This window comes from Hetaerina americana, unplaced genomic scaffold (genome assembly GCF_022747635.1).
Source record: "Hetaerina americana unplaced genomic scaffold, ioHetAmer1.1.p SCAF_11, whole genome shotgun sequence".
Classification (NCBI taxonomy): domain Eukaryota; kingdom Metazoa; phylum Arthropoda; class Insecta; order Odonata; family Calopterygidae; genus Hetaerina; species Hetaerina americana.
The window spans coordinates 27,074,487-27,218,665 of record NW_027286181.1 but is presented as its reverse complement, the minus strand read 5'-3'; the positions used below and the strand labels follow the sequence as shown (position 1 = coordinate 27,218,665).

The 144,179-nt window shown below is 37.0% G+C and overlaps 5 protein-coding genes across 8 annotated transcripts in view; 2 read left to right on the top strand and 3 right to left on the bottom strand.

Moving 5' to 3' along the window:
* Window positions 1-5,902, bottom strand: part of LOC139700982 (serine/arginine repetitive matrix protein 1-like) — a 38,207-nt gene extending 32,305 nt beyond the window's left edge. The window contains exons 1-4 of one of the 2 annotated variants that reach the window (XM_071599514.1): window positions 5,717-5,902; window positions 5,298-5,387; window positions 5,092-5,217; window positions 3,065-3,235 (exon numbers count right to left, since the gene is read on the bottom strand). In XM_071599514.1, the coding sequence (XP_071455615.1) occupies window positions 3,065-3,235; window positions 5,092-5,217; window positions 5,298-5,387; window positions 5,717-5,740 (411 nt within the window). In that variant the 5' untranslated portion in view covers window positions 5,741-5,902. Of the gene's footprint in view, window positions 1-3,064; window positions 3,236-4,364; window positions 4,539-5,091; window positions 5,218-5,297; window positions 5,388-5,716 lie in introns of those variants that run through there. The other variant, XM_071599515.1, reaches the window with a different exon arrangement.
* A 739-nt stretch (window positions 5,903-6,641) lies between these two features.
* Ist1 (IST1-like protein) lies at window positions 6,642-24,619 on the top strand. 2 transcript variants are annotated; one of them, XM_071599511.1, is made up of 7 exons: window positions 6,711-7,290; window positions 7,364-7,496; window positions 7,837-7,980; window positions 8,072-8,269; window positions 13,630-13,806; window positions 18,995-19,057; window positions 23,984-24,619. In XM_071599511.1, exons 1-7 carry the CDS (start codon window positions 7,022-7,024, stop codon window positions 24,170-24,172), a joined length of 1,173 nt encoding a protein of 390 aa, XP_071455612.1. In that variant the 5' UTR covers window positions 6,711-7,021; the 3' UTR covers window positions 24,173-24,619. The 2 variants fall into 2 exon arrangements, with proteins under 2 accessions (XP_071455614.1, XP_071455612.1); XM_071599513.1 differs by lacking the exon at window positions 18,995-19,057 and having other exon boundaries at window positions 6,642-7,290.
* Window positions 24,620-34,453: 9,834 nt separating this feature from the next.
* Window positions 34,454-61,807, bottom strand: LOC139700980 (caspase-1-like). 2 transcript variants are annotated; one of them, XM_071599509.1, is made up of 7 exons: window positions 61,644-61,807; window positions 53,949-54,094; window positions 47,314-47,729; window positions 44,632-44,897; window positions 42,307-42,485; window positions 41,404-41,527; window positions 34,454-36,674 (listed from the first exon to the last, which is right to left on the bottom strand). In XM_071599509.1, the coding sequence occupies exons 2-7, from the start codon at window positions 54,042-54,044 to the stop codon at window positions 36,397-36,399; spliced, it is 1,359 nt and encodes a 452-aa protein (XP_071455610.1). In that variant the 5' UTR covers window positions 54,045-54,094; window positions 61,644-61,807; the 3' UTR covers window positions 34,454-36,396. The 2 variants fall into 2 exon arrangements, with proteins under 2 accessions (XP_071455610.1, XP_071455611.1); XM_071599510.1 differs by lacking the exon at window positions 53,949-54,094.
* A 976-nt stretch (window positions 61,808-62,783) lies between these two features.
* Window positions 62,784-99,527, top strand: TM9SF3 (transmembrane 9 superfamily protein member 3). Its single transcript, XM_071599508.1, has 11 exons — window positions 62,784-62,972; window positions 63,339-63,534; window positions 63,631-63,753; window positions 72,601-72,845; window positions 75,811-75,942; window positions 87,319-87,485; window positions 88,389-88,614; window positions 92,249-92,457; window positions 94,441-94,587; window positions 95,885-95,968; window positions 98,170-99,527. The coding sequence occupies exons 1-11, from the start codon at window positions 62,901-62,903 to the stop codon at window positions 98,312-98,314; spliced, it is 1,746 nt and encodes a 581-aa protein (XP_071455609.1). The 5' UTR covers window positions 62,784-62,900; the 3' UTR covers window positions 98,315-99,527.
* A 2,661-nt stretch (window positions 99,528-102,188) lies between these two features.
* On the bottom strand, window positions 102,189-112,128 carry LOC139700976 (glutathione S-transferase-like). Its single transcript, XM_071599507.1, has 5 exons — window positions 112,047-112,128; window positions 110,647-110,804; window positions 105,226-105,393; window positions 103,338-103,480; window positions 102,189-102,897 (listed from the first exon to the last, which is right to left on the bottom strand). Exons 2-5 carry the CDS (start codon window positions 110,780-110,782, stop codon window positions 102,730-102,732), a joined length of 615 nt encoding a protein of 204 aa, XP_071455608.1. The 5' UTR covers window positions 110,783-110,804; window positions 112,047-112,128; the 3' UTR covers window positions 102,189-102,729.
* Between the last annotated feature and the right edge of the window lie 32,051 nt (window positions 112,129-144,179).

Below are 144,179 nucleotides of genomic sequence, written 5' to 3'. Positions count from 1 at the left end.
GGTTATTTTCCAAACCTTATCAGAGGTGGTCGCCATTTTACTACAGAAAAAACCTAAAGAATAATAAAACCAAATAATGCCAACCAAAGAACATTGATACTAAGCTAAACTTAAACATAGACAACCTTCAGCTATAAAAGTATGCCTAAATATAAATGAACTACATTCGACACAAATCATATCTTAAAACAATTAACGTAAAACAATTAACGAAAAACATAAACGAAAAACAAACGAAAAACTACCCTGAGATAAAATACCTCATAGTAAGATATAAGTCTGACATTACTGACATTAAATACTATTCGAACTTATAACTAAAGCAAAATCTAAATAAACAACCTGTAAGAGTAAATCCAGTCCTCTAAAAGAAAATCAACAGGAAATTTGGTCAAAAATTGATTAATTTACTAAGTGAAAAGGAAGACATGGAATTTTTTATGGAAAAAATCGCCGAAGAACTGTAAACTCAGAATTATGCAAAAACCATTACATAGATTTTGCAATTTACAGATAATTTTTGCAGAAGCCATTACAAATGTAAAAATATTTACATTCATACATCATCCGTTACTTTCTTATTCTTAGCAACATAGATGACAGTACTACTATGTAGGGTGTCCAAACCAAACTGCCCTAATTAGATTGAGGCACCTTAAGCATGGGGATCGGTATGGTGTGGTGGCTAACGTACTGGCTTCCCACTGAGAGGGCTCTGGTTCCAATCCTTGAGACAGTAGATATTTTCCATTGGTATCCTGATCCCTACTTAATAATGTCGTACTCACAGAGTGAGCACGACATCTGTTGGATGGGCCAATGAACAGCGGACCCCTTAGCACCTTTCATTAAGAGTAGGCTTATGCAGATGCCAGGTTTCTCTCCACCCTTCCTTTCCCATCCATCTCCAATGGCACAAATGATCTTAGCCGTCAGTTGCCTCCCCTAAAAACTACTACTACCTAAAGCATGCATGCCAATGCCTAATTAATTTCAATGCAGCTTCAGTATCAGTAATGCGTACTGTTTGGATTAAGAATTATAAAATGGTGGCATTATATTGAAAGGTAATAATTACTTAAATTATTTCTCATATGTAATAATGATTACCATACAGCATGAAATCCTTGTGCAACATAGTCAACATGAGTGAAAACGTAGGCAAAGACGAGGTCGAGTGTTAGAGTGGGGGACTTTGTGGTTGATCATTATTCAAACAATCCATGCTGGAGAACATCAAAGAGGAAATGTAGAGAAGAAATGTAGACATGCAGGGGAGGTACCAAGTGAGTAGGCAATAGTGGGGATTATGGGAGTAATAATTACAGGGGATGGAAGAGGAGCCAGCATTAGCTGAACAAAATGATCAGAAAAAGAGAAATTAATACAGAGTTGATGGTAATAATATCATTAGTAAAGATGTGGGGAAAACCCTTTCAGGTCAGAAAAACTAATTCAGCAACATTAACAGACTTGAACATCCATCACTTGGTGGAAAATTTGAGTATTGGATAAAAATAACTCCATCCATTACTACAAAATTATTTTTCTATCATTTATTAAGTTCAAATTTCAAAATAAACCTTTACTACGATCGGGGGCAACTAACATTTTTGTGTTCCGGCAGGGAAACTTTGACATTGATGGGGGGTTGGAATGTGACGGTTGGCGAAGGAAAAGATGGTGATGAGGTGAGGGACTACGGTTTAGGTATGAGAAATGACCATGGGTAGAAAGTAATTGAATTCTGCAGGGGGCAGTGATTAATCATCACCAACACTTAGTTTAGACACCACAGAAGGCATAGGTATACATGGAAAATGCCAGGTGACTCAGAAAGGTATCTGTTAGATTATATCATGGTTAGGCACAGATTCAAAAAGTATCCCAAGGTAGATGAGTGATAAGAGACACTTAGATAATAGGATGGGAGGGCAAATTAAGAAGGATAAAAATAGAGAATGGGGAGGGGAGAGAACAAGCTTAGTTTTTTCTCCAACGCGTACTGGTTATTACATAAAGGTTTGGACCAATGTGTGGGCACAGTTAAGGGGAGGGTGGTAGTTGCATGGTTATTCCCGATGATTCACAGGTAGATTGTTTAAGTGCGGGGTGGCATGAATACAAAATACCACTGATGATGTCCTTGTCGTTGGGGAAAATTTTACTTACACCAGATCATTACAATGTATGTGATGGTTTCTTCCCCCAAAAGAATGATATATACTCGTAATTGGACCGCAACTTGAGTGAATTTGTACCTGATGATAACACAAGCGTTGAATCAAGTAGTACCAAAATAAAGAACAGTGGAAAAATACATCGTTCTTAATTCCATGATCATTACAATTTTTATTTTAAACCAGGATGTGAAAAGAAAAAGATTTTAACGGTAAGGGATAGTGATTTTCACCCTATATTTTCTCATTTAGGCTAGTATGCATTCAAGTAATCAAATGGAATAGGTAGAAAAAATTTGGAAACATTTAGAGAAAAAGATTGTGGGTGCTCACGTAAGGAAAGACTTGATCACAATGAGGTAAGCCAATATATTTTGGGTGAATGGAGAGATGAGAGTGAGATGGGAGTATAAGTTAACGAGGTCATAGGCAGAAGAATGGATACAAGCCGAAGCAGGAGGAGTACGGATGCACATGGTTACCATTTCTTTACATGTCATTTTGGAGCAGAAATGACCAAATGCACACACCACCACTTACAAACCACAGGGAATTGGGGACAGATTGTTTTGCCTGTGAATGCTTAATGAGCTTCTCATTATTTTAGACAGTCTACTGATTAAGGTAGATTTTGGATGAGGAATATGACTTAGAAGTTGCAATCCTACTAAGCTTCACTAAACACAACAGAACGTGACATCCTGAACCATAGTAAAACCTTCCAATTCTGCATACTTTCAGCCTTCCTTCATTCAGTCCAACACACATTTTTTCCCCATCCCACTTACTTGCCCATCATTCTCCCCCCCCCCTCCCCCCAAACATTTTGCAGTCTGCTTCTTTCTGGAACCATAAAAATTGGTGGTAATATAAAGAATACAAACCATTCTTTTCTTGATTTCCTCCTTCTTTTGTTCAAGGAACCGAGCAGGAATCCCAGACACACTGTCCTGGGCTGAAAGCAGCAACTCCCACAAATCAGACATGAAATTGCGGGCGTTTCGTCCATTTAGAAACCCTGTGAGGTTGATTTGCATTTTCCTAGGATCAGGACACTATAAAGGGAAAAATTATGATGTTACTTCTCTTGAACTTCAGAAGTTCTCCACCTTTTTCATATGGACTGCTAAATGAAATTTCGAGGTCATACACTAATTCGTGAAGAGGAACATTTAAACATCACAAAAGACAGCTATTATGATCCAAAATAACAGCCAAAATATTTTAATTCCTAAAATGAACCCAACAAAACCACAAACATCTGACAATTACTCTTTAAAATCTTACCAACAGTGTATTCTGCTACAAAAACAACACATGAATTCCCATGTGCATTAAGTCTGATTTATGAAGCCAAATCAATTCAGTAAAAACAGAGCATTTTAATTTAACATCAAGTATTCAATCAAGGCATACCTTATTTCATTCAGTCTCCCAAACAAAAGTTCACCACATTAAACACATCAACATGACTCCATACAAACCTTATACATGGCACAAATAAGCACATGACTCAAGAAGATCAAATAATAAAAAGTACAACTTCCTAGCAGCAATATGGCCAAATATACATAACAAAAACTTAACCAGGCACTATTCATCTTCTAGAACTACCGAAAAAAAGACATTGCCTATGAACTTCAACATAAATGGGAAATTCACATAACATTTAGAAAAATCCATTGCAATACCATCAAACCTGGTGAAATTACAATGATTATATCTTAATATTCCACTGTGCTACTGTTCCAGATCCATGGCACCCCCACCTCTTCCTAGCGAACTCCAGCCTCTTCTCCTAGAAGACTGAATTGAACCACAGTATAAGTTGAAAACTTCTATCAAAATAGTTAGTCTGAGCGAGCAATCCTGGCACCAGCAGTAAGAACAAGGCGGAAGCTAAATCTGCCCTAATTGATTGGCAGAATTGCATAGCGAGAAAAACGAGGCTTCCCTCGGTTAGTGTCAGATTTTCTCCACACCAGAAGTAACCAATGAAACTTCTTTCATTATCTGGCAATCAAGTCCAAAAGGAAGCTGGGGAACCAGCTCAACTTTGGTCTAAATATGCTCTTCTCAACTTATTGGTAGGAGAGGAACTGATTTCATGCATATTAGTTGTCAATTTCTTTAAGTCAAAGTTCTTTATCATACACATTACGAAAAGTATTACATCATACCAACCTTAGGAAAGTTGCCGACATGGCAAATGGCATGGAAACTTCAACTCAGTCAATGAGGAGCAAGAGAGGACAGGGCCTCGGAGAGGATAAGTGAGTGCCTAAGTGTGGCTGGCGGCCCTTTCCGGGTGACTTTTATGTCCTTAGAGTAGCGTAGTGACAATTTTAACGAAACTGTCTAATTGGGTGAAAGAAACCGAGGTAATCAGTCAACTAATAGAAAACATGAACATGCTCTATTTTAGATATATAATGTTGGTTCTTTTTCATTGAGATTTGGCTTCACAAAACAAAACAGTGATTGTTTACACTTCAAGTACAACAAGCTTAATTTAGTCAGTTAAATGACTTAACGACACCATTTAATACAAAATTCAATATCATAGTGGGCATAGCCTTGCAAACATGACTCTAATACCGCTTGCGATCCAAGGAAACAAGTTACACTATCCATAACTGCTAACACAACAATCATTAGTTGGAATGGAGGCATGAAAAGGGCGAGTTGACAAGGTAAACTTAAGGGTTCATATCTACAACAATTACATGTGCCAGTCAGATGCTGCATAGGGACCAGTCCCAACAAATCTTGCATCAATAAAAAAAACTCCTTAATATCGTCACGGCCAAAAGTGACAAAAATATCTAAAATTCCAAGCATCATGAATCTCCGAAATCGTAAATTCTCAGCATTTCATTTATGGCTTCCTCACATACTAGCCTAACAGTACCTTCTCCGCCTCCAGTTGATTGAAGACGAACTCCACGACAACGTCATCCTCCATTCCCAATATGTCGGTGATTTTCTGAGCAATCCAAGGTTTTATGACATCAAGTTTAACTCTCGACATGTCCACCTGTCAGAAAGGAGTTAATGCAATACAGACAAGTGAAAACAATACTGAAGGAGAAAGAATGCACTTCCTGTACTACTTACCTTTCGGCTCAAATTATCACCAAACTTCATTTGTTTAAGCAATTTCTTTTCCTTATCACTGAAGCGATTGTCCTGTTCCGCAGAAGTTCCCTGAAACAAACAAATAGGGCTTAAAAAGAGTCCTTTTGGCAGTTTTCGGAAAATTGCATTGAAAGTGGAACACAGATGCTACACCAGTCTATAAAAAATAATGGCACAATTCCTCAGCCTAATGAGAAACAAAAACTCATTTACGCACAAGTTTATGGTCTTATAACTGTGTTTAATGTAAAAAGTTGTTACATTTTGGGAAACCATCACATGGGCATTGTCGACATTCCACATCATCGTTTCAAAGACCAATGCCCTACTTTGCTAAGGACCAAGAATGAAATATTTCAAGAAAAATGAAATAAATACAAGTAGTGTTAATAACTTACCCGAAAAAAACCAGCATCCGTCATTTTGACGCCTGATGTACGCTAACGTATTATAAAATGTTGACTATGCAGTAATGGCCGGTAATGGCGCTGTAACGCGACGAGGTTTGATATCGCAATAGGCAGTAGTCGAGAGAAGGAATCGATACATCAGAGTTCGGAGAGTGCGTTTCCATGCGGGGAATTCGAGCTTTTTCAGATAATTTCGTCTGAGTGAGAAAAACCATTCTCTCTTCAACTAACATTCTCCATTTCGACTATCCAGAAATTGATGAGTTGTTCTGAGATGTATATTCAAAACAGAAAATTTGAAATACTGAAGAACACAGCCTCTGTTGCCCTCTGCTGTTTTAAACGGATTTTAAGGAATAATCTGTTGTAAAAGCCAAGAAAGAGCTTGCTGTGCGACTGACGGAATAATGTCCAATAACTGTTTTACTTACAATCTCATTTAGCTGCGGTTTGTGTTCGTCTACTTTATTACTATTTCCCTTATCTGATCTTGCAATATATTAAGCGACTTTTCGCACACTACGCATGTAGCATTAATCTATAATAAGCCAAAATGTAGTATTAATAATCCAGCCGAATTCACTTGCCACTTATTAAAACCCTTCGCATGTTTTTATTGAAAAACCATTTGAATCTCAATAAAGTGGTTGTATTTAAATTGGATTCGCAGCCCATTAACATGAGTAGAATGCCAAGTAAACACGATAATCAAGGAGGTATTTACAGAATGGATTCGGTTATTACTACTCTGAGACTTCACTAAATAAATATGCTGATTAATTGATTCATGTGAGATGTACTCACCATGGCCTAGCCCTGCCACTCTTAACAGATTACGTCCCAATTGATTTATTTTGTGGAGCTGATTTTTAGTGTATGGAGTACTATAACCGTTCTCAAATTAACGTTGTTTGATCGATTGAAGCCCCAGGCAATTCCCATTGTTGATTACGAAGGCAACCATGTAAACAACATAAAAGCAGCATCAGTAGTCACACAGGGTTGACAGAAAATTAATACTTAGATATATGCTGCTCTGAGATTATTCACCAAAGAAGCCTCATGCACTTTTATGTGCTTTCTGAACCACATGACATTGTGATGACGTAACTAAAACGTTAAGAGTCCCATGTAAAATATCAGGAAAATCATCCAAATCCACTGCTCAGGAACCTTTCTTTGTTTTGAGTAAGTGACAAGTGACGACACCACATGCGGTCTATGAGTCAGATGAAGCAATTCACGTAAGGTTTAGTGAGATTAATTGTCAACAAGGCAGTCGTTTTGTCAGAAATGTTCGCTGGGGGACCGAATTACACGAAACTCAAAACGCATTTGCGTTTAGCTATAAATAGACTAAGGCTCATAGAGAAGAAGAAAACGGAATTGGCCCAAAAGGCGCGGAAAGAGATCGCTGACTATATTGCTGCGGGCAAGTATGAAAGGGCAAAAATTAGGGTGGAACATATTATTAGAGAAGATTACATGGTTGAAGCAATGGAAGTAGTCGAGATGTACTGCGATTTACTTCTGGCGAGATATGGGTTGATTCAGCAAATGAAGTAAGTTTGTTGATTTCGATATCTTATGAACTCACTCACTATGTTATATCACATTGTTTTTCGAAATTCTTAGGGTTCTAGATGAAGGCCTCGCTGAATCAATTTCAAGCCTGATATGGGTTGCTCCGAGGATGCAAACCGATATCACTGAGTTGCATGTCATTGCTGATCAGTTGTCAGCAAAATATGGAAAGCAGTATGCTCAGGTACGAAGACATAAATTTAGGAAACCATTGTCTTTCGTTCCCTTGTCTCCAACGTTAATTCACCATTTTATTTACGCATACCAACAATTCAGCATTCGAGACTGTCAAGAAATGATTTGTGGTTTTATATCTATTTTAAATAATATTTAAGGTGCCTCGAAGGGACCACTTACTTCATGGCATTCACTCTTCACTTTGCTTTAAAAATCTTATATTTTCTTACTACTTTCGTATTTGGCATTTAGGAACAATGACTGGCATGTTTTCTTTTATGATTTATTTCCTGCATTTTTTCGTTGGATCAAGGACAATTGAAATCAGGTTTTTATGCACTCTTTAGGCATGCCGAGAAGAAGCTGTTTCAACGATATCAGAAAAATTGAAACACAAAATGAGCGTCCAATCTCCGCCAAAACTCTTAGTAGAAAAGTATATGATCGAAATAGCTAAAAATTATAATGTTGAATATGAGCCAGACCCACAGGTCAGTTTTGTATAACCTTGGTCTTATAATTGTGCATCAAATTCATTTGATGCAAAATTATAAGGTTAAATGGAATTTTAAATGTTCATAGGTAATGAAAGATGATCAATCTCTGGGAGTTGACGCTCTCTTGATTGACATCGAGGGGAACAACAAGAACAATCTTGGTGGAGCTGGTGGGGGAATGCCTCATCCATTTGGATTTGTTGGCTATCCTCAGCCCCCAGCATTGCCGCAACCTCCTTCGGACTTCAAGCCTGATGCCAGTTTAAAACCATTCAGCTATCCGGTGAGGACATAATATTATATTGAAACAGTATACTTATGATAATCCCAAAATCAACAAGGAGCTCTCTTGTCACCTGACTCTGAGATCAAGAGATGTGATTTGGCCTTCGAAGAAGTTTCTCATGGGATCCTGCATAAACACAGATTAAATAACGATTTAGGGTTCTTATAATAACGAGTACAACTTTCAATAAAAGTAGTACATTTCTTGCTTACACATTCTGTATCACTAGGAAAGTTAATTGTTATTAATTCATTGGGTGATACTTTCTTCATGTGCAAAGGGTACATGATGGTCAAGGTCATCCAATGAAAAGCAGTGAGACCAGTTAATGTAAATTTCATCAGCAAATGAGTGAACAGCATAAGAGTTAGGGAAGCTGATGTGTTGGTCAAGTGATAACCTTTTGCTTTATCCTGAATAGCCATTAGTTTAGTATATTGTGATATCCTAAAATATATTATGATAATAACCTTAATGTCGAGTTTCAGTTTATGCTGAAAAAAGAAGGCTGTGCTTTGGTGACATAAGAATATGGAACTCATCCATTTTTTGACTGAAAATATTTATGAAGTCCATCATTGTTGTGTGCGCTTGTAATTAGTTCTATCAGCAGGAATCCACTGTTTGCAATTAGGTAGATCTAATAGATATATTTTGCAAATTTAGAAATTAAAATAACCTTTGGAATAAAAGTATCAGGGAATTTTACTACCCAATTTTGCATTATAGTTTATTTTTCCTCAAAAAATCAAGTAATTGAAATTTTCATATTTCTTCCAACTTAAGAAATTTAACATTAAGATGTGTTAAACTTATGTAATGAAATAGCACCAGAAGCATCATCTATTGCACACTACTTGGCTTCTGGGAACAAAACTTTGCAGAAGTCGAGTTTTTTCTTGTTATTGTTTCTTAAATAAATCAAGCTTTCATGGTATTACACAAATTATCTTCTCTGCATGCATCCATCAGTGGGTACAGATGCTGGCTTTGATCTTTGGGACCAGATCTTGGTCTGGAATTTTCATACTTTTCCTTGTATTTCTCATACTTCTCATCCTTTCGTCATAAAAATATTTCACCAGCCTAGTTGGGAAACCTTTCTCAGTACAAATTAGAAGTACTGCTAGTAATCCCTTTCACTGAGTAGCTTATTTGTCTTTCCAAGAGATGAGTTGAAGGCATTAAATAACTCGTAATGTTCTATCCTGTTGATGAAGTTGAGACATGAGTTAAAGTCTAAATTCTTGACTGCCTATTAACATTTGATAACTTTGCCTTCGTTCTTATTAAGAGATCATCTCACTCAAATGTGCATTGCGTAGCTGATGGATCCACTGAATCATCAGCCCTCTCATTGAAGCAGCTATTAGTAAATTTCTATTGCACATATGATACCTTGGAAACAACCAGCTGCTTTTCCCATTTTATTTTTCTTTTCCCATCATCATCATTATTTCAATCCGAGGATTGGTTTACCCTCCATTCCACTCGATTCAATTTCAATTCCCTTTATACCTGATACCTTCTCTGTTTTACGTCCTTCTTAATTTGTCCTAGGTACATGTCTCTTGGTCTTCCTTGTGGAATCTTCCCTTCTATTATATTCCTAAAATCCATTGTGCCTCAATGTGTGAACAATCCATCTATTACTTCTTTGTTGTAGAGTTTTCCATATGGTCCTATCGTCTTCTGCTCTTCTATATAAGCGTATTTCCTCGTTCCTTACTTTGTCTGTCCATTTAATCTTCAGCATCTCCTCCAGCACGATGTTTCAAAGGCTTCTATTCTTTGCTGGCCCACTTTTCCAATATTTCAAGTCTCGGAACCATAGAGTGCCACGCTCCACACGAATGTGTTGACGAACTGCTTACTTGCTTCCCGCCTTAGGTTCTTTGAACACAGGAATTGTCTCTTCTTCATGAATGCGTTATTAGCTTGGGCTATTCTTCGCTTGATGTCGGTCGAACTTCTTCCATCCCATGCTCTGCTGCTGCCCAGGTTGATGAAGGATCTACCCTGATAGTTTTCTCAAGGAAAGCTTTTCATCACTTTCTCTGGGTCATTGGAGAGGTCATCATTGCATAAGGCAAAAAACTTCTTGTAAAACAGACAGAAGTCCTTAGTTCCTGGTTCCACATTTATGCTGTCTGCTATTTGCCACTTAAATTTGTTAAGGGTTAACAAGTTGCAAGCATTTTTCTAATACCATGCTAATTTTTTGTCTTCATTAAGGACGACCATGTCCACAGTGACTTGCATTGAATTCCAAGTTAGGCAGTTTCATTTTGCATAAAATGTTGATTTGACATAGCCTGATCATACAAGCTATGTAACCCATAGACAATAGTAAAATTATCAGTGGAGCCTGAAAAGATTCAGGGATGCGGGAAAGAATATGTAGAAGAGCTTATAGTAAAGATAATAGGCGGGCTAGTTTAGAAATAGAGAGGGAATGTGATGTAGAGGAGGATAACCTGGGTTCAGGAATACTAGATAGTGGGATAGAAAAGTAATAGATATGAAGTCAAATGAGGCTGTAGGAATAGATAATTATTATTATTAGGTAATGTACATGTTAAGGTAGGTTTTGGATGGACACAACTACCAAATAAATATTTTGTGATTCCTAACAAAACACAATCCAGCAACCTACTCTACATAAAGTCCCTCTTCATCTCTGTGTACTCCTTTCCTCCCTTCATCCCATCCAACATCCCTATCCTGTTCCTGCCCTTTCCTCGTTTGGCTAACATACTCCCCTTTATTGCAGTCTTCAACATCCCACTGCCGATCAATATGCTTTTCATACATTTTTCCTGCCTCCTTATGACTTCACCCAACAATCCCCTCTCTTCGCCCACCATGTCTACCACTGCCTCATTTATTTTCCTTCTGGTCCATTTCACCTCCTCCATCCTTCTCCACATCCACATTTCAAAAGCCTTCAATCTACTTCTATCATACTACTTCATTGGCCATGTTTCTTTGCCATAAATAGTGATGTTCCATATCAAAGTTATGTCGAGTTATTTCTTGACATCCTTCATTAATTCCCTCCTACTTTTGGGAAAGTCTCTTTGCATACTGAAATTCATCTCCTTACGTACATACTACTTTGACCATTTTGATCCTACACTTCTGAGATACGTAAGCTGTTCCACCTGCTCTAGTTTTTGCCCTCCTAATTTAATGCTAACCTTGGCCTTTCTCTTTCTGGGAACTCGCAAATCCTTAGTTTTAATAGTAATGATTTTCATCCCATACCTATCCCACTGAATTTCCAAATCACTCAGCAATGCTTCCAACCCCTTGGTTGACAGACAAACTAAAGCTTGGTCATCAGCAAACGTAACTGATTTTACAAATTGCTGTCTGACTTTCATTCCTACCTCCATTTCTTCCCACAACTCTTTAATCATATCCTCCACATATACTTTGAACAGCACCGGTGATAATGGGCAAACTTTCCATACACCTCTCCCTAACACTACCCATCTTGACTTCCCGTTCCTCACTCGCACCTGAGTAGTCTGAGGCATGTACAGGTTGCAGATTAGCCTCCTGTCCCTCCAATCTTTTCCTATTTTCTGCAATGTATTCATTACTTTTTCCCAATTCACTCTATCAAATTCCTTTTCAAAATCTACGAAACAGGCAAATATGTCCTGGTTATATTCTATATTCCTCTTGATTAGTGATCTCATTACTGCAATGTCATCACGTGTTACTCTCCCTTTCCTTAACCCAAACTGATCATCCCCTAAGGATTCAATTTTCCTGCTCTCCATTCTTTTGTTGACAATCCTGAGAGCCGCTAGCTGCATGGGAAATCAAACTTATTGTTCTGTAGTCCTCACGTGATGTAGCCTTTACCTTATTTAGAATAGGAACTAACACTGATCCCACAGTCTTATGCCCAGATTCCTTCCTTATAGATGCTCTGAATCAGTCCATATAAACTCTTCCTCCTGCGTATTCTTAAACCTTTTAGTAGTTTCGCAGGAATTTAGTCTAACCCCATTGCTTTATTTGATTTCATCTACCTTGATGCCCTTTCTGTCTCATCTTCTAGTATGCCTGGACCTGAGCTATCTTCATCTATGTCATATTCTCTTTCTATGTCTAAGCTTGTTGGCCTGAGTTTTTTGCCCTACAGTTCTTCTATATTTTCCTTACATCTCTCTTGAATCTTATTTAATTCAACTATTATCTTACCTGATTTGGCTCAGACTGTCTACAAAGATTTTCCCTTCCTACTTCTTGAAGGGTGTAACCTTCTTTTATAGTTCACCAATTTCATCTTTCCTCTGCAAACTTTCCATATCCTCGCACGGCGTCTTCCACCATGCTTATTTTGCTTTATTTGTTACCCGCCTCTTTTAATTATTTAACTCTTTGTACAGGGTGCAGCAACATTACTTCCTTTTTTTTAGGCAAGACCACTTTAAAAAGGAAGTTAAGTTGCCGCACCCTGTACTGCCTTTTGCCTAATTCTGTATTTTCATTTTGCCATTTCCTTTTCTCATCCATCTTTCCAATCATCTCATCCATGATCCATGGTTTCCTTCTCCTTTTCCTATTAACAGTTCCTATTGTTTCTTTTGCTAGTATTGCTTTATTACTGTTGCTTTCCGTTGATAGTACTCAGCTCTTTTCCCTCCTTCATGATTTTCTCTACAGCCTGCTGATACTCGTTTATTGTCAATCCAGGTAATACTTGAAATTCCATTTCCTAATCCACTGCCCCAGCCTTATCTTTTATTAATCATATGCTACATTTCATGAGTAATTGTGATCAAGAGTCCGTATCTGCTCCTGGGAAATTGTGGAAATTGATCACAGTGTTCCTAAACCTGTGCATAACCATTATGTAATCTGACTGATACGTTTCTGAGTCTCCTGGTATTTTCCATGTATACCTACGCCTTTTGTGGTGTCTAAACCAAGTGTTGGTGATGACTAACCCCTGTCTCCGGCATAATTCAATGCTGTCTCGCCTAAGTCATGTCAATTCTTGTACCTTAGCCATATTAAGAAAATATAATAAACATATTGTTAGTTTTGAAAAAACATGTGAATGAATGTAGCCCTCTACACACTACACTTTCAAAATGCTAAACATTGCTGTGAAATGAAAGAATGCAGATTTTATTATGTATAAGCTATGCTCTTAGAAATACAGCACACTGGATGATGGCATTTTAACATTAATATCATGTCATGGTTATGGATAAAATGCAGTTTCACGTAACAGTCTTATCTTTCCACATTGTCCAGTGAGGCTTTAGCTATGTGGATGAATGGTTTTCCTATGTGGTGATGTCTATGGAAACATTCTGTGATTGTAATTTCAGACCCCCGGCCAGCCAGAACAGTCATTTCAGATGCCGCCGCCTCCTCTTCCCATGCAAGGACCAAGTGCTCCGGTTCCATCTGCTTCAATGGGATTTAATATTCCACCTTCAGTCGACAACATGGCTACTACATTTGATATCTCACCTGGGGCAAAAGCGCTCAACACTAACAATATGGTGAGTAATCATTTCTAGTTTTTAAGCTAGTAAAATTTGAGATAATAGTAATTTCGGGTGCTGATTTTCTTACTGGGTGGGAGGGAATGTTGGGATGTAAGTTGATCAGTAAGAATAAATAGAATGCCTTAAGATTAGAATTTTTCTCTTTGGGGGACAATGCTCACGTCACTCTCCTGCGATCTCAGTTCCCATTTCATCAAACTACCTGGCCCATGGCCACAATTTTCAAGTTAGAAAATGTTTTTCTGCCTCCATACTCCAATCTATCTCCATAAAAGCTTATAGTTCAAGAATTCAAAAAGATTTATGAAGTGTTTACTCTGCTGGATTTTAGTAGGTGATGTTGATTTTTACAATGCAACTTTCACTTCCCTTTCCTAGCCACCATCTGGTATCCCTGGTAATCCTGCCTCTCCTCATCCACTCCCCCATCCACTCCAAATTAAAAAGCCAAAGGCATCCAGAGTTGAACCAGAATTGTAGTAATGGTTTGTAAGCTGTCATGGTAAAATCATGCATTATGCTTTTCCCTGCTGGCTTACTTGAATGGATGTGAAGAAATTAAAGCTTTCCTATTCACACTTGGTTGGTCACTTTGCCACGCTGTGGCATCTTCAGGAAACTAGTTGCAATGAAGTCAATAATTCCTGTGTGAACAGCTGAGTTTTCATTTCCCAATCTTAAATGGAACTACACAAAATTTTGATCTCCACCATCCAATAGTTGCATGGAGCCTTGAGACTTACAATGCATGCTTGCTTGCTCAAAATTTTGCTCCCTGGTAGTTGCCCTGCTTGTCCGTAGGTACCATGATGAGGTCACTGCATGCTTTACTTTTTACTGGCATCTGTAAGTCACAAATGAGGATGATAACATGAGCATGATCAACATGAAAAGTCACTTTTCATAAGCATACAGCCCTCAATAAAAGCTGTTCCAGTAAGGAAGCTATATGAAAATCAATGGACCAGGGGACAATCAGAGGGCAGGAGTAATAGATGCATGCAAGGCATTTGGAGCCATAATTATCTAAACGAATATACTCATATATTGTTACTGGATCTTTTTGTCATAGGAATCATTTCATTGTGCCCGAGTATGAATGGTTGTGTCCCAAAATTTCAAAGTTTACAAAATTAATTTGATATGCAAGTTATATATAAAAGGTGTACTACAGTTCTGTCATAAAAACTTGCTTTGTCACCCATATGCTGGGCATAGTGGCTTTTCCTCAGGCAACAGTATGGCACCATTCAAAATACATAATTTAGGACATGATTTGGTTAACAGCTTTGTATGAAATTGCTACAGTGGCAAATTACCGTTTTTCCATAAGATGCACTTTTTTAACTCAAAAACGTGCTCTTAAATCAGCCTGTGTCTTTTGGGGATACATGGGTATAACTTTGACCTGTATTCGCAACCCAATTCACCAGAAAAATACTTGCTATTAACCATTTTCTCCTGCATCTGGCAGAGAAAATGGTTGCCTTGATCACAAATTTTGATAATATCACTGTTTTTAGGCAACAGTAAGGAAAGAGTTTTAATGTATAATTGAAAGTACTTAAATAAAATGTACCCAAATAATTTGTAAATTTGTACAATCTAGCGCCTTTAGTTTCATCTTGAAACTTAATAAGCATTGGGCAAATGGGGATATTGCCCCTCTACTAATACATGCGTACATGCATCATATCTTTCCCAGTAAACTCCCGAGTCTGCAGGCATTCAACCTTAGATAGTATAAGAGTATACAAAATACCAGGAAGGCATAAAAAATGGTTGCTTTTCATACAAATTTCGATGATATCAAAATAAAAAGTTATGACTTGAGTGTCAAGAAGTAACGAGTGAATTTTTCTTTAAATTTTTGAAACAGTAGTGTAGGCAAGAAAACTTTTACTACTTTCATTCTTATAGAAATGGCTTTTTGGCAATGGGAAGTGGAAACAGCTCTATAAATTGTTGAAGAAAAAGAGAATTGGATGGAAAGATAGAAGATAGATTAGTGCCAATATTCTAACCCTAATTCCCCTGTTGAATTTAAATAGTGTGACTCATTAAAAAAATCAATCACATCCATTTTCAAATCCATCCCCAAGAAAGACACATCGAAATTGAAAAGAATTCTCGTTTTGGGGAATATGTCTTGTAAAGTGACCAAAACGTTTCCAGAGAACAGAATAAAACCAGCCTTCTGTGATAAAAGCAACTTAGAGAACCTTTGATCTAACAGCAAGGACCAAATTCCCATCATTTAACAAGTGGAGTGTATAAATTGCAAAATGGGTGCTCTGCTATTAACATTGGACTAACCGAGAGGAAATTCGGTAAACATGTGAAAGAACAAATACTACGGTGGTTTCCAAAACAGAAATCCTTCTTCCCATTTTGCCAAGCACCTAATGGACAATAACCACACAAGTGACTTCGTTCCTGAGATTTTACATTTGAAGAAGAAAGATTTTAGATGAGATGCCTTGGAACATTTGGAAATTTTCAAGAACAGTCATTATAAAGGTCTATCGGTTAATGACCTGATGTATTTCTCCGGCTCCCCACTCCTGGAACTCCCACTGTTCCACAGCCCCTCTCCCTCCCTGATGCCATATCCAACCGCCCTTTCCCAATCCTACCCATACACACACCCAAGTTTCTCTTGCCTTTTCCCTCCTCCCACTTTACCAGCACCTCCCCCCTCCTCTTCTCTGTCTATTATATAAAGCTGTGTGTCCTCGGTACTTCACCTGGTGATGAATTTGTAGGTCAAAACCTAGGTTGTGCAAAATTAAATATATGTGGAAAAACAAAGTATTTTTTCTCCGATATGAATCGCTTCCACTAAGTGGCACCTTCTATTCGACTTTTCCCCTGGAAAATTCTTGCATTTGTTTGCTTATTTGTGTGCTTTGCTGGCATCAGGGGTGTATTACATCCTCATTTTACATCCCAGAAGTCATATGGTTAGATTCCCTCAAAGGTGTTCTTTCCTACACCAAGGGCATGGATGTTCGTGGTTTTCCATGTTGTTATTTCATGTTTAAAGTCTAATGTGAAAGCCCAAATCTTGGCTGTTTTCAAATTAGTACTGGATAAATAAATTATCAGTATGTGAAAACAATATAGTTACTGTTGTGGTATTTTGTGCAGCCTCTTTTAATAATTAATGCTACTGCTATTGTTTTATAAGCTTAGGGGTCATGTAGAACATTTATGAGGTCCTTTTTTTGCAATGATTGGAATACCAATGCATATTGCAATGCTTATTGATATTTGTAATGCTTATTAGTATTTTTAATGGTTTTTGTCCTTTTTATCACAAAAAAATCTGTTTTTTTGGATCAATGGATTCCACATGTAGCCTCATTTAAAAACTCATTGTTCAAATTATCATGAGTGCAAAATTAATCCATTTGATTAGAGGTCCATGAGGCTTCCCAACTCCTGACATGCACAATGTCTGTGAAGAATAATCTGAGGTTGACGTAATCTCTTAATCGTAAAATCTTTTGTCTTTTATAAGCATTCCTGCTATAGAAATACAGTTCATTAGTTGAAAAACAGTGACACAGTTACATTATTTGGTGATATTTGTTCCATTAGGAACCAAGAAATCCATTTACTGTTAGATTTAATCTTCTATTTTCTCTATTTTGATTGGTTTATCCCACCGAAATTTCATTTCACATGCTGGAAATATTCTCAAAATTTTGTGCTAGAGTTCGGCATTCTCAAGGCAGACTATTGCTATTCACCTGACCATGAGTTCAGTGGAAACACATTTGTGGCTGCTTGTCATTTGTGTACAGATGGAAATTGGGTGGAGGAAAAGTTCAGAAGTCAAAAGGATTGAATCAAAGTTTTGTGCCTCAGTAGGCAGAAGGGGGATTGGAAGGCACATAATGTACTGGTTGTTTATTATTGTTTGATGACTGGATGAAGGTGATTCATGGAAGTAGATGAGATCAGGTGAAGAGGGTTGTGAATAAGGGAGAAGAGGCTCTAAGGAAAATGGCAGGGCAAGTTGATGTGAAAGATGCGAGTATGGAGATTTGTAGCATATTAGATAAGGGGATTTCAGGGGTAGTTCTCAGGCCAGGTAGTTAATCATGGCTGATTTAAGGGGCAAGTGGAGGGGAGTAGCTACCATGCCGTACGAGAGATAATATTTATCATTCAAAAAGTGAGGATTTGATGTAACAAAGTTTCTCAATGCAAATAGAGGAGAAATAGTGGGAAAGAGAAAGGGCTAAAGGACATTTGTAGATCCAGGGTAGGAGGAGGAGGACTAAATTAACTTCACTAATTCTCTGGGGTAAACCACTAGAGCCGAGAAAGAAAAAACAAATACATAATATATTTTGCACAGAGTATTTAGTTTTGAAAGATAGTGAGCAGTAAGTCTCATAGGGGACAATAAATCGAACAAACCCATCCCAACCCAAAGAAAAAGATATATTTAACCTCATTTAATTAGTGAAACATTTATTACTACATTACCAGTAGCCAATTATGCATGGTAATAAGTGGATGAGAATGACTGTCAGGACCATTTGCACCGCTGCAGGATGTAGTATTATATTTCATTTTAAGTGTGTTCTATTCATGAAAGCAGAGAAGTTTACTAAAATATCAGCCATTTGATGAATTATAAGATATGAGTATACTTTTCGAAAGGGTCATGGTATTAGCAAGAGAAGCTCTCTACCAGTGGAAGATTCTTATTTGAATTGAGTGAAAAAAGAGCAAGTTTAAGTAGTGACTCTTGGTTTCAAGGAATAGACTGTTGACTGACCAAATTCTGGAAAATACTAGAAATTGGCCTATTAACCTCCTACCACCACACCATTCTGAGAAACTGGCCAGCCACACGAATGTTTCCCATTCCGGCCATTACCATTAATATTATGGAGGAGAAATGAACCCTTGTCTAAAACTTCCAGGGAATTGGTGTGAAATATCGGTGTGATGGACAAATCAATGCAAGGAATCCTGGGAACAAAAGAAACAATTGCGGCCCATTAAGTGTTACACAAGGTTACTCACGTATTCAGCGTAAGCCACTTAAATGATTGGATTTGAGATGTATAGAGTGTCAAATGGATACCTGTGATTTATCATGGCTAATGCTATGTTTGTTTTTATCACAGATGATCTGTTATTCTCTTATCCTTTTTTCAAGGATGACTCACCTCCACCACCGTATCAATTCTTTCCACCTGATGTAAAAAATGGGAATAAGCAGGTATGTTGATCTGTGTCTGGTCTTTTAATTCCTTGCCACAAAGTTTGCTCTGTTAGTGTTGCACTTCATACTTCTCCCAATAATACGCACACTTTCTTTTGAAAAGTCTTTTTTGTGTCTTTATCTAGCAGGTAATGCCTAATTGGCCATGTGGGACATTTAAAACTTTGCTTCTTAAGTGTCATTGCGATGTGTTTTGCTCGGATTATGTGCTACAGTTTGTATTGTAGGAATTATTTTTTGAATATTGAAAAATAAATTTTTTATTCCACCTATTAACTCCAATTAAATTCAATTTATGTGTGTTATATATATATGGTTACTAACCTACTGAACTGCAAGTTATTAGGTACGCATGACATATAACTTCAAGCATGGAATTGATTTAATGCAAAATGCTCTGATGCTATTCATAACCCTCATATTGGGATAATTTGGCTCCTGTTTTCATTTTATAATTTTGTGATTTATGAAAATTAACAAATTCTTGGAATAATGGTGTGTGAGTTAGCATATTAATGGTGATATTAATTTTTAAGTTTGCCTGAGTAGTTGGCAGTGTGTGCTTGTACAAAAATTCATCATGTGTTAATTTTAAATATTTTATCTTACTGGAGTCCATGTTGCATGTTCGTTGAAATTGTTGGGTTACAGCCATTCTTTATTTAGATTCTCACTGTACACCATCCTGGGTTCTATTAGGATTCCACGATATTGTTAAGAAACCAAACAATGGATTTGTTTTACTTTAAAAAATTCTTTCAGTAAAAGTTTTTTAAGCCTTCTACTTCCTTCTACATGTGTCCGATACTTTTATTATTGGTCAATAGTTCTTTGGCTAGTGAAATTGATAGTTCATGCTAATTAGGTAAAAATAGTCGATTAATGTTTGCAAGTGTTTAAGTACCTGTATAGTAAAATTTGGGGATGTTAGAACTGAGGGTAATTGAGAAATGAACACTGGAAATCAGGGAAATATCTAGGAGTTTTAATTGTCAGTTTCTATTACCACATTGGTCTGCCTCTGGAAGTTTCACTGTCCACCTGGATAGGGAGGGGATTGAGGAGACCCTTCCCATGGGATGAAGAGAAGGGGAGGACAGGCTTTTTGAAGCCTAGCCATAATGATGTCTAAATGATATCTCTCTGAGTTCCCAGTCCTTTTCCGCATATGCAACCACATGTATGTACTTAAATTGTTGCGTTTAAAAGTATTCATTAAAATTAAATCATCTTTCCAGCAGAACTCTTAATTGCTCTCTCCATGTGGTCATTTTTTGTTACTAAACTGTACTTTACCTCTTCCTTCACCCACAACCACGTTCCAGTCCCCCATCAATCTGATATGTCCCCTCAAGGAACCCCCAAGATTGTATCCTCAAATGATCGCATACCCTCTTGATTTCTTTCTCCATATAATTGCTTTTTGGCATGTAAACATAAATAATGACTAGGGGGATTGATTCAGCTAATACCTCTGCTAATCATATTCGATCACTCATATACTCTGTTTCCCTACCCTGTTTATTGTTTTTGCCTCTCCTCAATGGCTCTCTTCCCCTCCGCTGCATGTTACTCTATAACTATCACTTCAGTATTCCTTCCATCTCACCTTGCATAGACCTAAAATATCTATATTTCCTCTTTCTATCGCTTACTTCATATTCTCTAATGTTGCCATCCTCAACATTGTCCCTACGTTCCAAGTTTCTATTCTAACTAATTTGGTCTTCTTCTTCTTCATTTTCTGTCCTGCTGCCATCAGTTTTGCTTTGCAAGGCTTTTGTAAGATAGCAACTGCAGAAGCCTTGCCTCTTATACAGCCAAGGGCAACACACGGCCAATTGGGCCAAGGCCCATAGTTGCCAGGACTCATTTTCTATATACTGCCCATTATCAAACTCATGGGCTTAATAATTGGGGTGGTTTGCCATTGTCTTCCTCAATAGTGTTTTCAATGAGACACCATCACTCAATGGCTGCCCCACTGGGGTCAGATGCCTTTGCATCCGCCTGACTGTGGAACAGAAGCTGCATGGACTACCTTTCATCTGGCTCCTAACCTAAATTTTGCTCCTGTAATCTCTGCTATTCCATTACACATCGTTTATTCCTAAAAATTTATATTTCCTCTCTCCATCATCAGATTTCACTTTGCAAGTAACCTTGCCTTTCCCACTGCCAGAGATGACACAGAGCCAATTCGGCCAAGTTCCGTAGTTACCAGGACTGATTTCTATACTTTTGTCCATCATCTAATCTTGAAATAAATAATTCAGGTGATTTCCTTTGCTTTTCTCAGAAGTGTTTTTATGTGACATCATCACTGAAATGACTAAGTGCTCGGAGAGAGAGCTGTTAATGACATCTGACCCCACTGGGGTCAGTTAAAGTTATAATAAGTTATGATATGCTAAGTAAAGAAATCATTACCAAAGGTTTTAATATTTGGCATAGCAATGCGTGAATCCAAAACTTGTCTTTTGAGACAAGTGAATGAGCATAGTGTTTCAGATGTGGGCATGGAAATAAATTGGGAAAGTAAGTTAGGTTGAGGAAGAGTAATGATGAAGTTATAATTTTTTTGGGTAAAGAGAGGAAGTTGCCATGTGATAACCAAGGAATGCAGAAAAAGTGATGAAGGAAATATTGAAAGTTAGTTGGATGTATTTATGGGAGAATTTTAGGTAACTGGTGTGAAAGAAGGAAGATAGAGTTGGCTTTTTAGATAGTGCAAAGGTAAGAAGAAGCTACTTAGGGCTAAATGGAATAATGTTGGGAAAAGAAAAGGATTTTCATGGGATAGATTAGATGTTCTGCACCCTCTAACTACCTGCCTTAAAAATACATTTTACGTTTGATGATGATTTCAAAATCTATGGACAACCAAATTACAGCATGAATCACACAATCTCCTCAAGAGTAGGTGACTTGCCCCTTCAGTATTCAACATTTCTCTCTGCAAAAAACTTATTTATAATTGAGAAGTTTTGAAGATATCCCATGCATGCATGAATGGTAGCAACCCGGCTGGTCTTAGCTGAAGGGATCTTTTGTTTTCATATGCAACTCAAGCATATACGTTGTAATTTAATGATGTACTGCACCGCTAACCTTTCTGAACCCCTATCCTCATAGTTGCTTCTTTAACTTTACATAAATGCCGCATGCAAAATTATTCTAAGTGTTTGATGTCCTTCACGTTTCTCTGCATCCTTCTTCTTTGCCAGGGATAACATAAATGTCTTTAAAATGTCCTGTAGTCACTTATTGCTTTGGTATATTTAATTGTGCGAGGATATTATGCACTTCAGCAACGTTGCTGATATCTTGTCCATGAGTCGTGTCTTCTTAACTTTCATATTCTCTAGTGTTAACCACTGTTGCAGTTGTGAAATGCATGGTGTCTGTTTTAATTATTTGGCAAAGATGCATGTTATAAAATTGCTGTAGTCAAATGCTTATTGGAATGTTATCCCAGTGGATCGGGATGCTTGCAGTGGCTAATGTACTGGCTTCCCACCCAGAGGGCCTGGGTTCGAATCCCGGAGGCGGCAGATATTTTTCAGTTGCATCACGATCCCTACTTGAGGTGCTTCGTGGAGGACACTTTGAGTGAGTTCACATGGCATTGGATGAGAAGTTAAGCTATGGACCCCTTTGGACTATGGACTCATTACCAACATTTTTACATACATTATACATATTATAAGTCCACGAAATTTGTATCCCAAATTTTTATATGGTCCAATGAAAGGGTGGGTAGTGCTGGCGATGAGATAGAAAAATGATATGCCAAAGAAGTGATTTTGGTTTTCTATTTTTCTATGAAAAATTTACACAGTGGTGTTTTTCCCTGTGTTCTATTCTTTGTTACATGTCTCTGACTTAGATGGAACTTCACCTTCTTGTAAATAAACAACTGCGGTGTGATTCCACCTTTGGAATTCAAATACCACAGTGATAATATTTCAGTTGCAAAAAAATATATGATTAACATAATTACTGCACTTGAAGTGGCAGCTTGAGTGAGTATATAAAAGGTAAAATCATGCATATGACCAGTTTAGCTGAGTGGCATTTGTAGTATATCGTTCCTTCTCGTTACAATGTTATTTATTGTATCACAACAAAAAATGGGTGTTCTTAATATTCAAGGGCAATGATGAGGGAAAGATTGATGGTCATCATCAGAAATGCACTTTGGCTTGGCCTATTTTGCGGGATTGGTCTGTTGATGACGGGCTATTCAATGAGTGTACTTGGCACTAGCACCAACTTTCATCAGATATCTGAGTCCTTTATCTGAGTTTTTATATTATTATATTATTATATCCTTTTATATTATTATATCCTTTATCTGAGTTCACCAGTTTCCCTTGAGAGTTATCCCATAAATGCACAATGGTTGATTAGAATACAATTATTAAGGGATTTAAGAAGTAGGATTCATGATTTTTACTTGTGAGGGGAATGATGAAGTATGAAGAAATTTGTTTTGTTGCATACAAGTACTTGTACTATTTCAAATACTCTAGAGTGACTTATGAAGATTTTATGACCAAGGGAATCCAGCCATAATCAGTGAATCCCAATCAAACTAGAAGACATAAAAGAGATAATCTCCCATATTTGTACAAGTATCCACTACCTTCTCAAGGTCTTTGCAACTTAACAAAATAACCTATAAATTATTAAGGATAATTCACTTTTGTAGTTGGGATACTTATTTCATGAGTCATAAGCTGCATGTTAATATAGGAATAATTAGTTCAGTTCACTTATTCATAGGGTAATTTTCCAAAACCATTTCAAACAATTATACCTGCTGAAATCTGCTCAAAAATAGTACCTAATTGTTAAGTATGGTAATTCTTCACCATTAGGAAAAACTGTTTTCATTTTACTTTTTTTTATGTGTTACAGAGTGAAAATAAACCAAAGCCTGCACCTAGAGGGAAACTCTCTCCGCAAAATGAATTAGTTTTACCAGAACTGCCATCTGTTCCCACTGACAGTTTCCCGCCACTGGATGACAATGATACTGCAGGAAATGATGAAATTGACTTCGATGACCTTACCAGACGTTTTGAAGATCTGAAAAAGAAAAAGTAACTTTTCATCAGAGTAATTTGGTCATTTTATTATTTGTAACTTAATACACAATGGTGAAAGGTGAAATTATTAATGGAAAATGCCTCATAATTTTTGCTACCCTATGCTTTTGTGTATGCATTGAATGCATTGTTAATTCTGTGCTTCGTCCATTGCCATGTAAGAATTAATTTCATTGTTTAATTTTGCTATTTTAATGCACCTAAATACTTATTGAGAATTTATTATCATTTCACCTAGGAGATAGGGCAAGAGTTTTTAAGTATTGCAATGATTTAATGAAGGTTTGTGGCAGGAGCTATGAGGAATTATGGAGACATGGAATACCTTGTGATATACATGTAAATATTGTCAAATATGAAAAAATAGTTACATTTTACTACAAAAACCATGCCACACATTTTTTCTGATATAAAATCTATTTATATAAAATTGTTTTTTGAACTATTGCAGTATGTTTTTAAGAGTATTAAATATTATGATGACTGATACAATAGGCACTACAGATCTTGTATATAATATGTAGATACTTATTAAGTGGCTTCATGCTTCAATAATAGCATGTAGATTTGTAAATTAATTTTATTTTTGCTGATAATTTTTGGAAAAGGTGAATATTTTTTTACAAATAGCATTGTGCAAACACAAATTTGAACAGATATTGTACCTTTTTTTGACTAGACCCATCAATTTGCATTCACTTAAGTAGGCTAAATTAGTTTTCATGTTTAGGTCACCTAAGCGTATGCTTACTTTACACTTTTTATTGTAAATGAAATTCTATAAAAGTGAGCAAGATAATGATTGAATTAGCATGATTTGCGTTTACTAAATGATGTCCTCTTTGGTTATTTCTACTCATTGAATCTTTTAGGAGTTAAGATATCTTGTGCATTAATAATGTTGAACTTACAGTACAGTAAACTCTCGGTTGTCCATGCTAATTGGGATGCCTGGTGAAACACAGATAATTGAAAATATGGATAACCAAAATGTGCAGAAAATATGGTGGTGATATAAATGAATATATATTGATGCTCTCCTTTTTCATTCCTTGTAATTAATGCATGTTTTTTCAGCAAAGAAGAATACATTTTTTTGCTTTTCAGCCATTTTTATAAGGTTGGAATTATAGTTTTACAAAAACTAGAAACTATCATTAAGGGATTAACAAAAAATTTTTTTCCTTGAAAATCTAAATGAAACGCAGTAGAAAAGAGAAAACAAATGATTGGCAAAGGACTATTATTGTTGTCAAAGTACTGCTGATATGGGTTCATATTCATCAAATTAAACTGATTAAAATAACGCAGTGTAAATGGCTAATGACTTATTTCTTGCATAGTAGAGCTACGTGTAGATAATAGTGTGCCCTAGAGAAGAACCTGGAATTCTCAGGGTTAATGAATGCGAGGGAATCAATAATGGGAAAGTATGGATATTACAAAATAATTTAACTTAAAACATTAAGTAGTGTTTGACAACTTTTGCTTTTGTGAAATAAATAACTTTCAATGAAGTCCATGTATTTGAAAAGTATATCGAAAATTTCAAAACATTTAATAATCTTTATGATTGTAATTTTATTAAAATTTTGAGGTGTTGGGAAGAGAGTAGCTCAGATAATCCACCCATGGATAATTGAGAGTTTACCGTATTTCATTATGTATGCTTACATTTCAACATGCAGTGATAGAATCAAGATTTTTAAAAACAGTATTGTTTTTTTAATCTTGATTCTATGAAGAGTGCCTGAGTTAATGTCCTGGAGTTGGGATATTTGTGCCATCCCTGGGCACTTTCATTGAGTCACATCCACCTCTGCTTTACTCTAGCTAGAGCAAACTGCTGAATTACAGTTGATATTTTTAAAAATTTTCATTTTGATTCATGTTAAATATTTTATCAGATTTAAAAATCTCCAAAATAACCTACTGGTTTGAAAGTTCAAGTGGAGTAGAGAGGTGAAAGCCCACTTACCAGGTGTAACTAATATGAAACCTTAGTGTTTCATAAGTTGAAGATAAATGGATGGGAATATAGTCTGCCTATGGAGTCCCGAAGAGGACTGGTTTCCATACTACCACATCTTTGGAGATGCAAGAGATTTTTTTATTAAGGCTCATATTATTATTGGTTAAATTTGCAGGAGCAATACTTGTGGTCGGTATCTATGAGTTAGGTTCAATCTTTTTTGATCAATGATCATTCAATCTGAGGTAGGTTGAATGTCACCTGAAATTCTTCTATGCTTATGCATCCACGATCCTTGGTGAGAATTGTTTGACTTAAAATAATGGAACTAGCATTCTGTCAGGGCTCCTGCATTACCGTATTTCCTGGTCCTAATGACACCCTGATTTTTTCAAATTAGAATTAATGAAGAGAAAAGAATCAAAATATTTTAATGTTAAAAACTTGCTTGGAACAAAATTGAATAGCTACATTTAAATATTGGCAGCCACATGAATATTATTCATTCATTGTAGAATGCCTGAAATTTGCCATCACTGCTGCTAAATCATTTCCGCAGTTATTTTCATTGGGGTTGTCACTTTTCCCTTGCACAATCTTGTATTCAAATCCATATATTGCATTGCCAATTTCTTATTTAAAAAAATACATTATCATAATCTCACTTTTAACTTTCCGCCAGAATTTTTTCAATCACAAGTACAAGAAATTAACTTCCATTTTATTCTTCCAATCGATATGATGCCATGAGTTAGTGCCTTATAGCCTTTCTTTCATATTCAAGTGGCAGGTTCAGTGGATGCTTTGACCATTTACGAGCACATGAACATAATTATTTTACTCATCTGCATTTGATAAATCCAACTTCTGCTCCCTCTATTCTAACGTGATCTTCTTTATCGGGGGTGGACCAAAACACTGATGCCTTCTTTACTTACTCTGAAGTGTAATTCACAACTTCAAGTTTAAATGCAATATTGCATGACAATCTTCTCTCTTAAGGTCCCATGAGTTTATCATCAATTTAACTTTTTGTGAGATTCTTAGTTTCTGTCATAATTTTGATATTATCACATTTTTTTTTTTAAATCGACCACTTTATTGGGAGAGATACAATGCTTATAACTATTAGCTGAAGGGCAACATCCCCATTAGCCCAATACATATTGTTTCGCGGTCATACCGCATGCAAGATTTAACCAAATGTGCTGCATTGTAGAAAAGTACAATTTATTTTGGAATTTTTATGAAGTACTATCAACAAAATATTAAAACTCTGTTGCTTGCTACTGACTCAAAACAGTGTTATTGTTGAAATTTTTAATAAAAGCAACTATTTTCTATGCTTGATGCAGGAAAAAATACTTCATAGGAAGTATTTTCCAGCAAACCAGTATGCACTTATAGAATTACATTATATGTACCTGTATGCACTGGGCTGATTTGGGAGCACATTTTGGGGTAGAAAAATTGTGTTATAAGCCAGGAAATATGGTACTTTCTATTTCCAAGTTGCCTATGAATGCCATAGGTGTTTCTCCACCATTTCAAAAGAGGCTAGAAGTAAGATTCAGAGCTGTGTTTAAGTTGTCCTCACGTGAAGGAAGGTATACCATTTTGTAAATGTGAATAGAATGGTATTTTCACAACTGATATATGGCGAAAAATAGACACTAGGAATTGGTATCCAAATGGTGGAATTGAAGAGAACTCTCATGGAAAATAAATTGCAATGAATTGGGAAATGATAACACTACAATCATTTTGCTTACCTAATGGCATTTTTAACTCATATTAGTTTCCTGTCACAGGCTGTTTTTTCCTGTGGGTTTTCATTTAGGCACATGAAACTTGGATTGCTTCATCTATACTAAAAAGAAAGACTTGTACTTTTCCACAGATTTTATTATATGGTACAACATGTTTCACCGACTTGCGGCATCATCACCTGATGATGCAGCAAGTCGGTGAAATGCATTGTACCATATAATAAAATCTGTGGAAAAGTACAAGTCTTTCTTTTTAGTATGGATAATAAATACTTCCACGAAGTGAAGCCTGAAACAATAGAATAAATTGCTTTTATCCTGCTCTGGTATTATGCTGCAGAATTTTGATAATGGGCACAGCTGATTCATTAGTCATGATAAGAGTTTAAGATCGAGAACCTGAGTGGATCATTATAGCAACCTAAAATAATACTTCAGAGGTGGCAAAAACATATTGGATTAGTTCATTTCCCTCCCAATAGTTCCAATTGGCAGTCTGATTGGGAGATCCTAGGAGCTGCATCAATTACTGTTAATTATGCTAGAAATAAGCATATGAATAAAAAAAATTTAAATAAAAACAAGTCCCACTATTTTTACCCCAGTATGCACTTATAATAGATCCTTAGCAATGCAGTTGAAAATCAGTTTTTAATATTGAAACTACATAGGTAATAATTTATTTCCTTTTTATCATTGCCAATTCATTGGCCTTTAAGATGATTGAGGTAATTTACTCCTACTTTAGGAAAAGCTTGATGTTAATGACAATCTCCCCTGCAATTTGTGTTAATAGCTAGGGATCTTAACCATTCTGATGTTGCAGCTGTTCAAATTGTAATGCATAGAAGATAGTTGGTCAGAACTAGATATACCAAGCAGGTTTTAATGCAAATGTAAATGGCATTGAAACAATGAGACAAACTTGCTCTTTCTGCGACCAAGTATGGCCCATTCAAAAAATCACCGTTAGTTATGAGAAAATCCGTTGCCTTTGATTCTCAAAAAAAGCAAGGAGAAGACATGTCCTTCAAGGAAAGCTTTATAAGAAGATATGAATTTCCCTGTGGGCAGGGGAACTAAATAATGCCACAGTATCCCTGCTTGTTGTAAGAGGTGACTGAAAGGGCGTGGAGAAAATCCATAAAACGACCTTTTAAGCTTAGGTTGCATCCAGATAGTAAATATAGTTGAACTTGCTGATTATCTACACGCCCATGTGGATGGAATGTTTGTGGAGAACCATAAGAATAAAAGGTTCCTATCAGCTATAATTTCTAATCAAACCGAGGCCTCTGCTTCACAGGCATCCGTTTGATGGGAAATTCCTATAGGGTAACATAGAGCAGAGATTCACATTTGGTGGCCAGGAGATAGCCACTCATAATGTCTGCTTCCTTTGTACTTGCATGCTCTGGTGGAAAGTCTTGACTGTGTCTACAGAGTGGTTGAAAGTATGATTGTTGGGCTCACACAACTAAAATGTATCTTAAGAAGCGAATAATGATGAAACTGCTATTACTCTGATGACTGCAGTGGTTGGTGGTGCCTACATTCTTTTTCTATATTCATAGGAAATAGTTATGAGGACATGAAACAGTAAACTATGGGCCTCGGTAGACTTTGTCCACTAAAAAGATCCTCATTGAATACCACTCCCATACTATTAAGCTCAATAGAATCACTTCCAATACATCTTTGATTCTCCCAGAAACTAGGAGCCTTATAAGGGAAAAATTGTTCCAAATCGGTGTATCTTCAACCTTTATTCTGAATTTGATAATTAAATGGTCATTCATGGACATATCCTCCAAGTACAAAATACATTAAGTAATTAACCAAATAATTACTGTGGGTTAAGTCAGCCAATACAACAAAATAAGATAAGCACAATTATGGGAGGTAATACACGGTGTCATAAGAATATCAATATTAGGCATTTTAAATTACATCTGAAATATGCTGTTACTCCATTTGTACAAAATGCCATTAAACAAGAATTGATAGTGTTGACAGAAAATATTGCATCGTAAGGCATTTTCAACTCCTCTGATTCAATATTCAATCTAAAAAGTAGACCGGTTACATGAAATGATATTTGAAAACATTGGCACTGCAACAAGGGTAGTAAGTGATTTTTACATAAGTGCTTTCAGGGTTAGTGGTAGTGTTTGACATAGGTTTAAGTTGTGTGTACCTGTAGATATATTCAAACCAGTAAAGACAAGCGTTTGGTCCAGCCCCCACCGGTCAATGTCTCCCCCTCCTCCACTAAAAGATATTTAACCTATGTGTGACCCCACATGGTAATAATGATGCCGACTTCATACAGATCATTAGTTCAGTCTAAACTCGGCAATGACAATTTTGGTAAATCCTCAAGGAAGGACTTGTTAGAGGCAACTGATATCTGTGCACAATCCAGGGTTACCATTAGTAAAAGGAGCAGTCAGGGCTTAGCCCTATTGGCTAAACGGTAATTTAAACCCAGTCCAAATCTTATACTTGGAATCCAGTATGCTGCCTTTGGACATTTAAAGGAATGCTCTGAACTATGCAGCAAAGCTTAGATAGATGTAAGAATTATGATGGTGAGAATATCAGTTGCTGAATATATCATGGCATTACATTGAGTAAACAACAAGCTTTGGGCTGTAAAATCTTTATTCTTGACAAGGACATGGTCCATGAGGAAATGGAAGGGGACATAAACATGTGCCTGAGGATAGAACACTGTCCTGTCCTCACTCATGTGTATCTATCCATGGGAGAGAAAGTTAAACCATAGTGCGAGGTCTGCGATTCTCTTTTGACCATTTGCCACCTGATTTAATATAAAAAATGAAAAGAAGAACATTTGGGGAGAGACATATTTTCCTGGGTGAAAATCCTGAAGCAATATCCAGGAGTAATTTTGCTTAGAAAGGAAGCCAATCTATTTCTACATTTGTAAATCTTTTCACGATGGATTTAGGTGTAAAACATTACCATTTATAGCTGGTCAGGATAAAAATTAGCTTAGCCCAGCAGGTAGTGGAATTGAGAGTACTCCAGCAGTATCCCTGCTTGCCATAAGAGGCAACTAAAAGGACGGGGAGCTGTTTGTATGCGGCCAAATCATCACGCCTGCAATCCACCTGGGTGTTTGCCATGGCTTTAATCCTGCAGGGTGAGCTGTCTGGTTCCCAGCTGGGTTTCAGATGCCTGGTATGGTCCAGGGAGTAATAATGCTCTTTGGTACTAGATTTCATGCGAACAGACGGCCGGGGTATTCTGATCAGTCGGTTTCAACTTCGTGTGTGGTTCATGGTAGGTGGGAAGGCCGGGAGATGAAACATAAAATGGGCATGAAGGAAAACACACTTCCACCACCCAAAAGATCCCGTCCAGATGCAGACAGGGAGATAAAATCTGTAATGCAAGCGACAAATATTTGATTATGCGGTGTGCAACGGAAGGGGTAACATTTACTAAAATGTCCCCCTTCCTAATATATGCATAAAAGCCCTATTTAGTTCCACACCTGGAGAACTGAAGTCCACCAAAAAGCTGCGTAATGGCACACAGTAAATTAAAACGGTAAATGGGAAGCAAAGTGACCATCAATTGGCAACAAGTAAAACACAAGTTGGGATGTCATATCACTGACTTGTTACACGTCAACATAGAAGATATTAAAAAAGAGATGGCCTCACAAGGAGTCATCGACGCACGTCGATTGACAACAAAAAAACAGTGAGAAAATAAACACCTCAATTGTCCACACATTCTCCTTAGACCAGCTCTAAGAAAGCGAATCGACTCTGAATTATGACTCCAGGTCCTTCTGTGTTAACTGCAAAGGCAACACACCCTCTGTACTCCTGTTACTGCTCTCAAATGCGAGGAAAAAGAAAATATTAGAAATAAAAACACAGAAAGAACTTCCTTATTCTGATATTAGGAAAACGTTTAGAGAAATGAATGACCCTATGTTCTCTCGCTCATTAAGCTTCATTCTCAGTTTATTAAGAAAGCTACAGCATCCACATAAACTGACCATAGATGTTCAGAAACTAAAAAATCAAACCAGACCTTGGAATTTCAAAAACAGAACAAAATACTAAGTACTCCAATGACACTACAAAATATTTTACTTGAACCAGGAACTTGGTACTGGAAAACAAAGCCGTGTCACCCGCTAAAAACGACACATCATCACACCTTCCCCTAGCCCTTCACACAGGAACTCATCCTGTGTGGAGGATATGGTGGAGTCCCCATCGGAGACAAAATCTGTCTCACTGGGCTCAAGAGAATAAAACAAGGTCCAAGAGATAATCACATCCGCAGCCTTGACCACATAGGAGTGCAAAGCTGTTCAGGTATTTCGCTAATTTTACTTCTATTTATATATACTTGTCAATATTTATTTTAAACCGTAAAAATGGCTTTTCGGTTGCAGTGGAACTCTAATGGTTTTTATCGGAAAAGAGAGTAGCTCGCCATTTTAATACAGGATTTTAACCCTTCTTGCATTCGTCTGCAAGAGAATCATTTTAACATATACAGACAAGGGCTTTTAGAGGGACTCTATGGTTTTTCAAAAGGATGAAACCAGTGGGCAAAGCCTTAAGTGGGGTGGTGGTTTCTGTTAGAGAGGCCCTTACACCTCCCGTTTGCAACTCACAACACCTTTCCAAGCTGTGGTTTCTACCATATATACCCCAGAATAATAATCGTTTATCAAGTTTTTTACTGGATAATGCACTGATTCAACCTGCAGGCCTTTATCCACCGGCTACCTTGGTCCTTTCTATTATTGGGTGATTGTACGGTGCATGACCTACCATGGAGAAGTTCTAGGGCCCAAAGCAACAGAAGATGATGGATCTTAACAGTTTTATTGAAGATTTTAACTTATTTTTATTTAATATTAGCAAAAAAATTAATGATGGTTCATCATCTCACGTCAAACAGAAGAGAATAATGCACCAAGATGTGATATTGCACATGCATGGGATTTACATCGAGTTCTTTGGTTTGAATATCGTTTCATGGGACAACACCAAATTTGAAGGCACAAGGTTAATAATTATTTAATAAGATTAGCAAAACCATTCACAGATGATAATAGAGATAAGTTGGGTAAGAAAATATTTGAAACAGAATAGACCCAAGAGAGATGGAGGGAATGTATAAAAGAACTGTATGGTAAAGAATTTGAATCAACAAGCAGAGACATAGAAAAAGAGAATATGACGAGATGAAGATCGCTTAAGTCCAGACATACACGTATTAATGGTAGCATTTGTAATATTTGAATTGTAATGGTAATAATCTTCCTGGTTCTCAGTTAAAAAGATATAGCCTAAAGCATACAGCAGGGTTCAAGTTTAAATATTTCCTGCAAATCGAAAGAGAGAAATATTATTAGGTTTATAGAAACATTCATATAGTACCTAGAAAGTCACCTGTTTTTTTGCCTTGCATTGTTGTATTCATCCTTGGACAACCAAGATAAAGGAAAGGAAGACTAAGAAGGGAACTGCAATGGTCAGGATAGGTCTTGGAATGATATGATGATGATAAGGAAGGGGTAGCTATAAAACAACAAGAGAGACAGGGGGTGCAGACGTTAGGTTTGTATAAGGTGAGATGGAGAGACAGTGGGGATCACTGGAGCGATAGTTATAGAGTAATATATAAGCCATAGACAAAGTAATCAACCTGAAGGTTGGTTTGGTAGGTCATCATAAGAGTTCACCCACTACTATGACCGACAGCATGTGAAGTTCACACATCAGGCTAAGGGGGCCCTGTGCTGGTTATGGTTTCTCAGGAAGATCTGGTGCCAGAAAAATCACATAGCTTCAGTCTCGCTGAGAGAACCCAGAGGGGCTTGCCCGGGAATCGGACACGATCCCTCAGGTCAACAGTCCAATGCTCTACCCCTGGACTACCGCGACCCACCATATACACTATACAAACAGGGAGGGAGGAGAGGAATCAATGTGTTGTGGCTACAAATGTGTATTTATCATAGATCAGGTAAAAGATAGACTTCTATTGGTAGAGATTGAAATATTCCAACCAATCTAGCTGCAATTCAGGCGTATGAGGTCAGATCAAGAAGTTCCAAGACTGCTTAAATTGCATGCTAACATAAAACTCTTTAATTAATTTGCAAGTAATATACTATAATTTTAAATAAAAGAATACTATTAATATTAAGATTCCTGATATAGTGAAATTGCATGTTTTTGGGTCTTTATGATTTCATTTACTGTATGCATACATGTATAATCAATGAAATTTACAATCATTTTCATTATTCCGCAAATTCAAATAAAAATCATTTAGCAATTATTGGATAAGTGGTAGTAATACATTCTGTTCAGGTGAATGTGGTTCTGTTCAAAAATCATAATTAATATTTGACCACATAATTTTCAAACTTCATAGGTGGGAGAGTTTCATGTTTCTAGCTGGTGTCTGCATAAAAAATATATTACACCCCCTCTATAGAAATCTGACCAGCAGAAATAAAACCAAAAAATGATTTTTTAATGAGTATAATGTAAAGTATATGAAAATACAGATCACGGGTAACAATAAACAGCATTATGCTTCCAAACCCACATTTTCAAACCCTTTGCATATTCATCGGCAGATACCACTACCTGCATTTCATAAGTAGCACTTCAGACTACAATTGAAGTATTGCTTCTAATTGAGGAGACACAGCCAATGGACGCAAATATGCGTCAATTACCCCTTACGTCCAAAATTTTGCCTTCAACTTTCTCCATAAATATAGCACTTTTTTTTTGACAGCAAAAATATTTCACTCAAAATGTGGCAGTATTGAGGCAAGCACAAAGGTGCTTGGAGATCAGAAAAAAATTGCACTTTTGATCACACTACCGACTACACAGTGGAAAATGTGAAAAAATTTCCATTATTTTTACCATTCGTGGCTTCATTACACAGTGATTAATGTAAAACTCTTATTACAAAATGGCAATACCATTTGATCATATGCTCCTTTGAGGCACATAAAAATCTACCAATAATGAGCAATGGTAAAGTGCGCTCACACTGGAAACAGCAAAACAGACACTACCTTGATACTGCACATATATCATGGTGCAGGGATAACATTCTAGGTTACACCAAGAAAAAATACAGTTACAACATCATTACTATTATTTTGTTCTGACATATTGCAGAAAACAATGGGCTCACAGATGACCATAACCACAGTGGTCACTCCTGTAAATAAACGTGGGATTTCCGATAAAATTTGTACCATTTCTCAAGAAAATACATATCAAATAAAAACATAAATACAATGAAATGGCTTAGACTTCAGTAACAAAAGTAGAGGCAGTGGTGTTAGTGACACAGATACCAACCACATCCCAAAAAAAATGGGTTGTCAGCTCATATAGAATTTAAGCAGTAAACTTTTAGGAGGGCACCATCAAATAGATAATTAATATTGCATTACTGATTTTTAATTGATAGGGAATACAAATTAGCTGATGATGAGAAATAAGATGAAGGCATTTACTCAAGTTCCTTTAAATAAAGGGGACCTTCGAAGACAACACTTGAAGAACTTGCAAACAATTAAACATGTTTCAATCAATATTTCTGCAATCAACTTTTGGGTCCTTTTGTGAGATAGCTACAGAGACAGTTTCTGATGAGGGCACTTAAGTTAAGAAATGAGATGCTATGCAATTTTGGATGAAGGCACACTTTCCTGATTGGCCGTCAATGAAAGGGGATTCAGATGGTGGTAAGGAACCACAGAGGAGGAATCATGTCTCAAATATTTAGTAAGTCTACTTTCTGATGTAATTAATGGCACAGCCTTTGATATGACTTTAAACACTATCCCCTGTGACTCCTGCAACTTTCAACCCTGAACATAAAAAGCTGCAAACTTCATCCTCTTCCTCTCTCACCTGTTTCCATCACTGAACCACAAAATGAGACCATTACGCAAGGCCACAGACCAAAGAGCTCAAATTTCAGCCTCCAGGAGGTTGATTCTACGCTAACTGAAATATACAACAGTGAATCTTATAAATTAGAGTCCCTAGAGATCTCTCAAAAACCTGCTTATGCTCATTGTATTTTAAACACTAAAAACAGTAAGAATTTCTTGCTTGCTTGCATTTCCTTCATGGCAAAAAAATCAAAGGAAACCAAAACTATCACTCCATTTACATAGTGCACAAAAATCTAATGCAAAACTAAAATGGATACATTAACGACTTAATATGGCATACAAGCAACATAAAAATAAAATTTTTTTTCCGGAATGCAGATATGTTCTCAGATGATTCTTTCATAATAAGCGCAAAACAGGTATAGGAATACGACAACATTACAAACTAAATGAGCTTTTTCACTAGGTTGGCAAAGATATGTACACAGGCAAATTTACAACATAATAACAAAAGAATGGCACATCATTCACATAATCCATCAACAATTATCCTTGTTGCTGATTTTTCTTTGTTCAGTCTTTTTGGGTTTAAAATACAAACATCTCGTGAGCATGCACACAAATGAAGGTATTTGCTTCCTCTCATCGAAGGCAGGGTCCTTCTCATTGAAGGACTGATATTGAAAAGCAACTCGGGCATGCACCTTCACCAGGATTTGAAGGAATTCCTTTCCTTTCGGTGCCAGGTTGCACAGTTCTTCACACAGGCTGCGAATGAACCACGTTCCGTTTTCTGGATTTCTCCAAGAGTAGTATCCTTTAGAATATGGAAAAAAAATTTTTTTCAAGGATAATTAAACAAACCATGCTGCTTAATTAAGAAATTATTTAACAACCTACAGTCTCACAATCAATATTTACAGTGAAATGAACAATTTCAAAGAATAAGCAGTATTGCTTTTGTTCCATGCTTTTCTTCAAATACATACTTCACACAAGTTAGGTGGAGATGCATCTCTTCAATTCTGAGCAAAAAATCAGGTTAGGTTTCTTTGAGATTTTTAAGTTTCACATATGCAAACAGGCCAATGAGTCAGATATTCATTGCAGCTCTTTTAGTGTTTTCCATGAAAGAAACATGTAAATGCATTGATGACCCCAAATGCCAAATAGAAGTGGAAATAGGCCTTAACAGAATAAGACACATCATATCTAGGGAATTCCGAAGAAACTGTGGGAGATGCCGCAACAGTAACTTTTAATGGAGTCATCCACTAATGTGCATTTCAATGCAACAATTTCAGTGCGTAAACGTACAAGGCGAATGATATTTACACACTGAAATTGTTGCATTGAAATGCACATTAGCAGATGACTCTTTTAAAAGTTACCGTAACGACATGTCCCGCAGTTTCTTTGGAAATTTGTCAAGGTATAAACACCTTGAGTGTTTAAAAGTTAGCTTTAACCTCATGGACTGTGGTGCGTTGCGCACGACTACGAATGCCTGTGACATTGTATGTACGGTATTTTATCACAACATCTTGTTCCTTTAAAAGCCCACAAAATTTCTGAGTTTAAGGTGACGCCTTGATAGCTTAACTGGCTAAAGCAATCGACCAGACATTGAGGGATCCGGTTTCAAATCCTGGTCAAGGCAAATGATTTTTACAGACTGAAATTGTTGCATTGATATCTGGGGAACTTGCAATTAAATAAAAATGTTTGTAATACAGTTAAATCCCATTTTTGCATTCTTGGAATTTAAGCTATCTTGCAATTTACAACATTTTTTTCATGACCCGTACTATTTCCTATTTTCCAAATGCATGTGGAATTCCATATTTACAAAATTTCATTTTCAGTATTCCCGCATCACTGTGCTGGATTAAAAATTTCACAGTTCTACTCATGTACATAAGCCTTTATAAAAAACATTTTTCTATTTATTTCAATAGAACATATTTTTTAATTACAACAGTACTGAAAAAACAGTGACAAAAATTGGTGCAAGTTCCTTTTGCAGGCCTTCGGCCTCGCTCTTCCAGTCCTGCAGTTTGCCTTTTACTTCCACATAACATTGACAATAAAATCTGGAGTATGAGATAAGATTCAGGAAAAGACTTATTGCAAATTTTAACTCAATGCGAAATGAAGAACACTCTATGGTTATCATACATCACAGCTACACAAAAATACTTTTGAACATTTTAAAACAGCTAAGCTAGTTTTGCTAAAAACAGCTATGTATGCTAAAATGTGAATTTTTTAAAAAACTATTTCAATAAATAAGGTTCCTGATAGCTGTGAAGTGTGTGGCATGTATTTTCTGTACTCAAGCTAAACATTTTTGCACTCACGTACATGCATAAATACAAACACCTTTATGCAGAGTTTACGGTAAACCTCATTGTTTTGATCCTGGTTAATTCACAATGTGGGATAATTAGAGGACAAGTCACTAGCCTAAATCGTTGAATTATCTTCAGTATGTATAAATTGAACTACTACCCCATCCAATAAATACATGAACTGAAGCCTTAAAAACTTTATTTTGCAAAATTTAGTCTACATCGATTGTGTCCCCTTTCAAAGTACTCTCCATTCCTTGCTATGCACTCATTCCATCTTCTTTTCCACTTTTTAAAGCACCATTGGAAGTGCTCGGCAATTAGGTTTTTTAGTTTTCTCGCCGCTTCTTGCTTTATTGTGTCCACATCTTCCCCGTGATTTCCCCTCATCACATTTTTGCATTTTGGGAATAGGAAAAAGTTGCAGGGGGCGAGATTTGCCTAATAAGGAGGATGATCAAGGATGGTGATTGAATTTTTTGCCAGAAACTGGCAAACAATCAATGCTGAATGTGCACAATTTTTGCAAACATTTTTTTAAACCCAAATGTTTGGTTAAAATAGGGTGCACTGTTGATTTTCCAAAAATTCAGTTCATCAGCTATCATTTGCACAGTTTTTCAGCGATCAGTAAGGACAAGGGACCACACACAATCAATGTTGTCGTCAACACAGATGGTTGAAGGTCGTCCCGGCCTCGCATCATCCGTGGCATCTTGTTGGTCATATTTAAAATGCTTAATCCAACTTGAAAAAACAGATTTTTTCTTGATTCTTTCCTCCAATAAACCAATCTTTGGGTTGATTAGTGTGTTTTTTTAAGTTTAAATTATGAGGAAATAAAATGACTTTGACCCAAACGCAACAAAGTGTGAAAAATGCAAGAGCTGACAATGGACAACTGGGATCATTTGCACTGTCTTGATGCAACATATGAGATCAAGGCAATTAAATAACTGGACTGGTGTTACAAAACATTTTATTGATCCCCAATTACACTAAAAAGATTATCACTTTCAAAGTACATATTCTCCTCGCTGATCGCTAAAATGCCCCACACCAATTTTTTCTCATAAAAAAAACCACTCATCATGCCTTTGAATTTTGATTTGCTCATTTTTGCCGTGGCGTGTTTGGGCTCTTCCAATGCATTGATTGCCGCTTTGTTTAAGGATCACAGTTGAAAAACCTCAAGTCATCACAAGTAATCTTTCTTTCTAACCATTCTGGATCATTATCAATATTGTTTAAAAGGTCAGCACAAATGTTTATTCTTGATTCCTTTCGCTTTAGAATGCAAAGTTATGGCACCATTTTTGCGCAAAATTTGTGCATTTTGAATGATTCATGCTAATTCTGATGCATAGTTTGTTAATTCATGAGATTTCAGCAAGAGCTCAGTTCGCAATCAATTTACTAATACTTTGGATGTCATTGTCCATTTTTGATGTTGAGGGTCAGAGAGGGTGTGGATTGTTTTTGGTCATTATTTCTCTCACATATCATTAAATCGTTGCAGTATTTTCAAACTACCATTTCAGAACCAAATTTTGAATGCACTTAGGTTTTTAAAATCAAATTTTACTGCCTATTCAGGCCATCTTACCATGATTTGTGCTAGTTGAACTTCAACTACATAAAATATCTGTCTTACTTGAAGAAGAACCATTGACAAATTCCCTGCTTTTCTTCGATGGTAAAATGATGGAATATAATATTACTATGAATGGTTAAATTCAGTACATAAATATTTATAGAGGATTAAAATTTGGAAGGAGCTATTCCTTCATTTTACAATACAACAGCTGATGGGATGAACTTCTATGACTTCGATGTAACAGTTTTTGATCTATAAGTTTTCCTTTTCTTTACATTGCTTTTTATGATTACCATCATTAATTTTTAAACATATAAGGTTCAGGTTTAACTTTGTGGAATTCCTTCAATATGAGGGTAAAAGAGAAACTTTACACTTCCACAATAAAGATTTAACATTTCACGACCATGGTTTCGGTGCTGCGCACCATCATCAGGTAATATACATCAACATTTTTTCAACTTATATAGACTGGCTCCAAGAGGGGGGTAAGGGAGAGAAGAGGGGGTAAGTTGAGTTTAGGTGCAGCAACCTATTAGTTAACTTGTGTATTTATTCAAATTTTGTGTAAAGATTAATTTGATTGTGTAAATATGGAATTACCTATTATCCACTTACAAAAATAACTCTGTCAACATTAATCTCCCAGTGGAATTTTTTTAAGAATTCATCTTCCTCTTAATGCAAACTTCCTGGCAGATTGATGCAGTAGCATCCTAAACAAATTTATTTAATGAAATATTTAACGAAAATGAAATATACAAACTCTTTTTTGCTCCGCATATACTTGTCTGCACAATATGGATTCCGGTGACGTGATATGTAAACAAGTAGTAATGAAAGATTTCATTGGCTCGTGAAGCACTTCCCACGAGAACTTTTCATCTTCCATAAACTTCTTTGAGTCTAGACTTTTTTACCTTCTGGTCGGCAGAAGTTATCTAGCCCAGTTACAGACTTGCATCTGGAGATATCTAGAGAAGAAAACTTTTCAATGTTTCTCCATGAGAGAAAAGTTACAAACTTGATCCCCTGATGCATTACATGTTTCCTTACAATGGATTACTTATTATTACATGGAAAACTCATTATGCTAGCACTGACATCTGGTGATGACTCCGAGAACCTTTCACACTACTTACGTACAATAAATTATCAATAGACTACCATCAATGGCTACTGGTCGGCATTGGCTTTTTAATACATATGATGGTTTTGGAAACACAGTACGGTAAAATGGTCATCAGTTATGTACTGTAACATTTTACAATACTAATATTTTATTCCATTAATAATGTCTTATCCCTGAATCAGAAGTTGACACACTTGGACAATAATTTATTAGCTATTTAAATAAGTTATTTAACGGAAAAACCGGCCGATTCAATTTCTGAATGTAATATTTTTAAAAAAACATTTAATAGTCGAGTCATGATTTGATTCATTTGAAAAAATATCACTTCACAACTCCTTTTCATCACAATAATGCATCCTTTCAAAATCTAAAATAATTAATAGTTTCATGCACGTTTTTTTGAGAAAAACTTGTTCATAGCAGGTCTTCATACATCATACTTCTGACTAGAAAATTGACTTACCGTCAACTGTGCTGTAAGATATTAAAAAATCTGCAATGTTTGGAATTTTATAGCTGTTAACCCCAGAATCTGTTTCTGTTCTCCTTAATGTAATGCCTGCATCAAGTTTCTGACCACGGCATGCCTACAATGTAAGAATATGAAATTAACATGCTTAAAATATCATAATATATTTAGTATTACAACATATTTAGTATGTGAAAATAATAGAGAGGAATTTCCATGTGATTGCTCACTAAATAAACATCAACCACAAAGAATCTGTTACTGTTTGAATACTTATTGATTCCATTTGCAGCACTGCAACTGCTATTGTTTATGTTGCTGCTGCAATGCCATCTTATGGCCATCTCAGCTAATTGTGCCCAAATACTTAGTTTGTCTACTGTATATAAGCAGCTCAAGCTACCATAATTTTAAATTGAATCATCAATCAAATGCAACAATTTATGATTAAAAGAAGATCATATGTAGATCATAAAAAATTCTCTGCAGTGGAATGAGAACTGACAAAGAAGAATAGTCTTTTATTAATACTGTATTTCTCAAACAATAAGACTGGTTTTATATTAATTATCTGAAGGCAATGTCTTATCATCCAGAGGCCCCTGATTAGGTATTTATTAATACCTAATTATCATGCATTATTAATTTGAGGTACCCTCAACAAAAATAATAGTTATTGATTGTTAATAATACTTTATTGCTATTTTATACTTCAATACATCAGTCCGTGTAGCTACAGACAAAATAAATGCACCAACTTCCTTAAACTCATAACTAGAGCATATTTTTTGGGTGAAGTTTACATCAAGAGCATCCTGAACAATCATGCTCAGGCTTGCTTTTGAGGAAACAAATTACCAATAAACTCAATGATTAAACAAAAATTTGAAAAATTACCTGAATGAAAAATAATTTGGGTTTCCCAGCCAAAGTAGGACAGAGATCAGCAGCAAATGGGGTCCAAAGTTTTTCAACTGAATACATGCAGTCCTTGGAGTGAAGATAACCATGATGCTCTCCATGGGTTAAGACAGCAACAACAAAACAATCTGAATGTGAATGGTCCATTCCTGCAACTGGGATAAAACAAACATCAAATTAAATTTGTTTTTCAGATTTCTACCAGCCTCATACTTGACCAAGTGTTTTTATGAGCATTCCAAAAGAAGTACTCCAGTTTCAAAAAGCTGAAACACAATTGGGATAAGTGTATATGTTGGTGAGGAGACTACTTTGAAGGGGACCCTGACCAATAATTTGTTCATGAAGCATTTTTTTGTAACAAATAAATTTTGAGAACTTTTTGATAAGATATTGTAAATCTCAAGAGAAACCAAAAACATTTTGATAATAAACCCAGAATGTACAAAAAATTACATAAAAATCCATGGAAAACTCACAGATCTGGCACATAGTTCCTCTTATTTTTGATAAAATAGAGACAAGAAAAGAAAGGGGAAGGGAACAAATTTGTACTAAAATAATAAAATTAAAAAATCTTAACACCAGCATTAAGTGCAGACAGTACGACTTAATACTTTTTATTTGCCCAGTTGTGCTTAAATCTTTCAGTTCATTTCAACATTAACAGAGAGCAATTCTTATTATTGTTATTCTACCAGTTAATGTAACTTTTGCATGGACACAATTCATACAATAGTAGAACAATACAATTGTATGTCTCCCATTCCATGAATCTACTCCAACTTTCTCAAATACATTCATTAATTCCACCCAATTCACTCTGTATTGCTACATTCATTTTCTATCGCTTATCCATGAAATAAGCTAATACATCTTCTCAGTATTCTTTATTCCTCTCTATTTAGAACTTCATGACTACAATGGCATCCTACTTGCCTTTCTGATCCAAGCTGATCATTCTCATGGGATGTATCCACAGTCATCATTTTCTCTACTCTCCATCCTCTTATAGACAATTCTCAGAAGCAGTTAAACTGAGTGAAAAATCATACTTATTCTTGAATAGCCTCACACATTGTTGGAATAGGCACTAACACTGATCCGACAAAATCTTCCAGCCAAATGCCTCCCTCATAAATGCTAAGAATTTGCCCAAAAAACTCTTCCTCTCACATTTTCCTAAATAATAAATAGGTCCGTGGGAATGCTGCCTACCCCCATGGCCTTATTTAATTTCAAATCCCTTAATGCCCTTCCTAATTTGCCATGGAATAAACCTAGACCTAAGACATCCAAATCTACATCATATCTCTTTCTATTATAACCTTGCTGGCTTAATTTTTTTTTATCATACAGTTCTTTTATGTATTCCATCCATCTATCTAGGACCTTTTCTGATTCAAATAACATTTTTCCTAAAATCTTGATTGAATCTTGGAAAAAAACGTCAGGAATTGAGGAAAAATGATTCATGGATTTTGCACCATGATAATGCACCTGCTCACTAATTGTTGTTTGGGAGAGATTTCTGTCCAAAAACAACTCCACAATCATGCCTCAGCCATCATATTCATCGGATTTGACCCCCTGAGACTTTTTCCTGTTCCCAAAACTGAAGAGACCTATGAAAGGATGGAGATTTGTAATGATCGAGGAGATAAAAGACTGCATCACTGGAAGAGCTCAAGTCTACACCAAAAAGTGCTTATCAGAATTGCTTTGAGGATTGGAAAAAGCTTTGGCACAAGTGTATTATAAAACTGAAGAGACCTATGAAAGGATGGAGATTTGTAATGATCGAGGAGATAAAAGACTGCATCACTGGAAGAGCTTAAGTCTACACCAAAAAGTGCTTATCAGAATTGCTTCGAGGATTGGAAAAAGCATTGGCACAAGTGTATTATGCCTAGGGGGGATTACTTTGAAGAGGAAAGCTTGAATATTGAAGACTAAATAATTATTTTTTCATAAAAATATAAAGTCACCTTACTTTTTGAACACACCTCCTATATTTCAGTTCACTCATTTCTGCCATGAGTGAGTCGTCCATTGCATGTTAGGGTTGGTAAGTAAAACTATGTAAAATTTAGTTACCATTTTGAATGACTCATTTTGCTTCCATTTCCTAAGGCTTTTCCTTCAATAAATTTTTTTTCTATCGTCCCCCTCAAAAGTGCAAAAGAGGGGCTTCACTATACATGCAATGTCTTACAATTGAAAACATGATATGGTCAGTAATTTTGCAATCCAGCATCTGGCTTAAGATTAAAACAATTACTTTCCCAACAAAAAACTTACATTTTTCAATTAAGTTCAATATTTCTTGATAACATAAGTTGTTACAAATCAAGGGTTCAAATCCTAATGCTTCTGCTGTTGCTTTTAACTCGTCCACATCCACATTGGACCCTGGACGGTCCATATTTGGAAAATCAAACTTATCGTGATTCAGAATTAGGAAGAAACCTCTTCTGTCATGGTTCATGTTGTATTCCTCCGCATCAAGGTCGGCAACCATGACAGCAGTGTCGACAACTTTGGCTGGGGTACTATCTTTCTCAATACTGTAGATGAAAAAGAGTAAAATTACTCAAGGAAAGAGAGGGATAAATGATTTAATATCATCTATATTTACGTCTGACAAGATATTGAACAGTTTTTCAATACGAAGGTTGCTATTTATATTTCGAGCCTAATAATGAAAAGACAGTAATTTATGGTTGAAAATGGCTTTATCGTTTTTCCAAATATTCTCCATGATATTCAAAATACACTTTTGATATGCGTTTGAACCAATTTGGGTAACACTTTTTCCATTCCGATTGAGGTACCTCCAAAACATGCATCAACGGCTTCTTCAGGCACCGTAAAACGTTGGCCACCATATATTTTTTCTTGATAAATGGGAATAAAAATAAGTCATTTGGCAAAATTTGTTGTCTCAGGCGTAACTTTGTGGAATTTGCATAACATATTGAAATGTAATGAAATAATTGACTTTGCAATTCCACACACTTTATTTAAAAACACGACCCAGGTTTCGACGCTGAACGTCATCATCAGGTGGTCCTCATAGAAGCACGCTGGCTATATATACCTTCTGATCATAGGAGGGTGGGGGGGTTGGTCAGAGAGGGAGGTTGGAGGGGTAAAAAGGTTACAATGTAGCTGGGAAGAAAAGAGAATTACTAAATCAAATTTCTAAAATCATATTCTTAATCAAAAATGTAATTCTCTTTTCTTTCAATTATTTCATTACATTTCAACAAGTCATTTGGTACTAAATCTGAGCTGTACGGAGGATGACTCATCCATTCGATATTTTGGCCAGTCAAATAGTAGTTGTTTCAGCCGATCTGTGAGAGCTTGCATTGTCATGATGAAGAATGATCCTTAGTCGCTGCTTCTTTTTCCTTATTTCACCAAGCACCTCTGGCATACAAATGCTCGTGTACCATTCAGAATTCACGGTGCTACTTTACTCTAACGGTACGGCTGCCACATGTCCAGTTTTTCTGAAGAAACAGGCGATCATTTGCTTCGATGTACTTCATGCACGAATCACTTTTGTTGGATTTGGCTCATCTTGGAAGACCCATACAGTGGATTGCTGTTTTGTTTCAGGCTCATACGCATGGATCCAAGATTCGTCACCTGTATAATTGTTATACACAGCTTTTGATGCACTGCGATTGTGTTTCTTGAGCATTTCTTGGCACCAATTGACAAGAGCATCTTTTTGAGCTTTTGCAAAATTATGCAGGATCCAACGCGAACAAATTTCTTTCACAGCTAAATGTTCATACAATATATTATTGATACTTGTCATACTAATCCCAAAGGATACCTCAAGCTCACGATTTGTCACAAGACCATCTTCCTTTATTAGTTATTGCACAGCAATGTTTTCTGGCACAACAACTGATTTTGGACGACATTCACGACTTTCGTCGCTGAGTGAACGCCAGCCATAATGGAATTCATTATACCAGCGTTTCACAGCGGCAAAGGATGGGGCTTCATCGCCAAAAGCGGAAGTAAGTTGATTGATGCACTGCTGTCTTGATAATCCACGTCGAAAGTCGTAAAAAATCATCGCACCAAAGTGCTCACGCTTTAACTCCCATTTTTTCGCAGAGACAAAACTTTCGAGTGACCGTAAACAACACAATTTATGACCAAAGACGAAATATTCTTGAGAAAGTCAGCGTTTAAAGGGTCAAACTTTCAGATGGCACCTAAAGCACTTAGTGTTGTCAAGGCTCAAGATATAAATAGCAACCCTCTTACCTACCAACTTCTTTCCATTTCTCAAAAGCCTTAGCACATATTAAATTCAAAGCACAGCTAGAAAAGGAGCCCATTCCTCAAAACTATACATCAAAAAACAACCCTTATAGAATTATTCTTAAATGTAGCACAATTATGTCAAATATTGAAGTGAGTTGGAATAAAGAGAAGCTTTAAAGTCGCAGAAATTTTAACGTAGGGAAAATGCACCCGTACAGGTTCTACACAATTAATAGAATAGGAGAGAGGTATCATGAGTATATATTAGCATACAATATCAGTCATCAGCTAACCAAAAAAATTTTGGGAATTAAATGTAAAGAACACCCTTTGAATCTAAATTTATTTCGACACAACAAAATTTGACCTTATCAGAAGTTCATGTCATAATAGTTTTTTATTACCTTTGAAGACACATGCTTAAGGGTGTAGGCAAGCATTTATTTTAATATGCATCATACTACTTATTGCCATTAATAACTTTCCGTCAACAAACGAAAAACACTTCTAAACATTAATGATAAATTTGAGAACTTGGATACACTCTTATTGCAAGAGAACAAGAAGGAATATCAATAGCAACTAAATGAATGGGATACATGTTAAAGAATCCATAGGATGTTCAGTCTATAGACAGAACTGCTTCAATTTGTGATTTTTAATAGTTAATAGGTTTCTGGTAATTGGTACCTGAGATCCATTTTTTCCTCAGCTTGTTGTGGCTCAGTAGGCCTCGCATCAGGAACAGTATTGACCACCGTCTTTTCCATAGTTGAAGGGAGAACACCTTCGTATGCAAAGAATGACTGGGATTTTTTTATGCCATCACCATTTTCTAAAAATGGTGAGCCAATATATTTTGGAGACTCAGGCAATGATTCACTGCATGATGAGCTACGGCGTCTACCAAAGCTATCGATGACATCTGCTACTCTTCCTTTAGTAGGAGTCCTCAATGGAACTATATTTCCTGTGGAATTGCGATTTAAGCTTCTTCTCTCGGCTAACAGTGATGGATATGTGGGCGTTGGTGGAGGAGTGGCTGGTATGTCCACCGCAGCTGAATTCAATTTACTCTTCTCTTCATCCATTATACTTGAAGTCAACTACAAAGAAAAAATATTATGACTTTAGAGTAAAATGATTATATGCATGACATACAAAGATGAGGCTAGTTATTTTTTATGTCAATCACAAGGGTTCTATACAATTAGTTAAGTTCAACAGTGTAAATAAACTAACCTCTCCTTATTTTCTCATTAGGAAATTGATGTGGATTTATTTGAAATGCCACGTAACGTTATGCATGGCCAATTTATAAACACACAATATCATTACTATACTATTAGTATTCCAGTGGTTAAGGTAGGCTTTGGAATGGACACAGCATAAATGACGGTGCAATGACACATTTCCCAGTGACTGTTAACAAAATACAACTGACATCCAATGCTAAAATAAACCCTTCTTCAGCTCCTCATACTTCCTTCCTCACTTCATTCTGTCTAACATGCCCATTCTTTGCCAATCCCTTCCTTGTTGGCTTATTGTTCTCCCATTCATCAGTCTTCAACATACGAGGGTCATCCGGAAAGTAGTACCCGTTCGTGAAATAAAGACACAAAAGTAAATATTAACAAACATAAAAAATTTTATTTGAAAGAGGATACTTTAAACTACTTCTCAACATAATCTCCAAGCAAATTAAGGCATTTGTCATAACGTGTGACAAGTTTCTGTATTCCTGCTGCATAGTCCTTCGCCGCCAGCTCATTGAGATACGCGAGGGACCCATCTTGCACAAATTTTTGCATAATGCAGATGGTGTTTAACAATTTCATGAACAATTGTTCGAGAAACATTGGGAAAATGCTCACAGATGTCATCAATTGTGACGCGCCGATCGTTCCTCACGAATTCGTCAACTGAGCTCACCAGTTGGTCTGTAATGACAGACGGTCTCCCCGAACGCTCATCGTCGTGTGTGTTCCCCCTCCCCATGTTGAAGTTGCGACACCACCGCCGAACAGACGACTCGTCCATTACATTGTCTCCATACACCTCCTTTAATTGGCGATGAATATCACATGGGCGAACGTTTCTTGCATTGAGGAATTTAATCACTGCCCTCACTTCACAACTGGCGGCGTTCTCAATTTTTTTAAACATTGTAAACAATCACAGAAACAACACAGGCAATGCTAGCGTCACGCAACTTGGCTCAGAGAAGGCAGACAAGCCACTGAAGCTATCTGACCTCGTCCAGCGGCTACTCGCGTCGTCAGCACTTCATGCGGCACGAACGGGTACTACTTTCCGGATGACCCTCGTATATCACCAATCAATACGTTCTGTATCCATCTTTCCTGCCTCTTTTGAATTTCTCCCAACAATCTCCCCTCCTGTTCTGCCATGCCTAGCACTTCCTCCTTTTGTTTTCCTTTCTCTCTATTTCACCTTTTCACTAATATATTTATCAACTTAACATGCACTGAGTCCTAAACACAACATACTAAACAAGGAAAAAAACCAAAGCATTAAGTTATTCATATATTTTGTGGTTTGCCTTCACATTATTTCTTAAAAAATGATTTATTTACTTCAGGAAAACCAATCTAAATAAATCTCAAAATTCAAAGACCTGCAACAGATCCTTAAACAAAGTCATCCAATGATGATGACCATTGAAATGGAGAAATTTCACAGTTTATTCTCAATATTCCAATGCCAATAAAAATATATTCAAGAGATTCAGGCAAGATGTAATGGAAGTTCATCATTATGAGAAAAACAAAATTTGCACTTTTCCACAGATTTATTTGTAACGTACAACATGTTTCAGTTCATCAAACCATCGTCTTGTACCTGAAGATGGTTCCATGAACTGCAACACATTGTACGTTACAAAGTGCAAATTTTGTTTTTCTCATAATGCCAATAAAAATACTGCACTCATTATTCTTGTCTACTTAGGATTTCACCCATCAATCATATATCCTCCCCCACCATGCCTAATACTTCTTTGTATTTCCCTTTCCAACCATTTTCCCTGAGACTCATGAGATGGCGACAGTCTTGTCAACTTTACCTTCTTCCTAACACTTCTCATGCACCGGAGCAATCAGAGACATGTACAAGTAGTCGATAAGTGTTCTATTCCTCCCATCTCCTGCAAAGCATTTATTATTTCTCCCCAATTTACTCTATTGAATCCCATCTCAAAATTCATGAAACAAACACGCACATCCTAGTTGTACTCTCTATCCCTTTTTATGAATACAGTTACAACATCAAATGCATCTTACCCCTTCCTAAACAAATCACTTGTTCTCCTCTCTATCTTTTTCTTGATGATAATAAGTCCCACCTTAGCTGGGGCAAAATCAAACATTGCTCCATGGTCCTAACGTATATGAGGGCACTGATTTGCTCTCCTTCATTCCTGATTATGCACTCATTTTCTTGTACAGAACATTCATTTTAACCTTCGCCGGACAATTCTCCAAATCCTTGAAGAGTCTTCCACCATACTTCTTTTAACTTAATAGTTTCCCACATCAGTAAATTATTTATTTCTTCGTATGTCCTTTTATCTACTTCGGTGCTTACATTCTTTAATTTCTTTCTTTAATCTATCTACCAAATCAACTCATCTGCGATCAGTGGTTTCCTTGTCCTTTCCCTATTTACTATTTCTTAGCAATGTCTGGTATTCCTTTATTGAAGTGTCCCCATCTATCTTCTGCTTTATATCCCTCCCTGCCCTCACTCATTTTCCCACTGCCTCCTGATATTCTTATTTTCAACCCTTTTTTCAGTGCTTTTATATTCCATTCCCTCATGCATATTCCTGTTTATACCTCTTGAAACTTATGCCACTTCATTGTCCCTCAATACTGACTTGAATCCACTTCTTCTCCTAGTAGAATATGCAAATTAATTACTCTATCCCAACCATAACATAGACTGAGACATAGACTCTATCCCCATGCATTTTCCTCATATACCTACATCTTTGTGGTGCTTGAAATGAAGTGTTTGTTATGATTAACCTATTTCTTCTGCAGAGATCTAATGCTTTTTCTTCATGGTCATTCCTTGTTCCTAAACCAAAGCCTCTAACCTGATTCCCATGTTTCCCTTCACCCACTCTTGCATTCCAATCTTCTGTCACCATTAAATCTTTCCTCCTATGGATACATGCAAATATTCCCCAATTAATCATATATTATTTCTCACTGTGGTTACTTCTTCCACCTTTTACCTAAACTAATAATAAGCTATCACTCACCTGTTCTATGTTTATTGTGCTTTCTCCTCCCTTTTGGTTCAATACTCCTGCCAATCCTTACTGACTTTCTCCCCCTCCACTGTATAGTTATCTATTTTTATTGCTCTAATAATCCCCGCTATCATTCCATCTAACCTTGCACTAAAATATTTATGTTTCCTCTCTCCATCTCCCACTTCACATAATTTAATTTTCCTGTTCTAAACATCTTCCAAACATCCCATGACCCAATTCCTACTGGTTCAGTCTTCCTCATCTCTGTCGCCATTGCTGCTGTCAATTCCACAGTGCAAGAATTTTGTGTGATAATGAACATGAAAATCTTGCATCTCCTACTTTACGGCACAACACAAGGCATAATTGGCTGAGTCAGCACTCAATCTTATACAAGTAGATAACCACCCTACACAGACTATCTTTCGTCTGGCTCCTATCCATCAACTTATCTGGCATGAGTGACCTAACCAGGAGCAATCATCATTATTTCCATTAGAACAATTCTCGGGATAATAAAAATACAGCCCTTCTACCACACCAAAGTTGTAGCCCATGGGGAGAGCCAAGTATTATCACTAAATAAGTATTGATGTACATTTCTGATCTCTTGTATACTACACCAAAATTTCACATATATTACTTCCCTGAAACTAGGTCAAAACTAACCCCTCAAAACTTCCAATAATTTTTCAAATTTGAATTAACACAGTCAACAGCACAGCTGAATACCATAGTAGTAGTTTTGAGGAGAGGCGACCGACAGCTGAGGTAATTTGCGCCATAGGGGATGGGCAGAATAGGATGAAGGGTGGAGAGAAACCTGGTGTCGGCATTAGCCTACTCTTTATGAAAGGCACCAAGGGGTCCACAGCTTGACGTCCCATCTGACGGACGGCGTACTCACTCAAAGTGCCCTCCACCAAGCACCTCAAGTAGGGATCGAGATACCACTGAATAATATTCAACACCACCGGGATTTGAACCCGGGCCCTCTGGGTGGGAAGCCAGTACGATGGCCACCTCACCATCTTGATCCCCTTGAAAAACTATTGCTTATCCAAGTCAACAAAAAAGTTAAAGATGCAAGAAAAAACAGAACTCAACAAATAACTTATTTTGTTTGGTACCTGTAATGCTGCTTGCACAAAATATCAGTGTTTCCCATGCAATGATATAATTCCTACATCCTTTCATTCCTCCAAGTATAATTTACCACATATTATTAACCCTCTCCTAAGATAAACAATACATGCCACATTATGGAATTATCACTTACAACAAGCTGGATAGTGATCATTACTCACCAGATTCAATATAAGTGCACTCAACCATCTTTTGGGGTTGAATAGATCATCCAGGTTATATTCATGATTACTTCATGAATGTACATTATCCATAACATATACTTTCTACCTAATATAATAAAAATATGGGTAGATTGGAGGATTAGGAAACTTGTCCGAAACTTTCACATGTCTCAGACCACTAAGGTACAAATGGCAGATGGAGAGTTGGGATGGGCAATGTTAGAAAGAGGAGTTAGGCAGGGTTGTCCATTATCACCTGTGCTTTTAAACATAAATGTGGAGGAAATAATAGGAGGTATGGAAAAAACTGGAGATAGGAATGAAAGTCGGATGGCAATTAATAAAATTGGTTAGGTTTACAGATGATGAAGCTTTAATTAGCCAGTCTGTCAAAGGAATGCAAGCATTGCCGAGCAGAAGGCAAAGTCAGTGAGATAGGTAAGGGATGGGAGTAAATGTAAACAAAACAAAGGTAATGTGGTTGAGATACATATTAAAATAGGACATCATAAAATAGAGCAGGTTGGCAAAATAGAACAGTTTACCTCTCTCAGAAGTGATTTGGACCAATATAGTCAGAGTAGTAGGGACATTGCAGTAGCCAAAGAATTGCATTAGGCAAAGAAGCTTTCACAAGGAGGGAATTAATGATAGGGGCTTTGAGTAAGGGTGCTATGAAAGGATTTGTCAAAGCTATGATATGGATAACCTATGACATGGATAAGCTATGATATAACCTTATATGACAGAGAAACATGCGTCATTGAAGCAGGATGAAAAAGGTGACATGGACTGAAAGGAAAGCAAAAGAGGAAATGTGAGTCATGGTGGCAGAGGAGAGACGATTTTTGGAAGAAATGCAAAGGAAAGTTGGATGCAGGGCATCTTGATGGGCAATGGGATGTTGAAGATTTGCGATAGAGGTTAGAAGGCAAATGAGGAAGGGATAGGAATAGGATAGGCATATCAGAAAAAATGAAGGCAGCCGAGAAGTATGCAGAATTGAAGAGAGGTTTATTGCAGTGTTGTCTGTCAGGTTGTTTTTTGTTAGGAGAGGCAAGTAAATATATCATGGTCCTATTGTATATAATGTGTCCATCCAAAACCTACTTCAACCAGTAAAATACCAACTTAACATATTTATGTAATGGAATGCTGAAGACTGTAATTGGGGGAAAGTGAGGTTGGAGAGGGGAAAATAACAGGCATTTTGAGTAGAATTAAGGGATATTGAAGGTTAAAGGTGCTATAGAATGAATAATTACCATATGTAGTATGGGGTTCAAGATCATTTTTGTCACTTTAGCTACGGCTACATTAGGGGGTAGTAACAAGGCTCATCAAACCCTACCATGAGTCGGTAGACTACTGCTACTAATAATAATCTCTAGCACTGGGACATTTTTGGTCAGAGTTCTCTCTTGGGAGGAAGTTTGGAGTTATAATACCGCATGATCTCTTCATCTAAAGATTTTTGGTTTATTGGAATTGGACCTGAAGCCTTCAATATTCAAATCCTTAATTTACCATTTTCAGACAAGGCCTACACTATTAGCCAGCTTTCTTGACCATACAATCTAAGAAAAGTGACAAAGAATTAGACCAAACAAAGTATTTCTGGTTGGAATAATTGATATTTCTATGCTGAACAAAAGGTCCTAAGAAATTTTGAGAATCTATACCAATACTCACTACTTAGGTCAATCAAGCAATAATTAATACGAACTCACTGCCTTAACTAGTTCCAAATGCTCTTCCTGGATGGCTGGGAGTGATGATAGGACTTCTTCGAAGGCATCCTCACCATCATTCATTAGTGAAGACATTTAGGACACCTGCCCTGAAGCAATGCACAGTGGGTGAATCACTGTCCACCCTATAGTCACAAAATTAGGAACTGATATTACGATGCGGCCAAATTATTTTTACTCTCTATCATACACAAATTTTTTTGCCACATTTGTTCAACTCCAAATCAGCAGTCTAATCTTATTTTCCCTTCCTAGCACACACATCATGACACATGCTGGGCACAGCCTGTACAATTTGAAGTAAGATTACCAGTGCTACTTTAAGATTACCAGCGCTACTACGTAAGATTACTAATGCTTCTGTTATACAATGGGCAGACTACCCTAATACGTACTTAGATAATATATGGAGTGAGAGTATGTCATTATTTCCCAGCTTTTATCTTATCTGCTATTGATTATAAATGGTACCCCACCATTTTAGGTAGGTTTTGGATGGAGACACAGACTAACCACAAAAAAATTCAAAGTTTCACCCAATGTGTGAATTTATGATACCTTACACAACAATAAACCCTTCAATTCCGAATACATTCTGCCTCCCTCCATCTTACCCAATGTGCCTACAACATTCCTCTCCTTACCTCTCTTGCCAAATGCTCTCTTCTCTATCACAGTCTTCAACATTCCATCGTCAATCAAAATGGTCTGCACTCACTTTTCTTGCCTCCTCGCATCTAGTAGAAGTAATTATTATGAGAGGAAATAGTCAAATGTGGCCATTTGTGCCATCAGGGCTAGATGGGTAATTTAGTATACCTAGGATTTTTTCCAAAAGGAGGAAAGATGGATGGACACTGGCATTAGCCTACTATTAACTAAAGAACTCACCCCATATACTTCAGCTCTGAGAGTGACCACCATTAAAAGATTTTTGGATAAGAGGAAGTTTGAATAAGGCATGATGAAGAGCAATTGGTCAGTTGGTGACATTTATTATTTACGTCACTGAGGATATAAATAAGAAGATATAAGCATACTTTTTTTTCGACTAAGTACATGCTTTAAGCCATCAGATGTTCAATAGCCAAGATGACTGATGATATTTACAACTGATATTATTGATAATAGTGACTTACTTCATTAGATGATATTCAATCAAAACTGTTAAAACCCAGAGTTAAATTGCTGCACTCAAAAGCAATCCTGTAATTTTTATGCAGACCCAATATCTGAGACAACGGTATGCATGACCAACAAAAGAAGACAATATTTTGTGAGAACACCACATCTACGCCAGAAGATGGATTCGGTTTGGGTTCAAGATTACCGTAGTGTATAGTGCCAGGGCACAATTTGCCCTAACTTGGCAGGTTACTGCTTCAATATTAAAAATAGATGTGAAGATTAACTACGCCAAATGCTAAGGAAAAGTCAAAGAGTAAACCGCAGCCATTTGAATATGGCACTCCAATACATGACACATAGGGTTGTGAACTTTAATTAGGTAATTAAACGTAGACCAGCCATTCGAGAAACCAAGTTTTCATTGATTAACAGACAGCCAAATGCAGTTTATCAAGAGCAATACTCTCTAAAACTTTACCAAGAAATGGCAGAATCACAATGGGTCTACAATTACATAAAATCATGCCTATCACAATTTTTTTATACATGAATGACGAAGGTAGTTTCAAAAAGACAGGGAAGACAGTACACTCATGAGATCCATCAAAAAGTATAAATAATATACAAAAAATCTGCATAATGAAAAGAGAAACTTTGTAATTCCACATAGATTTATTCGACGGACGACCTAGGTTTCGACGTGGCACGTCATCATCAGGTACATTTTGTAAAGAAGACAGAGAATATATAGTCACACAAATTGGGGGGGTGGGTTGGGGGGGGGGAAGGCGAGAAGAGAGACAACTCCCCGGTCTGAGGTGAGGGTTAGGGGGTGGAAGAGGGGAAAAAACCCAGGGGGGGGGGTGTTGGCCCGGAGGTGGTTAAGGGGGTTGAGAGCAAGGGGCTAGAAGAAAGGAAAGGATTAGGAACTCCGTAAACTCAGGAAGGGGGGAGGTGCCCCTTCACCACCTCCCCCCTTCCTGAGTTTACGGAGTTCCTAATCCTTTCCTTTCTTCTAGCCCCTTGCTCTCAACCCCCTTAACCACCTCCGGGCCAACACCCCCCCCCCTGGGTTTTTTCCCCTCTTCCACCCCCTAACCCTCACCTCAGACCGGGGAGTTGTCTCTCTTCTCGCCTTCCCCCCCCCCAACCCACCCCCCCAATTTGTGTGACTATATATTCTCTGTCTTCTTTACAAAATGTACCTGATGATGACGTGCCACGTCGAAACCTAGGTCGTCCGTCGAATAAATCTATGTGGAATTACAAAGTTTCTCTTTTCATTATGTTAAGTCGATTCCATGAAGTCACGCCTGAGACAACGAAAAATCTGCATGACATTTCAAAGTATGCAAAGCAGATACATTAACAGACCTCGAACTTTACATCAAGAGATTTCAATTTTGACATACTATCGTTTATAGATATAAATTGAGTAGCTTCACGTGTGATGTGGTGGAAGTCGAACATAATGAATAACTGATCATAGCACTTTTCCACTTGATATATCAGGTGAAAAAGTGCTACGATAAGTTATTCATTGACAAATGTTCATGATGTCAATATATAAGGAAACTAAAATCATACTGTCAGATTTACAATTTCTTTACTATAAAAATGTGACTGGCAAAAAGATTATAAATATCATGGAATTATTGCAATTTATTACATTTCAACATGTTTTTTAGTGCTATGTAAATTATTAACATGACACCAGATGTGAATTGAGTTAGTAAAAATGTTCTTCTAGCCCATGTTTATGTGATCTGAATGACAAGTTATTGTAAATTTTTATTGTTCCAACGTATTTAAAAGAACTTTATTTAGTCATCCATATTACCTGTAATATCATAGAATACATAATACAGATTCTTTAACTTTAGACAGCACTTAAATTCAGGACTACACAATTTAGGACAATACTATTCTTAACATATATTACTGGGGCATAAAGGTGTATTGTTTCACATAAAACATAAAAGAATGTTTTAAACACAAAATTAAAGTCAAAACCCCACAATAACAGTGTCCAATTAATTGCAACAAAAAATCAATAATTACAGTTTTATAAAGCCATTTATTATGATATAATATACATAACCTACTTCAATATCTTTGCTGAGTTTCAACTTCCGACCAATAGATGATTACGGGAGGAGATTACGAGAGATTACAAGATTAGGGGAGATTATGTATACTTACCCCAAGCAAGAATGACAGAAAAATCAACGAAAGAGATTCAAGGTACAAGAGGGCACCTCGTATGATTTCAGTTATGAATGAGGTGAAAAGTACACTGAACCAAGTACGATTCGAGGGGCAAGGATAATCAGATAGACAAAAATATGTTCGGTTGTTAATGGAGACATTTAAATCACTACAGTTCAGGACATCTCCAATTGCAATTAAGTCACCACCACCTCTTAAGCCAGCCATACACAGATTGAGACAGAGCCAGTTTCAACTTATCTTAGTATTTAGACCTTGTATGCTTTGATAATACATTCAAAGAAGATTAATCACTGATAATTTTTTGAGTTATCATGGTCAACAATCTTAGGTACTTAATTAATATCTTAATACATCAGGGATAAGAATAACTAGCTCCTAGGGGATCAAGATGGTGCAGTGGCTTATGTACAGGCTTCCCACCATGAGGGCCCTGGTTCGAACCCTGGAGGTGGCAGATTTTTTCCAGTGGTATCCCGATCCCTACTTGAGGTGCTTTGTGGAGACCACTTTGAGTGAATACGACGTCTGTGGGATAGGACATTAAACTGCAGACCCCTTGGAGCCTTTCGACATGAGTAGGCTAATGCCGCCACTGGGTTTCTCTCTGCCCTTCCCTTCCTTTCCTATCTGTCCCTAATGGTGCAAATAACCTTGGCTGTCGGTCGCCTCCCCTAAAACTGCTGTGAAGAGCTCTGAGGAGAGGGAGGGGCAATTTGTGAGGAAGCATGGGGGAAGGAAGATCTCATATGATATAGACATATTGAGACGCATGTTAAAGAATTTTGTAAGGTGATACCTTAAGGTGAAACCAGACATTTAGTATGATCGTTCCCGAAGATTCAGAGGAATATCAGTCCACGACCACTTTATGATTGGGCCCAATTTATGAACAGCATAATAATTCAGTTTCCCACGAACTGATTCACATTCAGATCTGAAGATATTTAGTGAGATGAGGGGTAATATCTGATTCAAGAGGATGAAAGAGGGAAGACACAAAGAACATGGAATAAAGTAGCAATAACTGAGATGAAAAACTAATTCAAGGAGGCAGTGGAAAAATGTATGATTGAGAAGAGGGAGATGGGTAGAGAAGAAATATGTGAACACCTTCAGGAAATGGATATCAAAAGCCACAATCAAAACAAAAGGAGCAATTAACAAGAAAAGGACATGGAATCCTTGGGTTATAGTTTGAATGAGTATTATGAGAGGTGAGCTAAGGCACTGGAAGAATATAAACACAAGAATTAGATAGAAGGAAGTATAAAGAAATAATAAACTGAGGTGACAAATTAATTAGGCGAAAGAACTGTGGGGGAAGATGAAGTACAAGGATATGGACAGTTTCCAGAGGCATGGGTGAAATGGGTGGACTGCACAGGAAAGTGAAAGTACTATCGCAAAGTAAGAGGGAAAATCTAATCACACCAACCAAGACAAGGTATGACAGTTATTAATCCACCAAGGAAATGTTTAAAAAGGATGAAAATAATGCATAGAGCATTTATATATTAAAGATTTTAGGCTATAAAATTTAGACATAGGAAAAGTAGATGACAGCTATGATGATGGCTTAGGTTCAGGCATACTGAGAGACTGATTGAGGGAAGAGATATTAAAGGAAATGAAATAAGGCCATGGAGACATAAATAAACATGACAAAAAATACTCGTAGACCCTGTGACAAAGGTTAAATGGATGAAAAGGAAGATAAAGAAAGAAGTCCTACGCATTTTGGGGAAAAGGAGAGGGTTTACTGGGAGAAATCAAAGGAGGTAGGAAAAGTGGATGCATAACAATTTGATAGGAGATGGAATATTGAAAACTGTGATAGATGGGAGGATATTGTACAAGCAAGGTAGGATGAGGAAAAGGATTAGGCTCAATTTGAGAGAGGTGGAATGTATGTGGAATTGAAGAAAGGGTTACCGTAGTTTGGGATGTCCGTTTATGCCTTCTTAGACATGGCTTAGAACTGAAGAAATGATCAGGCAATGTCAATCCAAATTCCAACTTACATGGTAGACTACCACACATGCAATTACTAAATGGCCTCTCATGGAGATGCAACTCTAGTGGAATTAAACCAATTTTTCTGCAAGAAAAGAGTCTATATGATATGTACTGCACCATTATGGAGATCACTCCAGACATCTGCTAGTCATAAATGGCATCATGGCTGCGATAGCCAAAAGTTGGTGACAACTTGTGTGATGCTAAGATTAATTTGAATATTTGGGCACTGGATCAGAAATTCATTACCACAATATGAGTACCTACTAGAAACTTCTACTAGTCGGCTGTCAAGACCATGGACTCTAACAATGAGCAAAATTAACTGGCAAGTTTTGCAACATGCTATTTTGCTAAATTTACCAAGCAATAATGAATTTCAAGATCCAAAAAAATTATGACGAGCTGATTATGTTATGGAGCAATATTTCACTGAATATTTGTATCTAATTTTCCTCCATTTTTCAAATAATAACAGTACGCAGCGATAAAGTTGCAGATTGTCATTTGATATGGAATATCTTTAAAAACTTGACGCATTTATGGTTTAAATTTGAGGTGCGGTGAAATGTACGGTATGCCTAAAATTGCTGTCATACGTGTGTGAACATGTAGTGATACACTTATGCTCGCAGGGAACTGAAAAACAGCGGACAAAATCTCTGTCGCACACAATGAAATGGTTCGATTGATCCCGTAGCATTCCATTAGGAGTATTTACCACTCATTTTTTAGAGCCTGTAACAAGTTGATAAACATCAGCCGCATAAACTCCCTGAATGTATTTATTTTCCAAACTTTTTTAACTGACGATAAAGACAAATGACGACCACAGAGCAATGCATTAGTCTAAGCTATTTCAGCAATGCCGTAATATCATGGGTAGAGAAGCCCGACACACATTCAGCATCAGAAGGTGCCATCGAAGAATTTTACGGAATAGCTACTGATACTATTTCACGTATCCGATGTCCTAATGGCATTCTTAACCAAATCGCACCAGGCGCCACTGACAGGGGAAAACCCCTTGGAATGATAACTGTTACCATTCAGCACCTCATTGTTGACAGATCCAAGAGTTCACCATTCCGTGTAAATGCCTGATGTGAAACTCGTCTCTTTAGAGATCCAAATTCATTCTTAAGATAAAGGATGACTAATTTAAGCTTAGCAATGATTGCATAGTCAGTGGAATCGTTTATGGTCACCTTTCGGAATTTTACGGTCAGAACAATAACACTCCAGGGCTTCGCGCGTTTTAAATATTTTATGCAAGGTTTTACTTATACTGGCACTCTTTTTTTGGATGCCAAGCTCACAATTATGGCGTATAACGTCTGAATTTAGCATTGACAGGCACGATCCGCCATCTTGGGGGAAAAGAGTCATAACGTTTTACATACTATTTACATGCAACACGTCAAACGGAGGTAAAAATCCTCAGCAGAAGTATGAAAGCGGGATTAATTGATATTAGAACGTATACACATCGAGTATACTAAGTTAATGTAAAGGTGAAATATAGGAGATAGTAATAATTATGGGGTTAAAAGGATACTTTGTGTCGTGTTATTCGGGGCTTGGGAATATAGTAGTGTAATAACAGGGTACATCACAAACCAACCCTAACCCGGTGGACTAATCCTAATAATACTGCTGATTGAATCAATGACCAGGGCGAAGAGATTACATAGCCGCTAGTCGGGGAGTTTCATTATCATGACGAAATCCAGTAGTCTCATGAAACGACTTGGATTCAACAGAACGTAGCAGGCAACGATTGAAATTAATGAGTTGTTCTTAACAAGTAGCTACATCAGACGATAGGCAATTCATTCACGGACAGAAATTGTACAATTGGCCAGGCACAAACTATCTTGACATAGGATGACATTTCGTTCGAAACGTCTCATTATTCTAAATCTGGATATTAATATTTATGTCAACTAAATTTTTTTAAACGCGATAAAAATTACGCGTATTTTAAATATAAAAGCAGCTGTAACCTCAGAGGTATCTTTGCGTACGAAATTTCAGGGGAATAACAAGTACTTTGAACCTAAGCTAAAAAAAGACATATTTTGAAATAGTAAACAACAGCCCGAACATCGCAATCGAAAGGATTCACCAAAACCCTAAAACGCAAAAACGTCCGTATTATAATTTTAAGGCTCTCCATAGTCATAATTCACAGAGTTAAACATGATTTTATGTACATAATGAACATAACGTGATATCATAAATTGTTGTTTAGAAAGGGGAAACTAAAAAATCAACAAAGCTCAACCCGCCACTCACCTGATTCACACCTTCTGCCATCCTGATGTGTTGAGTCATACTGGCAATCACCTTCCACTCACTTTCAATCCTTATCTTTATCTACCTAAGATGCGCAGAAAATGTACATTCACATCTGAAGAAGGATGTTTGATAACCGGACCAAACTTGTAAGCAACACATGAGTTGAGACAGCCGAGAAATAGTCGTACAACGATATTCCGCAAGCTTCATGCTCTCACATCCTATGACACTCGGCGCTTTCCAATCAAAATGGAGTTATTTTTACGCGGTAAATTCGTTTATAGTTGTGTTTCAAACGCATGGCGAATCGATTCAGAGACACTTGAATAAGCAGCTGATTTATGACTGTCATAAATACCGTCAGAATTCTCACTAATTCCTGCAAATACATTTTTCTACGCTTTCATTATTTCCCTTCGTGAATTCACTATTTTATAGCTCCGTATTGACTGGTAGTTGACTTGGCGGTTACAATACTATTCATGCAGGCAGCCATGTAGGGATTTCTATACGATTTTCACCTTTGAATAAATTTTTTATTATTTCATTCAATATACACAATCAATTTTTAGTAATATGAATACCTGGGAAAATATTATGGATTAACTTACCCTGGCAGGATCGTTAAAGTTTCAAATTTTTCTTTTAGTTAAACACGTGAGATAAATAACCTAAGAGGTGTCATCTTAAATACCTGCCCGTAATCTTTCTGGCATGGCCTTTTACGAGTGTAGTGCATTGGGCTTTTCTTATCTAAGCGATAACTGCAGCGTTAACTTTAACCTTTATCTAATCAACTTAAAAACGATCAAATCTATGCAATGGTAAAATGTCAGATCCAATTTAAAATCTGAGTTTAAAAAAATTAACCATTTCTAACTATATTCAATAAATTATTTTTGTCTATGAAGGCTCTTGGTGTTTATACTGAAGATAAGGGGAACATGATAATAAAATTAAATGATCTATATTGAGTAATATTATATGATCGCGCAATTTTAATTTTTTAGTTGCATCTTTTCATCAATTTTTAATTTTAAACCCGTGGTATTTAAACATTTTAAATTTGTATCAGTACGTCGCTCCTCTTCGGGAACTCGAGAGACATCTATTGAATCGACGTGGCAGTAACACGTACGATGCTGATGTTGTCAAACGGGCTGCCATCAATGGAAATCCGTGAAGTTAATCGCAAGTTGTTATTCTAAAATAATCAAATTTAGTTTCCACCAATTTTTTACTACACTTATTAGTATGAAGAACTTAAAATTCTTTATTATATTTTGTATATTAATGAGAGTCAGCGCTGATGAGCACACGCACATAGTAAGTGGAAAGGTTGCTTTTTCTTTTGCCGATAGGGCGTTTGCCCATTTTCTTTTTCGGATAAAACTGTGTTTATGCTTTTGCATGCGATTTCTTTTAGAATTATCATATTAAAGTATAAAATAAATTACGAAATGAAATAATTTTACACTATTGGCCTTCGTAGGGGGGTATGTAATGAAGAAAATTCATCATCACATTGGTAGCCTGAAGTGTAGTCGGGAACTTAATGTTTAAATGATCAATGTGGATATGAAATGTAGATTTTTCTGGCACAAGGAAATGTCAAGTTTGATTGTGATGAATATTTAAGGAGACTTTGTTATTAACTTAGTTTTTAATTCGAAATATTCTCTTACGCTACAGTATGAAGATAATGAGGAAGTGGTGTTGTGGATGAATACCGTCGGACCGTATCATAATCGTCAAGAGACTTATGCATATTTCTCTTTGCCATTTTGCGTTGGCACCAAAGAAACTATAAGCCACTATCATGAAACCCTTGGCGAAGCACTTCAAGGGGTGGAGTTGGAGTTCAGTGGATTGGACATTGAATTTAAAGGTATGATTTCTTCTAGCGGTAGTTATCATTACTGATTACGTGTACACCACATGTAATTGCTTGAGTAACTTATATGTGCATGTCAATTCTATTTAGCTGCCATCACCAATACACCTTATTGTGAAATACTTCTAACTGAAGAGAAGCAGAAGGCTTTCATTTATGCCGTAAAGAATCATTACTGGTACCAGATGTACATCGATGATCTCCCTGTTTGGGGTGAGTTGAAAATTTTTGTCATGCTCTTAACAAATTTGAAATGGGTTTGTTCTATGCCTGAGACATTTTATTATTTGGTGAATGCGCCGCTGTTATTCGCCTTATACCTTGTATATACATCTTCCATTTATAATTAAATTCCCCTTTTGTTGCTCCTGAAATTTGACAGGTAATTTTGCTATCCATTATTTCATGGCACACACTGTTTCTATTTTAATGTAAATTGTTACATGAGGTTATTGCTAATGAATTGAAAACTACTTTGGACATGTAGGAGTAAGTCTATGAAAAGTGGATTAGTAGTAGTGAATATATTTGAATTATTTTTATGAGCTTTTCCATTTAAATTACGCAGTAAAGCCTGTTCGACGATATAATAACATGTTCTGGGTGAAGTGAGTAAAAATTATAGTTGTGGTTATTTAATGATCATTTTCAAGGTTTTTCAAAGTCATATCTATGTTATGTTTGTTTTGCGGAGGTAAAACTGGGGGTGGTGGCAAATTCTGGATGGCATATGCTGGGAAGTGGTAGTAGGAGTTTGAAAAGCATAATAGAGATTAGTGCCAAGCACTGTTCACTTATGCATGACGTCTCAAGTGGGCCAAAGAAAGGTTTATGATTGAATGAAAACAATTTGCCTGAATGAGAATGGTCAGACCCTAGATATGTGCTCATGATCTAATTCCTTTTTTTACCTTAAGGTTGCAGTTGATTGACCTTCATTTGCATTTTGTAAGAAATTTTGTTGACAATTGATATTAAATACCCGCTGGTGTACCCAATTAATTACTGTCATCTGTTGTTAATGACCTCCAATGACAAGGGAACTTGAACTGTGCCAATAATGTGTGGTGTGCTGTGAAACACACCCATCTCTCCTATTTTGTTACCATTTACCTGTGTATAGAAATGGGCTCTTGGATTTGGTAATTTATTTTACTCTTGAAATGCCACTGATATATAAAAATTGTGCTACTGTGATTAGCTGCTGTCAGGGTTATTATGTTACTAATGTTACTGAAAGTCTTCAGGAAAGCCTGTACCTGCACTAAATGGTAGTATTTACATTGACTTTGAAATTAAAATATTCTGAGTAAATAATTGCTGAAAACTTAATGGTTGGTGATTGAATATTGATGGGCACTTGGTCTATGCGCCCATGGATGAGTGTATGGTGGTTTGATCCAAGGATACCCCATTGACGATGCTCAATAAATGCATATAAATCTCATGAAGTGGATCAATAGTGGTGAAAGCATATTGTGGGGAAGCAATAAGGATACCTGGTTACCATGCATGCAGAACCTCATGATCAAATTCAAAGGTTGTATGAAGAGATGTAGTTGTTTTATGCGTACTTTATTCTAAGCTATCAAATGGAACTCCTTACTTGGAGGTCCATGCAGTTGTAAAGATTACTGCAATATTCTTTTGACCTCTACTATTTCATTTTTTCTGTGTATCATATATGTATAATAATCTTCAATGTAGGAATACAAACATTTTTCCTGGAAATAATGCATTGGACTGCTTATGAGTATAGTAGAATTGAGTCTTATTTGCAAATACAGTATAGTATGATAGTAGCTAGGCAACGAGTGCTTTATCATTTCCAGATGGCCTATGGTTCTATCATCTTGTGTTAAAATGAGCCTGACGGTCATAAATTTGTTTTTTTGTGAACTTTGTTTGTTGACTCTTAGGAAAACTCTTTATCAACTTTTGTGGAGTAGTCTTAGTGAATGGGAATGAAGATGGTGCGGTAGCTAACGTACAGGCTTCCCCCCCGAGAGGGTCCAGGTTCAAGTCCCGGTGGCGGCAGATATTTTTCAGTGGTATCCCGATCCTTACTTGAGGTGCTTTGTGGAGAGCACTTTGAGTGAGTATGCCGGCCGTCGGATGGGGATCCCTTGGCACCTTTCAACAAGAGTAGGCTAATGCCGGTACCAGGTTTCTCTCCACCCTTCCTTTCCCATCCATCCTTCATGGTGCAAATGACCTTAGCCCTCGGTCACCTCCCCAAGAACTACTACTACTTCTTAGTGAAGGAATGACTTTAAAGCAGAATTCAAGGATGGAAAAACAAATGTTCATAGCAAGGTCCAGTGTTAATTAATTAAAAATTGTCAATTTAAATAAAATTAGTAAATTATTAAATTTTATTTTGTGGAAAATTGCCAATTTTTAATTAATCATGATATTCCACCATATCACGCCTGAAACGTCTCTTTTTTAATAAGGTCCAGTATGATAGTGGAAATCTATCATTTTTGACGAACTAATAAATACAATGAAGTAAGAAATCCAGCAAAACCTTAGATTCCTAAATTTTGTGATGAATCCTCAGTTCTTAGATATGACACCAGAAAATTTGCACTAAGTGGATGCAAAGCTGCTGACAGACACCCAAAGATAACAATGTATGGTCACAGTACTGAACTGCCTGGAACACGTATGCAGCAGAACATGATGACTTTGATAGCAATGTAATTGCTGGTGAAGAAAATTAGTTTCTCTGTATTAACAGCAGAAGAAAAATACAGTCAGTGCGGATAACCCTGGAGGACCCAAAAAATTCAGGTGGATCTTATGCCTTATGAGACCAACCTCAGTTCTGCAGCATATTGTTAAATTCTGAAATAGCTAAAACACTGAGCCATCAAAAAAGAAAAAGTGTGTAATATTTAGAATTATCCTGGTGGAGCTCAAAATATATCTGATGACTGCTCCTCAAACAATCCAGCAATTAGAAAAATGGTGAAACAAGAGAAAATCAACCCATCTCTCTAGGTTTGGTTCTTATTGAGCCTGTGGCATAGCAATTCAGGGACATAAATAAAAAATACATAGAAGCATGGGCCACGGATGTGGTGATCAATCAGAGACCCCATCCTTGATGAGGGTCTGAACAAATTGGGATGGGATTATAGTACATAATACAATTTCAGCAGAACAGCAAAACTGTCAAGGAAGAAACCTGAGGTTTACAAGAAACTTTAACATTACAATAAATTTTTAATAACACAGGTATCATAATTTTTCACAGTTGATACCCTCATTTTTACTACCTAATATTAAATATTATTTCAGTTGATTGTTCTTCAAATATGCCTGTACCCATTGTATAATCATTCCATTGTATTTTTTTCTGCTCTTGATGGCAAAGAGTTGGGGCTAAAATACCAGATATATATTGAGTAGCATATCTTCCATAATGATTTGGCTGAGAAACAACTCAGATACATTTGTATTACCTTTTATTTTTTTGAGCAAGTTTTGCAAGTTTCTTCTCATGCCATTATACTGTCCATAAGCTTTTGTAATAATAAGAAATCTGAAAGTTACCGATGGAACTACGATGGATAGATATAATTATTATTATTATTGAAGTGTATAGTGTTTTGAACCTATGAAGATATTTTCCCATTATTTCTTTTGTATTATATTTTTCAAATGTCAATATGCTCTCGTAATAGTTTTAAAACTGCCATGTATGTAGTAAGAATGTACAAAATGGCTGTATGCTGTAGCTGACGGTATTAAGTAGTTTATCTGTGGCATGAATTTGTTCAAAATAATCTGATAACAATGATAAATAGTTTCAAAAGTATTACCATATTATTATTAGGTAATCTACCGGTTAAGGTAGGTTTTTGAATGGGCATAATTACTAATTAAAATAATTTGTGGCCCCTAGCAAAACACAACATCCTACTCTACATCAGGTCCCTCTTCAGCTCTGAGTACTTTCTTCCTCCCTCCATCCCGTCCAACATCCCTATCCTGTTCCTTCCCTTTCCTCGGTATTACTATAATACAATAGATAAAAAATAAATAAAGATCTCTTTTCTTAACCCTCATTTTGCGTTGAAACAATATAATCATGCCATGTGCTGCTAGTGGTGCAAAACATATAAAAAATGGCATTCTTGATTTGTGTAGTGGATGAATGCCAATTGTTTTTCTCCAGTGATGTTTTTGCAGAAAAAAATAGGCACCACCGATATTGGCCTTAAAATGGGAAAAATCAGGAAAGAGTATGGAATTTTCCATGTTTTCAGAAATTTCACGACTGACCGATATGCAAAAATGTTATCAACAGCACCAGTCTGTTGATGTGCTTACTCAAGGGGCCTGTGTATTCTGTGCTTGATATCATTTGAACTTCCTGTTCAACTGACTTGAAATGATGTTATACTGCTACTAAGGATAGGTGAAAGATTTAATTTGTTCTTTCCTCACCTTAGGGTTTAGCTTTGTAGCAGATGCTCATACTGACAAAAAACTGGATTTTTCATTTCGTTCTAATTCTCTATCCATATTTCACCATCTGTTCTCTGGTTCTTTCTCTTATGTGCTGCATTTTAGCATTTTTCTAATTTACTTCATGTTATATTTTTGAAGTTCTTAATCCATTGTACTTGAGAATGCCTGTAGAATTCTGTAATTCTCTGCTATTACTACATTACTACACATGAAATTGAACTGGTACATATCTTTCCATATTCTTGGAATCCTTTTTATATTCATACCTTGTTCCTTTTGTCATTGCTACCAAGTATATCTAGTTGTGAAGTCATTTGTCTACTTCTTAATTTTCAGTGGCGCTCTTGGATGTTTTTTCACCCCGTTACTGTTCTTGGGTTACTTTGAATAGGTGTAGGTGACAAGCCTTCTTCAATATTTTATTCCCTTTGGCTGATTATACCATGACACTAAGAGTACCTGTGCAGATGGCTCTAATCAACTGGTGTTTATGGTTCTGAGAAATGCCACTCCTGCTATTTATTGTTGTTCCCTTTTCCATTCTTTTTAACCATTGCTTTATGGTGGGGTATTTCCCCAAAATGTGAAAAATAGGTAAGGTTTTCCCTTTTTTCAAATCTGGTAAAAAATCTTCCTTTTGGGTTTTACTGATCAATCTCCCTTCCAACCATTTTACCATGTCAACTGACTGTGAGCACATTTTCCATTAAAGACTTTTATTTTTCACTTTTCCCTCCGTTTCTGAAGAGCAACATAGTTTTTTTCGTGGATTGTTGGCATGAAGCAACCTTCCCAGGCCTTATCTTTTTCCGAGATCTAAACTCAGTCGGGTATCTGTTATGCTGATTTTGCAGAAGCTTTTGATAAAATAAATCACCAAGTCCTACAAACTTGAAAATAACTATAATATTAATGGTAATTTCTGGAATAATTGAACTTAATTCCTATAAAACAGGCAGCGGCAAGTTGTAATTGATTTTATTTACTCTTCTGTTGTCCCTGTTTCTTCTGGTTTTCCTCAAGGGAGTTTCCTTAATTATTTGCTTTTTACATAGACAACTTGGTAAAAACGGTTACTACTGCTCATGCGAAATTCTCCTCTATGCAGATGACTGCAAAATTTTCGAACCAGTCAATTCCATCGACAACATCGCTAGCTTACAGAATATGCTCAACACTCTTGCTGGGCGTTCTTTTACTTTGTGCCTAAAAATGAATCCAGCCAAAACAAAGATCCTCTCTGTAAACCACTCCAAGCAAATGATTATCAAATTTATAATCAGGTAATTTCAGCAGTCGCTAATCAAAAAGGCTTGTGTGTCATCTTTTTCACATAACTTCTCTTTTGTGAATGTATCAAAAGTATTTCCTCTAAAGCTATGCCACTGGTGGGCTTCATTGATCAATACAGTTAAGTATCAAACTTGCCAGCTCTCCAAACTTTTTTATTTGCCTGCTGTTCTCATTTCCTTGAATACTCTTTCCAAATTTAAGCCACTGCTCCACCCAATTCTCTTTAACTACTTGATAGCCTGATGAATTTCTTTCTGTCATTCGCCTTCGTCACTTATTCTTATGTAACTTCTCTCTAGATTAGATCAGGTCTCCTCTTGGCATTTCCTTGCTTATGGAATGCTGCAGCAAATTAAATTTTTCATAAAAATCATCAATAGTAATTATAGGTTATCTTAACTTCTTTCCCTTTTCTCCCTTTGAGTGTCTTTGCATACACTGGGCTTGAATTCCCTCTTTAAATGTCACCTATATTTGCCTCTCAATCACAGAATGCTCATTGATCTTTAGACTTCTATCAATCTGTAATGTAATGATTAAATGCCTCCCTGACATTGACCCATTCCCAACTCTTCATGCCATCCATTCCTGCTGTACTCTTTCTCCCTTCTAATTTTCTTTGGACCTCCTCTCCTACACTAATTTTGTCTCCCTCAGTCATGTAAACTGCATTTTTTATTTGGTGCTACTATTTGCTATCTGTTAAATTGTTAATGGATATCATTTGTTTATCTGTTATTTTCCCAATTTAATTGCCACGATTGGATATTTTTGGACTAACTAAATAAATAAGTGGGTCGCGGTAGTCCAGTGGGTAGACCGTTGGACTGCTGACCAGAGGGTCCCGGGTTCGATTCCCGGGCAAGGCACTCTGGGCACCTGAAGCTCCACCCAAGCTAAAGTGATTTTTTGGGTACCAGGTCTTCCTGGGAAATGATAACCGGCACAGGGAAAGGAACTGGCCCCCCTACCTTGATGTGTGAACATTCACACGCCGTATAGGGCTTAGTACTGGGCGATCTCTACCATCACCTACTAAACCGACCTTCGGGTTGATTACTGTGGTTTTTTTTAAATAAATAAATATTCATGCTAGCAATATTGCTACTTCTAACACTAGACTCAATATTTATTGCATGCGTCTCTTGGTCCCGCCTCTACCTGAGTGTAGTATATACAGATGGATGTCTAAGAGTTGTCACCTGAAGATGACGTTGAATGTCGAAACCCGGGTCGTGTCGTAATAAATTTTCAATGTAATCACAAAATTACTGTTTTTTCATTTCCAATATGAATCGATTCCATGAAGGTACACTGGAAACCATCAATTATATAAGTATTGAGTGCTTACCTACCGCCCGACCGAGCCGACCTTTGGGTTGATTACTGTGTTTGTTTTTTTTTTAAATTATCACTGTAACTTTGTTATATTCCTCGTAAAATTCAATTCAAGTAGTGCCTCCTAGGTTTTACTGCTTAGTGATCTCAAGGGGTCTTTTTAACATCAGGATGTCTAGAGAAGGGAGTGGGAAAGTAGGAGGAAGGAAAGAAAGGTATAGGAGAGGTATTCTCATGCCTATATCCACTGTTCTGTGGTTAGATGTTTTGCGAATCGAAATGTAGGTGTAAAATTTTTGTGTGGAAGTAACCAAGTTACTGTTGTTATTTAAATTATAAAATAATAAAGCAAAGTTTTAGCTGACACAATTAGATTGAAATAAGTGTAAATTAAAAAAATTTCAATGTTTTAAGAAGAGGAAGACTTAGGTTGAATGTTATAATTGGAGGGCAGAGACTAGATTAGATGCTCCAAAGTTCTTATCTTAGAAGTGTTTTGAATCAAGATGGTTAAAGTAGTAGAGGCATAAGAAGAAGAATTGCATCAGCCAGGGAAATGTTCTGTAGGAGGGAGTTAATGGCAGGGATGTTGAGTTTGGGTTTAAGAAAAAACCTCTCTGGAACTTAGATATGATTTATGGTTTTGTTCTATGTGGAGACAATCATTGAAGCAAGATGATAGGATTAGATGAGAGGATTTTGAGGTGTGGGTGTGGAAGGATGAAAAAGGTAAAATAGATGGGAAAGAAAACAGATGAAGCAGCATTAGGCATGGTGGTGGAGGGGATAGAGTTATTCGGAGAAATTCAAAGGAAGCAGGGAAGGGAATGCCAGGCAAGCAATGTAGGTAGAGGAGAAGAATAGTCATAAATGAAATAAAAGTATGTGGAATTAGGGATTTATTTTAGTTTTGGGTGTCTAGTTGTGCCATGTTTGGTAAGGCTCAGAATGTTAGAGGTGGCATCTGCGTCTGTCCAAAACCTGCCTTAAACAGACGACTACCAAATATATAGCAAAATAATGCTAGTAAGATTCACATTCATTTACATGGCAGTCTTGGTCTCTGAGAGCAGTATGTCTTTAGCCTTACTTCTCAGGATCTTGATATAGAACATTTTTTTGTTAAGTTGACATTCTGTGGACTTCTTGTTATCATTCAGGATTTACACAGCACTATCCGGTTTACTTCTTGATAGATCTTGGTCCCAATCATCTTTGTCGAGTTGTCTCTCACTTTTGCCAAAACTTCTTCCAAAAGGTTGAACCCTATTACTTCCTTTTGTAGTACTTATATACATATTTTTTAGATCAATTATGTACTTGTAGGGAGACGTGGTAGTCCAGGGGTAAAGCATATGACTACTGGCCGGAGGGCCTGGGTTCGATTCCTGGCACACATCTATGGGCACCCTAAGCGTCACCCAAGCTGTGTGAATTTTTTGGTACCATCACTTCCTGGGAAACCATAGGTGGCCCAGGGAAAGAATCTGTCCCCTGAAATGTGAATTTCACAAATCGTTCCGCTTATTATTGGGTGAACTCTACCATCGCCTATCAAGCCAACCTTCAGGTTGTTAACTGTGTTTATGGTTATTTTTATGCAATAGTAACATTCCCAATCAAATCTCACTAACTGTTGTATTTTGTTTATCAGTTTTTCCTTTGAATATCCAATTTCTCACTAATGTTTTGTCATTGGTCACTGAATATGTCTCACATGGTACTTAAAATTTTCTGTCTTCTTTGGGGTAAGAATAGTTGATAAAATGGTAACCAAGAAAATAATTTCCAATGTTATTTATTTAGTGTTATTATTCTTCTGAAATATATCACATGGAGGTTCAATTTGCAATTAAATCTTCTTGTGGATTAATTTTTATTTTTGAAAATGTTATCATATTTTTTTTTGTTGAAAACATTTGATTAAACAGTTATTATTGTTTTCAGGAATTGTTGGAGAAGTGGAAGAAAATGGTGGTGTTTACAGCCATTACATTTGGACACACAAAAAATTTGACATAGGTTTCAATGGAAAACAAATAGTAGATGTAAACTTAACTTCTGAAAATAAAGTAAAACTTACCCTGGATGCCAAAATTCCGTTTACATATGAAGTGAACTGGAAGAAGTCAAATGTCAAATTTGAAGATAGATTTGACAAATACTTGGATCCAAATTTTTTCCAGCATCGGGTGAGTCATTTTCTCTTATTGCTTTATTCTATTATAGTGAAAATCATTCCAGATTGATGCGCTGTTCTAAATTCAAACACCACAGTTGTCCTTTTAAATTTCTGATTTATTTCATGAGCTAATTTATGTACTTCTTCAAAAATATCTCCTTTTATTTTGCCCACTGTTTTAATTCTTTGGGAGAAATTTTCTCAGTGCCTGTCTCTTTTGTTGGATCAGCATTAAACATTGGTAAAATTATATATCACTACATTAAAATCAGTTGTTAAATATTTACACTAAATACAAAGCTGTCAAATGAGGATTACTATGTTTTATAGTTATAGTTATTTGAATGCAGTGTGCATCCTGGCAGGTGAGCATATCATGTATGCTAAACTGGATATTAAAATAATTTTTAACTACTCTCCTTACTGACCTGGTGCTGATATCCCATCAATTGTGATTCATATCCTATACTCTTTTGCTATCAATGTCATAGTTTCATCTGTGTCTATGATGACACCATCATTGATGATAATTTTCGGTAATTGCAATTGTTATTCTTATTATGTTGGAAAACTGCAAAATCCAGAAGCATACAGTGATGTACTTCTGCCCCAAAGATGCAGTCAGGGGTGTTCAAAAACCATTGAGTCTTCATTTTTTTCTTTCCCTCAATCAGTCAAGGTATTCTACCTATTATAAAGGTTGGTTTTGGATGTTCCTAAATGATTACTTATTTCTAAGTACCATGGGAACTTCCTATTTCTCTCTCCATGTCCTCAAGATTTGCCTGCCTTCATGCCGTCTTAAAATCCCACTGTCTTCCGTACTCTTACCACACTTTCTCAATGTTCTCCATTCTGTGGCACCCTTCAATTTTCTATAATACCTCTTAATATTTCCTCCATCCTCTTTCTCTACCTTTTTCGAATCTCCTCCAGTGACTTCTTCTCTTTATCACCCCTTATAAAACCTCAGCATTTGTCTTCGTCTACATCCAACTTATTTTCTCCATTCTCCTCCTCACTCACATCTCAAAAAGCCTTCAAATCTATGCTTGTACTCTTGCTGTTCTTTCTTTTAGTTTCTTGAATTTGGGATGGCACTTGATATGCTCCCGGATAGCTCTTGCATTTCTTAAATGCTTCCTAAATTTCTGCTCCACGGGGATGTTTTCAATTTGATATCATCTAACATCTCCTGGCATCTTTCATGTGTATTGTCTTAGTGATAAGTGGTTCTCAAAGTGTGTGTCACCATTAATTTTCACTGTTTGCAGAATTCCAAATGCCTTTCTCCTCTTTCATATTGCTTCTCTAGACCATATCTTTCTGTTTTTCCTTTTTGGCCTTTTCCAACAATTCCACTCCAGTTTTCGAATAACAATTAGAATGTTTTTCCCTTTCCATTTTTTAATCACTTCAGCATTATTGCCGTACGACACCTCCACTTAATCATCATCATGGTATGCTATCGACAAGTAAAAGTATATGACTATGTTATCCTTGGGTTTCATTGCTATCTGCAACATTATCATTCTTTCATTGCATTGTGGAAAGTTGTTTACTCTCATTGAAGCACTGTGCTTTATTGTCCCATATTTCCATTCATGAATACTGTGACTGATCCTGTACATATCATTCCAAAAGTCACCTTCCTCTTAGCATTTAATTTTTCTAACACTTAAAATGCATAACCCCATTTTATGCATCTTTCCCATTACATTCTCGACTTCTCACTTCTGGGGTGACCAAATATCGTAAGTTTGTAACCCACATAGGGTGACATTTGTTTGATGTGAGTAAACCCTTTCTAAAGATCCTTAAGGGGGGACTAGCTTAGCTTCAGAATCTTTAACACAAGAAATTTTTACTAAGTCAATACAAAGAAAAGTTAGCTGCTGCATCCCATTGGTGATTTTTGCGAAGCCTGCCGTGAAATGTGTGTTGCTGTACTTGAGTACACTGCAAACTCCACCTTTACACATGTCAAGAAGAGCAGTTACTCCCTCCTACGGGTAATTGGTGCCCTATTGCTTGGCCGCAGCTGGTTACCATGTCATGGCATCTTCATAGCATTTCATAGAATATTTTGGGCCATTTTACCCTAAGAATTGTGTTCTGAATTGTCCATGACTGCTTAGTAATTGAGTATGCTCGTTTTGCAGCTAGCCTCTCATATCTAGAAGTAAATCTATCATCCAAAACCCAGTGGATACACTCAATGACTTAAAACTTAGCCACTAGGTTAAGCCCTAAATCATATATTTCTCATACATTCAGGGTCGGTAAAGGTAGATTCTTACCCTGTTTTGTGTGTAGTTTCTCAGAAATTTTTGTCATCATACTCACATAACTTCGAGGTGTCACCCAGAATTGAACCTGGAGTACTCCAGTCTTGAGCTGAATTCTCTACCTACTTCGAAACAACTCTGCCCTCTCTTATGTTGAACATTTCAATTAATTAAAGAGAGAAAAAAATCAAAATGGTTCAAGAAAATCCAGTTTTGGTGTATGCTTTTCCCATTCAATTTCCAATGTTATTTATTGGAATGCATCATCTATACAAAGCAAGAGTGCCATGGAAGGGTAAAGGTCTCATACCAATACATGTATTCGAAAACTATTGACTAATTACCTACTATTTGTAGTTGCCTTTGAATCAGATCTTGCTATAGTGGTTATTAATGTTCATGTTAGCTTTGGAGTACTAAGGCTGTTGTATTCATTATGAATAAGGAAGCAATTTATGTCTCTCTCAGAGTTCTTTGAATTTTGAACCATGCTCCTTATGCATTTTCACATTACAGTTTAGTTCTTATCATGGCGTCCTTTACTTATCTTTTCGTAATGAATGATTACCAAAAAGACTAAGAAAAATACTTTAAACCTACTTTTAAATTTGAGCTCCCATTGATGAAGATTTTATATGGTCTGTTTTTTCATTTCAAGGAAGTATTTCTTAATTTTTCTATTTTCAGATTCATTGGTTCAGTATTTTCAACAGTTTCATGATGGTAATCTTTTTAGTGGGACTTGTGTCAATGATATTAATGAGAACACTAAGGAAGGATTATGCAAGGTACAGCAAAGATGAGGAACTTGATGATATGGTGAGTACTTAAGGCATATTCCACTAGTTATTGGATTGATGAGTGTTAGGACTGGAACTTGTCAGTGCTGATAATAAAGTAATCACCCCAATGTCCATGTCTTTCATAAAAAAATGGCAAGTCCTGTTTGAAGCAAATTTTGTTGGTAACTTCTAAATGATATGTATTTCCTTTAATCTTTATTTTTGAAAAGGTAGATCTCAGAGAGTAAATGTTTTTTTGCCACTGAATAAATTTTAAAGTTCATCCATAGCATTTAGTCATTGTGACTTTTTCCACTTCCATATCTTTCCTGACATCTACAGGTATTCACTTAAAATCATGTGTCCTGCCCTATTGTCAGCTGTGTGTTTGCATTTCTTGTATTTTCAACTAAGATATTTAGCAATGCATTTTGGCTTCTGTTGAAATTTTGAAAATTATTCTGGCTCTAGTTGTGAATGTCTTTTTGTAGCTTTTGCATACATTTCAGAGTGAAACTTCATGTTTTTATTTGATTCATTATATAATTGTAGAGCTCTTTATTCTTTGAGCTTTTGATTTGCTATTTCATGTTTAATTATTATGAATGTGCTTTACACAGTCTTTCTGTCAGTTTTTCTATCAGTGTCTTTCTGTCAGTCTTGTATTGATAAAAGCGTTATTTTTCTAGCCATTTTTCAAGAGCAGGATTGTGAACAAATATCCTGTCAAAATCTTCAAAAACACAAAAACAGTTCATTTTGACATCTTTACATGTATCTTGTTGTATATTAATTGAAATTTAAAAGTTATTCATGTCCAAATTGACCAATATAAATGTTACTAGTTATGAATACACAGAAATTGCACCTTTTCATCAGTAGCTGTGTATATGCTGGATCTATGGCAGTAACCTGCCGATAAAGATAAAATATTTGTTAAAAAGAACATTCCAAGTATTGTGTAAGATGAAAAAGAAAAAAAAAGGGTTGATTTTCTCAAACAGTTTTTACTTATTGGAAGATCCTTCCGTTTATTGCAGTTTAATTTTTTTATATTTTGCTGAATGTGTGTTGGCATGTGTGGGAAAAGTAACTTTTTTGTTAAATGCTTGTTTGTCACCTGTCTGATAGATTAGTTTGCTGAACAATCTGATGCTGTATCTCGTGTATATACAATTTTTCAGGAACAATGAGTTAATATGTAAATAATTTGAAATTAGCTTGAAATCATTGGAATGTAAAATCCAGAAAGGGAGATCCCGTGCATGCATCCTGTTAGAGGAATGCAATTTGTGGTATTCTTCACCACATTCCATCGTAGTATTCAGAAAATATCAAGGGTGAGATAGTAATTTTTATGGGGCATATCTGGGTACACATTCTCAGTACAGAATTAGTATACTGGCTATGGGACATTGTGATGTTGATGAACATTGTCCTTGCCAAGTATGTAGCCGGAAGGGAGAAGAGCCGGTCATTCCATTTAGCCTGTACCTTGGACAAATTCATAATTTTTTGTGATCACTTGTTCACAGGAATACTTTAACCTAACTTTTTTTGGTGACCACACTGCTAAGGAAAATAGGGTAAAAAGTTAGGCTTTATCAAACACTGTTAATAATAATGAAACAGGATTAATGTTTTGTAAGGTTGAGAATAAGACACTTGTATCACGAGTCCCCAATGAGAAGGCTGTTCATTTTATATTTGAGGGTATTAGGAGCATACCTTAGATAATGATATGTACATGTAATCGCAAAAACCATAACCATACTAGCATATGTTTGACTGTTGTGATACTGATGGCCGGCAGAAATGGAAATGGAATGATTTAATCTAATACAGGTGTGACCTTAAGAATCTTACAAAACTTTGTTTTGACCATTAAAATTGAAAAAATTTAAGCACCATACTTCTATTCTAACAAAAATATTAAGTGCTTCATGATATTTGCAGCAAAACACATTCGATGGTGAAATATATCATTGTGATTGGCATTACAGGCAAGACAGATTCTGTATGAGAACATTTAGGAAAGTAATCCACAAGGAAGAAGTTAGGAATTAGAATCCAGGACAAGCCTTTCCACTCTGTTATTTCATGTTCTTTCAAAAGTTATCAATTAAAATTATTGACTCATATGATGGCATGATAATTTGTAGGCTAGCAGGATGAAGGATTGTTCACTAAGCCGATTTACCTTAAAACTTTACATAGGGTTGACCACTAGCAGTAGAGTTTTCCCAGGAAGATCTGGTACCTTAACAATAACAGATTTGATGAAACTTAAGATTTCAAAAGTCACTGGGAATCAAATATAGGCTCTCAGCCAAGGTCATCAGCCAAGTGCTATACCCACTAGGCTACTCTACTGCTGAAAATCTCAAAGTCAATAGTTATTATGATCTTAGATTGGTTCAGTTGTATAGGGTCCTTTTGAATCCTATCAACTCCATAGATTCAAGATTAAAATTAAACCCTTTCACAAAATCATTAAAATATCTTATCCAGGTCTAGAAAGTGCTTGTGTAATCTGCTGAGGCAGAGGTCATAGGGAGGACTGTAGCTTCTCCATGGTAAGTGTTATCAATTTTGAACAAATTGATTAAAATTCAAGAGGTTAGGCATACATGGAAACCATAAGAGCAAAAAAATTGTACTTTTGTTGAAAGCATACGGTAATGTGTGTTTTACTGTTACAAGTAAACATTTGAAGTGGGATCAGTGATGATTAATACCCAAATAAAATACATATTGCTATTCTATTATGTTAGTGTAAAATATCATGCATCTAAGTAATGCATAAACATTGCAGGTAGTGAGGTAAATATATCCAAATAGGTAAATCAATCATTTATCCTTTCACTATTATAAGATAAAGATTTTCTAGCTGCTGGAAGCCAATCCATGGTGTGTTGCTTGTTAACGAGGTCATTAATGAATCTAGAAAATAATTGTTTAATTTTTGATTTTTGAAGGTATTCCAGCAACACGATGATGATTTACACAAGGCTGCTTAATGGCTGGTTTTACAGAATTAACATAGGCTTTCAATGAGCTAACACAAGGTTTGTCCCAAGAGTAGTAGGACTTCATTTTTCCTGGATAGACAAACAGAGGGACAGTGGTTTCTCTGGCTGGGTTCGGGGGAGGGGAGGCTCAGGAAAGGCTGGAGGCCGATGGCAGTCCGCTCCCAGTCTTCGTGGAGTACGGATCATTCGATTGCGGAACCTATATAACGTGAACTTGTTGTACTTTATCATGATCCAGTTATGTCATGAACAGCGCTACATCATCAAATTTTGCTTGAAACTTGGCAAAACGGGGAAAGAAACTCATGACCTGCTCAAAGCAGCTTATGGTGATAACGCCATGGGTAGATCAGGTGTTTTTGAGTGGCACTAGGTGTTTTGGGAGGGTAAAGAAGTTGTTGATGACGTTGAACGTTCAGCATGTCCTTTGACCTCAAAAATTGACTAAATCTTGTAAGAGTGAAGGTTGTGGAATGGGAACATAGATTGTGTTTGCATGGTTTCTAATGAACTGGGCATCGCCTTAAGTGATGTGTATAGACTTGTGACTAAAAATATGGGCATGAGAAAGGTGTGTGCAAAATTGGTGCTGTGAGTGCTCCTGGACAAACAAAAGGAAACTCACATGGGGATCTGCCAATAGCTTCTAGACCATGTGAGTGAGGATACAAATTTTTTAAGCAATCACCCACCAGACTTCTTCCTCTTCTCCCCCGCCTCAAATCGGTGCTGAAAGGATATCACCTTGACTCAGTGGAAGCAATACAACAGGCCTTGATGAGGGAGTTAAGCAACATGCTGGGCACTGTTTTCCAGAAGGCGTACAATGCGTGGAAAACCCACTGGCAGCAGTGTGTGGATGCAGAAGGGTGCTACTTCGAAGACGTATGAGTGGCCATAAATTTTTTTTAAATACTCAGTCCTACTACTTTTGGGACAGACCTTGAATGTACATATTATTATTCATCAATTGTAATGAAAGGGGTGGCCATAATGTTAAACAAATGGTAGGAAAAGTGTAGCAAGGATGTTAAGAAGTACCTTGTCAAAATTTATATATGGGGCATGTTTTTGTACAAGTGGAAAAATGGTCAATGAAGGAAACTTGGGAGCTTTTGAAATGTGTTCTATGAAGTTCTTTTGGGTCTTCCACTAGGTTAGTGGTTCCATGTTGGCCAATGTTTTGGCTTGTACATGGAATCCCTGACCTAGTGGAAGACCCGAGAAAACTTAATAAAGCTGATATGCCGGGAAAGCATCAGATCGTATTTTGAAATGTGGGTTTAAAAAGAAGGATGGAGAAGGTGGAATGGACAGAAAGGAAAGCAATCAAGAAGTGCTAAGCGTTGTTGGGGAGGATATGGAATTGTTGGGAGAAATTCCAAGGAGGCAGCAAAGATGGATTTGAAGCATTTTGTTTGGATGTTGAAGACAGTAGTATAGGGGGGAGAATGATAGGCGGACGATGAAGGGGTTGGAAGAGGGTTATTGCATGGAATGAATGAATGGAGGGAGGAATTAGGTAGAATTGAAGAGTGGCTCATTGTAGTGTCAATGTCAGATTGTGGCTTTTTTAGGAGAGGCAAAGAAATGCATCGGATACCCTTATATAGGCTTTGTCCATCCAAAAGCTACATAACTTGTAAAATACCACATATTAATAATTATGAAAGTTGAATGGATGCTGTCTGCAATCTGGTATTTACAATGTATAAACTGTAAAAACAGATTCAAAGTTTCTCATCATGAAGGTACTTTTGAATACATGATGGCAGAAAGGGGTGATTCAAATAATTCTTTCCAAGCCAATGTATGTCTGGAAAAGTATGTTTTCCATTCTAGGGGGTTTAATATTTGATTTCATTTAATCAAGACTGGTTTTAGAAAAGTTTACAAATGTAGGTGAATATGATGAAGCACATATATGTTCAGTTTCTGTGTCTGACATTGAGCCTACACACATGCAGTAAACTCTCGATTATCCGTGGTAATGGATACATGTTGAAAGCAAGGATAATTTTAAAACACTGACAATCAAAATATTTAGAAAATGTGGTTGTGATTTAATTGGATATAAACAGAGACTCATGTTTCAATTCGTGTGAGTAATTCATGTTATTTAGCCGTGGAAGTACAATTTTTTCCTCCATTTTTATAACGGTGGATATATACATAGTTTACCAGAGTGGGGTACTATTGTCAAGTAAATAGCTGAATATATTTTCTTCAGGAACAAAAATCAATCGCGTAGCCATGAAAATCAGATCACTTGTGAAGGATCCCTGATACAAATTCATGTTATGTGATATTGGTTAAAATAATGTAGTGTAGATAATGACGTATTTGTTGCATATTAAAGCCATATATTTGCTTGACTTGTAGGGAATATATGGAATTCTCAGGGCTAATGAATTCAAGGCAATGTAACTAGCAAAGTACCGATGGGATAAAAATTTTTTAATTAAATTTATTAAGTTCTATTGACAACTTTTGATTTTGTGAAATTAAAGCGTTGTAAGAAAGTCTTGAAATGAAAGAATGAACTTGTATTTAAATAAAGGTATATCTGAATTCAAAAGCATTTAATTATATTTAGGTTTGTAGTTTAATTAAAATGTTGAGGTGCTAGGAAGAGAATAGCATGGATAATCCACGCCCGAGTAATTGAGAGTGTTTACTGTGCTAAAAATACTTACAAGAGTATTTTCAAATTATATTTCTACCTTGAAATCAAGTCATGCGCATACTAAACCATGGAGAGGTCGACTACTTCACAATAACCAATCATCAAAATTGCACGAAAGGAAATAAATGTAATACGAGTCACTTTTATGTCAAAATGCATCTTTTTATGGAGGTTTAATTGGTACCTTAAGATGGTGTTACTTTTATATTTCCATGTAATAATTATGCATATTTGTTTAATAATGGTTTACAAAAATGTAGGTTTCTGGTAGTTAAAAAAAGGTAGATTTCTGAAAATAATTTAGCACAAATTATCACAATTGAAATTTGAATATGAGGTACATAATGAATATGAATTGAATATGTTGAATATGAGGTACATAATGAGAAAGTAATTTTAAAAATAATTTATGCTGAAGCATTCTGTGCATGCATGAACAACCTAAAATATACAAATTGAGTAGCTTCAGGGCATGATGTGGTGGAAGTCGAACATAATGAATAACTGATCTTAGCACTTTTCAACTTGATAAAATTTACTAACGACCAGGTTTCGATGTATTACATCATTATTAGGTCTATCAGGACCTGTTGATGATGTAATACATCTAAACTTGGCCGTAAATAAGCCTGAAATGTATTATGAATTGTATTTTTACTGGGGTAACATGAGAAAGAATGGAAATGAATAAGTATAGAGTATGGATTTTTAAGCATAAATTTTTAGTTTCCTTGTTAGTATTGTCTCCCAATTGTAATTAAATAATATTGCAATGACCTAATGAGCACAACTCTAAAAGCACTCTTTGGGACCCTTGAAAATGTGTAGTTTTAATGTTTCCCAGAGGTAATTTGAAAGCAGACCAGAGGAACTTTTCTACAAACAATGTAAGATGCTCTGAGGTTTCCCATTGCCATCTTGATTGTAATCTGGCGGCACCAATTCATTTTTGATGAGTTATCTTCTTTCTATATCAGTGCGATATCTGCATTTGTTTACCTTACACTAGGGATTGGTTCTGTAAATCACGTGTAACTCAAATAGTTTTTTCCTGAGTGCTCTGTTATTTCAAAAGCAGTTTTATTATTTACTTGTCAGTCACGTGTTATTATAATCAACTATAGGCAATGCAGTAATGTCTTTCTGTTCCTTTTTATATGAGTTACATGCTACATTGATGTTCAAATTGTTGGAGAATAGGTCTACTTATATGTATTTGAAAATCAAACAGTTGAGCATCAAAATCCTTTGTCAAATTAGTTAATATCTGTTAGTAAATTAGTACACAACTGTTTATTCAACAAACCCTCTTTCAAATAGCTTGAAAATTTTTATAGAAAGTTAGATGTTAGATGACAAATTAACATCAATAGAAGCTTCTTTTTAAATTTAATGAAAAACATAGGCCTGTGAAATTGAAAGAATTTTCTGAGGCTCGAATGTAGGCAAATAGGTGATTTTTTTTCATCACAAATTATGACAAAAAGCTTCAGCTTATATTTGGGCAAATTCGGTCGTTGAATTTAAAACTATGACTAGAAATACATTGAAAACAAATGAATGTGCTGAAAATTTACAAAGCATGAATACATACACGTAAAATGAACCAATCATACCTTGAAGTTGTAAGGTTAAGTGCACATAGTTAAAAATACACATTAATGGTCACCTTTACATTCATTACTCATGCTCATGTTCTAGGAAATACTCTATGGAGAGACCTGTTGCATCCATGGATACTGGGCGCATGTATGTCTCTTTTTTTTATTCCTTTACTAAGGCAGACCCTGCACCTCTTCTGTAACCCTGTTTCTTCCACTCTCAGAGAAGGGTGTTGGCTTTGGGAATCTCTCTACCTCCTTTGCTTTCTCTGGCGGCTGTTGGTCTGTTATTGATAACAGTGATCATATGAGTTCATTCAGGTTTGTTTTATTCCCACTGTGTTTATGGTGCAAAATTATTATTCAGTAGCAATACTTGGAGTATATGTACCGCTTCATGATACTCATCCTACTGCAGGGACTTTCCCTATCTTTGGACTTGAATCCTTAGATTCTTTGGCACATATTTGCCGCCATCGTTTTAATTAGTTTATTATGGATGGCACAATGTATGCCACTTCTGTGCCGTCAGTGTTTTCCACTCTCGGGGAAGGGCGTTGTTGGCTTTGGCAATTCTCTCTCTACCTTCTTTGCTATCTGTTTTCTGCTGGTCTGTTATTCATGTTGCCAATTATGCAATTTGTTGCTGCACTTCAGTTTTATTCACATTATATTTTTGCTCCAAAATATTATTCAGTAGCATTACGTGAAGGTCATCCATTCTTAGTTCTTGCAATCGTTTGAGGATAGAAGTCCATTGAATGGTGATCCTTTGGCTCGTACTTTAGGATAAAAGTGATGGTCAAAGATTTTATGTTTAACACCTTTTTCAGGGACAGACATAGGTTTAGGGTGAAGGACATTGTTTCAGACCACATCTTGTGATCAATTTCATTTGCAATGGTAAAAAGCCTTCCCCTGAATGCACACTTGATGTATACCTAGTTCTAAATTGCTTATACCTTAAAATAGAAAATAGTTAAGTTTCAAAGGAGTGTTTATTATTAATTTTTTAGTTTTATGGGCTAAAACTAATAAATCAGGTTTTTACAAATCCGGTAAAACATTTGTTTGAAATTTAAAGAGGTGATAAACATTCTTTAGCAGGTTTAAAATATGAAGTATTGTCATGTTACAATAAAATGCAGCGGCACTTAATTTATAATGTGGTTATAAGTCTGTTCCTTCAAGAATTCCTTAATGTGATTTTACTGTTAAATATTTTTTATAAAAGTTTTCCATTTTCCAAAAAAACTAATTGGTAGAACTGATCACAAAATATAAGGTCAAAAGAAGTCGGGGGGTTGTCTGGGAATGTTGTGCTATTTTCAGACTGTGATAGCCAGCTGAAGGAATATAAACTGCTAAGGGAATGTGTTATATTATATTGTGTTGAGTTGCACGTGTCTCAGGGAATCACTTGCAGGAACAAGGGGGTCAGGTAGTGGGGGGATCGGCAAAGTCTGGGGTTGAAGGGAAGTGACCCACTTAGGAAGAGCAAGTGTAGGTGTGTGTGCTGATAAGGGTACTTCTGGCTAAGGGTTGTGTCCATCTTGAAGCCTGAAAGGAACTAGAGGTGGCGTAGCCTACCCCTCTCTCTTTCTTGTCATGTGACCAAAGTCCATCTCGAGTTGTAGTAGTAGTTAAAAGAGAGACAATTGACGAGTGAAATCAGTTGCATCATGGGGGATAGGTGGGTATAATTGGTAGAGGTAGAATGGATGGCTTTCTCCACTTGAAGTGCTCTGCACGTGGGACCCCAATTAGGTATTGGGATATTTCTGAAAAATCCTTCCTCTGCTGGGTTTTGAACCCAGGCTGTAGGGGTAGGAAGCCAGTGCCCTAGCCACAGTTTCAACTTGTTTCCCCTCTGTATCTCATCCATTAAAGTCTCTCTATCATTAGACCTCACTCAATTTACCCATCTTGTCATCATCTAACAACCAGGAGTATATCTTTAATATTCCTTTAGCACGTGAAGGTGTGGATGTACTTCACCACAGTATAGCATTAAACCTTTTTTCCTTGATTTGTGTCATTGCTATTTTTCTTCATTGACATAACTTCTTCATTAGGAAAACACTTTAATTTTTTTGTCTCTTTCATGCTCTTGTCTTTCACCTGGCTGATGTACTCTCAACTTTCTTACGATTTTCTTGATGATTGCTTGAATAAGATTTATTAACTATAGACAATAAGTAGTAGTGATATGTATTTAAAACTATTTTCAATTATTTCTCCCTCCAGTGTTAGAATAAATCTTCCTCCTTATAGTTAAAAATGTAACTATTTTTGTGATACCCAAAGTATGAATTTTATGTAAAGAGGGCCTGCCTTAATACCTCTTCACCTGTGGGGATTCTTTTTTTTACCAACACTAATGGTATTCACAATTTAATTAGGAAATACTAAATACTTGTACATATTTGGCCATATTCCTAGCAATAAAGCATTTAGTTTTACAGTAAAGCTTTATTTGTGATGACCTCTTGCTTCTGCTACTTAGCATGTGGTATCCTGCAGCGTAATGAATTGGAACAATGTGGTGTACGTTTATGACACAACATAGTCAAGATTGAGAAAGAAAATATGTACATTCTTAATTATCCTCACTTAATGGTATAATATCATTGTATTATTATTACTGCAATACTGCAATGCAGAACAAGATAAAAATGACTGGCAAAGATTTAGTGCAGCGTTATTGTTGTGACTTAAAGAAATAAGCATGATTGCAAAGGAATATGTAAACTTATAAACTAATGTTGCTTCATCTTGTGTAAAATTGCAAAAATTGAAAGGCGTGTTAAATAATATAGCTGACATCTGGAAGAAATATTTAAAGTCTCAGTATCGATGTATGTTGCCTGGTTTGTTTTCAATTTTAGATGTCTCAAATTTATTTTTATAATAATGATTCAGAGCACCAAATACAAATTTTCTAAAAGCTCTAAGCACAGTCAAACAATGACAAAGGGGATTGGCATGCGACTAATAAAAATTAGGATATTCAATTATCTGCCTATCATTATAAAAGTTTAAGATGCAGAAATTTTATAAAAGTGTTGCATAATAAAGAAAAAAGTGCATTATAATCAACAGAAGCCACGATTTTCTAATAAAACATGATGGATTCCAGGAAAGAGGAAATGCTGATCAAAGAACAAATCATTCTCCTTTTGTGTGGTCATCTGCCTTACTTAGACTTAGGGGCAGAGTAGGGAACCTTTCTTCAGGTGTCCAGCTTGACAATTGGCCAAGAAATATAATGATATCCCTAGTATTCATGTCAAGGTATCCACCTCTCAGATTTACCTTGAATTCAAGGAATCTGCATTAGGTTTGTATAAAAAGTATTGGGAAAATTTTTGGAAAAATAGATTTATATCAGATATTGCTACAATACCTCAGAATTCTTCAAAGTACATTCCTTGAGCATCAACATACTTTTGCCAGCAGCTGTTCCACGGCTCGAAGGTTCCCTGGTGGACAGGTTCCAGATGATCCTGGAGGGTATGTGTGCAAGCTTCTTTGATGGCACTTAGTGGTGTTCTTCGAGGGAGGATTTTACTTTTGGGAATAGCCTGCGGGTGCCAAGTCAGAACTGTAAGGGAGTTGGGGAATCATCATGATGTCATTGCAGAAGGTCTTCACAAGCAGACACGTGACTGCTCTTGGTTGTCCATCAAGACCCTCAGGACGAGTTTAGCACAGATCTTTAGCATCACCAAATTTTCAGTAATAATGGTGTGCACTGTCATCTTATCGATACCAATACGATCTGCGATCATGCGTACACTTAACCAATGGTTGAATTCAACACTTCACGCGCACACCAGGAAAAAATTCTTGACAACACCTTTTATATAACTTTGTATGTTAATGGCTCATAAATTTATCATACATTGTGTTAGGTTTATATCAAAAGATTATGATAAATAATTATTAAATTGAGTGGTAGTATACTGATCAATGTTAGGTTTCTCGTGTGGAAACCAGAAAAACTATGACATAGTGTCCTATCAAGAATGTAGCATTTTTAAGCACTGTTTAACAAAAAGTCTAAATCATTTGTGTTTTTTTCACATTTCCAGGAGAGAGATTTAGGAGATGAATATGGCTGGAAGCAGGTTCATGGTGATGTTTTTCGTCCTGCATCCCATTCCATGCTTTTCTCTGCCCTCATTGGTGCTGGATACCAGGTCACTGTAGTCACCCTCAGTGTCATTGTTTTTGCAATTTTGGGAGAACTTTATACCGAGTAAGTATTTTTCTGTGGAATGTACATAAGGTTATGTGAGTAACTGTAGCATTAAATTCAGGACTGCAATGGCAGCTATTTTCATACTGTTCACTTTTTGGTTTAAAGCGGTGTCACTATTCATACTTCATTCTTGTAAGCATCATTCTTTTCACCCTTTGTGGTCTGAAGTTCATGTGTCAAACTGTGTTTTGCAAAGTGTATCCAGTGAATTTGTAGCACCCATTTCTCTCTTGGTTTGTTCTATAGTTTCCCTGTCCTATCACCTTCTCATTCCACAGATGGGTGGCTGAAACATCATTCTGTGCCAGCACTAGATACAAGTCTCATTTTAGAGTGCTTGTTTTAAATAGTGACAACTTATGGAGTCACATATCTTATCTATTTATGGCCATATTTCTCTCATCTCATTTTCAGAACTTACTTATTCAATGAAAAACAGAGATCTCCTAAATTTTAGCAAATGTGTAGCAGTGGTGATGACAATGTAAAACCAAAAGAAATCCTTGGCCTTTTGTTAGGGTGCTCAATGGTTTAGGAACTATCATAAAATAATGTGCTTTTCACTGATGAACCAATGGCATTTTGTTTATATTTAATATGTATCTTTTTATTTCTAAATGAGAAGTTGTGGTACACATTTTTCATGGTGAGGAAGTTATTCTTTATATTATTGCATGTTTTGGATAACTACAAGTTGATGTTTTTATTATTCATTTTATTTTAATCCAGTGATTCATTTAATTTTGAAAGCATCAAAAATTTTAAAAATGTCGCCCCTGATCCAAATATTATTTTTATGTGAGCTGTGATTTTTGCCCATTTTTTCACATATTTCAAAAACATAAATTTAAGGTTATACCTGCTGTTTCAAATATAACATTTTGCTTATCATCATTTCAGACGAGGGTCTCTTCTGAGCACAGCAATATTTGTGTATGCGGCCACCTCACCCATAAATGGCTACTTTGGAGGAAGTCTCTATGCCCGAATGGGTGGCAAGATATGGATTAGGCAAATGCTCCTCTCTGCTTTCATGTTGCCTGCCCTGGTGTGTGGGACAGCCTTTTTCATCAATTTCATTGCAATCTATTACCATGCATCTCGTGCCATTCCATTTGGTACAATGGTGAGTTTTGAAATTGTATCTGTTTCTGTAACTGTTTTCTTGAATTCCCTTACATCTTGATTCAAGTTTATGAAGTAGCTCAGATTTTGGAAACTCTTTCATGTTTTCTCTGTGATTGTCTCACCAGACATTCTGCATGCATAAATCTTCTGGTTAAATGTGGCAATCATTATGTTTGCCCATTGTATATGGGTGAATATGGCTCTGCTTGGTCCATATGGGTGGATTGGAGGCCTTTAATGGTTTCCGTTTTTTGTAGTCCCTCATTTTCTCCCTCTTACATGGTGCAGGACATATTGTTTTAGGCTTTGGGTTGGCAGCTGTATGTAATGTATTGGGTCACATAGTGAAAACCTCAGGAATTACGTGTGAGCATAATGTGAAGTCAAGGTTTAATTGTTATATACAAGTGGGCAGCTACCCATGCAAACTGAAAGGCACAATTCCACGTATGCTATCCAAGGCAAATTGTAATGCCATCTAGAAATACCTCTTAAGAGATCAGCTTAATTGAGATCTATCCAATGTGAGGACATGAGTATTTGATGAAGAGAGAGCAGTTTTCCATCATTGGAGGACTAATTAAATGAAGATCATGAGAAAATTTGAAATAAGATGGTCCACACATGACGTCAGTTATAAAATGCTCATAGGAGTCAAGTTTTCATCTCCAGCAGTTCATTTATTAATGATGCAATTCAATTCATCTGACTAACTAATGTATTAACAATCTTTTAATAGCAATATATCATTAAGGTATTTGTTGCTAGTCTTCATTCCTTGGCCTGGATTGTTAAGTTTTTTTCATTAAATTAATGACTTTTTTGATAATTTGATAGTTGATCTGTAGCTTTCAGAAATTTACCAGAGGAAACATAATCCCAATTAGCATTAGCTTCCTTAGAATATGATCGAGACTGGTGATTTGTGCTACTTTTGATATTTTAAGTATCTGAATTAATTCCTTGCACTAATTGCCCGCATAGATTGATTTTGGAACAAGTAAAGTCTTTTAATGTTGCATTGCATCCTGTATTTATCTTTACATTCAAATCATTTAATTTGTAATGAAGAATTTGAAATATTCGATCGAGTCTGAGTTGTTGGGCCTCTTTGATTGAGTTCATAATGTGTACTTTAACTGGCTTAGAAATTAAGTACAAATCTGGAGACAGCCATCTAGTTGGGAAGCCAGTTTTTGAGATGGGACTGTGACACTTCATACCTATGGGTACACAGATATTCCATCTCTATGTATTTTGGGTAAGCTGTATAATCTGGAGGGTGGAAGGGAATTTAATCTCTACTGAATATAACATATTCGGTAGAGACTGAATTTCTCTCTCTATTATTGAAAAGGCCTGAGTGTCAGGGCACAGCTGTCTCAATACTTCAATACTTTCACTACTTCCAACACGAAAACACTAATCCAGCATTCTCTAAAAGTTCTAATCATCTCTGTCATTTCAGCTTGTTTTTAAAAGTTCTTGCGTGATTAAAAATTGATTCTGTTCTAAAAAATTCAATTTTCTACCAATGCCCCAACTATGTAAAGTTTCTGGGATAAAATCAAGATGCGTCCCTTAAGTACCCGACTCAACAAAGAAAACACAGAAATTTTGGAAAAAATATTATTTATTTTTCAACATAATCTCCTTTTAGCTGTGTACACTTCTCCCAGCAATGGTCAATAAGTTTGACGCCCTTTTTATAATAAGAACTGTCTTGCTCCTCTAAATGGCATTAACGGCCGGCAGCACTTCTTCACGGTTGGAAAATTTTTGATCTCCGAACCATGTTTTCAAGTTTGCGCCAGAAAATAATCTGAGGGAGCTAAATCTGGCGAATAGGGTGCATGAGGTGGTAATTCAAACTTTAATTCATGAATTTTGGCCATTGCAATAACAGATTTGTGAGCTAGTGCATTGTCTTGATGAAACAACACTTTCTTCTTTGCCAAATGTGGCCGCTTTTGCTTGATTTCTTTGCTCAAACGTTGTAATGAGTTTGCATAATACTCGCCGTAGATAGTTTTTCCTTTTTCAAGATAGTCATTGAAAATTATCCCACACACATCCCAAAAAACTGATGTCATGACCTTGCCTGCAGATAAAACTGTCTTTGCCTTCTTTGGAGGCGGTTCTCCCTTTTGAATCCATTGTTTTGATTGCTCTTTTGTCTGGGGTGTGAAGTAATGGACTCGTGTTTCATCCACGGTTATGGAAAGGCACAAAAATTCTGCTTTTTTGCTGTGAAACTTTGCTAAACTCAGTTGAAACACCTTCACACCACTGGTTTCGCTCAAGTGTGAGCAAACGTGACACCTATTTTCCACACAGCTTTCTCATGTCCAAATTCTCAGTTAATATGCGATATACTGCACTTTTTGAAATGCGTACTATGTCTGCTACCTCGTGCACTTTTAGTCGAGGGTCATCCAGTATCACTTAGTGGATTTTCTTCACCGTCTCTGGAGTCATCACCTCATTTGGTCAAGCAATGCGATGGTCATCTGGATAACTCTTACGGCCTCGTTTAAAGCTACCCAATATTTTACTGTTGCAAACAAAGGAGCAGACTCAACCAGAGTAGAATCCAGTTCAGCTTTTATATTGGTTGGGCTGAGGCCTTTCAAATGAAAGTATTGTATCACATAACGATGTCCAATTTTCTCCATTTTCACAAATTCACTGAAAACGTTCACTATCGATGGCTGCCATACAAATACTAAACAAAGTGGCGTCTTCAAACTTGAAAAATATGCTTTTTAGATTGCGTACTTTCTAATACAGTGATATTTTTCAAACAACTACCGTCACCTCTAGGTCAGGCAGGGTACTTATGGGACCACCCTCGTATTTTAGATTAGTATATGTTTGGCAAACACAGACTTAGATAGAGTTTGAAAACTTTTTAAAATTCCTGAAGTCGGGATTCAAAACTTCCCACCAGTCTGGACAATGCAAAAACACAATTGGAAGTTTTGCATTTCAACGAATACACACCACTTGTTTTTGCAATTATTGTATAGGTCCTTGGAATGAAAAGGAAATTTGCCAATGGTCGATTGATGTTATTTACCGTAGAATTGCTCTTATGCAAGAATCTTTGGACAGATAAGTGGATGACCAGTTCATCCAAAGGTACCCTCAAGATATCATGCCAATGATTATAATTTGAATACAACATTTATTTTATGTATACTTTTTTTAATACTTGACCACAAGTGAAGCATTCCTTTTTTGTAAAATGTGCTGTGGTGTTTAAGGTCCTATCTCATTTTTATTTTGTAAATCTTGAGTACCATATCAGAACCACATTTTATGGCACACCTTCTGAATGGCATATGCCGGGAAGCAACCATCTTACATTTTGTTTTCCTTGTTCTTTGATACTTTAATCCTTGCTTCCTGAATCAATGACTCAGGAAGCATGTCATATGAGGAAAATAAATTTCATAAATACCCTTCTGAAAGAAATAAAGTTGGAAAGAAAGAAATATCAGTTGAGACAGGAATCCACTAAAAATGCTTAGACTAGTGCTAATTTGGATCCAGATGCATATTCCCAAAATTCCTGTCCTTAAGTTGATCCTCTTCCTCTGTTTCATACTATGTTTTTTCCTTTGTAATAGGTGGCTGTGACCTGCATCTGTCTCTTTGTCATCCTTCCGTTGACATTGGTTGGGACAGTGCTGGGGAGAAATTTGGCTGGGCAGCCAGACTTCCCCTGCAGGGTGAACGCTGTGCCTCGTCCAATTCCTGAGAAGAAGTGGTTCATGGAACCTGCTGTCATCGTTGTCCTTGGAGGTGTTCTGCCATTTGGGTCCATTTTCATTGAAATGTGAGTCCCTTTGAACATACAACCTTAACTTAAAAATATCTTCATTAGAATTGGTGTGTGTGTTTTCTGAATCAATCTAATTTTTTTTCCGTATCTATTCAGGTAGTTTAACAAATTATTAAAAATTATGTAATTATTATTACAAATCATTATTTTTTAAATAATAACTCGTGTTACCAGGGTTGGTAATGATATAATTTTCTAATCTGGTAACTGTTATCCATCTGACAGATAACCACAACCAATTGTGCTACAGTACATAAAAACTTGTTTGCTGATGAAAAAATTGTATAATTTTTTTTCTAATATTTCTTCTCATATTCATAAGTAATTTTTATATATTTGCCTAAAGAGCAATTTTTAGGGTGCTATATTGTCCAATGGTTAGGGTTGAAAATTCCTCAAAGTATGTTTTTGAATGCGTATAACACAACCCATTTCATAGTTAATCTGAGGTTTTGTCTCAAAAATGAACTGACAAAAAATTTTTGCACAGATATTTACTTTGAAGGAAATTTGGTTATCATATTGCTTATGGAACAAATGTGTTTATTAGAAAATTCTGAAACATTGAAGTAATCTTGGACATTAAAATATTATTTGCTCTTTAGTGCCTCTTTCTCATGCAATTCGTCTACACTCTGGTGATAAGGTTATAGTGCATAGTCAGTTTCATTGTCTGACTTATATCTACCTCTTTCATTTTGTACATGGAAGAAGACACTAATTGTTTTTCCTTAATTGTTTGAAATCTCTTAAAGACTCGCTGAAAAGAGCTTTAGCCCCACAGATAAAATACTGACACAGATAATGACAATACAGTACTAGTAAGATACAGTAGAACCTAGCACAATGATCATATTTCATTCTGCAATCTTTCTTGTAAAGCAAAACACTGGTCAAGTGAACCAATTTTTCCCATATAAATAAGCGTGAAATATGATAATGCAGTCAATGATGAAATAAATAAATTATGTACTGGGTATATTAAAAAAAATACTTATAAATTGTCCAGAATAATGAATCGTCTTCATCTGTTCCTCTATCACAAAATGAACGTACCCGGAATACAAATTCAATTTTTAGTAAACAAAGAAGAGTCAAAGTAAATAGTTAAGTATTTGTGATACATTCAATGCAGTGGAAATGCATTCCCCTCTGCTCTTATGTAGATTTGCCATGGTATAATTTTCCAGAAGAGACAATTTCAATTAAAAATCAGCTGTAGCAGGTCTGGGATCTACAAGCTTCTTTAAGTTACCAATAAAATTCTCTGCTGCCTTTAAGTTGGAGCTGGTTACTTCACCATGCCTCACAATGCTGTGGATGCCAGTTCCTTTTAAACTTCTCCAATCACTATTGGCTTCACTTAAGTACTTCTTTTACAAGTTTTGATGATCCTGTTGTCTTCTTACCTAGGTCGGCAAAAATCACTTTTGCATTCTCATAAATGATGTTCTCGTTAATAGTGTTGCATTGCAATTGCTGGTTTTTGTTCCTATGAGAAGCAGCCTGTTTACATAGTTGAGAATACATAATGTTTGTATCATCATTGATTCATGCCACTCCATTTGAAGCATTTATCCCCTTAATTTTGTCCTTGTTCTTGAGGATAGTGCGAATCTATTCTCTTATTGATCTGCCTTGCAATTTTTTCTTTGGGGATATTGTTAATACTATGCACAAAATATTATTAAACTTTTGTACATAAATATCACTAATCATTTGTCTGAAAGTGTTTGGAAAAAACATGCCATCAGAACAAGGGCTAAACACAAACTGAAGCAGCAGGTGCAATATCATTTCAGGAATCTCCCTTTCCTTGTCACTTGCGTCAGTTGTTAAGGGATTCATTTTTTTTCAATGCTTTTGCTTGTTATGTGAATTATTTGCTCTGCGAGGGGCTCGTTAACTGTAGGTCCACTTTATTAATTTTTGATGAGTGTACCTTTTCTAATTCTTGGCTTTTCAAATTTTTTTTAGGTACTTCATTTTCACATCCTTCTGGGCATACAAAATTTACTATGTGTATGGCTTCATGCTCCTGGTATTCATCATTTTAATGATAGTGACAGTGTGTGTGACAATTGTCTGCACATACTTCCTATTAAATGCAGAGGACTACAGATGGTAAGCAAGTTTTATGTAATCTCTTTGCTGAAATGTGATGTCTATATTATTTTGGTTATATTTCTGCTGGAGTGGGAGAAGAAAATTATGGTAAAAATGATTTTCCCGATGGGTGGATATCTAATATGAGTACTGCATCAAATTTATTAGTGGTTTGCATTTAGTAAATGAATCATGGGACAGCCAGATCAGACCTTAAGGGTTGGTAAAAATTAAGTTTTCTACCAACAAAAATTGGTGGTAATCCTCATAAAATTTCAAAATTGAAAATAAAAACATCAAACAATATTATTTAAATGCAGGATAATGTAATGTATACTGACAGTTCTAATTGATGCAATGTGTATAATGATCACCTTTCCTTTGTGGGAAGGCATCAAAGTAACATAGGTTATAATGGGCCTCAGTGTCAGTGACTTAAATTGATTCATTCAAATTAAGTTATTTAAATTGCACATAATAAAATTAAATGTACATACTATGGCAGGTTCTAATTTGTTGACATTCATGATGAATAAATAACTAGGGTGTATATGTTTCTACTAAACTTTTGTTGCAATGCACAATAAATTTTAAAGATACTACATCTTCAGATGTACACCCTTGAAATATGGTGTGTATGTAAAGATGGCCTAGAAATGTCAAAATGCAAGGTACATTTTAATAAAAGTATAGTGGAAAAGTACAAACCCAAGTTATTTATCAATCAGATTAAAATATTTTGTCCAAAAAGACAATATATATAGTCATTCAAAAGGTCATTAAAAAAATAACAACCAAATGAAACTAATTAAATGAACTTGCTTCATTTAAGCGAAAATTTCCTAATGGAATTTGCTGAGTTGCTGTATCAAATGCTTTCAGTATTGAAACTTTTGTTTAGGTCCTACTCGATGTCATCATGCTCCACACACGAATACAGAATATGAACAAAACCATAATGTTGCATCTGCTTGTTGTTATTAGTTGTCAAATGTTCTGTTAGTGTTAGGTAATCAGACCAATAATTTTACTTCAGCAGAATGACATAAAGAGAAAAGTAATCACCAAATAGTGAAACTCTTAAAGCTAATCTAATAAAGGGTCTGTATATATGACAGTTTGGAAAATCTTCATCTTTCTTTACAGGTTAAGTGTTGAGTGCTTCTATGAGTTATAAAATACATTTGTGAATCACGTTTTGTTATATGTTCAAATCTGAGTTATTTACTATATACTATCAGTAGATGTATACTATATAAACAGATGAAAGTATATTTATGCTATGCCTACTAACATTATCTCTCTCTTTACTTAGGCAATGGACGAGCTTTTTGGCTGCGGCATCAACTTCAGGATATGTGTACTTGTACTCGTTTTACTACTTCTTTTTTAAAACCAAGTAAGTATTCTCTTATGTTGAATGTTTTTTACTATAATACTATCCCAATTTCTGACTTATTAATCAGTTTTTTCAAAGTAGATACCCAAAAAATTAATCCATCATTGCCCCTGGCTGTTGGTATAATTTTCTTTTTGTTTTCCTGATAATAAAGGAGGCTCAACATTACCTGAATGTAGCCATTTCAAGTCGCCATTGTTTTAAAATATTACTTTTGTAAAGAACCCCCCCCCCCCCCCAACTTACATAATTTAATTCTGTCCACATTTGCACAAAGGGATCAGAAGTTATACGCCACTGTGAATGTATGAAATAAAATTTGAGTGCACGACAGTTATGCCATAAATAGGAAGGTACCATGAAAGAGAGATCAATGGAAAAAAACAAGCTTATGAATCAAATAAGAACGAAACAATGTTTTTAAGTAGCATACAGCAGACACTATGCCATAATATGCAATCATCTTTAAAAATTTTGGAAAAATTATATTTTCTCAAATTTTTTGCAATTTGATATAAAAACTGGGAATATGATATTGGAATTAGGAATTCTCTGTGAGTATGAAGTTCATTTTGGTTGTGAGATTGTTTTGTGTTAGGCATAGGCCAACGAGTGCGCAAGCCCAAGCAAATTCTGTAGTTCTAGTTTTAGAACTGAACTTGGTGTAACCAGAGACACTCCCAATTAATGGGGTGATGAGCTGCAGATAAATGCTTAATCAGATTCCAAACACTGGTAAGAAAATGAGAGATTTAAGGCAGCAATGTTCTTAGGAACTTAAGGAAAAATGTAGGAATGATAATCCACAAAATGAGTGGCCACACTGCAATTTTTCTAACTGATTTTTATCTTTCAATGAAATTGTTAATTCTTTACTTGCTCTTGCAACTTTGAATACATTTACTTGCTGAAAACTTATTACTGAGAAATTAAACTGGAACTTTGGCCGTAAGTACCGTGAACATAAGATAGTACATTTATTTTTCATCTTAACTCTCATTGAGCCATCACAAGAAGGTAAAGGTTTCTAAAACCTTGACTAAGAGGAGTTATTTTGTGATTGGAAGAAGAGGGAAGTGGTACATGATAGGAAGAAATTAGGAGAGAATAGATGCCAAAATGCCTTCATTTTCTTAATTAAGGGCCTAAATTTAATATCAGTTCCATTGTATTATGGAGATAAGAGAATTGTAGCCAAGATTTGAACTCCTTTGAATCTATTGAGTCTATATGCTTGAATTGATCTACCTAGAAGTGTGATTTGTCATGTATGTGGAAGGAAGAATTTAAAAATGGATATAGTGGAGAACCAATATCAGTGACAGATGTATGAAAATCATTCAAGTAAGTGATGCAGAAGAATAAAACTCTAACATAGAACAATAAAGAAATAGCATTTAAAAATGTATTTATGTGATAATGCATTTTAAAGTATGTGATAAATTATTATTAGTCTTAGACCCATTTCTTGAGGTTTGAGTTTACCAGTCTGAGCTAAGATATAATTGTAATGAACTTTATCACTTTCTATTTCTGTTATTACGCGTATGCACATCTGAATGAGTAGTAAAATCAGCAAAAAAGATTATATGCGCGACTCTTTACTTAAAGTATAATAAATCTCCATATGGGTGAAAATGTATAAAAAAAATGATACTGGTAGTCACTCCTGACAAGTTGAAGTAATTATGCCCTGTTATGCAGTGTCATGTGGATAAGTATGGCAATGATTTAATTTATAAGGCAATCTGCCGGTTAAGGTAGGTTTTTGGAAGGACACAGCTCCTCAATAAATATTTTGTGACTCCTAGCAAAACAAAACATCCAGCATCTTACTCTACATCAGGTCCCTCTTCATCTCTGAGTACCTTCTTCCTCCCTTCATCCTGTTCAACATCCCTATCCTGTTCCTTCCCTTTCCTCGTCTCCCCAATTCTCCCCTCCATCACAGTCTTCAACATCCCACTGCCGGTCAATACCACCTTCATCCACTTTTCCTGCCACCATAGGATTTCTCTCAACAAACCCCTGTCCTCACCCACCATACCAAGTAATTAATGGTTTATTTAAGTATTAAGTAAGTAATGGTTTAAAATATGACTCAAAAAACTTTTAGGAAGTTGATGCATGTTATAAGTTTTCGTGATGTTTTCCTTTTAAAATAAATTTATGTGAAACCCTCACCATTGTCTCTTTTTCAGAATGTATGGACTTTTCCAAACAGCCTTTTACTTTGGCTACATGGCACTGTTCAGCATTGCTTTGGGCATCCTTTGTGGCACAGTTGGGTACATTGGCACCTGTGTGTTTGTGAGGAAAATCTACTCTACTGTGAAGATTGATTAACTTTTCCTGAATCATCTCCTTGGATTATTGTGAACATGGCCTCAATTTAGGCTTGCCAAATATGCCAGGAGCCATGGTTCTGGGGATCATGGTGCCCCTGTCTAATTTGGTGTAGTTCCAGGTGCTGCTCACGTGTGGTTTTGACCCCATGGGTTGGCACCCTCTTACTGTGTTGATGAGGCACGTGTCAGAGATACATGTCATCAGCTTTGTTACCTACCCATCCTCCATGCATTTGTGGATCAATACACTGCTTACATCAGTATAGAAGTGTGTGTGCTAGAGAATGAAGCATTGATCTTGTAACATTGGCACAAGTGACTGCCCTGTTCTGAAAGGATTTTTTTTTGTTGTTCCTTTTTGAGGAACGAATATAATGGATATATGTGTGTGTCAAGAGTGATAAAAAGATGTGTTGGAAGTATGGGAAGAGGACAAACTGATTGAATTGATAGTGTGCTGCTTTATTTGCCCAAATGGTGTATTTAAGAAAAAGTCTTGTGATCATTTGTAAATAAGATGGACTCTTATCATTAATGTTTGTTTTTTTTGTGACTCTGTTGGTGGGCAATTGAGCTGTCTGCCTTCTCTGTATGCTGTGTACATTAATCAGACTTCTTGAGTCACCTGCCAAAAGGTAACATTTTTTTGTAGTACAGTACACAACATATAAAATATCAAAGTGTTAGGGTGAAGCAGTATATCATTTTATCATGTTATTGTTCACTTGCTGTTAATGAAACTTCTCATACTCCTACGTCCACTGTAACTAATAAATCATGGCTTGGAAATTTATAATAATAATAATATAAGATGCACCTCTTGTTGTTGTGACATTTTGCTGAAAAGTGTTGATCCAAAGTATGCCTAAAGCTATTACTTAGGCGTATGATAATAAGTTAATCCATGGTGTGATTATGGCATTGTTTTTCATTTTTTTTTAATTTTATGGGTGAGTGAGTGAAAATGTTTGTCTTGTATGTGCAACTGAATTGTTTATTGAATGACACTAATTACTGTAAAATCCAGTGAGAGGATTTGCATCAAGCAAAAGAAGTTTAAAGTAGGTTCAAAAATATAGCTTACCCATCAACCTATGATTTGTTAGTGGCGTTTTAAGAGTTGTGACTTCATGGTTTTTAATAGAAGCCATTTCATTCCTATTTGTAAATATTGAAATAAATGGTATGGAATGGGAATTGCTGAAAACATGCTCACATTTATGATTTATCGAGCCCAACCCGCCTTGTATTCGCCCAAGATGTGTGTATTTGGCCAATGCAATGCCATTAATTGGAAGTCCAGGATTGATTCTTCGATGGCCTCTCAAAGAGATTGTAAGTAATAATTTGTATAGTTACATGTAATCTCTGAAATATTGTGCTGTAGATCTGATGACAATTTATAGGTCCCTCAGAAGTCTTCATAATCGAACTAAAATTATATTATTGTAAACCATTTAAGAGAAACCTTTCTCTAGCCCATAGTGGTTTAATTTAGTGTTATGTAAGAAAATTATTTACTTACCTTTTTACCATTTGATATTTGTATTTATGTGATATAATCTTTCTAGGAATTGAAATGTATGCTTGATGAACTGCCATTTTAACCAAAGATCTTAATAGTGCTGTAGAAAAAATGATGCACCTAGTTGAAAACCATTCTCAATTGGTCAAATTTTATTTTGTTGCACAATATTGGTATTGTAAATTGTATTTCTTGATATTGTAAATATTATTGTATGACATCACTTCGGCTCGACTTTCAGAGTGAATCGGATAATTCTTAGTGTGTTTTATTTGTAAAAAAAAGGAAGGCATGTTTATTTTTCATATTCCGGATGAGCTGTAAAAAATGTAGATATTTTATATACATTTGCATGCAAGTATTGGTTCCAATTTCAGTTTGATAAAGTATTGAGCTATTTAAATGCATCTAAAGTTATTTGCATCCATACATTATGGTTCTTGCTTCATTCCAAAAATTTCTCTGAAAAAAATTACCCACTCAATTTCCTAATACAATGTACAGGTATGAGTATTCCCATTTTTCACTAGGCCAGCATAAAAATGCAAAAATTTTATCAATAATTCTATATCCGATTATCCAATACTGGGTTTTTGTGGAGGAATTGCTAAAATATTTTGGCAAAGAGCATTGAAATAAACAGTACTATCCCTGATTTTTGTGAATGCTCATGATGCTGCATTATCAAAGTAGGCTTCATTTTATTATGATGAATGATTAGAGAACAGTTGCAAGCTGTAAAAATTCCTTTCATATCATGGAAAACATATTACCCATGTATCATGTAATGAGAAAAGTCAATATTACAGTTAATGCAAAAAATGAATAACATACCTCACATGAGTTCATGTTGAGCATTCATATTTTGCTGTAGAACTTATTGGTTAATGATATCCAAAACTTTTGTATTTTGTGTGAGCAGTTTTTTAAAATTCACTTATTTGGGAAGAATGAATATTTAAAAGTAGAATTGTGAACACAATTTACTCCTGCTATTATAGTTAATTGCTGTTTTTTTATAGTAATTCATTTCCAATGAATAGGCACTTACTTGAGTGCTCCTCTAGTATCAGTAGGAATTTGCTCAAGGAAGTAATTTGAAGCCCAGTTTTGGTCAATTTCAAAATTATAAAATTCAATGTGCCTTTCCAGCCAGCTGTTGATCCTTACATCAATCACATGTGAAATTTAAAATTAAGCTTTAAAAGACTCCTAAGCTTCTCATGTACTTGCCATGCTTATTTTGGAATGATGTCAACACTGGCTTAATGAAGTCTTCCTAATTCTTTTCCAAGCATGTTAATTCTACAAGATAGCTTAAGACATTCCTCTTTCAAATTTTCTCTTCAAACCTGGAGAAATGACCATTATTCCAGGAGATTCAATTTAGGTAAATGACTATTGATTTAATTGTGGACATGCAAATGCTGTTATTGTTTTCCAGTTCCTATTTTTGTACCATAATGATAATATTTTGTGTCATTCTTTGAGTAATTTAAGCATTGAGCCTAGACACAATGAAAGTTGCATTTTATGGTAAAACACTTGTATGTAATGCCCCTGAAAAGCGTAAACCTTTAAAACTCCTTTAAGGTCCTATGTCCAATAGGATATTCCTTGTTAATTCTGTGGTAATCTATATTCATGATTAACTATCCAAAATTCTCTTTTGGTTTGGCATATAGTGTAATTTCATGAAAAAGGCAGTTATCAACAAGAGCCTCCAGTTGTAATGATAAAGTTTCATTTACAATAATATTCTTATAAATTCAAAATTTAAATCCAGTACCTTAATGATCACAAGATTTTATTTAAACTAGTGTGTTCCGTGAGAGTTATTCAAATTGAGCCCTACAAATCGGGATCTAGCTGGTTTTAATTGGAAAGTTGTCATAATTCACTACTCGACTAAGTTTTCAGCATTAGTTAAGATTTTTTAAAATTTTCTACTTTAATTCCAGGCTGAACAGCAGATACAGTGAAAGACTTGCATCAGCCAGATCTTTGATAAAAGGCTTATTTTACAATTGCACAATAATTTGAGTGTTCATCATTCAAAATGGATGGAAGTAGTCTACCATAAATTTTACCTCTTGACTTACACACAGGTGAGTGTGTACTAAGATATGTTGTAAAACATTTACAAGAATCCTATGTAACATGACTGGGCCCATAATTAATCGGCGATAGTCTAATTATTGCATTGATGAAATTATTCCATGCTGATTCGGATAATTTGTGGTCATCATTGTAAAATTAATGCTATAACTGAACAGCATGAAGCAGCTCCGAAAATAGTTTTAATACGTTAGCAATGGACTGATGGGTGAAAATGAAAATTAGAGCATTGCTTTTAATGACCTCTTTATTTCTGGTCTTCTGGTGCTTGTTTGTAAACATTACAACAAATTTTAGTGCCATGAGGATTAAATCACATAGTTCAAGTATGACTGCAGAATTTTCTACTGGGTACACACATTGACAACATCTCACACACACTACCACAGTTTCTAATGGCTTATTACGTCTCTTACTGAACTTATGCACCCTGGCTCCATACTTTCATATCATTTATAGCAAAAATTATACAAGGGGTTGCACTAAAAATACAATTTATTCATCAAAAATAGGTCAAATCTTTTTTTTTACTGATTGTTAGTTACATTTTCATTTCACATTAACAACAAAAGACCTACAAAGGGAACAGGTCTCTGATTCAGGTCAAGCAACATACTAACAAACATACAAATTCTATGTGTTACAAAAATACTGACATTTAGCGATCGTTGGTTGGGCTGTTCTCATTCCTCCAACAAAAAGAGGTCCACAAACTTCCAACATTAAAAAATAATACCACCAACTATGCAGTCGGATATATTTGTCCTTGTCTAGAATTCCGTCACTGGTCTCTCAGCTACCCACTCCTTTACTCCTGGCAAGTCAAAAATCTTCTCTTTCAAGGCTTTCAGATGTGGATATTGATCCAGAGCTTCTTTTCCAAATATTAATTCAAAGTTTTCCAATGAGGCTGCATATTGGAAATCGGCCCAAGTTAACTGTTTAAAATAAACCCACAAATTATGTACATATTATTAGGAGATTTTTCTTTTACATTCTCAAAAGGGCACCCTCAATTAGATTAATTATTATTTATATTATTAAGTGTGCATTGATAACTTTCTGGAATATATTATTTTAATCTGTGGTATTGGTCATGATATCTAATTTACAGTGTATACAGGGTGTGGCAACATAACTTCCTTTTTTGAAAGCATTTTGTGTTTTGAAAAAAGGAAGTTACGCTGCCACACCCTGTATTTTACTAAGAATGCTTACCTTTTTGTTAAAAAAAGGTTTAACTTAACTTCAAGAGATAGAAAGTGAAATCAAATGTTCTCCAAGGTTCGAAAATGAAGGTATACTTAAGTCTTCTAAATGCTTATTCTACTCAAAGGATTTATAATACTTAGTGCTGGGTATAACAAATAATTATTACCTGACCACTGACTAAATAGCCATCATTTTCCTTCAAAACCTGCTCAAACTTTTGTAAGTAATATGGAATTGTATTCTTTATCAGTTCTTGTTTCTTTTCTTCTTTTTTGGCTGGATCTTGCTCCATTCTGTACTGTGCAACCTCTACAAAAAGATATAATTGTAACAAGTCAGATACATAGTTTTAGTTTTTCAATGTCACATATTGTAATCAGTTAAATAAAAAATAATTTGATCATAAATCATCAAAAACCATCAAAGGAGTATTTTTCATGAGATTCTTCCACATGAATCCAGTTAAAATGTCATTTATGCTTGAAAATACCAATGTAAATGGGATATGAAATTAAGAACTAAAATGCTCCTTGATTCAGCAAACTAAGATTTTTCTTTGTTTTAATTTTTCTCTCTCTATTCAAAGTGTTACCCGTGGGGGTTTATCATACAATTTGATCACAGCTCTGCTCCAATACATGTAGCAATGAGAATGTATCAAATGATTCAACAGAAAATTCTTGGATATATTATACTGGAAACAGTGATATACTTCAATACAGTGTGTCGCATGAGAAGCAATTGTGTTATTTTAAGATTAAATTAAAAATGGCAAAACTAAAACAAGAAGCAGCAAAGTTAACTTTTATGTTTGATTAAAAGAAACATTCAATACAAAACAAACATTAAATCTGAATGAAAAATGTTTATCCAGAGCATAGAAGAGACTATACATGGAATGAACTGATGATAGAAATTTGAAAAATTTAGTTATTTGAAGCACAAGGATGTATGTTTTGCATTTGGCATGAATGATATTGTTAAGGTCATTACTAGATGAAATACATTCATGGAAAAAATATGAGGAGTTCAAGGTATTATTGTGATTGAAGTCTAGCTTAAATTACTTGTAATAAAATTTTAAAAGTTAACAGAACTAAATGAATGAATTCAGAATCTTGAAAACTTAACATATTGGCAATATTATCATCATTATTGATACAGGATTACCATCAATTCTTTAAATAGAATCTTAAGACTGAGCAATTGTTGAATGCTCAATCATACTCTAGGATAAGCAAATGGGTGTATTACATCCTGATGAAGATACCTACTCTGCGTAAATGCAAGCAATTAATCACATTGTACTTGCATGGAGGTTTGCTGCTGCCCTCTTAAATTAAAAATTTTTCATCCTAAACTTTCATCTTAAACCATGGAACTGGCTAAATCAACAGTTTTTGAGCCACCACCCTCAAACCCTGTGCCCCCCTCTGACCTTCTATACTTTCTCTGCCCTGAATAGATTTCATGCAGACCCCATGCATTTGCAAAATTATAATGGTGGTCTGTGAATTAACTCCTAGTTGGCCATAGACTTCTTGATAGAATAGAAAATAGGCCTTTTTTACTGAATAGTTTTGCATCAAACATTTCCAAATAGCCTGTGAGATTAATAATAATAAATTTTTATCCACAGAAGCATGAAAAATTTTGTAGACCTTGTCATGATGTATATCACAGGGGAAGCTTAAACATGTACATGCTAGTTGCCCCTTATGTTAACTGCTTTAATACTGGAGTCACTTTTAGTATATAAAAAGGAATTACAAATAAGCCATGTACTCTAAACCTTACTAGAAGTTCATTTTACTTATCAACAGACACTTTGCTGAATTTTACACCAATTATATCAAGCTGGCCCATTGCTTTCTTGAGACTAAAGAAGGGGAGATAAATGGAATTAAGCAAGCATATTTACTCACATCATAATTATTGAGTTCATGTATCAGGTATGAAAGTTTATTTTACCATGCCTTTTTAACTTTATTTTGAACTCATATCACCAATATTCTTGTTCAACAAATCAGCTCAAACAGTTTTCTATTACTTACGCTGTTTCAGATCTCCTAGGGCATCCACCAACATGTCACATTGCAAGGCATCCCAGTCGCTGTTGCCCACTAGATTCCATTTCCTTGCTAGGAAGCGGCAGATGGCCACAGACTGGCCTACCTTTTTCCCATTCACTTCCAATACAGGAACCTTTCCGAAAGGTGTGGCTGTTAAATGAAGAAAAAGTAAGTATATTAATTAACAAGGTGCCTCAAAAAAGTTATATCAAAGGTGATTTTAAAGAGTTACAATTGGGTTGTAGCATAATTTTAGACTAGTTGCGTAGTGGAAAACCAAATAGAATAATAAAAATTTTTATTCTAGGATTTATGGAAATACATTCCCTGCATTTATTATAGTGCCAAATTTTGGCCAAATACTATAATTTTCTTTGGTAATCATGAGGCAGGTATTAACCAATGGTCAGCTAAAATAATGTGCTTTCAATAATGTGGCACTGTCAGGTATTTTATTTTCCGTATGCTACAAAAACAATGCAACGTGAATAGGGTGACAATGAACAAAAAAATTGCGCCTTACCTGACCTTTTGGCAAAGAATGGTAATGTTTACATTAATGTATGCATTATTCTGGCTGCATGCTACAGTTATAATATATGTGCACTAAGAATTTCTAATATATATTTCAAACATTGACCTTTTGGATGTAAAATACAATAATTATGCTTGCTTTCAAGCTGTTTGCAAGTATTAGATACAAGCCATTAATGATTTTTCTGATTCATCTTGCACCCAGAAAACTGCTCAAATATTCAGGTCTTGAACCTCCAAATAGACAAATGGCATTTCAGAAACCAATCTATGAGGAGGCAAGTACAACAAGATTTTCTTATTTCAGACTTATAGCTGCACTCATGGGCATATTTTTATATTCTTAATTTTTGCATCTTCAACATTTGATAAATTTACCATCTCTCTTGGAGGACAGAATATTTGGTACCCAAACAAATTTAGCTCCTATGATATTTATGATGTGATATGATATGATATGATAGCTATGATATTTAGCACTGAAAAATTTATGCAAAATGCATTCTTGCCCTTTTGTAAAGCATGCCTCATTTTCTGTATGTCATGAAGAAAATTTCATAATTTCAAGCAGAAAATGAAGCATGCTTTTTTATGTAGAATGTTTCACATTTTCTTAAAATTATTTAATTTTATAGATACTGAGATCACATTTACATGGCATGAGACATTATTCGATAGGTGGTAAAGCTAATGAGATCAATCCATTAACACTTTTCAATTAATATAGGTAATCAAAATGATGATAATTGCCATGCTAGGAAGTTTCAAATAGTTTTCAATAAATTAGGAGACAATTTGTTGCCAAAATATTCCTTAAGACCATAAAAACCAATGCTCCATTTAATTCCTGGAAGTCATGTTTTCAGATTTTATTGCCACAATAATGCTGAAAGTTAAAATCAAAGAAAGCAAAAATATCGAAACTGGAGATATATGAATGTTGAATTGAATGAGTTAATAAGTGTTAGAAAAAGACCAGCATTGGAGTTAGTGTTTCAAATATTCAAACATCTTTAGTTAAAATTGTGTTCTTTTTTAACTGCAATTGTATGGGGAGCCTAGCGATACAAAGAAGGGGAGAGAGGAACATTGACCAACGTAATTTATTCAGTCGGATGGCCTCAGTGTCCTGTGTGGGCATGGAGGTCTGGAAAGAGTGGGAATGATGTGTGGTTCAAACTTTTACAGAAGAAAAATCATTTGGCAACATAGTAGCCAGGATTATGTGAAACAAAAAGACAAATTTTTCTCCCCTGTCACCATATATTGGAAGTGAATTACTACAGCATCCTGCCTGTGCTGATCCACACTAAGCATGAACCAATCATTAAACATTGAAGTGATGCTGGACATTCATTAAAGGACAAATCTCAGTGGTTAACAATTGACTGTCCAACTCAACTTCCTCCATAAATTTATCAGGCAGCAGTTTGAAATCCCAATAAAAACCCCAATAACTATTGGTAATCGCCAGAATAAACAAGTGGTTGACCCTACAGAATGGGTGCGGTAGCCTTTTGGGTGAAGAACTACAGACAAAGAGTGGGGCTCCAATTTAGATAATGCCTTTCTAATATGAATTATAGATTCAGGTATGATGTGGTGGAACTGTCCCATAATAACAAAGGCAAAGACTATTACAATTTTCCATGAGATGATTAATTCACGACTCCTTTTGATGTACTACATTTTCAAGTGAAGCTCTCACTGAACAGAGTATAATGTGAGTTTAATATATATATATATATATATATATATATATATATATATATATATATATATATATATATATATATATATATACTGGTTAAGCACTTAGGGACACCCTGGTTTCCCCACCTCCTATATTTAATATATATATTGGACTCTATACTGTGAGAGTTTCACTTTAAAATGATATAGTGCATTAAAACTAGTCTTGAATAAATCTTTATTTAGTGGAAAATTGTAATAGGCTGTCTCTGCTGGTAGACAATGCCTCTTCAGACACCACCCAGTTTCACCCAAGTTGTGGTTTTTTGAGTACCAGATATTTATGGGGACAACATGGGTGGCACAGAGAAAGAAGTTTGAGAATTTTATATTATTTAGGGCTAGTTTGTGGGGGAGAACTACCCTCGCCTATGATTACGCTGATTACTGTGGTTGGCAGGTTAGGCCATAACTGGTATTATTACTTTGAATTGAAATATTGACCTGAGGCGAAATACTGTGATGACATGGGTAGGTATGTATTAAAATTTTTTTGACAAAATATAGGCAGATTTTATCATACTTTAACACAATTTCTATGGTTATAACATGTCATCTCATTTGCTCTTCCCCATATTAATAATCTTGATATTACCTAGGTATACCTAATGTCCATGAATAGCAGTAGTGGGGCTATCAAACATTCAAATGGGCATTTTCACATATGAAAATAATATGTTTTATATAGTTTTCCTACAAAGTAATGAGAAACTAGGGCTTAATTTGAAACAAACAAACTCACTAAATGGGATCAAATGAAGGAGATAACTTCAGGCGTCACTTTATGGAAATGATATATATTTGCAAAAGAAACACTTGTTTTTTCCACATAAAATTTTTTTCATGACCTAGGATTTGACGCTCTGCGTCATCATCAGGTGATGATGACGCTGAGCGTTGAAACCTAGGTCGTGAATAAAATTTTGTGGAAAAAACAAGTGTTTCTTTTGCAAATAGGGATCAAATGACCCCAAAGTAGCTAATTTTGTGCTCAGGGTACATTAGGTGCAGACAGTTTGGATGCATAGAGAATGTTTATTTGAATTCTGTTCAAGTCAAAAATATTCTCCCATGGGAGAAAGCCTCCCCTCAGTTCCACATCTAGTGGATAGTCAATGATGATGGTGTAACGAACAGAATAAAATGTTATCTCTGGTAAACCTTGACCCTATAAAATCTGAAAATTGCATTTTCCCTTTGAACCCTACTAAGAGGCATGGAGAATAATTTTTGAAGCATCTTAAATGTAAAAGATAGGTAAAAATTTTTTAGTTGAAGAAAGTCTGAGGAAATAAATATAAGCCATATCCCAAATAAAATCTAAGCCACTTTGAGGGGGCCTTCAGAGGGGTTGGCCATCTTGCGAAGGGTGCCCCAAACATTTGGGTCCAAGCGAAGGGTAGTCCAGCTCCAAGGGCACCAATGATGCACACTTGAGCCTATTTATTGTAGTGCTTGGAGCATCCCTAAGTGGCGACATATAGGAGAACATTGGGAATATCCTAACAATAGGTATGAAATAGTAAAAATGCAAGTAAAACTCGCAATTAAAAACTAATTTTTAAAGAAAAATACCTTTAACTAATTGGGGAGCATCAAAGTTAAAAGATCTTATCTAATTGTACTAACACAAAATGTTGTTCGAAAATATACAATTATTTTGCAAAATATGCAATTTATAGAGTATCAAATAATTAATTTGAAATAATTCCTAAATCAAACTAAATGAAATATACCAAAACGGGCAATGAAAATGAAAATTTTGACTGCCAAAAATTGCTTATTCGACAACTTCGAAAACATAAATATTGATGGAAGTCCCATCTATATTAATGACCAAACATTGAGATTCGCTCTTTTTCTTTGAGTACAGAATGTTACAAAAGATTATGTAATGTTCGTTCGAAGGTTTCCGCGGCGATGAGTAGGTGATTTCCACATTTTTCGGGCTGCGTCCGCGTATGTCGTTTAAATGTACAACAGTTTCGCCAGCTATCCTGCTGGCGTCCTCAGGTCAAGGATCTCATCCTTGACCTGAGGACGCCAGCAGGATAGCTGGCGAAACTGTTGTACATTTAAACGACATACGCGGACGCAGCCCGAAAAATGTGGAAATCAAAAGATTATGTAGATTATGGGGCCTATGAAGTCTTCTCCAAAGTGAACACTTAGCCGTGCGCACCTCTACGCTTAGTTTGGAACACGGCTATAGACTACGTGAATCTCTTGGGAGTGACGTCAAACATTTTCCCCATTGTCAAATTTCATCGCCACCCCTTCTGCATTATATCGTATATCCTCTCGCGTTCGGAACCCTACGGAAGTTTGGCAACGGCGTTCTCGTCCCCTCTCATTGGACAAAACGTATGACGTCATCACAAAAATCCATTACGCCATTCTCAACTCTGAGTGAACACACGGAATTTTGTCTCTTCGCTCGATTGTCCGTTTATTAGACTTCAGACGTCCAAGGTATGGTTCATCCCTTAATATGGAATAAAAGAAAGTTCTGTGTGAACAATTCTCATGAGTGTGGCGGATCAGCTTTCAAGTGCTGGAGAATCCACGCGGGAATTTCCGAATTGATTAATGACTAAAAATTAATTCTTGAACGTTTCCACCCCAGATATTGGATATTTTCTTTTTCATTTGAACAAATCGATTCAACTTGGCATACTAAATTTCTTTTTTCATCTTATACTCTCTGATCTTTCATGACAAGAAATTTTAGCACCGTTGTTGGATTTTGTGAGAAAAAGCACTAATGCGTAAGGGACAAAAACTTATTTGATGGGTTACGCCCTTTTCGTTCCCATCAATAAATATCCATCAGATTTTTTCTGGTTTGTACACCACTTCGGACATCACGGTTTTTTTTCAATAATAAGGATTTTCAAGGGATTTTTTCGGTGAGATAGTTCATTCTACCTGTTGAAATTTGTACAAGAAGGTAGTCTATTGAAAAAATAACTAAATACTCGATAAGTAAAAGTGCGTGCCGCCTACTTCCTCTTAATGGGCAATGTAAGGTTTGCGTGAGGTATAAACGCTGATTTGGGGAAGGGGGTGGGGGGAAGGGCGAATGAAAAGGTCGTGGATGCGCGCTTGTTGACTTACTTGGTTTAACGCTAAGCCATTGCTCCTTCTCGATCCTCACGTCCTTGTAGTCGACGCGGGCGTAGGCGAACAGGAGGCGGATAGGCTCAGCCAGTCCCCTTCCGTTGAAGTAAGTCAGCTTGTAGTCGTGTTCCATGGTTTCAAGGTCCCGTAAGTCCCTGTCAATTCGTCAGAAACAACATTAAATTCCGGTCAAGGGGAGCAATTTTTATCGGCGCGACTCGCTGTCATTAGGTGCGAAGCGTCTCCAAACTCGACTACCGCCTATTATTTTACCCTCACGCACGCGAGCGTTTCCCATGTATTTTCCCCTCATTTAAAAGATTTCTCAATTATACGCTGTGGCGCGTTAACCTGAGAATTCATCTGAGATGCCGGGAGGTTATTGTTAACTGGGCTCCAGACCAACAGCTATTTTAATTAAAAAAATTCTCTTCTCTCGCACGATTCCAGCAAACTAATTTTCAGTCAAATATATAATCAACAAGTTAAGTATACTGCAACAATCTCAATACCAGGAAGGTTTTTATCACATACAATATCGTAGTTGCGATGCATTCTTTTCGGGTGCCTTTATTTCTTGGGTTTAATCAAATCTATCATTACGATCAGGGCAAAATCTACCTTCTTCACGAGCATATTTGAGAATCTTAAGAGGAAATGAAAATGTTTTTAAATCTTTCTGATTATGCGATGTTCCGTAATGCTATTTTAAATTCCATCTCTTAGTTATGAGTGTGTGTATATATATATATATATATATATATATATATATATATATATATATATATATATATATATATATATATATATATATATATATATATATGTGTGTGTGTGTGTGTGTGTGTGTGTGTGTGTGTGTGTACCGTAACAGCGACTTGATGAATTTCACATCTAAAATAGAGGGAGAGCGAGCAGTTAATTTACTACCTGGAGTAAAAATGTTTGTTTGGATACAGAGGCAATTATCGCCAAGTGAGCATAGTAAGATTTTAACTGTAATCCCGTATGATGCCTACTCGCCTTCTCTTCAGCGAACCGAGAACAATAATGAACGGATAACAATGAACCGCAAACTTAAATAAGACCATCAATCCGCTGCAAAATCACGATTTAGAAAAATAGAAAATTAACTTGGCCTACAATCATTCTTCGTAGCAATTAGGGGACAAATGATTATTAACTTCACAAACATTATATAAGGTCTGTGTATACTTGCGAGTAGAATCACGCGCCCAACGAGATGCTCTCGGATTGATTGAGGAAATCCATTCCAAGTAAATTAGAATGAAGCCGCATTGACAAGGGAACGAAGCTAGATATTTTTTCTCCGCGTAAGCGACTCAAAACACACCAGGAAACAAAGAATTACATGTAATATTGAAGATAGGACTTACCCGACTACGATGTGCTCCCCACGGCGTCCGATACACGTCTGCCGGAGGAGGAGAGGAGATTAGTCGAGCAGCTAGCGTCGGCAGAGCCATCTGCCGTGTCAAATGAGAATCGAGCCTGCTTCTTCCTCGGGTGCAGCAAGCGGATTCTCAGACACACGGGGGTCACGCAATATTTATGAAAATTTCCCCTCGCGGCTGATTTATATTTTTTTCTCATGGCCTCGAATTAAAAAAAACTAATCAGGAATCTCGCGCCGCGATTCCATTCAGCTCTGGATGCATATTTCGCCCGCAGGGATAGGAGATCCAAGGGAGAGTTGGTAGAAGGGGAAGGGACGATAACTTGTCTCATTTTCTTCAAAGTAATTCCACACTGTGGGTCATTGCCCCCTCCTCCCTAATATCCAAACCCGTATTTTTTGTCCAACTTCAGCTTTTATTCTCATGGATTGATTTTCATGTCGTGAGAAATTTCTTTCGGTAGATACTTTTTCTATCGTTAAAACGGGACTTAAGAACTTGGCAGGCTTACCCTCACAAGCGCTGCACTGTCTCCAGGTTTCTTTCTTCTGGCCTTCAAGTAGACTTGAATCACAGAGCGGCGGCGTGATTTCAAAGTCAAGGCCCCTCATATTACGTCGGGCGCTTCGAGAAACGGTCAAGGTCAAGGCAAAAGCCTGCGGTCATTGACAAGGATTGGAATTGCCGTCTCGCTAGCTCTGAGGTTCGGAGCACTAAAGATGAGACTCTTAGTAATAAGGTTTATGCGACAGGATTGGCTGTCAACACTGTTGCATGTACATAATATTATTTCATAAGAATATTAGGCAGTTGGTTATGATTTTTTTTAGATTGTACTAAGCTTTCACTACCATGAGACGGGCACGATATGTTATACCTTTAAAATCGACTTTTAATTTGGTGTTAATATCTCATGATTTCTTTTAGATTTTACTACGCTTTCACTACCATAAGACGGGCACGATATGTTATACCTTTAAAATCGACTTTTAATTTGGTGTAAATATCTCCGTTGGAGAGGTTTTGATAATTTACCTGTTTAAGTTTTATTAACGTATCTATGAGTTTTATCAGCACGACACGTCTTTTATTTCCTTGTTTTCTTCATTATAATATACTATATTTGTGACATTCGCCGTACGAGCGAAGGCAGTTTATGATTCTTCCTCTTTCCTAGCGTCTTCAAGGTTTATGCTGTAGCTTTTTCGAATAATATGAACACCGGCCAGGCCATTGGGTGAGTCTAGGTGAGTTTGCGTATTTCTTTGTGCAATACGCATACTCAATTTTCAGCATGTCCAACAGCTTACACCCTTCCTCCCCCGGTATGGCTTGTCTCCCGTTCTCCTCTTCATCACTTAAGCATTACATCTCCAATCAAGATGCTCTGCATTCATTTGTCTCACCTCCGTTGAATTTCTCGCAGCAACCCTCCTTCCTCCCCAACCATGCCTAATACGTCTTCATCTGTTTTCATTTTCGTCCATTTCACCTGGTCCACCCTTCTCTGACACCCACATCTTTTATTCCTCCAATCTACGCTTGTCATTTTGCCTCAGTGACCAAGTTTCCTCCCCATAAAAAAACTTACTCAACCGAATTACTCAATTATTACTTATACTGCCCTAATAAAATTTCTCTCAGATCTTTTCTCAACATCCTTACTCAGGGTCCCTGTTTGCTACGCACAGCTTTGAGATCAAATGATTCATTAGTAAATATTATACCTATAATTACCGGGTAAACCATAATAGAGAATAATCCATTACTAATTCACATTAGCTATTGCTTACGGAGGATATAATGTCGAAGTAATTTACTACATTATCTTAGCTACGATTAATAAGGAATATAGCTAATGCATGACTTAGGAACCCTTATTCGAATGATTATCAAAAGCTTATATTACAGCCTCTGAATACAGGAGATAGAGAGGGCATAACATATCCTTAACATTTATTGGATATATTGTTATTTTATACATTCTGATACCACGGGATGTCCAGCAAACCACAGAAATCAAGCCGAGGTAAGGTGTGTTTCGGCAATAAAACTGAGGGTATACGGTCAGCAGTCAAGCACAACTCACTAAAGGATATTCATGTACACGATAACTGCAGGACGGTAAAAAAATGATTTAGGCTTCTTTAGTCATTCAAATAAGGTTTACTAATGCTTATTATATTCGTTGGTTTTCTTATTATCTTACTGTTATCGTTTATTTTTCTTAATTTTATTCATAATGACTCGAGGAATTACTACGATATTTTATCTTTTTAGGAAATAGCCGATGTTCTTTGAAATATTATCATTGTTTCATAGGTATCACTCGGTAATTATTGGTTTACTATTTTCTAGTTGGTTGTCGTATCTCAACTCTGTACGAAATGAGTGCCTACTGTTATCTTTATGAGTGAGTGTGTGCTTTAATATGTCCGATTCTTACTGCTAAGCATTCGTGGCTCATTAGATTTTTGAGAAAGAGAGGACAGAAACCTCCGCGTAGAGACTTCATTTTGTTTGACGGGTTGTGGGGATATTGTGATAGGAGGATGAAGGTCGGGCGTTGTTTTAGTCTAGTCAGACCACATTTAGAATGCGTGGCCATTATTTGGGACTCATGAGAGGAAATGTGAATTAGCCTGGTTCATTTAAGAATTTATTCATTTAAGATAATCTACTTACTTCAGGTGACTTTTGGACGGACCCTCAGCGACTATTAACTCCAGTTTACGAATTGGGTGAGAGGAACTAAAGAACCTCTGCATTAGTGAAGAATCGGAGAGAAGAAAAAGAAAAGGAAGTGTGATGGGATAGTGGGAGCACTTATAATGGAAAGAATGGGGTTTTCTTAAGATCGGCAGGCTTGATCGCCAACGTCGTGGGAATTACAAATATCGGGTAAGAGTAAATTTTCATCCATTTCCACTAAAATTGGGGAATCCACTTCTTCCACTGAGGTGGATTACTCGTATCCCGCACTATTTGGAAAAATTAGGCCACCCGGGTGAAAGAGGAGAAATGTTAACGTTCCCGCAGTGATAGATTGAAATACTTGATCTTCCCTCGCACAGTTGTCGACACAATAAATACAATGCTGAGCGGCTTAGTAATTTTTATGGAACTTGTTGTCGTTACTTGACGATCGCCGCCCTTTCAATCGTCCACAGTAATTAAATCGATTAAGAAATGAAATAATGTGAAATTCGAATCCAGAATGGTGGAGAGGGGGCTGTTTCTTACCTTGTGCCACCATCTGGGTTCCTATAAACTCCTGTGAATCGGGATGGTGCGGTGGCTAACGTACTGGCATCCTACAGAGAGGGCCCGGGTTCAAATCCAGGAGACAACAAATATTTTTCAGCGGTATTCTGATTCCTACTTGAGGTGCTTTGTGGAGAGCACTTTGAGTGAGTACGACGTCCGTCGGATGGGACATTAAACTGCGGACCCCTTAGCGCCTTTCGACAAAACAAGGCTAATGCCGACGACTAAGGGTTTCTCTCCACCCTTTATCCTTGCCTGTCAATCCCTAATGGCGCAAAATACCTCCTCAGCTCTCGGTCACCTCCCATAAAAGCTATTACCTATAACTCCTATTGACCAGAAAATCTAACCGCTTGGATTTTTATCCGGGATTTGAACCCGTGACCCACCGGTCAGTAGCCCCCGCCCACTGGGTATACCACGCTCACGAACCCAATTAATTTCCACGACCAATGAAAATGGTGGCCTCCAATGTGCCCCAATCCAATGGGAAAGTTTTTGGCTATATTAAAATTCATAATATGTAAATTTGACTTACGTATGCTGCAGAAATTTTAAGTTAAAATACCTCATGTGCCATAGGCGTAAAATGATCTACTGTCGGGTGTTTTACGGTCTCTAAATTAGTGCCGCTCGTTTGAATTTTAGCGTAATTTTAAAATTCTTTGTGTGAAAAAAATGTGCTAAAATTATGTTTGTTCATTAATGGAAATTCCCCCCTCCAATCCCCATTGGTGATCTGCTAGATCCGCTACTGGCATGATGTGGGCGTAAAGATATGTAGATGTAGTTAGGTAGGTACTCTGATTTCATTTCGGTTTTCCATCACGGCGGGCGGATTTGAAATGGCCTCGTGGAGGGACGGGGGAGTGGAAGGGAAAATGATTTTTCACTTTCGCCCCCAACCCTCCCTCCCTCCTACACCCCGCCGTCTTCGCTGTCATTCTCATTCCCGCACCCGTCCCACCGCCTACCCGACCCTCGGCCGTCGCCCCCCAGCCCTTCCCGCCCCCACAGCTCTCCCGCTCCCCCCACCCCCGTCGCCATCCCACTTCCGCCCTCTCGGAGCAAATTTTAGAACGGGAATAAAATATTTAGCGGCCTCAATTGGAGGTGAGGGCGGGAAGCGGGGGGAGGGGGAGGGACAAGGAGTGGGGGAGGAAGAGGAAGGCGCCGTGAAGTGTGAGAGAGCGGAGATTTTTGGGAATTTAGGGAAGTCGGTGTATTAACCGGTCCTCCCCTCCCACTCTCTCCCCCGCCCGATAAACACAGTCTGAAGAACCCGACGCAGAGGGAGGAAAACTCTCTTAAGCAACACAAAAGCACTCCACGAAAGTTTACACATCAGTAAGTGTCCATGCTGAAGCTCTGAATAAAGCAATTTTGAGGAGGGAGAGGATTTATTTTCGACGTGATTCATTTCCGCGACCGTAATTATTTTTTGGCGTGGTTTATTTCTCTCTCCCTCTCTCTCTCTCCGGGAATGGAATTTAGGGGGAAGCCGCGGCGGCGCTCATTAGAGCGGGAAATGAGTTTAACGAATTTCTTACCATCGTCCGCGCGATTCCGATAGCTTGTATTATTATAATGACGATTGAGTAGGCATGGAATTATTCTTAGCGCATTCATCCGAAGTCGAATTTCCTGTCAACACGGCCCTCACGATGTCTTAAGTGGATTGGGAGTCTCCCCGAAAGAAAATATAATTTTGCGATCAGAAGGTATTGATGCTCATCGACCTATGTCGCATTAGCTCTCACGTTGTTCCCTTTTGAAAGTAGAAAATGCCCAGAAAGACTTGCTTCTGGAAGTATACACTCACACTCTTGCTTTTTCTTTCTTCCATAATGGTACACTTCACTCTTTAAACACTTTCGTTGCTGTTAAATGCCTTCATTGTTCCATAAGCTTCCTCTTCCTGAGGCTCTTAATATTTCTTTCATTGAGTACTTCATCGAAAGATTTTTCCCATGAATTTCTCGGTTTGCCCATTCCTTTCAGAGTATTCACTCTACTCTCACATATTTCTTTAGTAATATGAGGTAAGACTCTCATCCATTCTGTCTACATGACCAAATCCATGATGCACACTTATTTCACAGCGACCTATTACGGTTAAAACCAATTCAAGACTGTTTCACCTCATGGATTGAAGAACAGCGGATAAATACATTGTGCTCTTCATTCCATGAACATTAACTTCCGCAAAGTTTAGCCAGAAACCATCGAATATTGTTTCACCTATTCTTCATCTCTCATATTTTTTTCAAAAATACTCCACATCTGCGGTATACCTGCCTTAGACAAACATCTTTTATACTAGCAAACAAAGCAGCTTTCTTTCATGGCAAAAAACTTTCTGCTGGCATTCCTGCGTACCGTAGCCGCTTTATCTATTCTGCTATAATTTACATACTTTCCGACAAGATAAACAATATTTTATGTAAAAATAAATAAATGAATGAGTATATATATATATATATCGATGGACCCGCATATATATAGTCAAATGAAAAAATTGTTTTTAAAAAACTGTAATTGAAACGAAAATGACTCACTTTAATATTTCAGTGCTCCCAGCCATCTTCATCAGGGTACGATGGGTCACTCCAATCGCCAGTATTTACAGAATATATATATATATATATATATTATATATATATATATCTAATTATACCCTAATCCAATTATTTCGCAGTTTGCATCAATTATAGGACTCTCTTGCTCCAGTTTTCCCACTCAGGCGCATATGCTAACTTCTAGAGGCCTTCAACCTCAGTCGCACTCTCCCTGTTGCATCACGTGAAGCTCTGTCAAACGGCAGAATTGGAGTTGTGGTGTTTCCAATATCGCTCACTCCATCTCGCAAATTTACCGCCGACATGCGTGTACGGTTAAGGGAGAGAGTGGGCTCGGCACATTCAGGGACGGCGGCAATTCGGACGTTCGACCAAGATCCCGCACACCACGCAGTCACTTCACCGCTACTCTTTGTTCCGTCTTTTCTCCGAGAAATAATCCCGCGAGGAACACGGGCACAAACACACGCGCGCGCGAGCTGAACGGGGAAAGAAATTCTTTTTATAGCGGCCTCGCAACACGTAACTTCTCGTGGCGTCGCTCCGTGGAACCAAAATATTCAGGAATCTCAAAGAAATAGATTTTCGCAGACTCCTTTTAGATGTCATTCCAGATTCTCTTGTAAATATAAATATTTCTGGAGAGAAGCCGCGGGCAGATTCCTCGACCAAAGATCCTGGCGGACAAATATTTCGGAGCGATTGGGGAGACGGGGGTGGGGATGGGGTGGAAAAGCAGCCACCTTTTCGCCCTCCATAACCCCGGAGACAATTTCCAGGATTTCGATCCTTTTGATCGCGCGGCGTTTTGGCCACTCTCCAAGGAACGGTGGTTTAATGTTCGGCCAGGGCAGATTTTTGTCCCACGTCAGACTAATATTCTATCTCTACAAAACACCCCTCGAGGGGCCGGCGGGGGCGCTTGGCGGGGGGAGGGCTGGTGTTAGGGCACCAACCAAACCTGCACAAATGTGTGTTCATTCCTGCACATGAGTATACATTTGAGCATAAACGCAAACACACGTTTTATAAGTGCGCGCGTGAGTGATTCTCGTACACATCATGAAATAATTCTCGTGTTTAATTAAATCACCAAATGTTGTTGCTTATTAAGAGCAAAATATTCTGGTTCTAGGGCTCGATATAATTATGATTGTGTATCGTTAGAGTGGAGAACGAGCACTCTAGTCTGTTGGCAGCGGTGTCTATCTCTCTCTCATTTTATCCCGGTGGCCGAATCTAACAATATAATGCTTGTCCAGATCGACTTCTCTGTCATTACTTCAGGCGTTCTTGTACGTTATAACCGTTATGCTTTTCATCATGCCCCTAATTTCTTTCTAATAATGTGCTTACACGCATTTAGTGTACTCGTACGTTTTGTTAAGGGTGAACGCTCCAAACTATTCTGTAATTTAAGCCTATATACTCTTGTAAATAAATAAATATATATACAAAAATAATAATTATTATAAGGTAATCTACCGCTTAAGGTAGGTTTTTGGATGGACACAACTACCAAATGAATATTTTTTGACTCCTGACAAAACTCAAAATCCAGCATCCTACTCTACACCAGGTCCTTCTTCATCTCTGAGTACTTCCTTCAGCCCGTCCAACATCCCTATCCTGTTCCTGCCCTTTCCTCGTTTGCCTAACATTCTCCCCTCTATTACAGTCTTTAACATCCCACCGCTGGTCAATACCCCCTTCATCCAATTTTCCTGCCTCCATAGGATTTCTCCCAAAAAACCCCTCTCTTCGTCCACCATACCAAGTACTTCCTCATTTGTTTTCTTCTCGGTCCATTTCAGCTTCTCCATTCTTCTCCACACCGACATTTCAAAAGCCTCAAGTCTACGTCTATCCTCCTGCTTCAATGAGCATGTTGATATGGAGCGTAGCTAAGTACGGCGTTGTTTTCCGCGCTGTACTTAGCTAAGCTCCACATCAAAGTTTTTACGAGTCTTTTCCTTATATCCATACTCAATGTCCCTGTCATCAACGCCCTCCTCCTTGTGAAAGCCTTTTTGCCAAGCGCAATTCTTCTCCCTACGTCCCTACTTCTTTGACCTTGGTCCAAAACGCTTCCGAGATACGTAAACTGTTCTACCTGCTCTAGTTTTTGCCCTCCTATTTTAATGTTTAGCTTAGCCTTTTTCTTTATAGAAAATCGCATGACCATTTTGTATAAATATTGATTCTCATCCCATATCTGTCGCACTGAATTTCCAACTCACTCAGCAATGCTTGCAACCCCTTGGCTGACTGACAAACTAAAGCTTGGTCATCAGCAAACCTAACTGATTTTACGAATTCCCCGCCGACTTTCATTTCTACCTCCAGTTCTTCCCATGCCTCTTTAATCATTTCCTCTAATACACTTTGAAGAGCAACGGTGATAATGGACAACCCTGCCTTGGACTGAATGGACACCTCTCCCTAACACTGCCCATCCGGACTCCCAGTTCCCCACTCGCACCTGAGCAGTCTGAGACATGTACAGGTTGAGGATTAGCCTCTTCTCCCTCCAATCTATTGCTATTTTCTGCAATATACTCATTAGTGTTTCCCAATTCACTCTATAAAACGCCTTTTCGAAATCTACGAAACAGGCAAGTACGTCCTGATTGTATTCTATATTCCTCTCTTAGTTTGTGATCTCATTAATCCAATGGCATAACGCGAACCTCTCCCCTTCCTAAACCCAAACTGTTCATCCCCTAAGTAATCATTTGCCCTACTCTCTATCCTTTTGTTGATGATCCTGAGAACAACTTTAGCTGCGTGAGATATCAAACTTATCGTCCTGTAGTCCTCACATGATGTAGTCTTTACCTTTTTCGGAATAGGAACTAACAATGATCTCACAAAGTCTGGCGGCCAGATTCCTTCCTCATAGATACTACGAATCAGCCCATATAGCCTCTTCCTCCCACATTTTCCTAAACATTTTAGTAGTTCAGCAGGAATGTTATCCGCCCCGACGACCTTATTTAGTTTCATCTACCTTAATACCCTTTCTATCTCATCGTCCAGTACGTCTGGACCGAAGCTACCTTCCTCTACATCATGTTCCTTTCCTATGTCTAATTTTGTTGGTCCAAGTTATTTACTATACAGTTCTTCTATTTATATTCCTTCCATCTCTCTAGGATCTTTCCTGTGCCAACTATAATCTTCCCCGCCTTATCTCTAACTTTTAGCATAGATCTTTTTACTTCTCGATGGTGATTTAACCTTGCTGTATAGCGCACCAATATCACCCATCCTCTGCAAACGTTTCATATCCTCGTACTGTGTTTTCCATCATGCTTCTTTTGCTTTAATTGTTGCCCACCTCAATTTATTATTTAACTATTTGTACTTAATTTTGCCTAGCTCTGTGTTTACATTCTTCCTTTTTCTCCTCTCAAATATATATATCGTATATATATACACACATATATATATATATATATATATATATATATATATATATATATATATATATATATTATATATAACATTTGGGCGGCACAATAGAGCACAAATAAAATAGACAACACTTAAAAGGACACTCATATTGCAGATTGTTTGATCTTTCGGCCATCTCCGAGGCTTTCTTCCGGTAAGACTGAAAATTTTCGGAGACAAGTTAGGTGTCTAGGGGGGGGGGGGAGGGGAAGGTACAGGGAATGCTGGGAGGGAAATTAAAGATAGCGGTTAAGGGTGGGAATTTTAAAAGATCGGAACGCTAGTGTAGCAGAATTACAGGAGTAGCGGTGATTGTTCATTCGAATGGATAAGGGGGCCGTGCATTCGACTATGTAAAATGAAATGCATTGTTTGCATGACAAAAGATAAATATTGTTTTTTGAGAGGCAATAAGCGTGGGAACGACGTGAGGGGGCAATGAGGGGATGTGGGGAGAGGGGAACAGATCTGATTAGTTGACATGTTTTACATCGGGGGCTGCAAGTTGTGGATTTATAAGTAAATTTGTCAGGGGGGGGCGCCAAAGGGTTGGCGGATCTGAGAAGGTTCTTGAGATTGGCGGGTCGTCTGCATGCGATAGATGGGCATTGGGGGAGTAAGGATGAGGTCGCGTAATTGTTGTGTAAAATAGGAAACAGCTCTTTAAGAAAGGTTGTCAGTCAATGGGGTCCAGGGAAATAGGTGGTACAAAGGTTTCCGACCTGCGTCAGGTGTGGGGTTGTTTTTATGTGGTGTGTGTGGTCGGGTGGAGCGGTGGATTTTATTTTGCTGAAGCTTTTATGGGTAACCGTGTTTGAGGAGTGCATGGTGTAGATTGTGTAGGTATTTGCTGAGAGTGGCTGTGGTGGTACGAATTCGGTATCCGCGGTTAGAGAGAGAGAGAGAGTTGGGAATCGAGCGTTTGGTGTGTTGAGGATAACTGCTGGTGTAATGTGGGCATTGTTGACGGTTAGTGGCTTTGATATGTACTGAAGTGGTGAATTTGTTATTGTGAAGTGAGATGTCTGTGTCAAGAAAGGTGATGGTGGAGTCTGAAATGGAAGAAGTGAATTTAACAGTGAAAGACGAATTTAAGGCCGATAAGAAATTATCGAGAGACTCAGAGCCATGAAGTGTCCAGAGAATAAGAATGTCATCTATGTAGCGGACCCAGAAAAGAGGTTGGAAGAGTTGCTGTGAAAGGAAAGTCTCTTCGAGATGGCCCATGAAGAGATTGGTGTATGATGGTGCCATCCTCGTTCCCGTCGCTGTGCCTTTGGCCTGTAAGTAAAAGCAATTTTGGAACGACAATGCGTTTTTATTCAGGATGAAAGTGGCAAGATTGAGGAAAAATTCAGTCGAGGGGCGCTGGGGAAGGGGGCGTCGAGAAAGATAATGCCGGAGGGAGGATTCAAATTGTGATACATCATATTTATACCTGTTTGAGGAAGGGGGGAGTTCAGGTTCTCTGTTTCTTTGGGTTTTCCATAACTCCCCTCTTTGTCCCCAACCACCCCACTCCTCGCTCTTCTCACTCTTTTCTCCCCCCATTTATATATATTTTATATACATATATATATGCACATACATAGTTATATACACACCAATATATATATATACATATATATATATACATATATATATATACATACATACATACATATATATATATATATATATATATATATATATATATATATATATATATATATATACATACTACCTTGATCAAAAATTTCCCGGAATTTATTCAGAAAATTAAAAATACAAGTTTATTCATCTAAATCTATATTGTCCCCTTCAAAGTAATCCCCATCGACTGCAACACACTTATGCCAGCGCTTGATCCAATCCTCGAAACATTTTTTATATTCGGTTTTCGGTATGTCCATCAGTGCTTCCTGCGATTTTTCCATTACTTCCTCTCGGCTGCTAAAACGCGTTCCCCGTAATGTTTTTTTAACTCGATTGAACAGAAAGAAGTCACAGGGAGCCAAATCAGGTGAATTCGGTGGCTGTTGGATGGTATTTGTTGCATTTTTCGTCAAAAAATTACGAATAATGATAGCACTGTGCGACGGTGCGTTATCATGGTGCAAAATCCACGAGTTTTCTGCCCACATTTCTGGTCTCTTTCGGCGAATTGCTTCACGCAAACGTCTCATAACGCCCAAATAATACTCTTTGTTTACTGTCTGGCCTTCTGGCAAAAATTCATGATGCACTACACCGTTGTAATCCATGAAAACCGTCAGCATTGCCTTCTTTTTTGACTGAAAACGACGTGGTTTTTTTGGTCTCGGCTCATTTGGTGAACGCCATTCACTTGCCTGATGTCTGGATTGCGTGTCGTACTCATAAACCCACGTCTCGTCTCCAGTAATGATCCTTTTGATGAATGTGGGATCGGATTCAGCCTCGCAAATCATGTCTTTTGCGACGTCAACACGGTCTCTTTTTTGCATGAAATGGCACCAACTTTGCTGCTACACGACGGAAACCCAAATCATTAACCACAATGTCTTGGGCGGATCCATAGGCAATGTTCAAGTCCTCCGCTATTTCTCTGATGGTTAATTTGCGGTTATTGACCAACATTTCTTTTACTTTATCAATTTTTTCACCGACTTTCGATGTCGATGGTCTGCCACTGCGTTCATCATCTTCGATTGACTCACGACCACTTCTGAACCGCTCGTGCCACTGGTAAACGACCGTTTTTTTTAGAGAATCGTTGCCGAAACACTTTTCCAACATTTCCAACGTCCGTGCGCCACTAAATCCGTTTTTTACGCAAAATTTAATACAAGTTCGTTGTTGCAAATTTAAATCCATTTCTGCAATTGTAAAAAATCGCCAACACACACAGAGATAGATGTACTCTTGGCTACGTAACTTTTGCAAATGTCAAGTTATGACACTAAGATTTAAAGGGAATATCAACAACAGATGTACCAATTTAACAAAAAAAAACAGAACTCAAATCGGAACGATGGGAGCGCCACACGGTGGTTATTCCGGGAACTTTTTGATCAAGGTAGTATATACAGGTATATATATGTATACATATATATATATATTATGTATATATATGTTATATATAGATATGTATAAATATATATATAAATAAATATAAATACATATATAAATAAATAGAGTTGGAAATAAAGCAGAAGAATGTTACACGGTAATACAAGGTGTGGAAGTATTTTGTGTCATTTAACGCGGAAGTGTAGCATTGCTTAATTCCTTGGCTCCATCAAAATTTACATTTCTCGGTAGACTACTCTTGATAATAAAGGAAAATACACCTTTCAATTTTTTGTGGACGAGGCAAGGCTCGGGAGAGAAAGATTAAAAGAAATCCATCGACTGAATTGTATGGCGGCAGGAGATCCACTGCTGAACGTCTCTTAACTCGGTGGTATGCTCTACGGAAGAGCTCTCCGCTCGGCACTTAAGAAAGGACCAAAATATCGCTGGAAAATTTGCCAATTTCGTGATCTGAACCTGGGGCGACGGCGCGGTAAAAGTACAGTGGGAGCCGCCCCAATACGATCCCCAGGAGCGCTCACCTGCGTGAAGGACGTTTTCTGGTGTGCTCCTACTTGGAGGACTACGGTGATGCATGTTAAATGAAGGTATCGGGAGTGCCGACTTCCGACCGCCCTACGCTCGCGACCTCGGTTCCTGTGCACGAGTTTTGTGATTCAATTTCGTCCTCATGCAGACGCGAGCCGAGGAGAGATCGGTAGGAACGCAAGGCGGATAGGATATCGCTTTGCCGGAGTAATTTATGCGGAGGACCTTTCGTCTTCCCCGTTGAATATTTTATTACTACCGTCCTGATCGGCCATGTAAGCTCTTACTCACTAAAAGAGCGACCTCTTTACATCCTTTCACCAAGAATTTAATCTAATTGTGGCTCTATATAATTATGAATAAAAGAGGCTCGAAAAATGGTTGAAATCCTAATATGTTAAAAACACTCTTTCTCCGACCATCACATTTAGGGTTACATCGCCAACCTTACCCCCGTTGTCACTAATTAAAACTAATATTGTTGGTTGTTATTATTGCTACTATATGGTGGTCTACCTTTTAAGATAGGCTTTAGTCTTAACGGCACTGACTTGACAACCTTACGTTTCTTAACCTCACCCGTAGACACAATTTCACCCCACTCTGCAATTAACCATCCTTCAATTTCGCATACACTCCTTCCTTCATCCCGTCCAACATGTCTATCCCCTTCCTACGATGGCTTTGACATAGAAACGGCGTCGTCACTTCCTCATTTTTTCTCTCTCATTTTCTCTCCCCTTCTTTCCTTTTTCTAAAACATCTTTTATCACTCACAACCTCCATTTCCTATAACCTTGCCTTCCGTTATATCTCATCCCTACTCCAGTGACCACCCCCTATCTCGTGCCACTCGGATATACCCGAGTGAAAGTGTCAGCAACATCCAGCTGGTCTCACAGGATCCCACCGTCGATGGTTTCTCCAGCAACTGACCGAGCGCCGTGAGTCACCCTTCCCCTTTGTAGTCCCAAACTTTCCCTCATTCCACACATACATCCCTCCCAATTCACCATTAATGACAATCGCGAATCCATCTATTCAATCTTATTTTCCATCGAGGTCCCATTCATATCCATTATCCTGATATAACCGTCCACGAATTTGCTCGTAGCGCGTCGTCTGAACTGTGCTGTTAGCTCCAAATCAAATGTAATTTTTTCGAGAGATATATAGCCTGGTAGCTTATTCAATTAGTCACCAGAGACCCCCTTTTTTAGGTATCTGGTTTACAAACTGCCGCGGAATGACTTAGTGCCATTTGGTAACTATCCTTAATGGCGACAAAAGTAATCACCCCGAAGATTGGTTTGCCAAGCGAGGGTAGAGGTTACTGTACTACAGCCCCACAAGGAAGTGAAATTAGCGCATCAGGGCAAATGGGGCCTGTTACTTTCCCAGTGCCGACTGTGATTTTCCAGGTCTGAGGCCAGTTCATTTTACCGAGCTGCCTGTGGTTTTCCTGGGAAGATGTGGCACTCGGAAAAGAAAACAGCTTGGGTGAAGCTAACGGTGTTCAGAGGCGCCCACTGGAATCGAACCCGGGCTCCTCGATCGTTAGACCAGCGCTTTACCAACCTACTGGACTGCCATCTTTTTACATCTAAACCTCCACATTTCCAAAATATCTAGCAATCTACCGCTAGTTCGTGTGGCTGTAATTGAAAATAGTAGGCTCAACTTCATGGAATTAAATGAAGGATTGCGAAATATAAAACTTGGTAAGCTCCAATGAATTTTATTTGAAACTTTTTAAGTTTTTCAATAGGAAAATAAGTGGAACTTGCCAATTTTATATTTTTCACAATTCGTTCATGCTTAAATATGAATTCACGCATGCATGTATGAATAATCAGTTGCTCATGCATGAAAACACACGTACACATGCACGTACTCAAATCTATTTGCAATGGGTGTGCTTGTCTAAATCTAAATGTTTTTGTATGTTTAATGAAAATATTCGTGTGTTCGATTTAATGATAGCCAAGAAAATATAAGATCTCAAATTTCCGTGAATTTTTGAGTTTCACTCACGCGAGAGACCACTCAGGGCTTGGTTCGCGGCATTTCCTTTGGACTTACGACTTGGTGCCTAAGTCGTCGAACTTGGGGCGATGAAGGCATGGGATTATCCCCTCGAGACTGTGGCCAATCAACCACAATTTGCTCACTGCACTGCTAAAGGCACCGTGGGTGGAGACATTTATGTTTCATTAACCAGATCGGAAATTCCCTTTGAAGAGGGGAATAGCACGATGTGTATTGGGTTCTAGGTAAACACACAAGACTTATAATACCATGGAGAGATTCTGGTTAAAATGCTTCTTCCGACCAAACGAACTTTTCACGAAGAATGTCCACATGTAATTCATTCGGAAAAAAACATTTTCTGAGGGCTCGTATTTTCCAAATGATACAGGCATGTCTTTTGACGGAGTTGTGTCTAGAATTCCATTTGGCTTCCGTTTGGAATTCGACTCGAATAAATGTCTTTGGCGACTCTTTTCTTCCGGCCGATCTTCAGCGGGCAATTCCGCTAGTTTCCTTAATTCCCTCAAATTCACTCCCATTGACGTCATCCAGGAGCAGTTTCTCGTAATTCATCGCTTCATTGCTTCTTCCCTCCCAGCCGCGGCTCCTCCAATTAGAGCCATTTGTAGCTCCCATCTCCTACTCACCACTGCATCTGTTTTCTCCCCTCAAATGAACGATAAAAACGATCGAAGTAAAAGATAAGTGAAATATGAAGTTTCAGGCAGCTATTCGTTTAAAACACCATAAACAATCATATCCCCTTAGTCTGCATCTTTGAGTGTATTTCAATTCGGAGTAGATGGCATAAATTATCGCTATTTTGTTCTCAAGTCTTATGTTGTTAATGTTATAACTTCTGGAATGTAATTTTCGGGGATAGACGTATTTTATTATCTATTTATTTTTCATATCAATCGGTCAAAATAGAGTATAGAACCAATAAATCACAAGGGACCAAATGAGAGTAATTAATAGAGGAGTATTATTAAGTAATTACTATAAAATAAATATAAGCAATTTCAACATGGGTGAGTATCAATGTATAGCTGTGTAATTATCGATAATTGATTCATTTTGACTAATTTTAAGCTATATTATTGCAATTTTCAAACCTAGATTATGTTATTTCGATTTCTCATCTTATTTTTCTTATGCATACATCACAATGGTATGTTTGCCTAAAACGAAATTGATGAATGTTGCTGCCCCTAAAGGCAAAGTTGAAATTGCAGACTCGAATTTTGGGCGTCTTTATTTGTTTAATCTTGGAAGTTGCGTTTGCAAAAAAATGAAATAACACTTTAACCATCCGAAGCGCAGTAACTTCTCATCAAGGAGACAAAGGAATATGGGGCCGTCGAGGGTCGATGGTCCAGCGGCGATCGCTCATTGCATGCTAAGGTTTGAAAAACGTAAAATGTAGTTTTTTAAAGGTTATTTGTGCTTCGGGTTCGCTTGTTTCAAGCTGAATAAATACACATCGACAATCATTCATGCTTCTGGTGAAAGAATATTGTTGCAATTTAAATACTTTCTTTGAGTTCATTACTATCGTCTATAAAAAAAAGATCACTAGCTAAGTCGTATTGAGAAAAGATTTTATTACAGAGTTTTAATTTTTTCCAGACGTAACTCAGTGTTATATTTTCGTGGTATTCCAGGGGTAGAGCGTGGACTACTGACCCGGGATCGATACCCAGGTACGCCAATCTGGGGTACCCTCAGCTTCACCCGAGCTATGTGATTTTTCGGGTACCAGATCTATCCGGCAAACCTTAGGTAGCACAGGGAAACGAACTGGCCCCCTTTATGTGTAAATTTCACATGTCGTCTGGCTTATTGGCTGGCTGGGTGAAATCTACCGACACCTACCAAACCAGCGCTTGGGTTAATAACTGAATTTATGGCTTTTATATATAATAATTTAATAAATATATGATTTTATGCATAATTTTATATTTTAAGCAGCGATTCGATTTTTTTCGATATGGGACTCATTTATGGTTGTTTTGCTCAAAATATCTGTCTGGCCGGATTTTTTTTGATTGCTTGACATTATTTGCTTGAAATTATTTTATGCGAGCATGGCGAAGGCAACCGACTTTTATCCTCTGGAATTTCTCGTGAACAGTGTGAAGCGATTGGAAAAATTCGAAATTATTGTCATTCGGTTTTGTACTGCTGGACGCAATTTGGCACCGAAGTCACCAAACGTTATCAGTTGTGATCACTTTCTTACCGTATAACCCATGCATTTGACAGCGAAAATATGCCGTAGCATAGTTTTCCAGACATTTTCTTAATACATAGGGTGCCTTCCAAAAGTAATGGAATGAAATTTCCAGCACCGCTCCTATTGGTCGGAGTGGAATCGAATTCCTTGGAGTAGGTGGGGAGGACGCTAAGCTTTGCCGCGAAACTGGTCTCAGTGCTTTCCAAGCTGTAGAAGCGGTAGGACGTCAGATATTGTAAACCTCTGCGCGCCGACCGTTTCACGAAAAAAATGTAACTGACGATCGGTCAGCGTTACGTGATTACTAAATTTTGTGCTAAACTGAAAAAAAATCTCTTGAGGAGACTAAGAAAATGATTCGTTAGGCTAACGGGGACTCTGTTCTGTCCCACTTACAAGTTTCGAGGTGTTAAAAGGCCTTTAAGGAGGGCCGGGAAGGGGTTCACGATGAACAACGCTCTGGGCGGCCGTCAACCAGCAAAACCGACACAAATTTGGCTCGTGTTTGACAATTGTTGGGCTCTGACCGTCGATTGAGTATCAAGATGGTTGCCAATGAACTGAATTTGTCTAATGTTGTGTTTCGCATCGTTACTGAAGCTTAAGCTACGAGGAAAGTCTGCGCCAAGCTCATACCCTAGGTGTTTTCCACAACGGGCTACGAGTCTAAATAATAAAAAAAATAATTGCATCAATGTTTATAACGCATCCTGCGTCTGGAGAATCCATAGGATCAATGAAATCAATTATTATCCAAGAAAAAAAAGAATGAGCTAATCTATTATCGCATATTAAAATACTGTTAGCATTGCAGGCTTTCTTTTTCATTTGCATTGATAAAATTCCTCTTTCTTGCCTCCATTTTCATTCTTGATGGCAAAATTGTTCTTGTTGCCTTTAGGGGTCCGATAATAATAGGAAAAATCTGTTTTGCGATGCATCTGATTCGTCTCTGGCTATAGGCAAAAAAGGACACGTGGCAAAATGACTCTTCAAACCTTAGATGGTAGATCGCCAGTGGAATTAGACGCAATGACCTCGGTACTTGAATTCATAGCAATAAAATTATTCAGCTGGGCTGTAATAATAGAGTGGCTCCAGATTGTGCATTTAGAATAAAATGAACAACCGAGTGTGTATGCGCGAGAGGTAGAACCCAGATTACGTAACTTAATAGAGTTGCTAAAGACTGATGAGAGTTTTAGTTTTTTTTTCCTCCCTTCGCGGATTCCTTGCACAACATTTTTCATTCCAATTTAAATTCTCACTCTCAGAATTTCGGTTCGAAGCTATGCACTGTCATGCGATGGATTTACGTGATATACAGGGTTCGTCCGGAAAATAAGTGTACTGAGCTCAGGAAAAAAAATGTATTACACTTTTACATATCTTAAGCTAATATTCCTCAAAATAGGACCCTTGTGAGTCGATACACTTGTTCCAGCTGCGTTCCCATTCCTGGAACGCTCCCGCGAAGGCATCATCGGGAACCTCTCGAAGACTCGTCGTCGACCTCTTCTCTGCCCTCCACGAACATCTTGTGCCACCGAAAGATCATGTTTCTGGACATGGCTGACTCCCCGTAAGCCTGGTTAATCATACCGACAGTTTCGGTAGACGATTTCCCAAGCTTTACCGCAAATTTGATGGAATAACGCTGCTTCGGCATCGCGTTCCGTGACGTGGGTCGAGCGTGGAGGTTCGCGTTAACAGAGCTCCTCACTACACCACAGCTCAGAGCCGACTGCCTTTTTCAGCGTCGCTTGCCAACATACCCCCCTCCAATCGCAGCCCATCAGAGCGGTGCTGGGCGCGCCTGGAGCGGCGCGCCCAGCCCAGGAGTCAGTACACTTATTTTCCGGACGAACCCTGGATGTATGGATTACGGTATTTCGCACTGCGATGTCCAGTCACTAAACATTGCGAAGCATCAGAATCATCACAATACAGTGTAAAAATCATGCAGGGTAAAATTACTGCAAAGCTCTCATCCGACGGGCTAACTTAAGTTAAATCATCTTCAAATGGAACTTATTCACACACAGCTCCACGCCAACTTTTGCTCCCACGCTAAGCTTAGTCCCACATCTCTGAAAGACATTAGTATGCACACGCACGCGAGCACGCACACAAGCAGGCACGTTTGCACCTACACACGCACGTACGCACACAAATACACACACATAAACTTTACGTCACTTCTTTGTAAGTGGAAACAGGCCTCCTCCCTCTCTTGTCAGCCTTTCAGTTTCTAAAGGATATTCGCTGGTTTTCAGATATCGTCCGTTTTCAGGGGTCGTAGATCGATAGGATTTTCATAATGACAAATATAATTTTTTTCAGCTTCAAACGTCAACTTCGTTTAGAACAAATGTGGTGTTTTATATCTCATCTACATGCATAATTTCCTCGTTTCGGCACGTAAAATAATCAAGAGGACGTTTTGAATTAATTCATTAAATACGGTAATGCATTTTACGCAGCTTTAACCGTAGAAATGTTAATTCATCAAAACTCGAAAGAACAGCACAAAGTATATAGTGGAAAAAAATAGCTTGTCACTAACTGCGTGGGTGTAATATTTTTTAACCCAAGAAAATCACAACTAACATCATTAGAAAATTAAATTAAAATTTATTTACAACCCATAAAATAAATTTTTTTTTATCAAAGACCAAAAGAAAAGGTTGTCAATTAATGGTTTAAGACAGATCGAAGGGAGAATGTTCGATTGGCAATACATGGTCCATAATGAAAGTAATGCGCATGTTTTATTGTGACCTGACTAGCCATGGGAGTGCGGTGAAATCGGACGGGAAATGTGGTGAGGGGTCTACCCGTTGAATGAAGCCGATTGCCAGTTTTCTCCGAGCAGTCTGAGCGGAAAGACGTGCCTCCGCGTGAAGTGTGTTTTTCTACATTGTAACACGGCGCGATGGAGTGCCCAGCCGCACGCCATATGCCCCCAGCCACACGTCCTTCATCGTTACCAACTTCGTGGCCCAGAGCACCCGGTGGTCCCCCAGCCCCCTTGCAGTATCGACTTGGCTCCGTGCGACTTCAGTTGCAGTGATGACTTCCTCATTCGGGCCAAATCTTTTTCCCTGGAGCATCTTTTTGAGATCAACAGAGAGCCAGTAGTCGCTGGGGGCTAGATCTAGGTGGTTGGGGAAGCAGATTGAAGCCCAAATCGTTCAATTTGGTCATTGTTTTCATTGGCTTGTGGAACGGTACATTGTCTTGATGAATGATGATTTTTTTCTTCTTCATGTGCGGCAGTTTTTTTGCGATTTCATCCTTCAAAAACACCAATAACTCAATGTAAAAGTCGTTATTTATAGATTTTCCCTTTTTATAAGGAAGTAGATGTAAATAATGCCTTGCGCATCCCAAACTGTATCCCGTTCAATAAGTCTCGGGACTTATTGAATAATGGGTTATTGTTTAACTATCGTTAAAGTAGTCCCTGCAATCTTTCCAACCCACTGACACACCGGAAATCTCCCTTCTCCATTTATCTCTAATCTCCTTGCACTCAGCATCACCCTAATGTCCTTGAACTGCTGCCCCTGTCCACTTCTGTCCTCTTCGTTGATTTCGTTTTCTCGGTCGTGAAAAAGATTTCACGTGATGACGACTGCGGTGGCCTTCCCTACCACACTTGTGAACCCAGTGTTCTATAGGTCCTGTTTCCCGGGCTCATCATCCTACTGATGCAGACATATTATTCTCGGAGAAAACTACTGATGCAGTGTTTTGCCTTTGTCTTCCTCAATGTTACTTTTGAAATAACATCACTGTGAACGGCCATCTAATTTAGGTTGAACGGCTCTTCTGACTGGGATGCTTACGATGGGCGAGCTGTCATTTGTCTGGTTCCTACCCTTGGATCTGTCGATGGGGGTCCTCGCAAGGAACAGATATCATCGCTCCCTTCTGTGCGGTTCTAGGGATTATTGTATCGGTGAATGCCGAGATCCACGGGGGAATGAGAGAACGCAGTCCAAGGAGTGTGCGGATACGATGTGGAAAGTATCGTGGTGAGATGAGTATGCACCACCGGCGCACCGATAATTAGGATAATATTAATATCGCTGATATATTACACAGAATAGTCATATTGGACGGATTGAAGGATGTGGAAAATATATATGGATTTAGAAATTTGCTATTTTTCATGCAGTTCTGCGGCAGTTGGTTTGGTATTAGCTGGCTAAAACTATTGCAATACGTTATTCCCGAGTTCATCAAAACCCCAACTTGAATGGCGCACTAATTCCGATAATATTTAACTAGTAGACAATGGGGTGGAATCAAATTAATGCACAGTAGTTTCGTACGAACTCCGCACAGTTTTGAAACGTCCCTAAGACAGTTACGTGAAAAATACGTTTTTTGCTTCACAGTGTCGATATACTTTGGTGCTATTCAATTTATACGTCGAAGTGACCCAAGGAGGTCTGTCTTGGGAATACTTAAATCCGACAGAAGTAATATATTACAATTTTTTAAGCCCACGGCCCTTGAAAAAAATCATGCTTTTAAGGCTTTCGCCGCACGGAATTTGGGCGATATGAAACCTGCTTACCCATCCGATTGATAAGTTCTTTGTCGAAGTTCAACCCAAGTCAACTCTCCTATAGTTCCACAAACTAGTTGATATCGAATGGCCTTTCTCAGTAAGTTTCCTTGTGTTTTCTCTTCTTGGACTATTGATTTTTCCTCTCGTAATGAGATTCGCGAGTCGTTGAAGGCTTCCGGATTTTCTTTCGTTCTTACTTTGGGATTTTAGAATATATTTAAGCACTGCATTCCATTTCACTACTACAGAGTAGGGAATTAGGTATTTCTTGTGGCCAAGTTCTTAAACAGATGTTTAAATGATTCTATTTCGCTAGAAATCCTTCTAAGGGTTGGTGTGGTTAGAGTTTGCGTTGTTGAATTCACCATACCATTATTTGCCATGACATGGCATGTGTTAATGTTTCGCTTTGAGTTATCGTACAGGTTCTCTTTTTTACTGAACGAGTAATTTATTGACAGATTGTCCTTCAAATATATTTGCAATCATAAATAAACTTCTTGGAACGTGTAGTTTTTAGGGGTACTTGCCTCTGAAATGTATTGGATAATAAATAAAAAATGCTCTCATCCTTTCACATAAAATGGCTAATAAACAAATATATTAAATTCCTTTGGGGGTATCGATTTTCAAGGAATGGAAGTTAATTTAGTGTTTACATTAATAATTATTTATGTAGATTATTGTAGTTTTCTTTTATGCTTGCGGTAAACCTCCGTCAAAACTTACCTAAATGGGCGCAGGCACTCCTTAATACGAAAGAGAAGAACACGCTCGCAGCATTTGTGCAAAGGGCTCCGTGAATTTTCATAAGTACGCATTTTATTATTACGAACAGGAGGATTCTTGGTCTCTTTCAATTTGCGATAAGGAGGGTTAAAACTGTAGTTACAGCGCGGTACATTTATAATTTTTCGCAAAGGGTCAGAGAGAGTGAAAAATTCTTCAAAACGCCGAGCTGCACCTATGTACATAAATTAACTATCGATGGATGAACTAGTACCTCGCGACGTAACTGGTGGCTTTTTAAATTACTAGTTATTTTTAAGCCTTCTTTCAGTAAGTTCGTTTTGTTTCTATGCCAAGTTTGTCGGTTCCACAACAGTAACCAAACTACAAACATAATTTTTACGTACGCAAATATTACCAAAGCAAACGTGAGGAAATATTTATAAAAAACATAAGCAGCAGATGGGTTCAGCAGCCGAGCATGAACTGGGTTTACCAGTTTTTGCAGCCGGTGAATATTTTTTTTCTGAGAATTGGTCGCTTTTTTTATAAAACAGATGAAACGTCGTTTCAAGTGGGGAAGAGAAAAATATGGTCACCGAAAGGAAACGCTCCCTTGTTGAAAGAATTTCCTCCATCTGCCAGAAAATTAATTAAATCCGAAGCGTACCTCCGCAATTATTAATGTCTTTTTTCGACGGTTGAAATATTTTTTGATTAATTTTTCAAAAATATTCACTCGTTTTATTCCACACTTTACGCGCAAACACAATCAGTAAGCCTTCGGGTCAGCGAACGTGATTTTGCATCATGATGCGGAATCTCTAGGCACTGTGATGGGGCGGCGTATGGAAATTTTTAATGCTCGCAGGGATAAAATCACCCGCCTCTATAATTCTCCTTCGACTATTAAATTAATGCCATCCGTTGAGCGCGCAGTCTTTAATTATTACTGATTTCCTTCCAGAAACGACTTCTCTCCCTTGGAGGAGACGGCTTATGAGAGGGAATAAGTTATATTTTATAATTAACTTTTATAAGTTAATTACAAAATTAAATTCCATAAATATATTAATTCCGAGTAGACGGGGATGGGATGAAATGTTACGCACAAAACAATGCGATTCGTCGCAACTCGTTATTTATGAATAAAACGCATGGCTACAGACCCTTCCAAACTTGTTTGGAATCCAATCGAGACAACTTAAACGTAAAATCGAAATTATTGGAAGAAAACAGTTGGGAGGTAATTTGGAAGAGCTTATTTGAAAAGCAATCAACTAACCGTAACTCATATTTGGTCTTAGGTCATATGCTATTGTATCATATCAATTAACATAATGTATTTTATATTGCATGGCATCATACAACATTTCCTATGTCATCATATTATGCATTATATCATACCCCATATCGTATACAATATGATATTATAGTTCATATTATATATATATATATATATATATATAGTACAATACACAGTAACACACAACATAGAAACTCAAAAAAAGAAGAACACTCACACGTTATTTCTTGATCTGAAGATATAGAAGTAATGAGTGTGAGTGTTCTTCTTTTTTTGTGTTTCTATATTGTGTGTTACTGTGTATTGTACTATTCGGCACTTCCGTGTTGCGTCTACGAAAGCATATATATATATATATATATATATATATATATAGTACAATACACAGTAACACATAATATAGAAACACAAAAAAAGAGAACACTCACACGTATTTTCTTGATATTTCGACGGAAACAATCTGTCTTCCTCTGAAGATATAGAAGTAATGACTGCTGGAATTGTTGAGGTGAGGGGTGCGAGAGAAAGGGAAGGGGGCCAGGGGAAGGGGAGAACGGGAGGCGAAGGAGGGGTGGAAGGAATGGTTGGGGAGAGGAAAGGGAGAGGGATGGGGTGGAAGTAACAATTTTAGGCCACTCCCATCAGTGAACGACATTGAGGCCCGGATGCTGATAGGCCATACAGATGTAAATGAATGCCAATTCAAGGGTTTTTAATTCTATAGGGTTATCGGATGTGGGAAGGGACGCTAGGACGGAAACATTGTAGCACTGGTTGAAGGGGGTATTATGATGGGAAGCATGTTTAGGGATGGGGAGACCCGCGGACGGGGAGGAGGGATTGCACGAGGCGCGGTGGTTATTAATCCTAATGTTAAGTGGTGTGGAACATTGGCCTATGTAAAAGGACGGGCAGAGTTTACAGGTAAGAAGATAAACAACATTCTTGGAAGTGCAAGAGGAATAGGGGAAGGGCGGGAGAGAGTTGAATGGTGGGATGGAGTGGGGTGGAGTGGTGAAAATAGGGCAGGTTTTGCATCTTGCTCGATGACATGGAGTGGGTATGGGGGTGTGAGGGGATTTTGAGAGTGGCCTGGTGGATTTGAGGATATCTGCTAGGTTGGCGGGACGTTTGAAGGTGACAGAGGGGCAATTGGGGAGAAGGTTGGAGGAAGTGTTGTGATTTTTGAGGATGGGGAATAGGTCTTTGAGGATGAATTTGAGAGACTGAATGCCTGGGAAGTAGGTAGTAATAATGAAATAAAAAGAAAACGCTTGTTTTCTTTTTATTTCATTATTTTCGTCTTTTGAAAATTCGTTTGGGGTAAGGCAGTATTTTAAGCAGTAGGACGATGCTGCTGGGTAAGTTAGGATGGAAAAGTCTCCAGCCACGAAGAGATGAAGTAGAACCAATCCTTTTAGTTAAGAACTAGGCCCTTAATTTTCCATCCGAGAAAATGACCTGAAGCTCAAAGTACTCGGATATTGGCACAAAGACGAGTATATTGCTAAATCATCTCTCGTAATTTTTGCGCGACAAATAATTATGACCGAGTTTGGGGATATATATATATATATATATATATATATATATATATAAGTATATATATATATATATATATATATATATATATATATATATATATATATATATAAGTATATATATATATACGTAACGATACTCTTATATATAATAATATATATATATAATATATATATATAATATATATATATTTATATTATATATATATATAATATATATATAAACGAATGAGCGAGATAGCGATAGCCAACAAAAGCATAGAGAAACACATGCAAAGAACACTCACACATTCCGACCCTTCCCTCAAACTCAAAAAAATAGAGCAGGCATATACATGGCTCCTCGATTCCTGGAATGAGCCAGGGATCAGACATTAATTACGCCAATTTCCAGATATTTTCATTCCTCCTCCGCTCCCAATACCCTCCATATCAATCCCATACTTCAAAAATCTTCCCCTCCCAAAACTTTCCCCGTCTTCCCCTTCATCCAGCGACCTCGTCCCCTCCACTTGAAACCGTCTCCTCAGTTCCTTCTTTCCCCAGAGGAAGGTGGTTTGGCCACTGAGAATTTGGACTACGTGTGTGTCATTTGTACTTGTTTCTCTGTGTTTTTGTTGGCTAGCGCTATCTCGCTCCTTCGTTTAAATTATTATTAACATCCATGAGACTTTCATGCAAGATACATAAATAAATAAATATATAAATATATACATACATATACATAATATGCATATTTATTTATACATCACACACACACACACACATATATATATATATATATATATATATATATATATATATATATATATATATATATAGTTGTTGTTATAATAGTGAATGAAAGCAAACATTAAATATAAATACTCACTTCGCTGAACTTATTTTTGTATTGTATAATAAATACTTCAACACAAATAACGAATAACCGGAACGGTAATTGTGTCAACAGTTCAGAAATTCTAGAGGGAACTGTAATCACGCCCTTTAAAACCCGCCTTGAATTCACAGCGTGTACCTCGCTTCCCAAAGCGTTAACTATTCGTTAGACGTCTTTTGAATATAAAAGCATCCCTCGTCATTTTTTGTGCCGTAATATTTACGGCCGGGTCAGGTCTGCCCACACCAATGACTCTTGCGTGAGGAAAGCGTCGGTACACAAACCCCTACTAATTCAATTGCCATGATCTCGTCTTTTTTTATTTTACAGGGAGAGTGACCCTAAAAATTCGTAGAAAATGTGTCTCTTCCAACGGAGCCAGTTCATATAAAATAGAAGAAGTCGAGTTTCGGAGCCAAGGAATTGGCCACTTGCCCCCTTCACGCATGCATCATCTAAGTGCTCCTGGAGCTGGATGTAATTTATGTCTGGACACATATTCCTTGAGTCGGCCATATATCATGTAAAAATATAGAATATGCGGCGTGTCGTTGGAGGCAAACGAAAGATGACGAATGAATTTCAAGCCAAGGAAATATTATTCATCGAATGGCGTAGTTACCCTCTGAATAGAGTACTCGGCTACGGACCTGTAAATTTCTTTCTCAAATCCCGGGGATAACTTTCTAGAACCCTTATTACCCTATCTGCGTGAATTTTCTATTCAGAAGAACTCCCTAGGCGGCGACTCGAGGCATTAAAGGGAAAGAAACTCACCTTTCAATCCGTAATGCTCTGATTTTTGTATCATTAGCAGTAGTCTATTCAAGTTAGGGTAGGTTTTCGATTGATTCAGGACTACATACACAGCTGTACCTCTACCTCTGACTAATATGACATGAAATAACCCTAGCTAAACCCCACGCAACACAATAATATAACTCGTTCTTTAGAACAGCATATTTTGTAACCTTTCTTAATCCCATCCAAAACGCCGATTCTTTTCCTTCCTCCACCTCACGTTCCTTTTATATCAATTATGCTAATTTTATACTCTGCAAATCTCAAAATTACTGCAAAGTAATCTGTCGTCAACAAAGTCACCCCTGGACTGATTACTCTGTGCAGTGAGTATCCATTTGGTATTTGAAATTTATTTTAAATTTTAATTCCTATCTAGATACTTTCTCATTTTGTAGATGCATTAAATTTGTTGGAAGTTCATCAATATTTAATATTCAAACCGTCTTTATTATTCCACCGCTGCGATAATCAGCCCCAAGTTTTGGTTCTGATCGGTCACACTTAGCATAATGTCACTGTATGAATATTTAAGGTGGATATTTAAACTCCACACTTTTTCGTGATAATTTTGTTGACGGAGTGGTACGGTATATATCCTTCATATTCGATACTTTGGGCCACTTTCATGTCGGGAAAAATAGAAAAACGTGACATACTTCCAGTTATTTGAACTAAGGACGCCGTTTTAACTCTTCCAAAGTTCGTGCATTTGTGAAAATTAGTTGGGCAGAGAGAAACGCTAACGAAGAAGTTTTAAATATGACGTTAGAATGGAGGTAAGCGCTAGGTAGGATTTAAATAAGGTAGAAAAAGTGAATGAAGTAGATATGAAGAGGAATGGAACGTTAAAGGTATTGATGGCAGAAAGAGTGTTGGGTAAGTGGAGGTGGAAATCGAAAGACAATACTGCTGACTTCTTAGACACCATTAAGACTTGAAGAAGTTGAGGATAAATGAAGACGGAAATAATATAGAGCGAACCAGAGGAAATCCATGAGATACTTAGTACGGATATAATTTTGTATAGGGACCTCGCATATAACGTTGTCTGAGATCGTCCGAAACCAACCTTAGTAAAAGTTGGAGTGCCTTTGAATTGATTTGTCCATACATTTCATTCAGCCGATTAACATTCCCATGAATTGAAATAACCAACTTTATTTCGCATCATCTATCTACTTCTTTGGAAAGTGCGACTGATCTGAATCTGTTCGCCTCATGGTATATTAATGCAGCATAATTTACAATAAGAAATCAAGAGGAAAAAGGAAATATCCACCTTAAATGTCAGATTGATGAACGGAACATCTGTCATTTGAAGGGTTCACCGTTACTTTCATACCATATCGAAAGCGTAGGCGAAAACATCTCAAAGAAAGCCTTCCGTTTGACGTGACTGAAATATCCAAGTCCATTAATAATCAATTGTTGCGGGGCGTTATTTTACGTTACTCTTTTGATCTCTCGTGACAACGGCAGAATTCCAACGTCCCCCCCTGGAATTTTGATCTTACCCCTCTTATGTTTTTTCCACCTCGCACGATCACCGGAACACTAATCTGAATACGTCAATATTTCCACACGTGTTTCCGATTTCCGCTTGGAGCGTCAGTGTCGATCCCGTCGCCGTCCCGCCTACGATCCCCCTGCCCGGGATTCATTCAACCACGCTCTTGTTTTTCGCCGTGTCATTGTTTTTTCAAAGGCCTTAAATAAGGCAATGACGGCGTTCTGCCGTGGATGCCTCGAAACGGGACGAGCCACGCAGAATGGAAACAAAAACAGAAATAAAATAAACGGAAACGCCCGCGGCGACAGAGCAAATATTATGTATTCGACACGCTGCTCATTGGGAATTAGCATACTCCTTTCGTGGATTTTTTTTCTTTCTTCCGCGTGCCATGGTACTCTTTTATGGTGGCATTTAAAAGTTATGGCGATATTTTTTTTGATGCAATCTTTTTTGTATCTTCTTGCCGTTGTTTTTACGCTCATGCTAACCTCACACACACAATATTCCCTTCCGGAATAGATAGATAGCAATAGCCTAGAGGGTCTGTTTTTGATGGAATTAGACACTAAACACTCCGAAGCCTTTGCTAACATTACTCTAAATATTCTTTAACCCCATTCTATATACACAGTAACTCATCCTTAAGCTCTGCATACTTGATACCTTTAATACTAAAGGAATTATTATGGCCCCATACTAATTAGGTAGAACAGACCACAAAGATAAAATAAGGGAGATAGATACAGATAGTTACAAATACTCATTCTTTCCCCGAACTATCAAGAATCATAATAGTAATAAACCGAAGTCACTTTATAAATATTAAAAACATTTCATTTACTAGTCGGGACAAAATTAAACATTGAAAAGACATCAGTTATAATTGTAGGTGCTTGTGTATGTTAGTTGGTGGTGGGAGTGTTTGCATGTGTGTGCGTTGTAAGGGTTTTGCATTAATGCATACCATGTTTTTTTAGTTTTGAATAGTTATTACAAATGGAAATGGGCTTGTCCGTAAAATGAAAGAATATTTAAGTGGTTTATATGACGCAGCAATTGAATCATGCATGTACCTGTACCGATGATGAGACGCCCATTCTATGTCAAAAAAATTCAAATCCACAGGCCCGAAATGCCGTTACTATTTAAAGAATGAATTGCGAAGAGATTGAATGCTATGAAATAGTATTCACGTGCCAATCTGATCATTTAATTGCGCGTCGATTTTGAAAATTATAACTAACTGAGAAAGAAAAAAGAAGCGTGGAGATCAGTCTTCCTTCGAAGTCTCTAAATCTTTTTCATCCCTTAGTGCAACTAAATAAACCTATACTCGCGCCAGACACGAACTAATGGACCCCAGAGTGAAGCCTTCCGCACTGGAAGTGATGCATCTGGTTCCTTAAATAAGTACCCGTGTATATACCCAAACTATTATTTTCTTTGACGCAAAACACGTAATTAAGCCGCCGAATACACATGGGCTGAATTCATACACGAATCAACCGTCGAAATATTAACTTTTGGTCTGAAATATTGTTATTCTTTGAACGGAATGAAATGTGAAGCTATCTTGTTGCAACGCATGACTTAGATTTTCATGGAGACTGAAGTGCTCACTTAGGGCTTTATTATTCGTTTTCGTAGTGCTTTACGATTCTCACTCGGATTAATATAGGCCTGGGAATAACCATTACGGCAGTATGAGATTGAACATTTGATAGAGCTTAATATTTTTTAAACAAAGGCTTCAAGATTTTTTTTTTCCGGAAGGTTAACATTAATGGGCCAATTAATAGCGCACTTGTTCATAAGTCGGCGAAAAGATTGCCATTATAAGGAGTATATCAGCGGATGAATATGTAATTCCATCACTGAGACTATTATTGGTGATCTTCCTATTAAAAGTAGGTAGGCTTGGACGGTCTCTAACAAATGTTACATATGACGTATCGCGTGAATCTCCCTTTTCTTGTTTCCCCTACATTATTCCTATCTTCATTTAAGCGTAATTTCATCACTGATTATATCATTAATGCATTCAAAATTAAAATTACTACTAGCTTTTCTCTGATAAATTCTGAGAACATAATATTTATTAGACTATTTTAATTAACTCCTTCCTTCAGTGACCCTTTCTCTGTTGTTGAATATCCAGAGTAAAAGGCAATATGGCTGGCTTTTCGTTTATTGCTGAAAAAAATGATAAAAGAAAATCAAAATAAAACCTTGTCAGATGAAAATTAAAGCGAATTGCAGGCTGCTTGTGACAAATTGGGGCTTATTCAAAAAGCATGGAATGGGCGTCCCGAACAGTGAATGAATTCTTTATGCAAAGAGTGTGGAACCGGGTTACTCTGGTGTGGCGGGATACATTTTGTTGCCTCTCCAATTAGGACCGATGCGAGATGTTTGTGTGAATTCGGAAACAAAACCGTCTCACTCACCTGTGCTTTAATTAGTACAATGATGTGTGGTCGTTTTATTCAAGTTAAAAAAATAAGGAATTCCACAGGTAATTAAAATGTTGACTGCCTCTCAGTGTGGTTTTAGTGTCGATTTGCTGAAGTACGTTCGTTTAAAAAGATTTTATTTTCAATTCTTTTGAACACAGAAACAAAAATTTTAGATGAATATTCAATGGTTTCATTTAACTCCTGATGAGATGTACAGTTATTTTAATAGCGGGACGCATGTGATTGTTTGAATCCTAGGAAAAGTTTCTCACGTTTTATAAAAGTCGACTGCCTACTCGATAGCAACGAAAAATAAGCAATCACATCAATTGGAAAAATGTTTCAGTTTGCTAATGACTTTGATTATTTTTTTTAAGGTAATCTACCGGTTAAGGTAGGTTTTTTGATGGACACAACTACCAACAAACATTTTATTACTCCCAACAAAACACGAAATCCATCATCCTACTCTATATCAGGCCCCTCTTCATCTCTGAGTACTTTCTTCCTCCCTTCATCCCGTCCAAATCGTTTGTTTTCTTCTCTGTCCATTTTACCTTCTCCATTCTTCTCCACACCCACATTTCAAAAGCCTCCAATCTACGTCTATCCTCCTGCTTCAAGGACCACGTTTCCGCTGCGTACATAGCTACGCTCCAGATCAAAGTTTTTACGACTTTGATTATATATTTACATAAGAGAAAATTAAATGAAATTCTCTACATGCCAATTTGTTATTACTTGCTAGATTGGCAGGCAATAAAGATGTCCAACACAAGGATAAAATAATTTTCAGTCGTATAAATAGCCCAATCAAAAAATGATTGTTTCCTATATTTTTTGGGTGCCTGTTGATTCGTTCTGTAACCAACGGTATCCAACTTCGTCGTTCCAAATTCCGACATATGAGTGTTGCCTTAAAGCAAATGTACTTATTAACTCATTAACATTGCAATTGAGCTAAATCCGAGTGGTAATGGCAAGAAAAGAGATTATCAACATTAAACAAATGAAAGTACCCATAAGTTTTAAAATTTCATGTTTCATACATTTGTAACATTAATTTGCGACATTAGCGATCTATCGTTTGTTATCCTCTTCATAAATATTCACTTAAAATTTTACGGTTGGGAGAATCGACTACTTTAAA

Excerpts from the sequence above, each read along its gene's own strand:
- Ist1 (XM_071599511.1), top strand. The coding sequence starts at position 7,022 with ATGTTCGCTGGGGGACCGAATTACACGAAACTCAAAACGCATTTGCGT. Across the intron at positions 7,291-7,363 it reads GGGTTGATTCAGCAAATGAA|GGTTCTAGATGAAGGCCTCG; the intron begins GTAAGTTTGTTG and ends CGAAATTCTTAG. Across the intron at positions 13,807-18,994 it reads CGCTCAACACTAACAATATG|GATGACTCACCTCCACCACC; the intron begins GTGAGTAATCAT and ends CCTTTTTTCAAG.
- LOC139700980 (XM_071599509.1), bottom strand. The coding sequence starts at position 54,044 with ATGTCTTCACTAATGAATGATGGTGAGGATGCCTTCGAAGAAGTCCTA. Across the intron at positions 44,898-47,313 it reads GAGGAAAAAATGGATCTCAG|TATTGAGAAAGATAGTACCC; the intron begins GTACCAATTACC and ends TTTCATCTACAG. Across the intron at positions 36,675-41,403 it reads ATCTTACAGCACAGTTGACG|GATACTACTCTTGGAGAAAT; the intron begins GTAAGTCAATTT and ends CATATTCTAAAG.
- TM9SF3 (XM_071599508.1), top strand. The coding sequence starts at position 62,901 with ATGAAGAACTTAAAATTCTTTATTATATTTTGTATATTAATGAGAGTC. Across the intron at positions 63,535-63,630 it reads ATTGGACATTGAATTTAAAG|CTGCCATCACCAATACACCT; the intron begins GTATGATTTCTT and ends AATTCTATTTAG. Across the intron at positions 63,754-72,600 it reads CGATGATCTCCCTGTTTGGG|GAATTGTTGGAGAAGTGGAA; the intron begins GTGAGTTGAAAA and ends TATTGTTTTCAG.
- LOC139700976 (XM_071599507.1), bottom strand. The coding sequence starts at position 110,782 with ATGGAACACGACTACAAGCTGACTTACTTCAACGGAAGGGGACTGGCT. Across the intron at positions 105,394-110,646 it reads ATGGCTTAGCGTTAAACCAA|CCACACCTTTCGGAAAGGTT; the intron begins GTAAGTCAACAA and ends TTCATTTAACAG. Across the intron at positions 103,481-105,225 it reads CCTAGGAGATCTGAAACAGC|AGGTTGCACAGTACAGAATG; the intron begins GTAAGTAATAGA and ends ATCTTTTTGTAG.